The sequence below is a fragment of the Xenopus laevis genome, chromosome 6L (genome assembly GCF_017654675.1).
Source record: "Xenopus laevis strain J_2021 chromosome 6L, Xenopus_laevis_v10.1, whole genome shotgun sequence".
Classification (NCBI taxonomy): domain Eukaryota; kingdom Metazoa; phylum Chordata; class Amphibia; order Anura; family Pipidae; genus Xenopus; species Xenopus laevis.
Genome location: NC_054381.1, coordinates 126,920,370 through 127,064,548, shown reverse-complemented (window position 1 = coordinate 127,064,548; position 144,179 = coordinate 126,920,370). Strand labels below are relative to the sequence as shown.

Genomic DNA, 144,179 nt, shown 5'->3' with positions numbered 1-144,179 from the left:
AAGTCAAAGCATTAGAGATGTAATTAGCGTTAATCATGTGCTAACAAATGTTTAGCTACAAGAACACTTATTTGACCCCTGGATTCAATGGGTCAGTAACAGCAAAACCTGTACAATGTCCATCTATTTATTTAAATATAATGAACTATTTCCTGCGCATAAAATAATTAACATAAATAATTGCTTTTTTAGCAGTGGAGACAGCCATGCATGGTCCTGGATAAGTGTAGTGAGGGCAATTAAAATGATAGTATATGTATAGAAAGTACATAATGGAAAAACATACTAGTAATGTAACATCCATTTATTCAACCATAAAGGTGGGAGTGAAGTATGAGGACTTTGTTCTTTGACATGTTTGAGGAGGACATCCAATCTTCTGACATCAAGGAATAAAGTTAGGGGATCTTCTCTCTAAACACCGAATATCCATGAGCGGTAAACCTTTTTAATTACTTTATCACCAAACTAACCTTGCACTTGAGTTGGTATTACATTATGGGGTGCCTGGTGTATGTCATGACAATTACTGCAAGCCAAAGGGAATATTACCCAGAATACCCTCAGAGATATTGTGATGATAACACATGTATGTATATGTTACAAGCATACACTTTACAACAGTACACAGGCTGGACAACATTATAATAAATAAATAAGTATAAATATACTGAGATTAAGGAGGTTATTTATTAAAGTTAAAATTTCAAGTTTTCTAGTGGTTTCACAAAAAAACTTGATAATTTTATCTCTAATTTTTTGAGATTTATTATGCCCCAAAGCTGCAAAAAGTCAGAATCTGAAAATAGTCCAACTAAAATGTGTAGAATTAATGTAAAAATCATTGGCAAAGGTCCCTTTTAACCATTTGAGGATGTTTTTTGAGTTTACTATCTTCGGGTGTTTTATGCTGGTTTTTGCTTGAATAAATATGAAAAGATATGAAAGGTTTTTAAGCCTATAAACAAGATAAATTTGAGGTGAGTTTTTTCCCAATGGCATTCAATAGCGTTTTTTACATTTGTTAACTTAAATGTTTGCTTACTTATAGTAAAAAAAACTAATTTAAATGCAATCGGGAAACAAATTGGAATACCTCAAATTTATTGAGTTTATAGGCTTAAAACCTTCAATACCTCGAATTTATTGACTTTTCAAGCAAAAAAAAAAACAGCATAAAACACCAGAAAATAGTGAAGACAAAAAACATCTTCAAATAGTTAAATGGACCTTGACTTTTACATGAATTTGACAGGTTTTAGCCAGAGTATTTTTCGGATTCAGACTTTTTGCAGCTTCAGGGCATAATAAATCTCGAAAAAATTGAGGTTTTTTTCCCTTGAAAAATGTGAGGTTTTTACCTCAAAATATTTGAGTTTCTTTACTGAAACTACACTTGAAAAACTCAAATTTCTTGAGAAAACTTAACTTGACCTTAAATAGATAACCACCTAAGTGTGTGGATAACATACAAGCACAAATTTTTGCGATTGGCCCTTAAAGGGATGTTCACCTTTAAGTTAACTTTTAGTCAGGGGTGCTTCGCCAATGAGGCGAGTTGAGGCTGTCGCCTCAGGCGGCAGCGCCCCACTAGGTACTAGGGGCAGCAAAAATGCTGCTCCTGGTACTTTAAGAGCGAATTTCTGGGGGAGGGGGGGCAGCAGCAGAGGGGCCAGGATCGCCCCTGCTTTTAGTATGCTATAGTATGGACAATTATAAGCAACTTTTCATTTGAAAACAAACTGCAAATTGTTTCAGAATACCACTCTCGACATCATGTGAACAACTCCTTTAAGTGCCAGGACTGGATTAGACTAAATAATGTCCTAGTGCTCCACAGTTAGAAAGGCACAGTTTTATTTTTAAAGAGATTGAGAGAGTGTTCCTTTAGGGTTAGCTCACACGAGGAGATTCGGAGAGATTTTGTCGCCTGTCGACTAATCGCCTTGTCTTCTGGGCGACAATCTCCCCGAACTGCCTCAGCATGTCTTCCCATAGGCTATAATGAAAAGTAGCCTGCGCTAAAGCACATGCGGCGCTGCGTTTTCCATAATCGCCCGAAGTTGACTCACGGAGGAAACTTCGGGCAACTTCGGAAAACGCAGTGCTGCGTGTGCTTTAGTGCAGGCGACTTTTCATTATAGCCTATGGGAAGACACACTGAGGCAGTTTGGGGAGATTGTCACCTAGAAGACGAGGCGATTAGTCGCCAGGCGACAAAATCTCCCCGAATCTCCTCGTGTGAACTAACCCTAAAGAGGATTTCAGGGATGAAATGCTATACAAAAAGGTTTTAGACAAGAGATAGCAGGGGATTTGGCTGGTGTGAAAAGATGGTGGATCTGAGAGGAGCGGAGGAGATGACCAGGAACGTACAGGGAAGACCATGAGCATGGATCAAGTTGTAGGTAGAGAGGACAGACAGAGAGTGCTGGGCACTCAGGTAGAAACTAGGTTCCTAAACATAGACATTATATTGTATGCTGTAGTGGGGTGTTATCTTGCTTTTTAATCACTTACTGTATCTTTCTATCCAGACTATTTTCAACTTCTCCTCCAGTGTGACACTAGAAGAGGGCCTGAGCATAAATGGAAGTGATTAAACACAATACAAGAATTTTACATTGCTAGGGTCAGTACTTTTTTCTACTATTTTAATTATAAAATTGACAAACTGCAGAAGCAGTTCAGTGTAATTTTTATGGACTTGTATTCTAAATCTCTAAATAATAAATCTAAATAATTGTAACCTCTATAACTAAGCTAGAGTTGTACAAGAAGTGATATTACAAGCCTGTATAGATCACTACAGTTTATAACTATCTACTCAGAAGAGAATATAAAGGTTCAGATACTGTAAAAGTGGGTGAATTTGCAGCCCTAGAGAATATTATCCTGTAATAATCTGCCGACGGCTCATAAAATCTCATGCAGTATTGAAAAACAATTGGGTGTCTTGGCGCGTAGGAATTACAGCCATTCACCTGCTGCACCGATCATCTGCCTGAGATAGAAGAAAATGAGTCACTGACGCAAACAAGCACTACATATGAATAATAAACTGGACCCAGACAGGAAAATATGTGGGATACGTAAGAGCAATACAGTAACACAGATGCTAAAAATGCAACTTTAGTTACTAGGGGCTACGTTTCAGAATGTGCCATTAATCACAAATTATTGTAACATTGTTCCAGCCAGAGCCAGAATATTTCCATATTTCAAATATTTTCCCTATTTCAAATACAGGTATGGGACCTGGGGTTTTTCCGGATAAGGGATCTTTCTGAAATTTGGATCTTTATGCCTTTAGTCTACTAAAAATCATGTAAACATTAAATAAACATAATAGGCTGGTTTTGTTTCCAATAAAGACTAATTATATGTTAGTTTGGATCAAGTACAAGCTACTGTTTTATTATTACACAGAAAAAGGAAATCATTTTTAAAAATCTGGATTATTTGAATTAAATGGAGTCTTTGGGAAATGGCCATGCCCTAAATCGGTGCTTTCCGGAAACGGATTTACGTATAAAAGATCCCATACCTGTAGTATCCTTTTGGCTAAGCACATTAAAGGGGTTTTAGGGTAATTTTACCAACTATGGTAAGGAATGGAAAATGTTTATTAATTATAAAATATATTCTCTTACAAACAAAGAAATGATCTGTTTAAGTCTGTACAGGTGTAAACATCAGGAGTATTGAATGGCAAATGTAGGATTATAACATTGCTAAATCACAAGAACCAGATGTAGGTAAAGCTCATTTTGTAGTCCTAACAATTTACTGTACCTTTGGTCATTTGCTTTATAGACTGGCACCTTGTTTCTTTAGAAAAATGTTCTCTGACCATGGCACAAGTGCCATAGACTGATCCACCACAGATGCAGTTTTATATATAAGGACAGGGGACTCCAGGATCATTCATAAAGGCTCAATTTAAAGGGCAGTTCAGGGGTTCAATAAATATTTGCATGTTTGGCCTGCCTTCCTGCCAAATAACTTGCTAAAAAAAAAATAACACAGTTAAATTGGGTTGAAAAAACCCAAAGTCAATCAAGTTCAACTCCTCCAAATGAAACCCAGGATACATACATACACACACTGACCCCTCCATACACTGACATAAATTATTGATACCCATATCTAACTATAGAGTTTAGTTTCACAATAGCCTTGGATATTATACTTGTCCAAGAAATCATCCAAGCCCCTCTTAAAAGCATTAACAGAATCAGCCATGAATTGATTCATTTTATGGGAAAAAAGGTCTCTCGCTATCTGTCTATAATGTCCTCTAATGTACTTGTAAGTGCATAAGTTGATAAAATAATTTGTTAAAAGATAAAATACAAAAGCTTGTGGGACGACTCAGAGGTTCATTTTAGATCAATGGATGCCCTACTCATCTGGTCGTAGATTCTCAATAAAAGTGATAATCGATTCAATAGTACTAGCATTCATCTGAATTTAGTCTTGTTGTGCTCCAAAACCCAATTATTGAAAGCAATATGTTTTCTTAATTATATAAGTGTGGACAGACAATCTATATCAATTGTGAAAAAGTTATAACCACTGTTTCTAAAAGGCATACAAAATAACTGCTTATGTACTTCCTTTCAGCTGCTAGTTGAATGTAGCAGGAGTGATTATTATTTAATTCTAGCTACCTGGCACCCTGCCCCACCTTAAGAACTCTAGACGTAGGTATTTGCATGCTAGAATGGAGACCAAAGACCTTCACCAATGAATACATAGACACTTCCAATCAGAGCGCGGACCGATGGTATATGGCGGCGGAACGGATCGGGATCAGCCACTAGGAAGGGACATGCACAGCACTGCCTCATCATCCCCTTCTTCTTTTCTCTATGGCTCACAAGAAAGTATCAGCTCCGACCGCACAGATGGAGGAGGGGTGGGAAGAGGCATCGTTCCAAGAAGACCACCACGGCGCAGGAAGAAACTGCGGTGGTAAACATCTCTATGTGCCACCTCACAGACATTGAAAATAAGGTACTTTCTAAAGGGTTGGGCTTTGCTGTTACCACATCCCCTGACTTTTTTCAGCTAGAGATAGACTTGGAGGCATTTTATAGAAGAATACGCCTATCATCTGAATTGGGTGACTTTGGGGTGACTGCTGATCATTTGTCTAACAATTATAGTAACACCTTTTGTTTACAGGATTGGGGTCTGTATAACTCGAGTGTATATATGCCATCCAAAAATAACCATATTGTGGAAGCATATATTCATGGGGTTAAAACAGAGATAATGAAACTGGAGGACAGATTTAAAAGAAACGAAATTAGATTACCCAGAGAAAATATCTCTAACGACGAAAGACAAGCCCTTCTGTCTTTACAAAATCGCAAGGAGTTGGTTATTAAACCTGCAGACAAGGGGGGAGCAGTGGTAGTCATGGATAAGAAATTCTATGTTGATACAATTAGAGAAATGCTAAATGATACAAGCACATACCAACGACTAACCACTAATCCCCTCTTTTCTATACAGAGAACCATTAAGGAATGTGTCGATCATGCATTACATTTGGAGGTGATAGATAATAAAATGGCAACCTACTTGATACAATCCAATCCTATTACACCGGTTCTATACATACTCCCGAAGATTCATAAAAATGTGGATAAACCACCAGGGAGGCCTATTGTGGCAGGTGTGAACTCAGTGTTCTGCCCTTTGGCAAAATTCTTGGATAGAATACTTCGGGAATATGTATTTAATACTAAATCCTATATTAGGGATACCAGTGATTTTATTGATAGAATCAATAGGATGAGAGACTTACCAGTACATGCCATCTTGGTAACATTGGATGTTGAGAGCCTCTACACCTCCATCCCACACGATGGGGGTGTTGAGGCTATCACCTATCACTTAAACCAGGATGACACCCTGGATGGAGCTCAAAGAAGATTTCTAGTGACCTTATTGCAAATTGTATTATGCAAAAATTACTTCCTTTTTCAGGATGATTACTATTTACAAATCAGGGGTACCGCCATGGGATCGAATGTTGCCCCGTCGTATGCAAATTTGTTTATGGATTTATTTGAACAAAAATTTGTATATAATGATGATGGATTCAGACATCATTGTAGATGCTGGTTTCGCTACGATATCTTTGCAGTTTGGACGGGGCAACATTCGGAGCTTATGGAGTTTGTTGAAAGATTAAATGGTTGCACTACATATATCAAATTTACCATACATTGTGATGCAGTAAGTATCCCATTTTTGGATGTAATGGTTAAAAATACCACAGAAGGTTGTTTGGATACAGATTTATTTGTTAAAAATACAGATAGAAAAACACTGCTTAGATATGATTCTTTTCACCCTCCCCACATTAAGAAATCTCTCCCTAAGTCGCAATTCCGTCGAGTAAAGCGTATAGTAAAACATCAGCAACAACGGGATGTAAGGATATCTGAAATGAAAGAAAAATTCAAATTAAGGGGGTACCCTGATAGCGTGTTAGACAGGAAGGAGAGTGAGAATAGACAGTTGGGACAGATCAGTGATAGGGTGGTACACCAAAAGATACGGAGAATCCCGTTTGTTAACCAGTTCAATATCTTAAGTGGTGAAATCTCGAAAATAATAAAATAAGATTGGAGCTTACTAGCTAATAACATCCCAGATAAGGATATCTTTAAATCTTTACCAGTCATGTCATATACAAAGGCAGAGACAATTGGGGCAAAATTGGTGAAGGCTGATTTGGGGCCCTCGGCAGGGTATAAAACAAACCTTTTTGAAAAAACAAAAAAATTGAACCTTCCCATGCTGTGGATGTAACCATTGCAGCAGTGTGGTAAAAGGTGAATGGATACATCATCCCCTAAAAGGGACCCGTATCCCAATTAAAGGTTTTTATACATGTGCTTCTACTTATGTAGTGTATAGTTTAAAATGCCCCTGTGGAAAATTATATGTTGGGAAAACCATACGTTGCATTAGGGATAGATTAACAGAGCATAAGTCAGCCATTAGAAATAAATTGAACCAGCCGGTAGCCAAACACTTCAACGAAAATGGCCACACAATTAGTCAAATGCGTTTTCAAATTTTGGACTCAGTATCAAAGAGGAGACATGGGGGAGATCGTGGCAAGGAGTTGCTACGTAAGGAGGCCCATTGGATAAAGAAATTGGGTACCATGTCTCCACAGGGTTTAAATCAGGAGTACGATCTGAGTCCATTTTTATTTAAATAATAATTGTAAAGAAAATATTTTATCTTTTGCAGGTTTCATTCAAATCATCTGTCTACTCGGGAGTGGGCTATTACCTTGAATGGACAGTACCATATGACAGATAAGCCAATTATCTATACTATACAGACTCTGTATGTAAGAAATATAAAGTAAAGGTTTATGATGGATACATTTGTATTAAAATAATATGTGCAGAATGAAACATTGTTATATGTTTTAATGATACTATGTTATAGTATGGTCTTCAAGGATACTATGTTATAATATGGTCTGACACTAGGTGGCGGTGTATTTTAGGCTATTTAAAGCCATGTGGTTATTGAATTTTATGCTTGACAAAGAGTGGAGTGCCACTCGAAACGTTGCACTATGTTGCTATGCTGCTATGCAATGCTTTGCAAACAATAAAGGCGGTCTTAATGAAAAATTGGAGTGCTGTCGATGGATATACACCAATGAATACATAGCCCTGCTTGTATTTGGCAGCTCAGTATTTAAGAGCTCCCAGTTGCCTCAATGCAGGTGCTTATTTTTGAATACTTGGCTTGGAGGCAAGTTTTAGTTGCATTAAAAACCAGGTGTACTGCCGAATAGAGCTTCCTGTAGGCTGCCAGTCCACATAGGGGTTAACAAATGGCCAACTACATCCCTTTTTTGGCACCTCCTGGAACTATTTTCATGCTTGTGTTGTACCTTGGCTCTATTTACATTTGAATGTGGCCCATGGGTAAAAAAGGTTGGGGACCCCTGCTCTATTATATCTACCCATTCCCCAATGGTCACTATGGTTTAGCTCATAAATGTATTATGGCAATTAGCATTATGTTGAGCTATCATGTAATTAATAGGCCCTCCAATCATATTAGACTTGTAGGTGTCGGGCAATTGCTTTATGCTTTGACTCATTTTGGTGCTACGTTAGTGTTCATTCACTTTGGATTTTTGGCAAGGGCAGTCCTGTGCTCTGCACTTTGTGCTGGATTAGAAATGAAAGTGCAGAGCGCAGCACTGGTGGGCACAATGCAGCCCTCTCTCTGCTGGCACCCAGGCAGTATAGGGGCACACTTATGTTCCTCCCCATACCTGCCCCTCATTTATATGGTGCTGGAGATTGAATGCTGTACTCATAGGACTAAATCAGGTCTATGTGCACTGTTTTGGAGGACAGAGACCAGCTGCAATTTTCCTATGTGCATGGCAGGGTTTAAAGTGAAAAAATCATGGCAGATTATTTTTTGCACCCTGTTCTGCATGTAATAAATGACCCCCTTTGTGTTTTCTTCTGACATTATCCTGTTAGCTCTTGTAGGACCTTTCATAAAATGAGGTGGTTGTAGCTTGTCAACTTCTATCTTGAAAATTTTGTAAGAAGCTGTTTCAAGAAATGCTAAAGAATAAAGTAGCCAACTGGATTTAAGGCATCTGGCACTTGGTTCCTGCAAGGTTATAATGAATGGGATGAGGTTTCTCACTTTAGGCAGCCACATAGATTTCCAAAGCTGTCTTCAAAGTGTGCATGCTTTATGGATGGTCACACAGCAGGACAGGTAGATCAGCAAGAAAGATAGCACTGTGTCTCCCCAGGGAGTCCCAGTGCACATTTTCCATTGTAAATGCCATTGCTATTCTAATAAGTCATATTTTGTCTGGAGGAGAGAGTGATGCTATGCAAAATAATCTCTCTTTAATAGACATACCTGCATCCTAGTCACGTGTTAGTAATGTACTTTCATTAAGTTGGGTCTGTTGTTATTAATACATTTGGTAGCAAGATCAATTCTCTAATTAATTATGGACAGAGAATATTTCCCTGACGTTTTCAAGAGAAGCACAGGGAAAAAAATTACATCTGTGAGTTTCAATATTTTAAGTTTGCCCATTATACTGCAATAATTAGGAACGCCAAAGGAAGGCCAGCTTCTAATTTAATAGATTCTTAATAACCTCATATTGGATGCATGCTTATTTTATTAAGCTCTTGCTGTAGGGCAGAGGGAGAAGCGTATGGAATTTATTATAAATAACTGCCTCTTGGCAATGGGTGGAGCCTTTATGTTTATTGTCTAATTAAAATTCACATTTGCAAAGTTCTTGTTAAATTTAATAAACACTGGGCTCCTGACTTTAACTCCCTCCAGAATGAGAATGTTATTTAAAAAAACATAAATATATTACAAACGAGGTACACTCTACTGCTCTCTTGTGCATGGTGCTTCCTTAATCATACCACTATGTTTTTTATATCCTTTTCATATTTGTACATATTTATCTACTCACAATTTGCAATACTATCAGTCTGACAAGTGCTCTAATATCTCCTACTAAAGGTGGCTTTCTGTAACGCATTTAGCAGTAGCAAACATCACTTTGTTATAGATAAAGGTCAGTGACTTTATACAATTCCATAAATCAGTGAAATGACTTAAACCAGAAACGTGCATTGCAAAAGTCACATAGTGCCTTTCTGGGATTTGAGAAAAGGTCACAAGACTGTCATGGACCTTACCTTAATAAATACATTTGTGCCAGAAACCCACATCTACTGGATAGTCGTCTAAGAAAATATCCCTTCCAGGTCTACAAACCACAGTGCAGCCTATTGACGTCAATATGTGATGATGTGACTTAAGAACAGAATTTTCAGGGTTTTTTTTAATGAAAGTAGACTTGCCGTTTAACTATAAAACCTCTGTTATTGGTGCTAGAGGTTATTCCAGATCAAACCTAATCAGTTGCAAGCTAATCTTTTATAATTCACAATTGCTCGCTCGTTATATATGTGATATATTAATTGATGAATCTTCACACTCAGAGTACAGGTATAGGATCGGTTATCCTGAAACTCACTATCCAGATAGCTCCGCATTATGGAACATGACAAAACAAACAAATGGACAGCACTTCTGGACAAGGCTTTATTAGCAGGTAACTGTGAATTCGTGTGCTTGTCCAGTAAGGGACACTGAGGACTGAGCACCTGGCTTGGGGAGCAGCGGAGAACTGGAGCGTCTCTTTTTGCTTTTATTGACAACTCCGCATTATGGAAGGCTGGTCCCCACAGACTCCAGTTTAATGAAATAGTTCAAATGTTTTAAAATTATTACCTTTTCCTCTGTAATAATAAAACAGAACCTTGTACTTGAGCCCAACTAAGATATAATTGATCTTTATTGGAGGCAAAACAATCCTGTTTACTTAGGTCCAAATTTATCTCAATATTTTCAGCTACAAACTCCGATCAAATCCGCTCCGATTTTTTTAACTTATTTATTATTACATTTTCCTGAAATTTACTTTCAGTTTTTCGCGATTTTTTTGAATTTTTCGTCCGATTTTCACAATTTTTTTTTCACCCAAAAACTCAGATTTTTGACCGAAAACCCCGAAAATTTCGGGGTATTGCACAAAACCCAGCTCACATCAAAAAATCATTGGGATTACTCCCATTGACTTATATGCAACCTCGACAGGTCTGAGATGTGGGATTTTCTGATTATGACTTTTCCATCCTTGGGGTTTAAGAAATTCTGAAAAATGAATGATTTTTTAAAAGTCTGATTTCATTAAAAAAAAAAATCACAAATTTCTTTGTGATTTTTGCATTCAGAGTTTAGTAAATAACTCCCATAAAGTTTTAATGAGTTTTTAGTAGACTTTAGGTATGGAGATCCAAATTATGGAAAGATCACTTAAATGTAAAACCCCCAGGTCCTGAGCATTCTGGATAACAGGTCCCATATCTGTACTAATTTTTATAGTCCATATATATACAGAACATATATATATAATATATATGTTTGTGTGTGTGTGTGTCACCACTCCAATCTTAAAAGTGAAATTCACAATGATCCCACCCTTATTTTCTTTCTTTATATTTTTTTAATGGAAATATTGATGGGTGAGGGTGTAATGATATTCATGTTGCAGGAATCAATAGCTTTGATTAAGGGCTTTAACTCTGGAGACAGGGTGGGTTTAACTGCCCACTGTAGCGTTAAGAACCAACAAAACATTTTGATGTTATGGAAAGTTTTGGCTTTGGTTCACATTTCTTGATAGAATTCTGCACATCCCCTTTGATTATACAGGCATTATCCAGAAACCTGTTACCCAGAAACACTCCTTATCCAAAAAAAACCCAGCTCCCAAGCATTCCAGATAATATATCCCCTACCTTTAAAATATACATCAATATCATGGTTTAATCGTTGCTGCTGGGATAACAGATCTATAGGAATAACTAATGTCTTGCCTGGTGGATATGTACTTGCTATTTAGAGTCACATTTGTCATCTGTTTTGTAGCTGTTGTTACAGCTTATTCATTCACATTTACTAATCTTTTTAAGGAACAGCAACTATTCTTTCAAGTGTGGAAAAGATTTATCTGAATCCTTCATCTCCGCATTCAATTTCCATTGGGGATTAAAGGTTCCCAGGGGTGTGACATTCTCCTTGAAAATAACAATGTTTGCCTGCTGAAAGTAGTTGAACAAGGGATGAATTGACACATGAATCTGCATCGATAAATGTGTTCAATCCATTAAACAAACTCGTGTCTGTCAGGAAAATGTGTTTAGTAAATGTTGTAGGATTCCACCACTACGAATCCTTCAGGATTAGGGATGTAGCGAACCGCCGAGTATGTGTTCGCGAACGCCGTTCGCGAACACCGGCAAAAAATGCGAACAGTTCGCGAACTGTTCGCGAACTTCGAACATCCGAAAATCGTTCGATTCGAACGATCGAAGGATTTGAATCGTTCGATCGAACGATTTTCGTTCGAATCGAACGAAAATCGTTCGATTTTAGCGAACGAATGGTCGAATGATTTTGACGCGAACGCCTATTGGCGAACGTCGCGCGACGTTCGCGAACTTGCGGCGGACGCGAACAGTCGAAGTTCGCGCGAACTAGTTCGCCGGCGAACAGTTCGCTACATCCCTATTCAGGATTCCCCACACTGATTGAAATGTATTAAATCTGCCATTTGATGCTTTGAATAACGCTAAGGCCTAGTATTTTGAATAATATATAATATAAGTGTTATAGACAGCCCAACAAAAATGAATTCAAACAAGGCTGCTCTCTTCAAGTTGTAAGAGTGACTGATGTCTAATCTAATGTCAAATCTTTTATGACTCATTCAAGAGTCTAAATCTGCTCCCAGCCAAACTCTGATGACCACTAAATTGGGGGTTGGAGAGGAATAGCTTGGCAGCATTTATCTGTGGTTTGTTACATAACAAGCTATTCAATATGTTTTAGTTAACCATTGGCACTTCAACCACACTGCTTATACAGGTATGGGACCTGTTATCCAGAATGATCAGGACCTGGGGTTTTCCGGATAATATGTAATATATAAATTATTTGAATCTTTTTTCCTTCGTTATGGGAATTCATAATTATAGCAAGCAGGCAGGAGCCATATTGTAGACACTGTTATTAAATCAAGCCTTGCATCATCTCAAAATCTTGTTTGTGCACCAGAATGGGGGATCTGATGTCCATCCCCATGCCCTGGCTACACAATCAAATGGTAAAGAGAACTGGGGGAATGTGGGGAGAGCAGTGACATCTAGGAAGTGCTGAATGGAAAGTGAAAGCAATTGTCTGCCCTGCCTCTAGAGAAGGAGCAGGCAATATTTGATTGACAGCTGAGATTTCGAAATGAGTTTACGAGAGGTATGAATGATTTAATCAAAAAAAGAATTTGGATTTCATGTTTAATTTGAAAAGGACTTTAATTATACAACTGTTTATGTCTGGGTGACTGGTCCGCTTTAAATAAACCCAATAGACTGGTTTTACTTCCAATAAGGATTCATTATATCTTAGTTTGGATCAAGTACATGGTAATGTTTTATTATTACAGAGAAAAAGGAAATCATTTTTAAAAATTTGGAGTATGTGGATAAAATGCTTGATCACTGGTTATTTCCCTTGCACCAGCTTTTCTAGTAAAGAAGAAGAGCTCGGATTAGGTTTGGTATTTGGCTGAATCTGTTCCCCTGATCGATCTAAGCACATTTTTCATCTAAAGGGGTAATGTTTTCCTCCTGGAACCAGCCCAAGAAACTATTTATTATTGCACGAGGTTAGGTAATTATTTGGAAAGATAGCACAAGCGAGCTAATGATTATATGAAGGCAATGATTAAATCTGCCACCCCAACTCTCAAAGAGAACTTTCCTTAAACATCTCCATCTACCCAGCAATCTTATTTTCAAAGCCCAAATAAAAAAAATGTGCAAAGCTCAAACAGAGATCAGTACAGCACTGACATAAAAAATATAAGCTAAACAGGATTTTTATTAAATTAACCAAGTGTCCTTGTTGCCTATCTCACTGTGCTCACCTTGCTTATAATATATTGTATTGTCAGTGCAGGTGTGGTATCTCCACTGGGTCCTGCCATTAATCATAGAGAGCAAACACTGGAGTGAGAAACATTCCATTTCAGATCACTGATGGGACATGATACGTAGCAGACAAGGGACTTAGAATGCTCCTGGCCTGAAGCAAGCAGCTCTTACCATTGAGGAGTCAGTAAATCTGTTAAACCCACATAGAGGGAAGGAGTGATCGGTCGCATCGGAGATGTTTCCTGCCTATTAATTTAACCCTGTTACTGCTGGAGCAACAGCTGCTAATAAGTCTGCTAATAGCTTTGAAACTGAAAGTCAAGTAAACAGCAAAAGTGCTCAGAAGAGATTATATTAATCTTCATTCAGTGTGACTTATGTCACATGTAAATAATAAAGCTGCCACAGTGTCAGCAGGATTTTAGGCCACTGGTTTCACAGACAATTATTGGTTAACATCACTGTATCTGCTGTTGCTTGTTAAGCAGGTTAACTGTCTTATTTTTCTCTTGCTCCTGCCGAATGCACCCCAGCAATAATGATCTCAGTTTCACTGGGACTCCTTCTTCCAGCCAGGATTTATTTGCTGCACTATCTTTGCATGATGAGGACTGCAGGGCTGTATTTATATATAGGCACCTGAGGGCCTGTGCCTAGGTCAGCAGTATTAAGGGTTGTCCCTTGGGTGCCTATATAAAAATGTAAAAAATAAATGATCTCCCCTGCAGCCACCAGACCATGTTGTCTAAATCTGGTGTTGAGAGGTGCAGTGGTAATTAGTGTGTGCCAAGTGACATCACGAGTACGGCCATGACATCACGCTCACGGATGTGATGTCATGCACAGATGTGATGCCACATGCACATGCAAAGTTGGATGACTGGGGGGGCATCCTTAGGTCCGGTGCCTAGATTGGCACTGGGTGGAAATACAACACTGGGGGACCGATTAACATCTGAACCCTATTTTTACAGACTCTCCTGTTTGCCATGTATGCCAAGTATTTACTATTACAGTTTTTTTTATTGTGCATACATTCCAAAATTAATTCAATTTTCAATGTTTTACCATCAGCTGCTTAGCTCTCTCTTGGTTGCATTTGTTGATTGATGTATAACCTATCCATTTATCCGAGCTTAACCTGGTGTATTAGGATCTTTCATACAGAAACAGAAAAAACCGTTACGCTTAATAGGTCACTGATAATCTACTCTTGAGAAATAGCTGTGCAACAGCATCGTACTCAGGGGATAGACTTTAAAGAAGAAACTGTCTAGACTGAATTAACGTGCAATGACATTTGGCAAACTATTTGAGAAATTATATATTATTATAGATTACTGCAATTTGTCCGCATGTTTTGAGTCATCATTTACAACCGATTTGTAACAAATGAATCTACGTACATTGGTACATCAGCATTCAGCATAAGTCTTTTGCTTGATGGATGATAGCCCAAAACTGCGGATCGATTATATTCGAGGTGTCAACCTTGAAAACAGTAGCTGGCTAATAGTGGCATGCCAGAGTAATAGGCTCCTTTTCAAATGTCAAGCTTCTATGTTAACATGCACTAATACATATGTACATTTATAGACAAAAATGTTTAACCTTGCACAAAATGGGCTCATTTACAGTATGAGTGCAAGTACCATGCACTCGGTATAAAAATACATGCAAAATGCCACGTCTTTTGCCCACAATTCATGGTACCCCTCCCAGAACATGCACTGCAACATGCATAGCTGCTTTTGTGGTTTTCTTGCATTAATGTGTCTGTGAATTGCATAATTTCCATTGGTGTAATAAATGGTTTTAGCGTATAATTGCATAGTGCTAATTTACCTGGAATTAATACATCCCTCAAGGCAACTGTAAATACCCTATATCTAATTACAAAGTACTTTAGGTTGAAAAATGACAGACGCACCAGATTTACCATTTTGGTCTAAATGAAATCTTTATAACTTCAAGTTGAATCTGAAGCCTCTCCACTTTGCATCAGAGGGGGACTCTGATATGGCAATCGGACCAGTCCCTAGAACATCTTTGTTCTAAGAGCTAGTTTCACTAACCCTGTATTTTCTCTCTTGCGAAAAAGCCATCCAACCTGCTCTTGAAACAATTTAATATATCTGCTAGTTCAACCACTACAGGAAGAAAATGTCACAACTTCACAGCTTTAACCCTTTTTGAATATAAATGGATATATATGGATGCTGCTGAATAAAGCAGCAGAGACTTCGCGTATGATCCTCTTATATATTTATACATCATTAACCATGAATCTTCTCCAATGTAAACACCAATTTAGCCAGCCTTTTCTTATAATTCAGACTTTTCAAACCCTTAACGAGCTTCTTTGGACTCTCTCTAATTTAATAATTTACATTTGAACACTAGAGACCAAAACGGCACAGCATATTCCAGATGAGGCCATACCAGTGCTTTGTAAAGGGGTAGAACTACCTTCTCCTCTCTCTTTTAATACATCTGAAAACCTAGTTTGTCCTTCCACAACTTGCTACAGTATACAGTATACACAAATAACCCCAGGTCCTTCTCCATTATGGATTTGCCTAATGTAGTTCCATTAAAGGTGTAAGTGGCTTGTATATATTTATATCCCAGTTGCATGACCTTATATTTATCAACACTAAAGCTCATCTTCGCCCAAGGGTGATATATACCGTAAAGGCACCCATGGGCATTTGACTAAAGTGGCAGTTTTAGGGGGTGGCTGACTGGTACCAATATGGTAAGTACTTTATTCACTTAAAAAAACCCAGCAACAGAGCTGGAGCAACAATGTACTGTACCTTCCTATCCAATGCTGCCCTATGCATCGGACCTCAGTCAACCTCCTTCTCCATTAAATACAGTCCTAAGACTGCCAGTTTTTTCTGATTTCCCTGCAAGGATTCCACATCCAAGATAGTTTTGTGTCATCTGCAAACACAGATACATTACATACAATACTCTCCCCTAATTCATCAATGAACAAGTTTGTATACTGTAGCCTTTAGATTTACGTTCATTAGGACCCTACCCCAAACCATTGCAAACAGATTTTTATTCCTCCTCCGCCAAATTTTACTGTAAACATTAGGCATTCAAACAAGTAGTGTTCTCCTGGCACCTGCCAAACCCAGACTGTTAGGCTAAGGCCACACTAGGCGATAGCGCCGCGATTTGACTCACGGCGACTTTTCGCCGCGACTTTTAAGCCGCAATCGCTGGGGAAACTTTTGCGCTGGCGTCTATGGGGAATCGCGAAAAATCGCCAGCGTAAAAACACACGCGGCGATCTTTTCTCTACTGTCGCTCGAAATTGCCTCGCTAGGCGATTTCGAGCGACAATAGAAAAAAGATCGCCGCGTGTGTTTTTATGCTGGCGATTTTTCGCTATTCCCCAAGTCAAATCGCGGCGCTATCGCCTAGTGTGGCCTTAGCCTTAGACTGCTAGATGATGAATTGCCATTTATCACTCCAGGGGACAATGAAGTTTACACAACTCCATCTGACATCTGGCATTGTACATGGGGAAGTTAGGTTTGTTTGCTGGTGATCACACACTCCCTGCAAATAGTTCTCATGCTGTCATTGCTTCCAGGGATTGGAACTCAGCAGTGAGAATTTACTAAGCAGCGAAAATTCGCCAGCGACTGCTTCGCAGGCAGCACAACACTTTGCCAGGCGAACATTTGCTCAGACAGCGCTAATTTACTAACTTGGGAAGTTGCGTCCAGGGCACCGAATGCTAGTGAAGTTGAGCTAGCATTAATTCGGCAAGCAAAGCGAAGTTGCGCTAGCGTTGGCTAATTTGCATACGCCGGGAAGTTAAAGTTGAAAGGACGTATATGTTGCAGCAAATACATTGCATTAGACAAGTCCAGGGAAACCATAATAAAATAAAATAGAGTTGTTATATTGCCCTACACATGAGCCCAGTGTATAGTTTATGTGCCATATGTTAGGAAATGTAGGGGGGAAGCCGGTTACCCCCAAAAAAAATTAAGCTCTTTTGCAGCCTATCACCCTGAAAAAAGGAAAAGACGCCAGCGTTTTTTGGGACTTAGAAAAAATTTCAACTAAATTTTGAGGAAGTCCTATCTACTCTATTGCTGGTCTGGTCTGAGGTGGTGAAAGCTTGTCTGGCGCAAGAGGTAACGTTCAGTAAAATCCGCATCTTAATGAATTCATGCAGTTACGTCCCTTTGCCAGAGCACAACTTCGTCTGGTGATTGAGTGCGAATGAGTGCCAGTGTCCATCTCTTTTGCTAACGAAGTTACACCTGCGCTGTTAGTAAATCGGTGAAGTACAGAAATGACATCACGCTGTCGAATTTTCGCCACAGCGTAAGTCACTTTGTCCTTTGGTAAATTTAGAGTGTCTAGATACGTTTTTGCTTAAAATCCTTTTTTATGATGTTAGTGAAGCAAAATAAAGTTCACTTACACTATACACATGGTTTCAATCTTCTTTCTTTTAGTCTTGTAAATCACAATCGCATCAAGCAGGCAGTAGCCATTTTGCAGCCACTCTTATTAAGGCAAGATAAAATCTTGCCAAATCATACCAAAATCTTGTTTATGCACCACAATGGGGCACCCGATGCCCATGCCCCTGCACTGACTACAAATTTAAATGTTGGGGATGGAGGGAAAATGTAACAGTGCAGTGACTTGTAGGAATTGCAGAATGGAAAGTGAAAGTGAATATATGATTGATAGCTGAGAGTTTTAAATGAGTTTATTTATGGTTGTTTTAATTAAAAAAAAAGAATCTCATTTTCATGATTCATTTTAAAAGGACTTTTATTATACAGATTTTCATTTGTGGGTGACAGGTCCCCTTTAAAACACGTTGAGATAATTGAAATTGTTAATGAATGCATATTGATATATTTGATAAATATATATTAGAAAGCTGCTTATGATTACATTTTATATCATTAAGCAAAAAAAATGTTTTTTCATTTGTTTGGAGTACATAACTATTTGAGTACCAAATACTTATTTGAAGATATGAAGATATCAACATTATTCATCTGTTCTAAAGCCAAGTCTTGTGTCAATAGGTAATGCTATCTATTTTGGATCCAATTGAAGAATGTCAGGGGAATGCTGCATTAGTGATGGTGGTTGGTGGTTGTAGGCCTACAACCTAGTATCTAGTATCCCAAGACTTGGTTTATTCCCAACTGTTTCTAAACTTAGGATCATAAACCTTGTTCCACCCGTGATGAACTCATGGCTTAATTTTACCTCTTTTTTTTCCCTTTAACTTTCTAGTTGTTACTGAGACCTGGATCACTTCAACCTCTTCTCTTTATTTAATTTGTTCCACGTTTGTTCATTGGTTCCACACATACATGTGCTGGAAGGTGTGTGAAATGCCAGCCTCTGCCCCAGTGAGGCATGAAGTATACTCTACATAAGCCTAGACAGAACAACCTAAATCAAAAATAAAGGTCAGCTTGCCAAGGGTACAATATTTCAGTTTACCTACGTGTCAAAGTGTCATTCACATGGATTCACTCAATGCCAAAGGGATACAATGCATTTTGATGTGGTGTGACAGTTACTGTAGGTATGTAGTGAATAAACTCTCACTTACTGTGTTATACAACCTTAAATATAGGGTTAACTTTTCTCAAGCAACGAAGGTTTTGATTAGCACAGTCCCAAAAGTCTGGGGGCTTTGATCATTCTTTTCTCATGGTGGTTATACTAAATTCTTATATCCAGTCATCATAATATTAACTGAATGTAGTGTTGAGTTTTTAGGTACCTTCCGATGGGCTTCTGCGTCGATATCTAGCTGAAAATCAGATGTTGATCGGGCAAGCTTAAAATTCCTGTCAGATCAAGGACCGCATCGGTTTGTTGATACAGTCCTCAATCCCACTGCCAGCATTTCTGGCCCTGTGATGCGACCCTAGGACCCACAATCGGATCAGCCCAATATTGTTCACTCAAGGCGGCGAGTGGATCTGCCCATTTATGGCCACCTTAAGCCCCATGTCCTACCCTCAAGGATACCCCAAATTCATGCTATTCACTCCATGGTACAAATCTCAGCATCTGCTGCATTTAATGCAAAGATTTGTACTTGATTAAGGTGGATGCAATAATTCTAGAATTCTAGGAAAGAATGAAGAATTACAAGAATGACAATTATTATCAGGTTTTTGTACAATGCCCATTTCAATAAATGATCCCTGACATCCTTTTCTTTCTATAAGGCTTATATCATTAATAAATTAGCTTTTGCCATTGGGTCATGCACTGTGTTGCTCAAAAGTAGTGATGGCATGGAGTCCAAGCATGTATTCGCGGCGAATTTTGCCACCCACTAACTGTGCCGAAACAACAAAAAAATTGCCACGCGTCAACATTGTTGCGTGCATAAAAATTGTTGCCAAGTCAAAATGATTTGGACGCCCATTGACTTTAATGCATCCGGGCAAAATAGTCACGCGTATCAAAATTGTCGCTCGCCTCAAAATTATTTTGACACCAATTGACTTCAACGCGTTTCGCAAATTTTTTCACAGATTCACTAATTTTTTTAGTGAAGCGAAACGGGACAGATTTGCCCATCACTACTCAAAAGTAAAAGCTATTACTACTAGAGTGTAGCGCTATACTGGTAACTTTTAACATTGAACTAGTAGGCCTGGAAAGGTACTCTTATCCCTTAAGAATTCATGTTATAGAATACCTTGTGCTCCCTGTTATTTCCAGTTTTGCAGCACAAGGACCATGCTTCTACTTTTTGGTCTTCTTCTCCTGTATCGTACAAATCCAGCATGAATAAAAAGCTTTATGGCATGGGTATTATTCATACATTTGTATGGGAAATAAATGATTTGTTTATAATAAATCAATTGTCTAGAATTTAAACATAGAAGGCAATGTCATCTTTTGCATTTTTGTTTTATAAAACTTTCTTCCTTCATCTTAAATGTTGTAGTCTGACACTGTGAATGTGAAATGTTTCATGCATATAAATTTGCAGACTACGTGAGCAGCACATTTACATTGTAAATTCTGTTAATATACTAAATAGGAAAGGTGTTTACTGGTTTTGTCCCTAAGCATATACTCTGCGTATAGCAAGTCATTACAATCAGAAAAATAATTGGAGTAAAGTCTTCATACATTTTCTGAGATTTGTTCTGTGCTTGAATATAAATGTATTCATATATATGGGTTTTGCTTATTAGTATTATTGCTAGAGGACTTGCGTAACCAGGGAAATGACGAGTCTGTATTTCCCAGTGGTTTCCTTGCTTTAGAAAATGTATTATTGCATTTAACACAATTACGATTGAATTTAAGGTAAAAATTATAGCTAAATCCAATGTTATTGATGGGCAAGAAAACTAACATCGATAGGATGGCTGGAGATTATTTCTGGAAACAATGGCAACTCTGCAGGAAAAAGATTTTCTCTTTCATAAATGATGTTTATTATGAAAAACCAGCTTGCATGAATATTTAATTAATTTGGGAAGGTAAATCTAAATAATTAGATGGCTCGATAGGTTTAATTAAAATTTCACTCATCAGAAGACAATCATGGCTGAGGACATAATGAATGTGGATTCAACAGCAGATGTAGAGACCCTGGAGTAATCTTTCTAATTATTCTAAATGGCAATATTAACTAACTGGCATTCCGCTAATAAAATGTATATGTTTTTTATAAGGGCACAAAACAAAAGTTTTTTACATGCATAGTTTTTTTTTGTGCCCTGCACTTGAAGAGAGACTACTTTTAGGGTATGGAACAACGCTCATTGGCTCTGGGCTCTTCGATAGTCAAAGTATTTTTTCAATCAAAAACGTCCGTTTTCGATCGAAGTAAAAATCGAACGATTCGAATAATTTTACAAAAAAATAATTAGACTACTCAAAACTTAGCCAAACACTCATAAAGGTTATAGGAGGTCCCCCATAGGCTAAACAGCAATTCGGCAGGTTTAAGGTGGCGAAGTGTCGAATTCGACCATTCGATTTTCGAGTATTTTAAATTCGAATCAAATTTTGGCCTATTCAATGGTCGAAGTACCCAAAAATTACGTTGAAATTTGAAGTTTTTGAATTTGAAAATTCACTTCAACCCTTAGTATATGGGCCCCTAAGTGTAAAAACCATGAAAACCTCTAATACAAAACTTTGCTAGGTAAAAGTTGTCTTTACAGGAGCAGTTAAAATAGATTGTGACTTGAGTTTTATTTTACTGTACAGTAAAATAAAAAATAAACCCAATAGGCTGGTTTTGCCCCCAATAAGGATTAATTATACTTTAGTTTGGATCAAGTAAAATTGTACTGTTTTATTATTACAGAGAAAAAGGAAATTAAATTTAAACATTTGGATATTTTGGATAAAATGGAGTCAATGGGAGATGGCCTCCCGTAATTTAAAGCTTTCTGGATAATGGGTTTCCAGATAAGAATCCCATACCTGCATTTATTATGTCCCCCAGAATTCTTTAGATATAAAACCCACACCACTTTTATGATATCCGCATTGCACCTCTCACATGGCTAACTGCTCATCCCAGACACAGAAGGTTTGATATACAGAACTAATACTGTTTGCTTGCTGCCCCAGCCAAAAGAGTATGGGTGGTAAGGGGGGGCTGCAGTGTGTAAGAAGTCCCAGGAGACCAGCGAATGTACTTACTTTTATTCGCGCTTGCTTCCTTTGGACGCGCAACCGGAACAAGAGGCGCGTCAGCGCATTTGGAACCGTGATAATTGGGTTGAACCTCTTCCCTGGGCTGAATTTGCCCATAACAACCTAAGACATGAGGCGGTAGGCTGTTCTCCTTTTTTTTGTATCTATGGTCAGAATCTTTTTAGAATCAAGGAGGTTATTAACCCAGTTTATGTCAAGCTCGAGTTTCCTCCCAGCATGAAGATTTCCAACTCCTTCCATAACGCTCGTGTCGCGTCTAAACGTGCTGATTTCACTATTGGTGCCAAAATTCGAAATAAAGATCGCTTCTTGTTTAGATTCATTGCCCATGCTGGTTTTTAGTATTCCTGACTCTGCTCAATCTATTTTTCTACATCCTTGTTGGTTTTTGACTCTTGCCTGGTTTTTGACTTCCAATCCTTGCTTTTGACCACCTTGGCCATGGGTAGGACCTCTGCCTGCTCCACAGCAAAAGTCCGGGGGCCCCAAAAAGGCATTGGTGAACACCGGAGTTAGTAGGGCTCTCCTGCTACACCTAGAGGGTAGGTCCTGGCAGTTAAGAGCTTCTCTACACTACTAGCTGTAACACAGGGGCAAATTCACTAAGCAGTGAAAATGCACAAGTGACGCCTTCACTAAAATCCGAAGTTGCGCTCAGGGAGGCGAACGGTAGCGAATTTGCGCAAGCGTTAGTCACTACGCCCTTTAGTGAATCTGCCCCACAGTGTTTTTGAAGTCTCAGGGCGGCATTGAGCACTGAAGCGGCCCTAGACTTGTAACTGGCAAAAAGTGTCTTGCCTAAAAACTCCAAGCACCACTAGCCCTTGTATCTGAGAGTGTGTGATTTGGCATGACTTTTCCCAGATGGTATAAGAAAAATGCAGCATGATTGTATTATTCTTATGCAGCTTGTGGAGTTTACCATTTGCATATATTGCTTTACTCCCAAGAAGTTAAGACACATTTGTATCAATGTTATACTTGATAGATAAGTAAAACAAATTTGGTAGTTTGCTTTCTAACCTTAATTTTTCTTTCTGTCCATATATGTTCCAGGGGTTAGCAAAATAAATAACCTAAAATGTTTTCTCATTATAGAGGCCCTTGTGAAAACACTATTAATCTATAAGCGAGTAACTATTTCAATGAGAAACAATTTACCTGCGGTTGCTAAATTCATAATATAGAATCCCGATATGATGGGCAAAGTGACCTACTGGTCTAACTGTGGTTTCTCTAGCATTTGGACATTCAGTTGTTTTGAGCCCACCAGCTGGGTAGGTTTATGTCAAACCGTCAATGTCATCTTCAGAACGTACAAGGCAGCAATATCTAGATATAATAGGCTTGGAAAACAAACATGGGGTCTCAGCTACTATGACAACCTTAAAACCTTCTAGGCCAGTGCTTAAAATAAAACATGGTTTCATGGTCATTAAAATTTCTCTGGCCTTTAAAAATCCCAATTACCAATTACTATGGTGGGGTAGCTGCTGAGACATTGTGCTTGCCTTCTATAGAGAGTCCCATGCATTCTTTTATACCACTTGTGGTCATGATGCTTTATTTAGACCTTTGCTTCCCCCAAATAAACTAAGACCATTAATTTTTCTGTGGCATAATAGCTTAACTTCCCCTGGGCCAATGCTAGTAGAAAATCTACCACTTCGCAGATTTCATAATATTTGTTAAAAAGTTTAATATTTGCTATTAGTACAGGTCTTATTAATGCCCACAGATTATTGTCTCTGTCCAGGATCATTAACATTTCCTAGTGAAGAAGTGACTATTTGGAAATGCATATACATTTTTTTGGGGGGAGTATTTGTCTTGATTTTGTAAGGGGCCCATTTACTAATCGTCAAAATGAATTTGAAGTGAATTTTCAAATTCAAAAACTTCGAATTTCGAAGTAATTTTTGGGTACTTTGACCATCGAATAGGCAAAATTTGATTTGAATTGAAAAAACGTTAAATATTCGACCATTTAAAAATCGTAGTAAAGTCTCTTTAACAAACTTCGACTTCGACACTTTGCCACCTTAAACTGCCAAATGGCTATGTTAGCCTATGGGGACCTCCTAGAAACTATAGAAGTCAAAGGTTTTTTTTTGAAAATCATTCGAATTAAATTCGAACGATTTCTATGTTCGATCGAACGATTTGAATTCGTTCAAAGTTCACTCAAAAAAAAAACTTTGACTATCGAATTTCTACTATTCGATGCCCGAATTTCAAAGTTTTACCACTTCGAAATTCGACCCTTACTAAATGTGCCCCTTAATGTTCAATTGGTAGGAATTCAAAATGATCAGCTCTTGGCTGTAGCAAACTAACATAAATATAATAAGGAATAAGATTGTTTTATATCAGTCTTCCACTGTGGAGCCCAACTTTATTTCACAAGACACACCCATTTCAGGAGAAATGAATCTGATAATTAACAATGATATCATTGGTAAGGTTCTCATGGTCCAAAAGCAGCTCTTATTATTGCGTTAGGAGCTAGAGTAGTGCTGGGTAAGGAAATTATCTACAGTATGTATCAGTTATAAACTCCTTTGCTTTTATCTTTTTCTTTTCATATGGTATAAAAGTTATCAATTCACAAGATTTAGTTAAACATGATACCTCACAGTTATTGTTATCAACTAAAAGAAAAGAATGCTTTCAGGCGACTAAACCCCCCCGAATCTGCTCGTGTGGACTGACCCTTAAAAAACACAACTTGTATTTTTCATATTGTGAAAACTTCAGCTTGCTGTTGTTGTTCCATATGCATAAACTCATATACGCTGCAAATATATTTTTTTCATTACTTAAACAGTCATCCTATTATTATTATTAAAAAATGTGCAGTAGGTGCTTTTGTTTCTCTGCATGATCAATGGTGAATTGGGTTATGCTGAACTGAAGTGTAAGGTGAGGCCAAATCTGGTGGCAAATCTGTTTTCTTTTATGTGACAATACCAGGACTTATAAAAGTTGGGACAAGAAGAGGATAAATCTGCTTGCTAACCACATCCATTAGATATAGTTTATTGTTTCCTGTTTATATTCTACTGAGAGGTGGGCCTATTAGACATTTATTGGCTGCCTTCTCCATATATCTGATAATACTGTCAGATTTTTTATTGTTTTAAATTGTATTTTATGGGTCTAGCCATAGGAACACATGATTCTCTTTGAAATGCACAGATTCCATATATATATATATATATATATATATATATATATATATATATATATATATATATATATATATATTATATATATATATACAGTATATAGTATATATATATATATATATATATATATACCCACTAAGATGTATAGAAAGTAGGACATATAAAATATATTTAGACAAAGCCCAGCTGAACATACCTAATGCAGTGTAGTTATATGCATTCAGTTCCTCACGTTCATCCTGAAACACATTTCTATTGACGCACGGACACAAAAGTTTTACACATTTTCCAACAGACATACTGTATTTTATTTGCCTTTGTTTTGTAATATTTTTAATTTTTAGACCAGTTTTAACTTCAGTCACACCAACCGCGCATAGTCTTGTCCTGGGATCATTCAATGTCATCATCATCTATTATCTGAAGCCAAAAATAGAAGACTGGGTGTCTTCATGAGATAAATATAAAGGTCAGATGTTTCTCACCCGCTGCAGGCTGTCAGATGTGTAAAAGCATGTGCCCTGCTGGGATTCTTAGTCATATAACAAACATTTGGCTTCTGGATTCCGGAAACTGTGTTTTACATCAAAGAAATTACCTATGGATTTTTTAAAGTATATATATATATATACTAATTAATTTTTTTTCCAGAAGAAATGTTTCTTTTGGAAGAAGATAAATATATAGAATACAACATGGTGTCAGCTAGAATAATAACATCTAAAAATTGTGTTTATACATGCACACATACTGTATAAATACACAAAGGTTTCCCTGCACACAGCATATTGTTGTTGCCCATACACAGATAAAGACACACAAAGCTGCAGGTTATCAACACTTACACTGTCATTGTTCACTACACAATAGTAAACACAATCAAGAATGCCTTGAAAACATTCCATCACAATGTCTTTGTGTAAACTAATCCTATTTGTTTCTCTTGTTTGGCACCACAAAAGGGCTGTATGGCTTTAGGAGGACTGACGCAAATACAGGGAACATATACACCAATTTAAAGCCCAGATATAACATTGCTTATTTCAAGTAATCTATGACAGGCTGCTGTGCCACATCAATCCCATGTAGCTCTATTTTATACTCTTGGTTCTACAGGTGTGTCCCTCCTACAAGTTATAGGTGTATTGCGAATGCACTGGTGCAGATGGTGTATTTATTTAGTGTAAATGGTTGTCTGTAATATAATGTATTTAAATAAGCAATGTTTAATCCAAGCTTTATTATTCCCCCAAGAACTGTTTACCATATGCTATGGATACATTATTTTTAAAATTCTCTGAAATCACAGAACCAATAGTTTTATTGCTGTCTCTGTCTCTTTTTTTTGCTTAAGACCACTGTTGAGCAAAAGGTTTGAAGTTTTTTCTGATCCCTGTAGTCAGGTGTATGTCTCTTGCCTCTGTGTCTCTGCTATCAGGTAAACACCATCTATGGAGAATCTATGTGTAGAGCAGGAGATGTAACCAGCAACAGACTGATGACCAGGGGCGTATATATATTTTATTTAAAAAAAGGAAATCAGCCAGCCTGGAGGGTGAGGGGTACCGGGCGGGCTGGTTGGTGGAAGTGACGCCACAAGCTCACATTGCATGACGTCACAAGCTCGCATCGCGTGACGTCACCTTCATGACGTCCATGCGTGTGACGTCACACGTGTTGCTTAGGGGGCGTGTTCAGGTCCAGTGCCTAGGGCAGCATCGGATCTAAATACAGCCCTGCTGATGACCACAGTATGTTAGAGACCAAGACAAAGTTTGACTGCCAAGTTGCAAAGGAAGCATTGCAGGAGTTGCAGGAGATTCATGGGCTTATTTATCAAAAATCTAATTTGTGAGGCTTTAGAATCTTACAATCTTAAAAAACTTAAATGTTTGTTTATTTATTAAGAAACACGAGTATGAAAAACTGTTGAATTGTGGAAAAAACTCAAATTTGTGAGTTTAGAAGCTCAAATAAACCCCTAGAAAACGTCAAATTAAAAAAATAGCTTGAATTCTGACTAGGACAACTTAAATGAACCTGCATGCTTTTAGAAGCTGAAATTTTACATACAAGTTTTTTTTAAATTTTTTGGACTTAGAAAACACTAAACATACAAGTTTTTGAAAAAATATTTGAATTTGTAAGTTTTTGTGCAAAAAAATCTGAATCACGTCAAAAATTAGAATTCAAATGTTGATAAATCACCCCCTCAATGTCACATGGGTATATTGTGTTAGATTAAAAAAAATGGAAGCCATGTGGCTAATGGGTACCCAGACTGGCAAAATGAATTGGGGGAGATTGTCCATGTCTCTTTTTTTTAAAAGTTTTAAAATTTTATTTATATTTTACTCCCAATATAATTTTGCTTTAAAGCAAGATACTTTCAATGATTCATGTGATTTTGGCATTTTATATTCTTCCTGTATCCTTTGTAAAGGTCAGGCCACACAAGAAGATTAAGGGAGATTAGTCGTCCCAGCGACAAATCTCTTCTTCTTCGTGGCGACAATCTCCCTGAACTGCCTTCCCCCTGCCCTCTGCCTGCTGAAATGGAAATCACCTGTGGGAATGCACACACAGCGCTTTGTTTTCTGAAGTCACCCGAAGTTTCCTCGTAGGGGAGTGGTTAGCAATAACAGGAATAACCTCTGAATATTGCTCTTCTATATATAAATGCCAAAGAATTGTGTTCCCCTGTATTACGTACAATTTCACAGGAAACTTTTAGTGTATATTGGCCCTTTAAGATAAGCATATTTGCATTTAATTATAAGAAATGGAAAATCATTTTTTATAACTTTCTACATAATAGGCTTATTAAGTGATACATTACTCTTAGGTGAGGTTCTTTGTGGATAGCTGCCTCAAATTCGAGCTCAATGTCGTGTATCTATGACATCTAAGAAGCAAGTCTTTAATGTAGCACCCATTGAAAGGAATATTAAATCATTAATACCATTATGTGAGACAGGTATGTTGCAGTTCTCTTTTGTAAGCATTTCTATGGAACACCAATTCGATTGAACAGCAGCCTTTTTTGAGTGGACTTTGCAGCCCTTGATCTGCAACAGATTTCCATGTTTTTTTATAAATTTAACTCAATTAATGAAACAGTTTATCTAAGACAGCGAAGAGCAGTGACAGGCTCTGGGACTATAATAAATGCCAGTTTTAGCACAGTATTAAACAATATAATTCTGGAGCAAATGTTTGACAAGACCAAAGGCTTTGGGTCCTGTCCATCAATGATGGTACATTTTGGCTAATTACATGTAGCAGGCTAAATAAGGGCATATTGATTCCCAGTGTGACAGACTATGTTTACATCTGTTGTCAATGAGCTGTTTCCAATAGATATTTATGAGTTAAGTTACTTGCATGGCAAATCTTTTTGTCATTGACATAAAACATACAACCTAATTTTCCTGCCTTACTCGGCAATTGTAATTGAAAGTGTTACATAACAAAGGGAAACATATTGGAATAATCTGACATATAATGGTGGGAATAATGTTTTGATATACAATTCAAATTAAAGCACATCATTTGTCATAGAATTGATGAACAGCCCAGATCAAACAGGAACAGCTGCTGTCTGCAAAGCACCACTAACATCCTAAGGGGCAGATTTGCACCCATCGCCACACTTTGCCAGGCGAAAATTCATGGGCACCGAATGCTGGCCACTTTTCCATACCGTTACCTCGTCAATGCGAGCAATTCAAAGTGAAGATTTGCTAGTGTTTGTTTTTGCCTAGTGCACATTTGCTAGAGGTCTTGCGCTCAGGTTAATTTGCATACGGCGGGAAATTTAAAGTTAAATGTTAATTACACATGTCCAGGGAACAATAAAGAAATAAAGACAATAGAGTTGTAATAATGTGCTACACATAAACCAACTGTATAATTAATGTTCCATATGTTAGGAAATGTATGGGGGAAACCAGTTACCCAAAGATTTTTTTTGCAGACTCTGAAAAAAGGAAAAGACACCAGCGTTTTTTGAACTTTGAAGATTTTTCCACTAAAAAATATGATGTAAGTAACAGAAGATTGAGGAAGATCTATACACTCCAGTGCACTGATCTGAGCTGGCGAAGGCAAGTCTGGCGAAAGAGGTAACGTTTAGTAAAATCTGAATTTTTGTCAATGTAATGTCCATTCGCCAGAGCCAATTGTCGACTGGCGATAGAGTGCGAATGAGCACTAGCGCCTATCTCTTTGCAAGCGAATTGACACCTGCGCCCGTTAGTAAATCGCAGATGTCCCTGAGAGCGGTAACGCTAGAAAATTGTCGCTAGCATTAGCCACTTCGCCCTTTAGTAAATCTGCCCCCTCCTCTTCACGCTCTCAAGTGAAGAAAGCAGATTTCTGCTAAAAGGATCACTGGCCTACCCGATCAGGTAAATTATTACAATCCTTGGGGGTACGCAAACATTTGGCACCCCCCATGGATTGGAATTTTCCTGCTCCATTTAATTCTGCACCTGCTAAATCACATGGCCACCATTAGCAGCTATCTTACTAAAGAAGTTTAATGGGAGAATAAAAAAAAGGAATATGTAAAAATAGGCCTCTAAACCAAGCAAGAGAATGTTTCTGGTTATATTTACTTTTACTATCTGGCTTTTGACCCCACACACATAGAACACACTGAAACATTACTTTACCTATGACGTCAAAACGTTTTAAGCATTCAGGCCTTTATATTGCCTGGCAATTAAAATGCAAATCAAAATCTAAGTTTTCTATTCAAAGACAGCTGTAAATCATTGTAAAACGTAAGGCCTGTTCCGTTGTTCTTAAAACCATTTGGTACTGCAAAGACTGTTTGCAAACAATGGGCAACAAAGTAGATGTTCTTCTGGATCCATTCAAAAATACCCGAAATCCTTATGCAAATGAACTGAGATTTCAGGCGAATTTTTGGGGAGAACTGTCTGGCAAATTTCAACAAAGATTATATTTTGTATGTTGACATAATCTACGCAATTTTGCATTATCTGCTGGGACTTTGCTCTCTCAGCTTTCCAGAGAATCTATGCACCACCCACTATGGAAAACAGAGGGACTTCTAACCCAAATAAATCATTTTATATCAAAAGAGGGGTATATTTTCTCCTTAAGCCAAGCATGCCTTATTAGGCAGTAATAGACGTCACCTTATTAACTGATTTTGTGGTTTGAAATCTGTAATAATAATGAAATGCATGTAAACGCTAGCGAATTAATGCTAGCGTTTCGCGCTTCGGCGCTTAGTGAATTTGCCCCTAAGACCCTTAGAACGGCTCATTAGCTGCTATTAGTTAAAGGACCTGGACTAACTTTGATTTTGTTTTGGCATAACTCAACCTACTTTATGATGTTCCACTTTTTGATTTCTACTCCAGCTTTCAAATGTGTATGCAGGTATGGGATCCATTATCCAGAAACCCGTTAATTAGAAAGCCCCGAATTATGGGATAGTCATCTCCCATAGACTCCATTTTAATCAAACAATTCAGATTTTTAAAAATGATTTCCTTTTTCTCTGCCATAATAAAACAGTACATGGTACTTGATCCCAACTAAGATATAATTAATCCTTATTGGAGGCAGTGCAATCCTATCGGGTTTAATCAATATTTAAATAGTTTTTTTTAGTATATTTTATGTGGGAAGATCCAAATTACGGAAACACCCCTTATCTGGAAAACCACAGGTCCTGAGCAATTTTGGATAATAGGTCTCATATCTGTACAGTGAAGTCAATTTTACATACCCTGAGCTTTCCCTCATTTGACGCCATTTTTTGCGGTCCCACCAATATATGCATAAGGCATTTCCCTGGTTTTACATTTTCCTGGGTTTTATGCCATTTTGTAACATATAACATAAAATGGGGAGGTTCTGTTGTATTGCCCCTAGCGTTTAGGAAAACAGTGGCAACATTAGTTATTACTATTATTACAGGTATGGGACCTGTTATCCAGAATGCTTAGGGTTTTCCGGATAATGGACATTTCTGTAATTTGGATCTTCATACCATGTCTGCGAAAAATATTATTTAACCCAATAGGCTTGTTTTGCCTCCAATAAAAATTATCTCCTAGTTTTGATCAAGTACAAGGTACTGTATTTTTATTACAGAGAAAAAGGAAATCATTTTTAAACATTTGAATTCTTTGAATAAAATGGAGTCCTTGGGAAATGGTCTACCTGTAATTTGGAGCTTTCTGGATAAAGTATCCCGAACCTGTCTTATGTTTATAACACGTTTCATTCCTTTATTACTAAAACTACCAGTGCTTTGTATGTCAGTGTTGTACCTGGAGAGCATTGTAACGATGTAAAAGAATAAAAACTGGAGATAAACCCTTCCATTTTCCTGGTGATCTCTTCCCAGTTTATTAGCTGGGTTCTAGAGCCAGTTCACTTGTGTCAGCTTTCATTCTGGTGAGGATTCTGGCACAGCAGCTCATAAACCTATTTCTTAACACGATGATACAGCAAGCTGGTAACAATGTCCGGATCATTACCTGAAGGAAATCAAGCATTGATCTTCCCCAGTGCTCAGATGCAAATATGCAGGTCTAGAATTACCTGTACCTTCTGTGTCAGATCATTACTTTGAAAGTCAAAGGGAAGCAACATTATCCTAAAGCAAGACAAGCTCTGGCGTTTTTATTTTTTTGCTAGATAGGAAAGAGGAAAGCCAGTGAATACTTTCATGTTAGCTCAATTGTTTCAAAGTGTTTCTGTTCAAAACCACACTGCTTTATTTATAATATTACATATTGTTTTAGTGTCCCGTCTCTATCTACAGTATGTTTCTTTGGAGATGAGCCTCTTTGCATCCTCTGCCGGTACTTTATGCTAATTACAGTCCAGTATATATAACACAGACCTGGATTATGATGTCCCTTCTTGATCTGAAACCTTTCCTTTCTGTAAACGGTGAAATGACAATATTTCTCACACTTTTAGAAAGTCTCCTTCCATCATTACTTCCTCACGGATAACGTCGGCAAGTTGCTACATGGCATTTACAAATTCAGGCTAGAGGAGAGCATCATCTGTTACTGTGTCTGCGCTGCTCCCAGGTCTTTGTTTCATATTGCTTTAGGCCAATCAGTCACAAGTTAAGTCACGAATCACGATGAACTACATGAATCCAACTAGAACACTACCTAAGTCATCAATTATTCTTCTGCAATCTGCCCAATTTGGCTGGAGCAAGCCAAGTGTTCAAGACCCTCTGTACCTAATTTCCGTTCACTCCTGGCTCCCAGGAGCTTAAAAACAGAAAAGCAATTCATGTGGCTGCTTTCCATCAAGTCTTAAATCACTTCAGCGTTGAAACATTCTTTCCTGTAAACTTCTTCAACCAAGTAAAGTCCCAGTTTCCAATTATTGCAAGTGGTGTAAGTTTGAAATGAGTGTGCCTCAAATGAGATTTACCCCTTTTAGTTGGTCTCTGTTGTGCACAAAAATGGAACTTATTGCGGTATCAAAGAGAGCAATTTATTTCACAGTCAGTGTGCCCTATGTAACCCCATGTCAACCCTGCCAAAGATTCACTTGTTTCAGAATTTTATGATACAGCCAGTGGAACTCAAACTAGTGTATAGTGATAAAACACAAAAGCCAGCAAATCAGTTGGGCTTTGTGTCTTCAACATTGAATCTTCTGGGGAAACTTCTAATGAGTAAGGTGTCCAGGAAACCAAAGCATTTTATAAATGTAACTAAGCGGCCATGTTTAAAATGATAAAGGAGACCAATTTTTATGAGCTCCACAGTGAAGAACAGTAAGTTAGTCAACAAGCCTACTGACTTGATAGGTAAGGGCACCTGGCTCCACTTCTCAACAATTAACTCGACTATTGAACTGTGTTAATGCAAGAGGTCTGTGGTCTGCTCATGTCTTACAACTTATAGTTATAAGGTGTGTATTTTACTGCCAAAAAATGGTGGGAAATTAAATTCATAGTTAGAAAGTGTCAGGAGTGCTCCATTGCGGAGTGCTCTGCTTTTTGAGCCAAAGGTCCACGTACTGATGTCATCGCGACAAGGCACATGCGTGACATCATCGCATCCTAAACTGAGTGAAAATTCTAAATAAAATGGACAAGATACTACATAGTAACATAGTAACATAGTAACATAGTAAGTAAGGTTGAAAAAAGACACATGTCCATCGAGTTCAACCTTTTTTTTTTTTTTTTATTAACTACCTATCTGCCAGTTGATCCAGAGGAAGGCAAAAAACCCATCTGAAGCCTCTCCAATTTGCCTTAGAGGGGGAAAAATTCCTTCCTGACTCCAAAATGGCAATCGGACTAGTCCCTGGATCAACTTGGACTATGAGCTATTTCCCATAATCCTGTATTCCCTTACTTGCTAAAAAGCCATCCAACCCCTTCTTAAAGCTATCTAATGTATCAGCCAGTACAACTGATTCAGGGAGAGAATTCCACATCTTCACAGCTCTCACTGTAAAAAACCCCTTCCGAATATTTAGGCGGAACCTCTTTTCTTCTAATCGGAATAGGTGACCTTGTGTCAGCTGGAAAGACCTACTGGTAAATAAAGCATTAGAGAGATTATTATATGATCCCCTTATATATTTATACATAGTTATCATATCACCCCTTAAGCGCCTCTTCTCCAGCGTGAACATCTCCAATTTGGCCAGTCTTTCCTCATAGCTAAGATTTTCAATACCTTTTACCAGCTTAGTTGCCCTTCTCTGTACCCTCTCTAATACAATAATGTCCTGTTTGAGTGATGGAGACCAAAACTGTACGGCATATTCTAGATGGGGCCTTACAAGTGCTCTATACAGTGGAAGAATGACCCCCTCCTCCCTTGACTCTATGCCCCTTTTAATACAGCTCAAGACCTTATTTGCCCTTGATGCTGCGGACTGGCATTGCTTGCTACAGCCAAGTTTATCATCTACAAGGACTCCAAGGTCCTTTTCCATAATGGATTTGCCTAGTGCAGTCCCATTAAGGGTATAAGTGGCTTGGATATTTTTACATCCCAGGTGCATGGCTTTACATTTATCAACATTGAATCTCATTTGCCACTTAGCTGCCCAGATTGCCAGTTTGTCAAGATCATGTTGCAAGGATGCCACATCCTGGATGGAATTAATTGGGCTGGATAATTTTGTGTTATCTGCAAACACTGATACATTACTTACAACACCCTCCCCTAAGTCATTAATGAACAAGTTAAATAAAAGTGGACCCAATACTGAGCCCTGGGGGACCCCACTAAGAACCTTACTCCAAGTAGAGAATGTGCCATTAACAACCACCCTCTGTACCCGATCCTGTAGCCAGTTTCCTATCCACGTGCAAACGACTTCATTGAGCCCAACAGACCTTAGTTTAGAAAGCAGTCGTTTGTGGGGCACAGTATCAAATGCTTTGGCAAAATCCAAATAGATCACATCTACTGCCCCCCCACTATCCAGAATCTTACTTACCACATCATAAAATGCAATAAAATTCGTCTGACATGACTTATCCTTCATAAAGCCATGCTGATTGTTGCTCATAATGCCATTCATTAGGACAAAATTTTGAATCTGATCCCTTAACAAGCCTTCAAATAATTTGCCCACCACAGATGTCAAGCTTACTGGCCTATAATTGCCAGGCTGAGATCGTAATCCCTTTTTAAATATTGGAATAACATCAGCTTTTCTCCAATCCATAGGCACCATACCAGATGACAGTGAATCTGAGAAAATCAGAAATAAGGGCTGGTCTAAAACTGAACTAAGCTCTCTTAGAACCCGGGGGTGTATGCCATCAGGCCCTGGAGCCTTGTTTACATTAATTTGTATTAAAGCTTTTTGAATCATATCCTGAGTCAGCCACTGACTAGATTGAGCTGAACCATTCGTGCAGTTATTAAGTGAGCCTGGGAACCCAGACTCCTCTATTGTATACACTGAAGAAAAGAACTGATTTAACACATTTGCCTTATCTGTATCTGTTACAACCATACTGGTACCATTATTTAATGGAGCAACACTCTCAACCTGCATCTTTTTACTATTAATATATTTAAAAAACTTTTTAGGGTTAGTTTTCACCTCTACTGAATTCATCACACTCTCGCGTTTGCGGCGCAGATCCTGGACATCACTCGGACAACAGTGGTAAATGCAAAATTCAGGCTTTATTTCATCATACACACAGGTAAGGGTTTGGGCGGTGGGTATGCACGCTGACTTACACGTTTCTTGCCGGATCCACCGGCACAGACTCTGAGGAAGTGCCGGTGGATCCGGCAAGAAACGCGTAAGTCAGCGTGCATACCCACCGCCCAAACCCTTACCTGTGTGTATGATGAAATAAAGCCTGAATTTTGCATTTACCACTGTTGTCCGAGTGATGTCCAGGATCTGCGCCGCAAACGCGAGTGTGTGATGAATTCAGTAGAGGATACCGGCACGAAGTAACCGGCGTCTCGTAAAGGCTGCGACTGAATGGACACAGCTGATCCGGGTGAGCTCCGATGCAAACCGCATCTTTTTCTTTTTTAGTTTTCACCTCCACCGCAATTAACTCTTCATTTCTTTTCTTAGCCTTCCGGATTGCTGATTTACAACATTTATTACAGTGTTTATATTCATTAAATGCAGCTTCTGTCCCTACAGATTTGTAGTTTTTAAATGCCTTTCTCTTCTTTCCCATTAACTTCTTTACTTCTGTATTAAGCCACACAGGATGATTCTTAGAGCTTCTACGTTTAGTCCTTAAGGGAATAAATTGAGAACAGTAATGATTTAATATCATTTTAAAGGACAACCATTTCTGTTCTGTGTTTTTAGCTGAAAACCTAATGCCCCAATCAATGCTCTGTAGGGCAGCCCTCAAGGCACTAAAATTAGCTTTTGCAAAATTCATGGTTTTTGTTGCCCCAGTATATATATATATATATACTGTATGGGTTCAATGCCCAAAAATATGTCTTTCTTCACAAAGTTCCTGGGTGCTCCCTTAATACTCTTCCTGATTGATTCTTCAGTTCCTGACCATGTCTGATCGATGTCTGCCTCTGAACCCTTGCCTCAAAACAGGTTGTTCACCTTTGAGTTAACCGTTTGAAAGTGGAAGAGAATGATATTCAGAGAAAATTTGCAATTGGTTTTCATATTTTTTTTATTTTTGGGTTTTGAGTTATTTAGCTTTTTATTCCGCAGCTCTTCAGTTTACAATTTCAGCAATCTGGCTGCTAGACTCCAAATAACCCTAGCAACCATGCATCGATTTGAATAAGAGACTGGAATATGAATAGGAGAGGCCTGAATAGAAAGATGAGTAATACAAAATAGCAATAGCAATAAATGTGGAGCCTTACAGAGCAGTTTTTTTAGATGGGTTCAGTGACCTCCATTTGAAAGCAGAAGGAAAATAATGCAAAAACTAGAAGAAAAAAAAAAACAAAGACCAAAGGAAAAGTTACTCAGAATATCAATTCTATAACATACTAAACATTAACTTAAAGGGATATTGTCATGGAAAAAAATTTTCTATTTCAAAATGCGTGCTGCTACACCAGAATTCCGCACTCAAATCCATTTCTCAAAAGAGAATATTTTTTTATATTTTTTTTATATTTAATTTTGAAATCTGACATGGGGCTAGACATATTGTCTGTTTCCCAACTGCCCCCAGTCATGCTCTGATAAACTTCAGTCACTCTTTACTGCTGTACTGCAAGTTGGAGTGACATCCCCCCCAGCAGCCTAACAACAGAACAATGGGAAGGTAACCAGATAGCAGCTGCCTAACACAAGATAACAGCTGCCTGGTAGATATAAGAACAGCACTCAATAGTAAAATCTAGGTCCCACAGCGACGCATTCACTTACATTGAGTAGGAGAAACAACACCTTGCCAAAAAGCAGTTCCTTAGTGCAGCACTGGCTCTTTTTGAAAGCACATGACCAGGCAAAATGACCTGAGATGGCTGCCTACACACCAATATTATAACTAAAAAAAAAAAAATACGATTGTTGGTTCAGGAATTACATTTTATATTGTAGAGTGAATTATTTGCAGTGTAAATTAGAAATAAAAACGACCTCATAAAAATCATGACAGAATCCTTTAAAGGTGAACTACCCCTTAAATATGGAGAAAAGGAATGATCTGTGCATGTAATAAGCTGTCCGACATACAGGGCTGGATTCCCCTGTCCCCTTCCCCTTTATTCGTGCAAATTGTTTTGGAGCAATGGGGATTGGTGCACAGGAAATTTTAAAAAACGATTGCATCTCCTGTGCATCCCGAGTGTTTTTGAACCAGTGTGGGTGTGATTGGGCAGCATGCCACCCCCTAAAATCCTTGTGGCCTTTCCACTAATCCGGGCCTGCTGACATACAACTCAAGAACAGGGCTCCCTTCTTATACATACATCATGGTTGCTCTTTAAATATCCCTCTATAAATTAGTGTAGTCAGTGCTCTCGGAAAGACCAGAGGATCTCTAACTTCATAAAATGCAGCATCATGACATTTTTGATGCAATTCTGCTAATGACCCTTACAAGTGATGGATTATTTGTGAGATGTCCTTTTAAAAGAGCATTTTAATTTGAGGGTACGGTGAGACCAATCATCTTTCTCCTGAAACCTTTGTTTGCCGTGTGTGTCACATACAGATTGTTAGTAGTCTGGGCACACAGCGGCTCAGGTCAGGGGTTCATAAGCTAGCCTTATTTGATGTAATGAAAGCAAAGTGAATGTTTATTGGATTTAAATGTGAAGGTTTATTGGTTTTGGATAGGGTCAGAATGAAAATAAAGGGTGATTAAAATGACCTATTTTTCCAATATTAATATTTTATATGATAGGCTGCGCTGATGTGTTACTATGACAGTAAGTGGTTGTGGCTTTTAATCTCTCTGAGGCGTTAAGTAGCTTTGCCTGCCATCTCTGATGAATTAACTTGTTAATAACACATTGATTAGTGCAAATCTAGGGCTGCTTCAAATTGGCCACTTAAATGGAATACTGTATAGAATGTTATACAAATGTGCAATGAACGTGGTTTGCATATTATCCACTTTCTCATTAAATCTTCTCTTATAATAACATATTATTGTGTATATATTTATTTTATTCACTGCACCACAGGGATTACCACCTATTATTGGACTTCAGAGGCTGAGGGAGGTTAATTGGCTGGCCTGTGGTTAAATGGAGTTGATCAAGGAATCACCCAGGCTTCCCTAAGCTGACATTCAGTGATTTAAAATGATACTGACGTGTTTGTATCAAACATAGGAATCATGTGATTATCACTTAAAATAAAGCACTAGTGTCTTTTTCTTTTGTCAGAAATGTTGTACATTATGGGGGTTATTTATCAAGGTCCGAATTTAGCTCAGTATTTCTGAGCTAGAAATCCGAGCAACTCCGATTGCCCGAATGGACCTTATTTATGAAGAAAAAAGTCCGAAAAAATAGGGTCGGGCAAACTTCGGAGCTTTCCCCAAAAACTCTGAATTGAATTTGCGCAAAAACTAAGATTCTTTTTCGTAGTTTATGCACAGAAACCACAAACTTATCGGATATCGGTACGGACATCAGCGCAGACACTGGGACCTTCCCCATTGACTTATACAGGACCCAGAGAGCTTTTAGATGCCGAGGTTTCGGACTTTTTGAATTATAGATTGTTACAATATAGCAATTATGCCAGCCTTTAAAGGGGAAGGAAACCTAGCCGGCGCAAACCCCCCACCTCCCCTCCCGTTTGTTGCCCCCCCTCCCTCCTCCCCCCTGGCCTACCCGTCCCGCTGGGCAAATGGCCCTAACTTGTTACTTACCCTTCTGCGCAGGTCCAGTCCAGGGAGTTCACCGACGACATCTTCTTCCACGCGATCTTCTTCCTGCTTTGACCGGCGCATGCGCAGTAGGATCATTTCGCCGGTACGATCTACTGCGCAAGCGCGTGACTTTTGGCGCATGCGCAGTAGATCTATACCGGTGAAATGATCCTACTGCGCATGCGCCAAAACGCCGTTCACAGCAGGAAGAAGATCGCGTGGAAGAAGATGTCGTCGGTGAACTCCCTGGACTGGACCTGCACAGAAGGGTAAGTAACAAGTTAGGGGCATTTGCCCAGCGGGACAGGTAGGCCAGGGGGGAGGAGGGAGGGTGGGCAATAAATGGGAGGGGGGGTGGGGGGTTTGCGCCGGCTAGGTTTCCTTCCCCTTTAAGCTATAATGTAACAAATTGTAACAAAATGATTTTTCTTTTTTGTTTCTTTTTTTAGTTGCTGCACATATTCTCCTTTTATTTTGAATTTTTTTGTTTATGGACTATTTTTGGACTTTTAAGCTACAGTCCAAGGGGTTTTCACTACACCGTCTTTTTTGGATAAAGGGGTTTCCAAAATATTTAATGAAAACTTTGTTTTTGCAGGATTTCTATGGACATTCTGAAATACACCAATTGGGAGTTACAGTTGGCCATGGGACTGAGAAGGGTAAAATTGGACTTGATTAATTATGCTAACTAATGTGTCAAATAACTAATGTGGTATTAAATAGCTGCTGCACAGTGTGATTTGTCTGCTTGATAAAGGGGTTCACCCCGAAACGTTGCACTTCTGCAAAATAAACTCAGCAAGGACTTGTACCTGCTTGAAAGAACCTTTGTGTGCCAGTGAAACCCTTCTTTGGTTTTGGATTTTTTAGACCATCGGACTTTAATAACTCTTGAAAAATTTGTAGTTTTTTTTCCTCCGAAAACGACAAATTATTCAAGGTTCGAGCTTGATAAATAACCCCCCTATATGTTGGGCTTCTGAACCAGCCCAAGGCAACCACAGCCATTAAACAGTAAAAATTTGTGCCCCAAAGATGCCCCAGTAGCTCCCCATCTTCTTTTCTGCTGATTCACTGCACATGCTCTGTGCTGCTGTCACTTACTGAGCTTAGGGAGCCACTCACAATATACAGTACACATAGAATAGAAATGTCACAATATAAGGCTGATCAGTAATTAATACAGATAATTACTACATGACAGCACAGAAAACAGTGCAACTAGCATCAGAATTTAATAATCAGCCCTGTAGCATCATCTTATATTACAGAAAAACCTAATTTTCTGCTTGATAATTTGTGACAACCCCTAAGCTTAGCTTCTCAACAGCTGCTCAGAGCCCACTGAGCATGTGAGTGTCACAGAAACACTTTCCAAGATGGTGACCCCCTGTGACAATTTAAAAGATCATTGCTGCTTTTGAGAAACTGTTGCAATAAGTTCACTATATAAAATATGGAATTTTTAACCATATTAATTTTTAGGGTTTAGTTCTCCTTTAAAGTATGATCATATAATCTCTTTATTTTCTTTTTATAAAAAAGTAGAGACAAAATGATTTACTAAAACTCAAATGTATCTAATTTATTTATTAAAACAAAGTCGACCCAACTCCCTTCCACGAATTTAACTCATTTATCAAGAAATCATCTTATAAAAGTCAGTGCAGGAAAAGTCTTGACAAAATCATGAGACAATTCGAATCTTGCAAATTGACGCCCCAATTGCTTGTCGAAAACCCAGACCTTTTCAGATTGTCATATGAAAACCAGCGCAGATCACAATGTCAAGATACAACTTAAGGGGCATCTGCCATTGACTTCTACATGACCTCAACAGGTTTGAGATGGAGTATTTTTGGATTTGGATTTTTAGCAGCTTTGGGGTATAATACATTACTAAAAATATTTTTTTTTTCTCAAAAAAAGGCTCTAATAAATCTTTAAAAATGTGGGGTTTTCCCTAAAAAACTCAACCAGAATAAAATTAGGTTTAATAAATAGGCCTCTAAAAGTTAAAGGGTCAAAGAAGGATTAGTATAGGGAACACTTAAAGGGGTGGTTCACCTTTAAGTTAACTTTTAGTATGTTATAGAATTGCCAATTCTAAGCAACTTTTCAATTGTCCTTCATTAATCGTTTTGCATAGTTTATGAATTGCCTTCTTCCTCAAATAGCGGTCATCTAAAAACAAATGCTCTGTAAGGCTACAAATTTATTGTTATTGCTACTTTTTATTACTCATCTCTCCATGCGGGCCTCTCCTATTCATATTCCTGTCTCTTATTCAAATCAATGCATGGTTGCTAGGGTAATTTGGACCCTAGCAATTGCTCATACTACGAACTGGAAACCTGCTGAATAAAAAGCTAAATAACTCAAAAGCCACAAATAATAAAAAATGAAAACCAACTGCAAATTGTTTTAGAATATCACTCTCTACATCATACTAATTTTATCTTATTTTAATTTCTAACAGATGTTTTCAAGAAAATATATACTCTTAATTATCACTGCCAAATCCAGTGGTTGTTAGCCATTACAATGTACTTCATGTAAACAAAATGGGCATAATTCCTAATTACACCCATAAATGACCCAGTTTTGTTTCTAAATAAGGCCTTTTCCATTAATACCTCCTAGCAGCCGATTGCTTGATGTTTCAAAGAAGATCATTAACTGTCGACTACATCTATTTAGTGTTAATATGTATGTCCTCTATAGAATATTTCTCATATTCAGCAAATAATCTGTAGGATGTCTGTTTGATCATACTTTTGATGCCTCTTTGTTATTACTGTAGGACACTTATTAACATCAAGAATACAAAGTGTGCAAGCATTGGATGAGGTCTCCTAGCCTTCAAAGCCAATTTGCCTCACTCTTCCACTGTCTTCTAAAAATAAAATTCTCAGTTATGCACCATCACATTCTGCCCATTTCTATTCATCCCAATTTTCTTTGCTTGCCCAGTCTTTCGATAATTCAATAATTAATGCTATGTGCTTAGCTGCAAATAGATACCATTAGAAAATGTGGTGACAAAAATAATCATATCAGACAGAATTCTTATTGTCACTTCATAACTTGATTAAAGGGATAATGTCATGGGAAGACACGTTTTTTTCAAAACGCATCAGTTAATTCAGCTCCAGCAGAATTCTGCACTGAAATCCATTTCTCAAAAAAGAGGTTTTTTTTATATTTAATTTTCAAATCTGACATGGGGGCTAGGCATATTGTCAATTTCCCAGCTGCCCCAGTCATGTGACTTGTGCCTGCACTTTAGGATGGAACTACTTTGTAGCAGGCTGTTTTTTCTCCTACTTAATGTAACTGAATCAGTCTCAGTGGGACTTGGCTTTTACTATTGAGTGTTGTTTTTAGATCTACCAGGCAGCTGTTATCTTGTGTTAGGGAGCTGCTATCTGGTTACCTTCCCATTTTTCTTTTATTTGGCTGTTGGGGGGGGGGAAAGGGAGGGGTGATATCACTCCAACTTGCAGTACAGCAGTAAAGAGTGACTAAAGTTTATCATAGCACAAGTCACATGACTGGGGGCAGCTGGGAAACTGACAATATGTCTAGCCCCATGTCAGATTTCAAAATTGAATATAAAAAAATATGTTTGCTCTTTTGAAAAATGGATTTCAGTGCAGAATTCCGCTGGAGCAGCACTATTAACTGATGTGTTTTGAAAAAAACATGTTTTCCCATGACAGTATCCCTTTAACTACAATTAAGATTTTCCCTTAAATATTAAGAAAAGGAATCTTTCCAAAGGGCATATTTATTACATTCATTTCAAGCCAGTAATATCATGTTGAGATTCCCCTTTGGCATAAATACTGTAAAATTTTCAGTGGATGCCAAAATGTATACCTTATTTTTAGAATTCAATGGATTTTGAAAAATGTAGAGGCTGTGAGAAGTAAGAGAAGTTATAGAAGCTAAGAGAAGTAAACTTGGGTAGCAACCAAGTAAAACTGAACAAGAAATATAAGTATTCAAATTTTTTGCGGGGGGTTCGAGCAGAAGTCCCTATGCTCGCTGGGCCCTCTACTGTTGTTACTCCCCTGCATGAATAATTTTAAAATTTAAATTTTAAAAAGAAATTTGTTCAGAAAAGAAAATTCAGCTCTTTTTTTCTGATTTACAGACAAAATACAGACACCACGTATCTATATTGACATCTTTCAATGCCAATCACAGTCAAGATATGCCTGGTGCTGTGGCTAAAGGCAAGAAGGGACAGTTTCTGGTATTAGTGTTGACTTTAAATATATAAAAAAAAAATGCAGCTAATATTCTTTAGTGTTGTAGTTTATGCTGTCACATGTGCCTTGCATTAAATAATGTGATCACTGTGCTAATTAAGAATAGAATTGTCTGTATTTTACATTGCTTGAAAGATAATTTTTTGCATAAGCCATAACAATACTGACACTGAAATATTTTATTGTTTTATATTAAGTGAATTGTATTGTATTTACATGTATATATTACATTTGCAAATAAAGTCTTACAAAGTGTAACAAAGGGGAAAAAGGCACAGCAATAAAAACAACATGACACGGCAGAAATTGACACCAGAAATTAAACTCTTTTTTACATCTATCATAATACTGCCTTTAAAAACTACTTATAACTCTGCCATAACGTAATTGCCCAATGCTTTTACATTACCTGTCTGATGCTCCATGTTCCTGTATGAGGGGGCTGCCATATTTTTGCAGCAGGAGTCCGTTTGCATTAGAAACTTTAACTGACAGACTAAGGGGCGAAAATACGCTAGCGCCGCCTTCGCCACACTTCGCCAGGGCGACACTAATTCACTAAAATCCAAAGTTGCGCTCACGGAGTCGAAAGGTAACGAAGTTGCGCTAGTGTTAATTCGTCAAGCAAAGCGAAGTTATGCTAACAATGCCTAATTTGCATACGGCGCCAAGTTAAAGTAGAATGGACGTATACGTAGCAGCAAATACATTACATTACTCAAGCCTGGGAAAGCTTCATATAATAAAATAGAGTTGTTATTTTGCCCTACACATGTGCCCACTGTATAGTTTAGGTGCCATATGTTAGGAAATGTAGGGGGCAAGGAGGATACCCCCAAAAAAATTTACGATCTTTTTCAGCCTATCACCCTTAAAAAAGTAAAAGACGCCAGCGTTTTTTGGGACTTAGAAAAAAATGCAACTTTTTTTGAAGCAAGTCCTATCTACTCTATTGCACTTCGCCTGGTGGCAAAGGCAAGTCTGGCGCAAGAGGTAACGTTCAGTAAAATGTGGAAATTAGTGAATTAGCAAAGTTACATCCCTTCGCCATAGCGCAACTTCGCCTGGTGTAAGGGTACGAAGTAGCGACAGAGTAGGTCCACTTCACTAGTGAATTTACACCAGCACCCGTTAGTAAATCAGCGAAGTAACGAAATAACGTCATGCTGGTGAATTTGCGCTAGCGTTAGCCGATTCGCGCTTTACTGTATTTGCCCCATAGTCTGTGTGAGACTAACTTTTGTTAAAGAACACTGTAAAATAGTCAGAGTATCTAGGAAAATGACTTCTGTGCTCTATTGAAGATAAGAGAGTAAGCGTGAGGCATACTGGAGATGCAGGAAAAGACCTCTATATTCATTGCAGTTGCCATTTTATACTATATTCTTCCTCTATATCAATTCATTGAGATCTTGAGAACAGTTTTTTTAAAAGTTCTTATACATATTAAATACATTTGACACTGTTTCCCTTTTGCATAATTCTGTTTTATTCTCCTATTTGTAAATGTGCATATGCCAGGATAAATCCAGTATCTTTTTAGTCTTAACATAGACGATTGAAATCAAAGGGATAAAACAACAACAACAAAAAAAGATAAGTAACAATGGAATTTTATACTTCCATCTAGATCTTTAAAGGGGTGGTTCACATAAACAACTTCATCTTTTCTTTTTTTACAGTTTTTTAATTATTTAATTCTGGAACTTCGAACAGATCTTTGAAAGCTTCTAAAAACTACATACAAAAAACAGATCTTTACAAGAAAGAAAATGGCAGCTTCTGTTGACTTCTACACGGCCTCAACAGCTTTCATTTGATGTACTTTGGTATTAGTGGTTTTTATGGCTTTGGCACTTGATTAATTACAAAAAATTTTGGTTTAAGGTACAATGAGAAAACTAAGATTGTTTGTGCTAAAAAGGCTGAATCGGACAAATGAACGTGTCCCTGGTTGAACTCCATGTCAGTACTCACCTGGATAGTCGCTCCCACCTGCTCCAATCAGAAGGACCCTCCCCAAATATTTAAAAGACCAACCCACCTACCAGCATGTTTTTGTTCCTTCTGCTCCCATTGGAAGCAAATTTTTTTTTTAACCTTGGTAAATCATTAGACATGTCCATAACTTGACCTAGATAGTAATGGGCCAATCTGAACCGTTTCGCTTTGCTGAAAATTCACTAAATGGTGAAAATTTGCTGTAATGCATTAAAGTCTATGGGCTTCAAATTTTTGACATGCAAGTCATTTTCGTGGCGCAACTTGGCGAAAAATTTCTCTCATCACTAGTTTTAGGGCCAGAGGTTTTTGGTCCATGGGACCCACACATTACCTCATATCTTGGAGTTTTCTGTGTTTTCGCTTCTGGATCAATTAAGGCACTGGTGTGCACTCTGTTTGGTACTCCTTGTCTGCCTGTGTATCAGTTGCCTTCCTGTATTGCTGTCAGAGCTTTATGGTGGCAAGTGCTTTTCCCCCTCCATCTGTGTGCCCTCCTTGGCTGCCTAAAAGGCGTCCAATGGCAGTTGTGTATGTGACCCCTACATCCCCTTTTATTTTTACAGAGAGGCATGGGATGTGGCAGCTTAGGATCAGTCAGTAATTAGGCATAATTAGTTAGGGGCCTGAGCCTTACTGTCTCCTGTTAATTTTTTTTCTTCTGTCTTTCAATGGATGGAAGGTTTCAAGGTCACCTGCCTCCCTCAACAGACTTTCCTAAAGTAGTCTAAAAGTAGTCTAAAAAAAAAGTTTGCTCTATCGCCTTTCAGCTAGAAATAGCTGCCAACTTGGGCCCTCGCAGGAGGTACTAACACCAGTTATCCAGTTTGCCTCTGTGTAACCTCAGCAGTTGCATTTAGTTACCTGCCTATGCAGACAGCAGCTGAGTATAATCAGGTGATTATTCTGTCTGTATAGATACCAACTGAGTGCAATCAGGAGATTATTCTGTCTGAATAGATACCAGCTGAGTGCAATCAGGTGATTCCTCTGTCCGTATAGATACCAGCTGAGTGCAATCAGGTGATTTTTCTGTCTGTATAGATACCAGCTGAGTATAATCAGGGGATTTTTCTGTCTGTATAGATACCAGCTGAGTATAATCAGGTGATTTTTCTGTCTTTATAGACACCAGCTGAGTAAAATCAAGTGGTTTTGCTGTCTGTATAGATACCAACTGAGTAAAATCAGGTGATTTTGCTGTCAGTATAGATACCAACTGAGTGCAATCAGGTGATTCCTCTGTCTGTATAGATACCAGCTGAGTAAAATCAGGTGATTTTTCTGTCTGTATAGACACCAGCTGAGTATAATCAGGGGATTTTTCTGTCTGTATAGATACCAGCTGAGTATAATCAGGTGATCGTTCTGTCTGTATAGATACCAGCTGAGTATAATCAGGTGATTTTGCTGTCTGTATAGATACCAGCTGAGTAAAATCAGGTGATTTTGCTGTCTGTAGAGATACCAGCTGAGTGTAATCAGGGGATTTTCTGTCTGTATAGACACCAGCTGAGTATAATCAGGGGATTTTTCTGTCTGTATAGATACCAGCTGAGTATAATCAGGTGATCGTTCTGTCTGTATAGATACCAGCTGTGTATAATCAGCTGATACCTGGCTGTGCAACACCCAGCAATAGGAAATTGAGGTGGTCCCACCTACTTTCTAACTCAGCAGCCCATAATGCTGTTCATAGTAAGCTTGCTAGGTTTGTCTGTCTGGGATTTGAACCTGGTGTCCTGTAATATGGTGGCTTTTAGCTGCCTGATTACAGCCTGGCGCAATGAGCAGCAGATATGGTATGTGTTCCTAATCTGTTCTGCAGTGTGCTGCCTGTAGCCCTAATGGATATACTATAGGTATTTTTGGACAAGGTGTTCCTATATTGACCTGCAGTGTGCTGGGTTCTGGCTAATTGCTCAGGGCCTGATTTACAGTTGCTGTGCCCCTAGGCTCCCCCAATACGACCCATCCTGTGCTCACACACGATCCCCTGCTTGCACCCACCGCTCGCACCCATCCCCACCACTCACAATCGTGTCATCTCTCATGCCTCTGGCCCATCGCAAAAAACTGCTGTTTCAAATTCCCACCCTGTACCCTGTCAAGATACAGCCAGCGAGCAGCATGGTGCCCCCCAATGTTTGCCATACTAGGCCCAGGCCTTTGTGGCCTGCCCACAAAGCCAGGCCTATAATTGGTCACATAAATCCAGTAGCCCTCATAGATATGCTGGAATGTAATGTGAACCTATCCTGACCTGCTGTGCGCAGAGTTCTGGCTATTTGTTGCCTTAGATCAGTAGCCCTAATTGATGTGGGTCACAGGGCGGGCAGCTGTGAGGCTCTGATATACGTTTGCTGTAAGCAGTAGTAAATCTAAACTATGTATTACATGTTGCTGTGATTTGCATCTTGGGTTTATCCATGTCTAATTCACATACATCTAAATCTCTTATTATACAAATACAATGCTCCTGTGATATGGTATTAAGTAAAGAATTGGATTTATTTCACATGGCAATGTTTCTCCCTGTAGTAGATAAGGCTCAGACATATTGACTTTGATACACACACATCAGGAGTTTCTGAAGTCTGTCTGTTATAAGGATTGGTTGGTTATCAATAAACAGCAGGTATTTATTATACAACACCGTGTTTGGGGCGCTTGCCTGTAAAATTTCCCAGGCTCAGCAGCCTTGTGTAGCAATTCACTGTCTGCATGAATGGGTGGCCAAGGAAATTGCTTCTAATTCCAGTCAAATGGTGCAGTGTATTTCACTATTCATAGCTGGGGCTCTGGGGTTGGTCATTGTACTCTGCCAGAAAGCTGTATTTCAGGGCCCTGACAGAGGCATATGTAATAATCTGCTATGATAGAAAGCATACTGTTTAGCACATGCTAGAACCATGGCTCCACTCCATGTATGTGGATTCTAAAGGATCCTTCTCTTTGTTGTTCTAACATGATTAGGATGTCTACAGCCATCAGAAGAATATATAAAGTCAGTGGCATAACTAGAGTACGCCGGGTCGCCCTGCAAAAAAAATCTTCAGAGGGGCCTGGTGCACCCCGATCTCCATCCTCACCTTTGTGCCCTTTGTTTGTGTTCTCCGTGCCTCCTACAAGCTAGAGGGGGTTATCTATTGGTGCATACTACTGATAAGCTTAATGTTATCATACTATTTTTTACATATGGGCCATTTTTCTGTTTTTGTCATACTGATGACATTCGTATGGTATGATGCCTTACAGAGGCATTGTCCATACAGACATCATGTCACTCTGGGAGTTTTTAGGGGTTGACCTAAATAAGGCTGGTTGCATGCTTAGCATCTATGAGTTTTCAGATTACAGCAACAAGCAGAGTGTCTGTTAGACATTAGAGATGCCTTTTGTTTTCAGGCACTATGGATGCATATATATATATATGTATATATATATATAGTATATATATATAGTAAATGTCAATTGGTCGTTACTCAGCCTGATCCATGTAAGATCTTCTGGTGGTTACATTTGCCAGGTTATGAAAAATGGTTGATGCAGGCATAACGCTGCTGTTCGAAATAGGAGTCTTTTGGTTATACTGCTGGCAAAAGTGTTGCATCTTTGTGGCTTAAAGGTCAGATTTCTGCTCTGTGTCTAGAAGGCAGACATATTTTTGGGTCTGTTTTTTCAGCTTTTTCCAATCTCCTGGTTATTGGGTATTCAGGATAAAAAGGCTGCTGGCTGTTATTCCATACCAGATAGGTAACTAGTTTAGACTGCAGTTGATGGAAGTATCTGGTGACTGTGGACTCTTTCCTCTTCTTATCATCATCATTTATTTATATAGCGCTGTCAAGATACGCAGTGCTTTTAAGTCAGTGCCCTCCTGAGCCAACAGCAGTATTTGAACCTGCTTCTATACAGTTACATCCCTATGTGTTTCTACCTGTTATAAACCAGGCTAAAATGTCTTAAAGATTGTCATAGTCTTCCCTTACTTGAGGTGATTACAGTTATTGTAGGATAGTGCTATCATCTGCTTTTACCAGCCTGGTGGATTTTTATCTTTGTGGATAAATGGAGATAATTTGAAGTCACCTGTACTGCATTTTGTCTAGCTCTCAACAGGATGTTTGGATGTTTTTTGTCTTCTTCCAGACTGGCAGATTGTTTCCTACACTGTGGGTTTTCCTATTTACGCTGGCTGAGCATGGTGAGTCTAGGGTACATAGCCACGGGGCTCTCTGTCTCGGTAACTCTCTAGATATGGAACTCCTTTTAGTCTTGCTTTGTATTTCTGGATTTCACCTGGAATTGTAATGTTCACTTATAGAAGTTGCATGATTTTGGGCTCTCTCTTCAGATTTCTGCCATTCTGTTCCTGTCAAGAGCCTATTACCCTCCCATTGGGAAAATAGTAGTTTGATACATCCCATTAAGTACCAACATGGAGTTTTACAAGGGAAAAGGGAAGATTGTGTCATACTTACCGTAATCTTCCTTTCCTAGACGAACTCCATGTCAGCACGGCCCAGCCTAATTTTTAGAAGCTGGTAGGTGGGTGTGGTTGGGGTGTGGGTGTGGTTGGTCTTTTTAAGATTTTGGGTGGGTCCTTCTGATGGGAGCAGGGGGGGGGAAGGACTATCCCATTGAGTACTGACATGGAGTTCATCTAGGAAAGGAAAATCGCGGTAAGTATGACACATTCTTCCCTTTTCCTGAACATTCTTAAATCTGCCCCATAATTGTGTAAAAGATCCAGCTTCCATCACATATAACTATCTAGGACCACCAACCACTCCCTGGCTAAATATGCACACCTCACAAAATCCAAAAAGGGAAACTCCTGTGATAACTTTGAAGACATGGATCATTACTACTATAGAGATGCTGAACATTTAGGCTGGATCAATAAATCCAGTTTATGACATATAGAATTTTTAGCTATGTTCATTTACAGGGTTTAGTTCCCCTTTATTGCATTAGTTAAAATCCTTAAACCATCACACAAGTGTTGTTGCTTTTTCACTTATCTTTATCTTCTTTATTATTTCTATTTGTTCACCTATGCATTCCTATTTTTATTAAAATGCTACATCTCTGCCCGTCATTCGATTCTCCCTAATTGCCTCAAGTCCTTTGAATGGACTTACGCTGCACATTCCTTATTCTCTTTTAATTACCAGTCTCATTCATCTCCTCAGAGTGACATGTTACCTACCACAGCATAAATGTACTGCCCAGTCATCCCACTCTAATTATTTATTTACTACTTAGATAAACCTTCAGGGCAGGTAGTCATTTTCTAACTAATAATGCACTTATAAGTTTCATATTGTACCAGGATATCTGGTGCCCTGTATGACGATTGCACTGGTTCTTTTATGGTTAGTGAACTATGCTGTTGGTATAAAAACAGACCATAGAAATATTGGTCAAATTGCCAGTGACACTTACACAATTCTTTATGGGTGCTTTCCTTTTGTTTTGCAGGTCTTGCCCCATCTGGAGTGCTCCTCTAGCAGAAACATCATATTCGCAATAGGTGCCCTTTAATAAATGTATTTAACTGGCTGACAATGGAAAGAGCAATCTGATCTGATAAGTGAAGTATGCTCATTATCTTTCTGTAAAAAGCTTCTCTTTTCATATGTGTGTTGTCATATCTGATACTGCAGCTTATACACTATTGTACTCTTTATTCAGTCAGAAAGTACTTAAGAGGACAGCAAAACATTTTATTATTGAAATGGAAGTTGATTGCAGAAGCCACACAGCAGTGTTTTGTAGATATGGGACCTGTTATCCAGAATGCTTGGGACATGTGGCTTTCCGGATAAGGGATTTTCCATAACTTGCATCACCATACTTTAACAATAATTAATCCTTATTGGAGGCAAACACATCCTAATGGGTTTATTTAACATTTAAATGCAATTTTAGTAGACTTAGTTAGGATCAAGTACAAGCTATTTTTTTTTATAATTACAGAGAAAAAGGAAATCATTTTTACAAACGTGAATTGTTTGATTAAAATGGAGTCTATGGAAGATGGCCTTGCTGTAATTTGGAGCCTTCTGGGTACCAGGTTTAACAGATAATTCATCTGAAACCTGTACTGTTTTTTTTCTTCCTAAAAGGAATCACACTCAAAATAAGCACACCAATGGAGTTTATTAGATATCATTGCACCTAACTGGGCACCTAAATAAAATGGCATTAATTTGTAAGGAGAACATAAGCATCATCTGCACCAACTCTGGTTTATGTCTGCCCTGTGCATACTGACAGGCATTAAGCACATGGTTTCTTTGTGCCAGATTTTTGGTCAGGTGCAAGTTAAGTAATGCAGCCTGCACAGACCATTGACCTGGGTACAGACCATTGGCCTTGTGCACCTCGTAGTGCCCACTGCCCTAGCACTTGCACATGGGGCAATGGTAAGTCCTTATGAAATTACACTCCTCCTAAAATCAGTAAGGTTATGTCTATTTTTTGAATGCCATGATACTTATTAGGAGAAACTCTTTGCTTATAACACCCCACTCTACTCCACCTTCAGATTCTACCTATTAAAATTAATGGAAGATTCTCAGCCAATGGCCAAAGCTGAGTATCAGGTTCCAAACAGAAAATATCAGCGTTTGCCATAGGCAGATAATTCCCCCTTTCATTAGAATGGAAAGTGACTGCAGGGGATGAAGGACAGGGAAGAAGGACATTTTCGATGGGAACAATCTGCCAGCGGGGTAGGGGTTCACAGATCTCACTGGAAACAAATGGCATTGATAATGTTTATGTTTTTATATAAACATATTTTAGATAACCTCTGTATGTTTGCTGGACATCGTTGTTATACAATGTGCAGCATGACTTGTAAATTGCTTGTTAATAGCCTGGAAATGATAGATTTTCCAATGGGATTCATTTAATAAGTACCATAGGACTTTGCTTAGCTTTCTCCTTCCTGAACTTGATTGTGGGGTTTTTACTACTGGGAGCTGTTTTGTTATTATGTATTTCATGCATGTGGGTGTATGGCTTTATTATGTTCACAAGAAACACGTAGAAGTGCACAGTACACCTTCTTATGAAATAAATTATTATAAACACATAAAGCTTTGCATTTTTTATTAAAAATATATACATTAAACAGTATGTTTCACACCCAAGTTGTGCCAGCACTGAAAAGATGTTTTATTATTGAAATGTATACAATAAACTCTGATGCAAAATAAATGACAGCAATTTTTTCCCCTCCCAGAGGAAAACTCCTTAGGTTTCAAGAAATGTAGCTGATTCCTTAAGATTTTAAAATTCAACCCTCCCCAAATGGGTGTTTCTCAGGAAATATACCACAAGAATAACCAGTGACTGTAAAATAAAAAAAGGATATATTGACAAACGACATGTGTTGCCTTTCACTGCAGTTGAATATACCCTGTGCATGCTGAAAAAACAAATATAGCCTGGGAACCCTTTATTGCTTCCAGAGGGTCCAGAAACACCATGCACTGGGTCGATGCTGGCTCCTCTGGAAGCAAAGGGGTTAAGATGCACAATCTGCAACTTTGAAGCTGTAAAAAAATAAACAGATGGTTTCAGGGCAGCTTTATGGTACATCACATTTTGTGCTAAATGCAGAGAACTCTTTGGCAGGGAGACATGTGCTATTTCCCAATGATGTCCATGAGTTTCCTGTTGCTGTGGGCTTGCTGGGCTATTTGCTCAGCTCTTGCCATTTCTAAGACTTCACGGAGCAAGTGAAAAGTCAGATCCAGGGAAATGGGAGGCTCTTCTGCACGCTTTGCTTTTTCTGTGGGATCTTCCTGAGCACTGTAAGGGCTGTCTGCTCCATCCAAAGCTGCCGCTCTCATCCCTGGCTGGCTGCTCCACTGCTGAGCCTGCAGTTGCTGTACAGCTCTTACAAAGTTACCAGCAGATGCCTCAGGAAACGAGCCTGGGGAATGCTTATGGAGATTACCTAGACGTAGGAAATACTCTTCTCCCATTCGCAGTAAAAAGGGCTGGGAATTGGACAGAGCAGGCAGGAGAGCTCCAGGAGAAGATGCTGGGGATTTAATGAAAGCTCGGCACTCATGGCAGGGGAGGAGAGACACCAGTAGGATTCCTGTAGACACCCACAGCTGGAACTTCATATTACACTCCAAAGATCGAAGATCAGAAAAAACTGATGCACAGGGATCCTTAGAATGGATGGGAACAGCACAAGGAAAAGGGCAGTGAGGAGAGCTAAGTAATAAAAGGAAAAGGGATGAAAAAAGGGAAATTGGGGAAGATGACAGAGTTAGTTTCCCTGGTACTCCAGCACTGTGAGTTTTACACTGTATTTAAACTGAAAGAATGTCAGCTTACTATAACAAACAGAAAGTGTACAGGAACAATAAGGAAAAATAGCACAGGATATATATATATATATATATATATATATATATCTATATATACTGTATGCATTAGGGATCCCCAGAATGACTGGGAAATGAAAAGGTCAGTGAGGAGAGAAAAAAACAAAAAGAAGGGCAAAATAATTCATAAAAAGGTAAAAGAGAAGAAAAAGTGGGAAGGAGAGATGAGAGAGATTTAGAGAGCTGAAGAGAAGCATGTTCGCTGTCCGTGGTGCTGAAACTTTTTACATACAGAGAGTTCAACAGGCAGTAAGTGAATTTGCAATCTAACACCATCACTGTATATGAAAAGACACTAAGCAGTTGTAGCAAAGAAAATCAAAGAGAATGCTTGCTCAGGTGCCAATAATACCTGAAATGAATTTATACTATTGTCAAAACTGGGAATTACATATGTTCTACCAACAAATAATATATTCAACAACATAAAAGTGGGTTTGTGTCTGTATGTGTATATCTAATATACATTGATGTTTACTATGGCTATATGATTAAATGCACATACAAGTTTAACTTACTTGCAGAAGCAGAGTTGCGCGTCTCCCTGTGTTTGGCTGGTGCTGGGGCTGTACCACTGTAGCATAGAGGGTAAGTGATGTGTGTGTGTGTGTCTTCTTATGCTCTTTAATTTTTCCCCTTAAGGTTCTGGCATATTTCCTAGAAACATAAGCCCTGAAATCAGATGTTATAGCTTAGAACTCCTTTCAAGATCGAGCAATTCCTTCTGATTCCTCTGAAAGCTGATGCTTTCTTGACAACTGTTGCATGTAGCTTTTGTGCTGAATAAATAATGTCCCTTGAGAGCAATAGGTGGAGTTTTGCCATGGATCTCCCTTCAAATTACGCTCTCGGATTTTCATTGCCTCTTTAGTGATGTAGGTGCAACCTAAATGCGATGTTTTTCCATTGACAAAGAAATATCTGAAGAGGTTTCCTTCCTCGCCAAGTGACCCTTTATTAGCCAAGGTCAAAGAGGCTGATCTAAAGTATTTGTGGTATTAGGGAATCTGATCCTTTATATTTAATAATCTGTAATAGCCCACCGCTAGTAAAACTCGTGCTAAAGTTTTTTGAGGAACACATTCAGAGGCTGATTTATTATGCTCATCACACAGAGGCAAAATAGCTTTGTGGTGCAAATCGTGGATGCCTATTGAGAATACTTTCATATATAATATTTATTAGAGCACAGAATTTACTGAACACGTCTCATTTAGTAAAACAAAAGCTGCAGTTACCGTTTGCTCAGAACCAGTTCTCCAATCCACATGTAATGTAAAATATTTTCTTCATTAATGGTATTGTAATAAGTGGCATAACTACCGGGGTGTCCGCGCCCGCACCGGGTTGGGACTGTCGGAGCCTACACCTGGGCCCATCCAGGTAACTATGTCACTAGTTACAATGGGGTCTGAGTGAAATAGAGTCCCCAGACTGAAGGCTTTAGGCATACCTCCCAACATTTGAAAAAGGGAATGAGGGACAAAAATGTTAGTTTGACCACACCAATTTAATAGCCACACCCTTAATACCATAGCCATTTTACAAAATTTGACAGGGTAAGGAAGGTTAGAACACATTTCTGGGAATTTTAGGGCCATGTTTTATGTGTTATTGCAGTTTTGCTAATGAAGGTGATATTGCCCTTAAAAGGGGTTGTTCACCTTTGAGACTATTTGCAATTGGTTTTCATTTTTTATTACTTGTGTTTTTTTGAGTTATTTAGTTTTTTATTCAGCAGCTCTCCAATTTGCAGTTTAAGGATTCTTTTGCTAGGGTCCATATTACCCTAGCAACCATTCATTAATTTGAATAAAAAGCTGAAATATAAATAAGGCCTGAATAGAAAGATGAGTAATAAAAAGTAGTAATACCAATAATATTTATGTATACATATATATATATATATATATATATATATATATATATATATATATATATATATATATATATATATATATATAATACATTGTACAGGTATAGGACCTATTGTCCAAAATTTCTGGCACCTAGGGTTTTTTGGATACAGGATCATTCCATAATTGTGATCTCCATGCTTTAAATCTGCTTACATTAATTTAAACATTTAATAAACCCAATAGTATTATTTTGCCTGTATTTATGCAGCTTAGTTACCATCAAGTACAAGATACAACATTATTATTACAAAAGGGGAATCTTTGCTTGAAGTTGAATCTATGGGAGATGGTCTGCCCATATTTTGGGGCTTTCTGGATAATAGATCCTATACCTGTAACTAAAACAGATGTTAGTGGGCCCAACACCAAAGCAACGGTTCAGCAATTAGATTGGAACATGCTGCTAATGTTAGCAAGATAACAACAAAGCCCTATTTGGGTGCTATAGGTAATTGCACTGGTGCAGGTTTGCCCGGTGTTAATAAATAAGCCCCACAGATATCAGTATATTCAATGCTGAAATTCAGAGCAGAAAGTAAAATCATTAAAAAAAAACTGGGGTAAATGTTCACCATGAATCTGCAAGATTTATGGATGCAAATTTGCCCCAGTGCAATAACACACAACAGCTAAAATTCTAACTACCGTATACTAGATAAATCAAATGTAATGATTAATGCTATATACATTGAGGCACTTAATAGTGTGATCTTTCTAACCACATCAAGAGACCTCACATTTGGCCAAGCCATTTAAGATTTAATGCAATAACTACAGCCCCCTCATAAATAAAACATTTACAGTACATGGCAGATTTGCCATTCTCTAATGTTATCATCTATTGCTAGAATGTTATCACTCAGGTGTTCAGGGACATCAGACGAGAGCAAGAAGAAAAGGTTCATTTGAAGTTTACTATTATGGTGAGTAAGTGAGTTTGGGGGTGACACAAGCAGCATAAACTATTTTTTGGTAATATATATTTTGTATAAGAGTGGTTTCTTTGGTAGTGTGCATCCATATATTTAACTACTGGGCAGGGTGTAAAAGTATTTTATATTTAGGCACCTGAAATAAAAGTTAGCATTTAGCATATTAAAGGAGAAGGAAAGGCTTGTTGCAGTTGGGGGTGCTAAATGTTAGGCACCCCCAAGTTTTTGTATTGACTTACCTGAAACTCCACATAGCAATTCAATTCCATCTTCCTCTTTCTTAGCGCGGCTGTCCATGCCCAGTAGAACCAAAAAGCCGAACTTTAATTAAAAAGTCTGCCCCGGGACTTTGGCGCATTGCTCTGTAGTTATGTAGGAACTCTGTTGTAAATACTTTCCAAGATTCCCCAGTAAGATTCGCTGTCTATAGTGCTTCTTTCAGACTTCTGTTGAATCGCTCGATTTCTCCATTTGCTTGTGGGTAATACACTGAAGATTTCCTATGCACAATATTCCTCTCTCTCAGAAAGAATTCAAGCTCAGATGAGACAAACTGTGGTCCGTTGTCTGATATTAACTCCTTTGGATTACGTTCTCTGCTGAAGACTGTAGACAGAAATGTTATTACTGTAGCTGATGTTATATGAGAAACAAATGCAATTTCAGGCCATTTACTGTAATAGTCTATCAAGGTTATAGCAAATCTACAGTCTATAGGAGCATCTGTAAGAGGACCCACAATATCAATAGCAAGTTTTTCACATGCTGAATCAGGAAATGGTACCAGCTGAAGTGGTGGTGTATGTGTGATAGCTGTTTTGTCATGATTCTGACAAGTAATCACATCGGCATTCATTGCTGGCCACCAGTATAGTTCTCATAGTCTTTGTTTTGTACGTACAATTACTTGATGACTCTCATATACGAGTTGTATGAGCTTATTTCGCAAGGTCTCTGGTACCAGTAAGAGGTGAGCTCCATGGACAACATAGCCATCTACCAAGGACAGTTCATGTCCAATCCTGTAGTAAGGTTAAAGATCAGGACTGAGTTTCTTCTCAGCATTTGGCCATTTGCTTTGTAAGATGCCCCATAGTTTTACTTGAATTGGACATGTGAATCAAGCTTGCTTTAAATTAGCAGCTGTAACTGTAGATGATAGTATATCAGTCAATGCTACAACTTCTATGTCCTCATCCAGTATATCAGAATCTGCAGGTAAAGGTAAACTTGACAAACAATCAGCAGTAACATTTTCAAACCTGGCTATACGCATTCCAGCTCTTCCTAGTCCCTTTGTTGTAAGCAGTGTAGTTAAAAGGGCTATGATCAGTGCATAAGGTAAATTCTATACCACATAGGTAGGTTCTCCATTTTTCTGTTGCCCACACACCTACTAGAGCTTCTTTTTCAACAGTGGAATACTTACATTCTGTCTCTGTAAGTGTTCTGGATGCAAATGCAACAGTTTTCTCTGTATGATCAGCATGGATCTGTGTGAGAACTGCACCAACGCCATAGTCTGAAGCATCTGTAGTAACCATAGTGGATAGTGCAGGATCAAATAAAGCTAGCTCTGGACTGTTCACAATTAACTGTTTCGCTATTTCAAAGCTATGTTAAGCAGTCTCTGACCAAACCAGGCTTAAAGTTCCACGTAGTAGTGCTCTCAGTGGCTCCACAAATGAAGCATAGTTGGGAATAAACTTAGAATACCATGAAGTAAGACCTAAGAAAGCTCGTAAGGTCTGAAAATCAGAGTAGGTGATTGTGTAACTGCATTGACATGGTCAGGCAGTAGTCCATTGTCACGTTCGGCACCCTATATCCAGAACCCAAGCTAAGCTCCCTGGTCTCGGCTCTCACTTCTGCCTTAACTGCCACCTTTCACTTCGGGAGGAGCCCTTGGCTAATCGGATGCCGCCAGGTCTTAATTGAGAGAGGAGGGGCACGATCCTCTCACCAGGATACTGGAAGGAACAGGCAGGCCGGGCCAGCACAAGCAGAGAATCGTCAGACAGGCCGGAATCAGGTTGGAGAGCGTAGAATATTTGGAGAGCAGGCAAAGGATCAGGATTGGAGAGATCAGAGTAGTCACAGACAGGCAGGGTCAGGATTGGAGAAGTCAGAGTAGTAAAGCAGGCAGGCAAGGGTCAATACACAAAGGATCAATAGTATTCACTAAGAATAACACACCCAGGAACAAGGCTAATTGAACCTAACAACGGGCAGTGAGAAATTCAAAAAGGTCCCTTTAAATAGTTTAAATTTCGCACCGTTGCGCGATGATGTCATCACGCCAGCGCATAACTAAGGGAGAGTGCAGCCGTGCAGTCATAGAGGAACCGGCACTGCAAGAGAGAGGACGCATGCAGCGGGCGTCCCCACCGAAGGCATGACGGCCGCCCCCCGCATGCAAGGGGAAACACTACTAGACCACCAGAGTAAGCGGAGGACATTACATCCATCTTGTGAGATTATATGACCCAGAAATGACAGCTGAAAATTTTTTAGGTACTTGTCATGAAGATCCATAGTTGGAGCGTAGACAATTATATCATCCAAGTAGCATTGCACACCAGGTAAGTCATGGCGTATAGAAGACATCAGTTTTTGAAAACAACTCGGTGCTAAAGCCAGTCCATAAGGTACACACTTGAACTGAAACAAACTATCATGGGTGATAAATGCAGTGAGGTCTCTGTTTTCCTCATGCAGTAATACTTGATGATAAAAACTCTGAAGATCCAGAGTAGAAAAGAATTTTGCTCCTTGGAGTTCTGATTATCCATAACAACTGCTTTATTAGGTTCACGAAGATCAACACACAATCAAATACCTCCAGTTTTCTTCATTGTTAAAACAATTGGTGAAACCCAGTGGATCTTTTGCAAACTATTTCAAGAAAATATCCTTTGGTAGTATAGAAACAGCTGATAAGGTTAATGGAGTGTCCCTAGTCAGCAGAAGCAGTACTGACATTAGCAGTGGATATAAACTTGTCTGGAATAAATGTATCAGCCAGTAGCGTAACTAGAGGGGGCGGGCCCTGGTGCGTGACGTGCAGCCGGGCCCCGCCCCCCTCCGTACGGCTGCATTTTCTGTGGCATTTTCTCTCTCTAATGGGAGGTGAGTTTGATTTTTCCACTATTTGGTCTCTTAGCGTTTCATCTGTTAGATTCCCAAACTCACTGGTAACAACAAGCTCTTTCAAAGCTGCTACAAATTGTTCTGTGGATTCGCCATTACGTTGTCCACGTTGGCGGAATTTATATCTTTCAGCAAACACATTTACTCTTGACAGGAAAAAGTTCTTTATAGCAGTAAGTGCAGTTTCATAAGTCTCATCAGGTTATGGTAATGTATAGAATATACGCTGTCCCTCTGCTCCCAGGCAGTGAATCAGTAAAGCATATGCTTTCTAGCAGCAGAAATCTCCCTTTTGCCAGCAGCAATAATGTAATTTTCAAACATACAGATCCAAGCAGTAAAAGGTATGGTAGGCTCACCAGGGTTTGGAAGGAAAAGTGCAGGCTGCTGCAGAGGTAGAGGAGACATCTTGTCGCCAATTTGTTGTGTTTTGGTAGCCAAGGATGAGTAGAGTATAATAATGCTTTATTAGCAGATTCATGCAGACATTACACATCAACAGTAGCTTCACAACACCCCAAGCTATATAGAAAGTACTGTGCATGCACAGCACAAATTATGTGCACAGTGACACCTACAGGCCATTTGTAGAAACACCACACAAGCATTAGGGAAGCTCTGTTTTGGAGCACAGAGGCCTGTGCCAATTTATTTTCCAAGGAAGGCAGGGTACAAAGAACAATTTGCACCCTGCCTTTCATGGCGTAAAAGACCCTTATTGAGTTTGAACAAAAGAAGCTCTTTGATGATTATTAATTTAATGGTTTGGTAATGCCACAGATATAGCATGTGGCTAGGGTAAGGTTTAGTGGCAGACTCAGAAACACAGAAAAATACAGACAATAATGTAGAGAGTATGACTAGTGATGGGCCAATATGTCCCGTTTCGCCCAAAAATTTGCGAAACAGCGGAAAATTTGCGAAACGCAAACCACATTGAGTTTATTCCGATCCGTAGATTCGGTAGCCTTTACAACTTTTTTCTATTGAAGAATGAAAAAAGTTTTTATCACAAAAAGAAATATGTAAATAGGCAAACTAGAATTCACTCAAGATATTATATGACATTAAAACTGCCTCAGTTAAGAGAACATTTATATATATATATATATATATATATATATATATATATATATATATATATATATATATATATATATATAATAAGCTTAGACATGGTGCACATGGACAAACAAAAAACAATGCCTGTGTGCTGGTTAAAGACAGCAATAGTAATAATCAAAAAGAAAACCGCACCGAACAGGTCTTTATATGAAATAAACAAAAAGGTTTTATTTGATCAAGGTTTCGGCTCAACAGCTGGAGCCGTCTTCAGGAACTAAAAACAGTTCTTAGTTCCTGAAGACGGCTCCAGCTGTTGAGCCATTAGGCGGGGATGCAATGAGGCTGTGACCACAAAATACATATAGACAAATACAAGAGTCCTCTGCACTCAATCCATTATCAATATATTTAAGACAGAGACATTTTGTGCATACTGCTACTGAAAAATGCCTTACACTTTAAACAAAACAGGGATTGTTTGTCCATATATTAAAATATATTTAAGCTCCTACACTCAAATTGCATCTGATTCATTAAGAATTCTATTGCTTTATTATACATTTTACAAAGGGACTAAGTTTTACCTGCAACTTACTTGCTGCTTGCAAAGTAAAACTCCCAAACTTGGCTGCCCTTTTATTAGACACCAGTGGGATCACCTGACTATAGCTGGGAAGGGTGGGAGCTACAACATGGAGCTGGTCACTTCTCCTGTATAAACTATAACAAACAAGGGAAAGTTGTGCTCACCACTAATTTTTAAAACCATTAGGCGGGGGTGCAATAAGGCAGTGACTACAAAATACATATAGACAAATACAAGAGGACCTCTGCACTCAACCCAGCTTAAATATATTGCAATATATGGACAAACAATCCCTGTTTTGTTTAAAGGGTAAGGCATTTTTAGTAGCTGTATGAAAGGCAAGTAGGATAGAGGATTTGAGGTAGAGAGGATGCAACTCTAGATAATTGGGAAGTGCCAGGAAAAGAAAATTCATTGATGACATTGTGAGATGCTTCACTACTGAGTGACCTGTTGTGTTGAGATAGAGAGAATGCACTGAAGGGTGTGTGCAGAGTTTGAGAGATCAAACTTCCCAGTTCTATGTGTTTTTAAGCGTTCCAGTCTTTCAAAGGGAAATCTGGGGACATGCAGAAAAGAGAGAAGGTGCATAGCATGCCGCACATAAAAAATCGGTCCGCACCCACTTTTCTACCTCTGCCAATTTCAAACACACCAACTTTGCATATTTGCTTTTAGAGGGTGAAATTACTTTTCCGGTTCTCATACTATCCTTATATTGTTCTTGTGCAGAATATGTAGAAGCATCTATTTTAGAAACAATGCAAAACACTCTACCCAGGGACTTCTTGTGGCAAAGTTATTGGGAGGGGGGCAACGTTTGGGGAGACAGTGTTCCCAGGGGACCAAAGGTCTAAATTGTTTCCTGTCCAAGCAATTCAGAGACTAATGGGAGCTTTACACTCTGCTGCTGCTGATTAGGAGCATTTCACACAATGAACAGCCAGAAGATGACTGATTAATCTATAGGGAATCCCATTCACTGGCTGTGGTTAGGTGAGTATTGCAGGAAAGTGGATATCCCTGTTAAACCCCACCTACATTTTGTTCCACGTTTAATGTTTTGTCTCGCAGAACTGCTGTAAATGAAGTGAAGAGTTGGCTCGATTGTGTAAGAAGAAATAGTTTTCAGGGAGAAACAAATTAATGCAGTGCAGGGTAAGTGGTGGTATGTGGATGCAGAATAAATGTACCATAAATAAGGCTTCATTAAATGCATTAAATGCTCACTAATGTGTCCCATGTGTCTGTGTATATAGATCTGTACACGCACACACGTATGGGTTCTCAACTTAGCCCTTTAAAACATTAATATACATATTATATCCTCTATTGCTACCTAGCTAATCTCTTTTTAGGAAACACTTACAATCTGCATTTTGTATGGCTGGATTACTATTTTGATTCTAATGTTTTCTGTATGGTTGCACAGAAATCAGTGTAGTCTGCAGCATATGCCTAATTTATTTGCTATTTTATAACACAGGATATAGATTCATTATGTGCCTAGTCCAGATGTAACTGAAAGGGAATGTGTCCATGGGCAAACTGACACAGTATACATGTTTTATTTTTCTCCACATCCAGAGTTTTTGTATCTGAGTTTCTGTTTGCTCCTTTGGGTGAAGATCCATAAACCAGACAGATCAGTTAACACTTTTGTTACCGTCCGTGCAGTGGAATCCATGAAAGACCACTGTATGTCAGAGATAGTAGAAGTTTCAATGATTGAATTTCAAAATTCAGTTCTGTTCCAAGGTACAGGTATCCGTTATCCAGAAGCCCATTGAAGATCTACATTACAGGAAGGCCAGCTCCCATAGACTCCATTTGAATCAGATAATTCAAAGTTTTAAAAATGATTTCCTTTTTCTCTGTGATAATAAAACAGTACCTTGATCCTAACTAAAATATAATTAATACTTATTGGAGGCAAAACAATCCTGGTGGGTTTAATTCATGTTTAAACTTTATTTTAGTAGACTTAAGGTATAGTGATCCAAATTATGGAAATATCCCTTATCTGTAAAACCCCAGGTCCCAAGCATTCTGGATAACAGGTCCCATATCTTTACAAGCCAAAATGTGATTGAGCCACATCTTCACAGTAGCAATTGGGGAAGGACGTACCATGCCCTAATCCTAGGCTCCGACCATTGCATCACATCAATTGTCTGGAAGGAGCTTTCACAATAAGAGTTCTGCATATTAAATCGGAGACATTCTGGTTTATAACAAGTACTACCTCCATAGTAAGAAGTAAGTGGTGAATTAATCTATTAAGTCAGTGCAAAACAGGAAAGCACAAAGCATCCAGTGCCAGTTCGTAATATTATTGTATCATTGTTAAGACAGAAGCCGTAAGCACAAGACAAGATCTTTTATGTATTATATGTGGGTTGGACTGACTCACACTTTATCCCAAGGAATGAGACCCAGGGATGTGTAATAGGTAATTGCAATGTTTGTTTTCCTAAATGAGACTTATTCCACAAAATGAATGATTATTATCACCCCGCCTCACATACAATGGATGGGGTGCAATTTAAAAAAAATCAAATCTCTCTTTGACTTCTGCTTGAAGAATGATTTATGGGAGCATACTCAGACGGCTAAAACATTTGCACCATAAGGGCTTTTGCATGCTGCCTGCTACAAGTAACAGCAGGGATTGAAATAACGGGAATCGATTCCCAGCAACAGCAACTGAAAGTGCTGTGAGCCTTTCAGAACCCCCAATTATTGGTTAGAAGAAGAACCTGGCACATTGTGGGTTATAATCAGGCACACATGTTGCTTCCTATTGCCTATTATTAATAAGCCACTGATGATGATTCTCTGAATTTGTTTCATCATCACTACAAGGGGCACCCACTGCCTGATGTCCCATAGCCTTGAAGGCATTTTACCAAAGCAGTTTATTTATTTAAATGAAAGACTATGGTTTGTGTGTGATTCTGAAACAGAATCTGGCAGGGTAAAAATAATTATTTGTGCAAAATGTAAAACATAATGCACAACATGTCATCCTTTTTTAATGTTTCCTTTAATATTAAACGGACAAGTATAACACATCCTTGATGAAATCAACTCTGCACATTTATATGTGAGAATCTGCTGGTGAGTGTGACTGGGGGGCATAACAGCATATTATTTCTGCAAGCACTACCAGACACATTAACTCCACACCTACTATACATCCATGGGGTTAAATATCTGCCTGTTTGACCTCTGGTAGTAAAAGGTCACTTGGTGTTGCACGGCCCACATGGGAAACCTCATTCATGATTTTTTGTCAATGGGAGACTTGTGAACATCACTTCCAGTTTAGGTGTCATTTACGTCACTAAAGAGGCAATAAATATCCGAGAACATAATTGGATGTAAGAGTCATTGTTGTAATAGCAAACTCTGCCCATTGCTCTGATGAGACATTATTTATTCAATGAGCAGAGGAGTTACACGCAACAGTTGTCAAGAAAGCGTCAGCTTATTAGGCAAGACCTGCGTGATCTCTGAAGAAGGTCTAAGCTATAAAACCTAGGTTCAAGACTTCTGTTTGTAGACAATTATTTCACCAGGACCACACAATGACAGCATCTTAAGGAAGACAAATCAACACAAGGAGGTACGAACATCACTTACCTTCCATGCTACAGTGGGATATAACCCCAGCAGCAGCCGAAGCAGCAACCGAGCAACTTCCCGGGGAGACCAGACGGACTCTGTCAACAAGTAAGCTGAACTTTTATGCTGTGTGTGTGTTTGTGTTAAATCACATATTTGTCATGTTTCTATATCCATGTGAAACTTCACCATATGCATGGAGGTATGCACACTTTTAGCAAATGTTTTCTGAGTCCTTGCTAGAATTACTGATGTGCAGAACTTGTTATATGTATTCCTAGACATTAAATCTGATGTGAAAATGTCGCTTTCTGTTTGCTATAGTGAGTTGACATTCTTTCAGTTTAAATACAGTGTTAAACTCACAGTGCTTGAGTACCAGGGAAACTAACTCTGTCATCTGTTCCTTCCCCAATTTCCCTTTTTTTCATCCCTTTTCCTTTTATTACTTAGCTCTCCTCACTGCCCTTTTCCTTGTGCTGTTCCCATCCATTCTAGGGATCCCTGTGCATCAATTTTATCTGATCTTCAATCTTTGGAGTGTAATATGAAGTTCCAGCTGTGGGTGTCTACAGGAATCCTACTGGTGTCTCTCCTCCCCTGCCATGAGTGTCGAGCTTTCAGTAAATCCCCAGCATCTTCTCCGGGAGCTCCCCTGCCTGCTCTGTCCAATTCCCAGCCAATTTTACTTCGCATGGGGGAAGAGTATTTCCTACGCTTAGGCAATCTCCATAAGTATTCCCCAAGCTCGTTTGCAGCCAGTCGGCTTCCTGAGGCATCTGCAGGTAACTTTGTGAGAGCTGTACAGCAACTGCAGGCTCAGCAGTGGAGCAGCCAGCCAGGGATGAGAGCGGCAGCTTTGGATGGAGCAGACAGCCCTTACAGTGCTCAGGAAGATCCCACAGAAAAAGCAAAGCGTGCAGAAGAGCCTCCCATTTCCCTGGATCTGACTTTTCACTTGCTCCGTGAAGTCTTAGAAATGGCAAGAGCTGAGCAAATAGCCCAGCAAGCCCACAGCAACAGAAAACTCATGGACATCATTGGGAAATAGCACATGTCTCCCTGCCAAAGAGTTCTCTGCATTTAGCACAAAAGGTGATGTACCATAAAGCTGCCCTGAAACCATCTGTTTATTTTTTTACAGCTTCAAAGTTGCAGATTGAGCATCTTAACCCCTTTGCTTCCAGAGGAGCCAGCATCGACCCAGTGCATGGTGTTTCTGGACCCTCGGGAAGCAATAAAGGGTTCCCAGGCTATATTTGTTTTTTCAGCATGCACAGGCTATATTCAACTGCAGTGAGGTAACAGATGTCGCTTGTAAATATATCCTTTTTTTATTTTACAGTCACAGGTTATTCTTGTGTTATATTTCCTGAGAAACACCTATTTGGGGAGGGTTGCATTTTAAAGTCTTAAGGGAAATCTCTCGAAACCTAAGGGGTTTTCCTCTGGGAGGGGAAAGAATTGTTGTAATTTATTTTGCATCAAAGTTTATTGTATACATTTCCATAATAAAACATCTATTCAGCATTGGCACAACTTGGGTGTGTAACATAACATTTAATATCTATATTTTTAATAAAATCTATAAAGCTTTATGTGTTTATTATAGTTTTTTGGTAAGAAGGTGTGCTGTGCAATTTCACACAATTTTGCACGGAAAGAGATGGTCCTAAATTCTGAACTAAACCAAGGTTGACTTTCATGCACCACATATATGAAATACGTAATCACAAAATATCCCCCAGCATGGCACGTTAATGTAAAAACTCCACCGACAAGAGATTAGGAAGGAGTGACGCAAGGTTCCATGGAATAAATGAATAATATTGAATTGTAGACATTTAATTCACAAACACTGACACTTTTGGTAGTGTTGCTACAAATGATATCACAATGTTGGAAAAGACACACAGAGAAGTAAACAATAGACAAGTGATGATAATGGTCACTCACTAAAAGAGGCCTTTTGGCAGATTTTCCACAGTAATGATTTTCCTTGAAAAGTGGAGAATTATAGTCCCACAATATCTCTGTATGAGGTATGGAGAATATGAAAAGTTCTGTTGTAGCCACATCTGGATGCTAGAATGGTTTATGGTGTAAACCACTAATGACAGAATGTTTGGTATGGACCAGTGCCGATTTCCAGTAATATAATGTTAAGAAATAAAATGAATTGAAGTAACAACCACAACAGGGATGAAGAACATGGGATCCACCAGTGCAGAGTCTCTGATGAGCCTAAGAGTTACTTGGGTACAGTATTGAGCCAAGAGAAGGAGAAGACATGCTTTGTACCACCTGGACTGTCTGGTTGGTCTGGTTGGTTTGCCACCGTCTGTTCCTGGGCTTCTCCCTGGACAGATGCAGCAATCTCATTCTGATGGGAAAAGATAGAAGCATGAGTTAGACAGTGTGGGAACATTACTGACTGTTTATTGAGTGTATGTATTCCTATAGGAATCCATTATCCTTGAACATTCTCCATTGTCTTACTGGAACCCCTTAACAACTGTAAAATTGTGTTCCTCCCTACTGGTGTGAAGAAGCCCCATATGAAAAACAGTAGTACATTTTCATGACTTCTTTATCTACCGCCATATTAGGAGGGATTATTCAAGGGACCAAGAGGATTGACAAGTAGTTCCTCTCTATTATTCAAAGGCCAAACAATCTCTTTCCTTTATTATTCATGAAGCTAACCAGCCCCGGCTCTTCTGTTTTGTTTGCTGAAATGAACATGCTGAAGACAGGTTGAATATTATGGGAGCATTAGTTCAGCAAGAGCAACTAATCAGGCTTTCTCTATTGCCTATTTCAACTAATCAGAATCCCAGTGCATCATAATACATTCTACCTGTCATGAATGAAACTACATATATACATATACCCTGAAAGGGTGGGGTACCAAATGAATATATTCAGACAGTGATTCACTAGATACTATTAATTGTATTAAAAAAGCAATAATAACTGATCTCTGTCCGTGACAGATAGAACTGCACAAAAGCATGGCATGAGGAATTCTTTACACATGAACTGGAGTTACAATGAAGGTATTAGAGCACAACACTGCACCAATCAGCTTAGGTTTCCCTTTCTTTTTCTTAACATAAACATAGTAGAGTCTTTGTGGTTAACTGAACAATCATAGACAGTGAAAGTTTCTGAGTGTCTGTATTATGGACCTGGAATGCCATTATGTGCCGACTATTGGAATTGTACGTCCCATCTGAATAAGGATAATGGAAATTGTAGTTCTACAACAGCTTTAAGGCCCAAGTTGAGACCTTTCCCTTTGTGAAGTACAGCCCCATAATATAACTTCCACTGAAATATACATGTGACCATTGTTCTCCTACATTTAAAATGGTTTATATAGTTAGACCCAGTGAACTCAGAGGTGACTTTTTAAGTTCTGATATTTTTTCAACAGGAGGTCCATTATTTTGTATAATAATCTAATCTGAATCTGTCATGTGACACAAGTGACATTATTAATGACTGTTTATAAGTGACACCAATAAGCACCATTTATAAGCATGTATTTTCCAGGTTATTCGTTGCTGGTCTTCATCCATATCACTTGATTCTGCCCAGCACAATGTTTTCCGTCTTCAAAGAAATTCTTCTTCCCCCTCCTTGCTCCATATCTAGAGGATGCCTGCTTCCCAACACCAGCCACTGCTTGTGCCATTTCTCCCTTTATTTTAATCTTAGTTGACACAATTGCATCAATGTAACCTTTTCTGTATCACCCCCACTTTTACTCTGTTTCATTCTCTCTACTTGTACCCCTACAGTACGTCTTTTGTATGGTTTGTACCCATGGGACCTGCTTAAGTGGGTTTTGACTAGGGAAATTAATCACAAAGGTAAAATCAATATATTCCCCATAACTGAAGGAAGTCACACACTTGCAGATATTCTGATTTCCAAGCAGAGTAGCCCACAGACCAACCTTATGAATATATGGGCAGACCTGATCTATGACACTAATATGCTTGTTAAATTAATGGGCAGAAAGAGTGGATCTCAGTGGAAGTGAGAGTGAGTTGAGTCCTTCGCCTGTATGGACCTTTCCCAATGTGGTGATGGAGCACATGGAACAGAATAAATTTGAAGCGATTGCTTGGCTGTCTGTTTAACCTGGCTCTCCAGGGAGGGACACATAGCAAATGATAGTTGGAACTTTCATTTATAACCTGTTATGAACCACTCTGAATTGAACCACTGAGCTAAAGTAAAACAACATTGACAAACATTGCTAAGGGTGGATGGCTCATGGCAGGGATATTGCATTATATGAGCTAAACCAGGGCCTGAAATTTTGCCACTTATCTGTGACAACTCAAAAAGCAACAGGTTAGGCAATACTGTTACTATTGTCATTTACCCCTGCTGTCTCCATCTTATCCTGTTATCTATTCAGCTATCTATGCAGTATTTAGTTCTAAGGTGTACTTACATAGGAATGAGCCCATCCCCAAATATATTATAATAGACTGTGATCAAACATGTTTACTACATTACTGAAGTAGCCACATTTGAAATGATGCAACAGACATCATCCTCTTGGTTCCATTATTGCCCCCAAAAGTACTTTACAGCATCCCCCGTGTCACAAAACATGCAGAATCTGAGGTTTGTTTGCATAATGTATGGTAAGTGGTCCCACACAAATATAAATGAAAGCATCAATCATGTGGTCACTATACTGAGACAAATATGCCTGCCTGTAGATCTTTTTTTTAACATTGTGTTGCAGAAGTGGATAGCACCTATCTGTCATGTTCAACATTGAAGAGGTGTCAACCCTACCGCCATCACTCAACCTTCCTATCCAATACTATGGCTGTAAATACAGAGGAAGCAGACCCTGCAGTTGCAAGAGGTCCCAGGATTGTAGGTGGCCCAGGGAGGCCCTAATTAATTAGCAATTTTAATATATCTTGGTAGAATAGGCCAACTCATCAATATTTTGGAGCCCTAAATTGAGTTTGCTGTGAGGCCCAGCAACATCTGTTTACGCCACTGCCCACAACTGCAACTCTGCAGGAATCTCAATGTACTGGGCACAGTGTCCCCTATATAAACCACCTTCAAACACAGCTGTAAAGTATATTATCTCCCGCTTCAATTACATTTAATAACACCCAGAATATTAAGTGTGTTCCATGTTTGGAGACTTTAGATTTAAAAAAAATTGTGTAGTCTGGCCTTAAATTTGGGGGCCTTTGTGACTGTAATATAAAAGGATGAAATAAATATGCTTTATTTTCAGCAATAATTTTGCAATAAAAATATTTGGACAGTAAAAGACACAGAACTTTTTTATATGAATTGGGCCAATTTTAAACTAAGAGATAGGACATTTTTCATGGACCCCGGGCAACAGAGATGCCTAAAGGGAAGACAATAGATAAAAGGACATTGTGTAATATATTTCTGTTTATACATTGGGGATGTCAACCTTTCAACCAGGGCAGATACAGAAAAATTTTCATGGACCCCATTTTCCATGGACCTCCAGCAACAGAGGTGCCTTGAGGGGAAAACAATAGATAAATGGATACTGTGTAATATATTTCAGTTTATACATTGGGATGTCAACCCTCCAACAAGGGTGGATGCAGAAAATTGTAGTCCAACCACAGCTGGAGGGTTGCAGGTTAGACATTACTGATTTATACATTTTCTACCCCTTTTAGATGGGGGCTCCACATTTCCTTTATTGCCAGGAGTCCTTTATTCTCTGAATCTGGCCCCACGTGTGAGGCATCAGGAGGTTTAAAGCACTGGTAAGTGCAGGAACGGCTGTGTCATTACTTATTGTCTTTCCAGGCTTCCTTTTGTGTTCAGCATAAAGAAATCCCCACAAAACCACGATGTGCTGTGTGTTATCTATCAAGGGAAATAAATCGGAGATAATTCAAACTCCATACTTTTCGAAGCAGAATGTAACCTTCTATTGTTCTAAAGCTGCTATGTACTGCGTTAGCTGTTTGCTTCTATCTCATTATTTATATTATACCATTTCTACACAGGATAGAAAATTATTTTTATAAAAAAGTCGTAATTGAGATAGAAAAAAAGCAGTTTTGAGCTATAAATCTTTTTGAGCTATAAATTTATATATAGTTTTTAATACTCGCTGCAATACAATTTTGTTGTAGATTATAAGCTATTTCCTATTCCATTTTTGGTTTCCGATAAGTTTCATATAAATAGATATTTACTGGTGTAGTAGAACTAGCTCGTTATCTGTCACATTGTGTTATTTTGTACATTAGCTAGACACTCAGAAAACTTAAATTGAGCTTTTATTTGTCACTGCCGCTGAGAAAAGAGACGGTGCTTCTGCTTTTAAGCTATACCTGTAAGTGCAACTGATTTCTAAATGAAGGAACAGATAGGGGTTACTGTACATAATAACACACTCTGTAAGTCTTTACTCTCTCCCCGTCCACACAATTCCCCTTCTGAGTTTAGAACTATTTGCAAAGAAATCTATTATGCTTCATAAAGGGTAACCAGACATGTCCCTACAAATTTACAGAAAATGATTTTGTCAGATGTTACTGGGCCCCAAAGCAAATTAATTTTAGAGCACCCAACCAGTGGCGTAACTACCGGGGGAGCAGAGGGTGCAATTGGGCCAGGGCCCGCACCCCTGCAGTGCCCCTTGGCTGATCACGCGCAAGCGCAAAGAAAATGCACACAGACCGGGGGGGGGCTTTACTGCGTTTACTGCGCCCAACATATACAGAGGTTGTCCTGTTCTACCAATAAATATTAAATATGCTTAATGTTTTGGCCTCATGGGGCCCCTATACCTCCTGGGCCCCCCTACACCCGCAGGCTCTGCTTCCTCTGTAATTACACCCCTGCATTTGGTGTTGAGAAAGGTGTGCCACTATTCCTTTTATACCATATAACCATAGAAAACATTTTATTACCAAGAAAGCCTATACATGATTATAGGTATGGGACCTGTTATCCAGAATTCTTGGGATCTGGGATTTTCCGGCTAATGGATCTTTCCATAATTTAGCTCTTCAAACCTTAAGTTTACTAGGAAATCCATGTAACCATTAATTAAACCCAATAGGTGTTTCTGCCTTTAATAAAGGATTAATTATAAAAGGTACTGTTTTATTATTACAAAAAAAAAAAAGGAAACCATTTTTAAAAATTTGGTTTATTTGGATAAAATGAATTCTATGGGAGATGCCTTTTGTAAATAGGAAGCTTTCTGATGAATAGGTTTCCGGACAGCTGATCTCATACCGGTACATGCTAACCCCGTTCAAAATACGACACATTTGGTTGAACCTGTGCCATGGTTGCACAAGCAGGCTGAAGACACGAGAGGTAAACAGGTGGCACCTTCTAAGTCCTAGATTTTATTACGTATTTGAAGGTGCTATAAAATCAAGCTATTTTACTATGGGCCTGCAGCAAAACATGCCTGATTCTGAATTGTGATGTTGAAAAGACATTGATGTTGGAAATGTAGGTTATTACCTGTGATCAAAGCATCTGCCAGACAAGTTAAACCCCCTCATCTGATCAGCTGTTAGATCTGTACAGCACATCCCTTCATTAAAAAAAGGTTGTACTGCTCCTTTACATTAGGGTTTTTGGAAGGCAGAAGTAATTGTATATGAGTTTTTTGCTGAATTCAAGGATATCTCCGTAACTGACATATGCTTAGCACAAAAGTTATTGCTTAGTAAGACCAAACGCTCTACAATTTTTATCATCGCCGTGCCCCTGGGGGCACTGTTTCATTGCAATTTATAGATGGCATTTCTTTGAACTTTGCAGAGAATGCAATATTAAATTTCCCATTCATGTTAATAAATAGACATTTGAAAGGTTAGAAATATGTTTCTCTGAACTTTGTAGCCTAAACAGGGAATATTTCCCCCTTGAGATATAAAAACCACACTTTCCTCTGTACGAGTGGGAATTCTCTTTCAAGTATCACAGCAGTTCAGTGCAGATATATATATACATATAACAGATATGATAATTATAAAATATGCCTTGAGAGTTGAGTATTTCGTACTTCAATAGTGCCCAATTTAAGTATCTGAACACACTTTTTTAAGGGTAACTTAATTTCTTTTTTAATGCTCATTCATTGCCTACATCCCGATCTACTTCTGTCCTTCTATTCTTCTATTCGTACTCTCTGTATGAACAGTACAGTTTCTCCAATGCTCCTTTAAAAGGTGTTACAGACTCAAGCAATCATATTTATTATTGTCGCCAAGGGGCTTTTATTAATAGCGGCCTTATTACTGGTCAGTGAACTTCAGACAATCCGTCACATTTCTGTAGCTTTTTGCTTACCCTTCATTAGCAGGTTAATGCTCTTTGATTTACAAGTGAAGCATATGAAGATTTGGTTCTTGTAAAGTCAGACAGAAATATGAGTCATGGAACTATAATTAACTAGTTTTGCAAAACACCGCTGAGAAAGATAACTAATCCTGACTCGTTCAGTAATACAACAATGACAGCATCGAGTCATTTGCGATGCATAGTCTGCTATGCTGCAATATTCATTTTATGACAGTTTTTTGTAAAGCTAATGAAGAAACACCTAATGTATTATTTACACTAGGTAATATAATTAAAGGAAACTTTTTTATTGTTTACTTCAGTAGTCAAAGCAATCCCGTTTGTATTTCTTATTATTCCCTGAATAGCCCTCGGGTACTTAGGATTCATGGGTAATGCTCACCAAAGCCAAATGCGACTGAATTTTCAATAGTTTGATACTTTAGACTGGGAGGCGTTGGTTTTGGTTTCTGCACAAATGGAGCTGAAATGGAGATCTGTCAGCAGTTAATCCAAACCCACAAGGCCAACAAACTTGTTTCGGAGGCATGATCACCTTGTAATGCAACACTTTTTAAGACTGGTTGCCATCATTCCCCAAGGAACAACTTCACAGCTCTATTAGAGGCCTCCTCTGATAAAAATGGAGCACACTGCTTCCCCAGTTCCTATGATCCAGAATATTTCCCACCCTATCCTATAGACCAGTATCGCCCCATAAGAGGCCAGCCTCATTTATGAAGTTTCCTTGAAAATCTAGGGACAGCTTTAATGCTAACTGCTAAAGAGCTTTTGTTACAGACTAAGAGTTTTTGTTACAGACTAGGAGTAAATGGTTCTAATGCAGAATTTAGCAGAGAGACTCATTTGAAAATGGCAAGTGTTAGGTGACCCTTAGTATCTCCAACCCTGCTACGTCTGTAGTAGATTATAATTATTAGAATTATCCAGACTCTATCCAGACAGGTGCATCAAATGGGTAATGTACACCAATAATTGCAGGGCCACCATAACTTATGTACAGGGGCCGATGCGGTCAGGGGCCTGTGTTGGGGGGGGCTTCAAGATGGAAAAGAGTGATTTTTGGCATATCCAGGGAGTGGCTGGGGCCAAGCCTGGATTTCAAACTTGGCCACCCCAGGCCAGAGGGCATGCATTTGCCAGTTCTGGGTGCCCCTGAAAAAATTAGAATGTGGCTGCTTGGCATGCCACCCCTACAAAATATTTTTTGCACTGGGGCCCCTATTTTACTTGTTGGCATGGCCCACCACCTAGGAATTATAGAGAATAAAGACCCAATTAATTGAAACAGTAAAAACTCACCAGCAAACATGTTGGATTTGAAAAGCAATTTTCCTTCATAGCATTTGAGGGACCTGAATAATGTACGGTGAACATGTTGTTTGAATACATTTTTACTTTTTTTACTCAGCCTGTACTTTGGGGTTTGTTAGAGTGCAAGCCATGTTTCATCTCTACGGCCCACCCCCAGGAGACCCAGGTGACCAGTGGGCCCTGCTACCTTAATAATATGGGGCATTATGGTTACTGAAGGTGGTCCTGAAAAATCCAAAAGGAATAGCAAACACTATTTAAGGGGTACTCTGTGAAACATATGTGACTGCTTTAAGTTGAGGAACATGACCTCTGTGCATTCCATTTTTTTCTGCTTCAAACTTTTAAATGACATTAATGCAAGAATATATGGCACCATCATGCTGGCACCTTAGACTCTGTGTTTCAGCTCTTTGATGTATGAGGCTCATTTGTTTACATGGCAACTAGTGGCACAGATCAAAGGGCCGAGCACCAGTGCTGAAAGGGTTAAAGCTATTTAAGGCATTGCAACGCCTATAGGTGCTCTTATAGTTCTTAGAGAGGATACATGAGAGGGTGGCAAAGTAGTATTTTTTGTTTATTTTTAAAATAACTTAAAAAAGGGGGGGTTGAATGAATCTGTTTTAAGCTGAGAGAAAGAGGAAGGGCATATATTATGTGAGGCAGCAGCAAAGGGCATTATTGGCAAGAAGATGAATTGTGTGAGCAGGTTTGAAAGGCAAATGATTGCCTGCTTAATGTGGATAATCATTTAAAAACCTGACTTGCCAAGAAAAGCAAAGCAAAATCCATGAACCAGGGTCTGACGATTTAAAGGGCATTGTTTAAACCCTGACTGAATTGTGCTCTTAATGCACTTTCATTATTTTTGCTGAAACCCTTACAATCGACACACACCACTAGATGTCACTCCCCCAAACTTGTTTCCCGGCTCTCTCTCTGTTGCTTTGCCTCCTGCACAGCTGAAAGTCTGTATAGACAAATTACATATATAGAAAGAGTCAATTATGAAGCACAGTGCAAAGGGCAAAATATTGTTGCAATTACCCCTGGGAGCAAGCACCTAGAGGTGCAGGACCTTGTGCTCTGGAATGGAATGCAGACCAAGGATCTGTGCTTATTGCATGAATACAGCTCTGCCTGTATCAGTGACACTGTACTCATGATGGGCAGGCTAGAGGGGGCAACTAGGCATAAAGTTAACTTTTGAGTTAACTTTTAGTATGATGTAGAGAGTGATAGTCTGAGACAATTTGCAATTGGTTTTCATTTTTTATTATTACCTCCTTCTTTTTGTGTGCAAATATTGGCTTTTCATCGTTTACAGCAGCTGGTTAACTCCAGATTGTGGGTTAGACCGAGCACTGGCACAAGGGTGCTTCTAGCAGCTGCTCAATGCCACAGCATGAGTTAGACTAAGTGCTGGCGATTTCTTTCTGTATTTTTTAGTATTTGTGGGTTTTCAGTTTTTAAGCTTTTTATTCAGCAGGTCTCTAGTTTGAAATTTTTGTAATCTGGTTGCTATGGTCCAAATGACCCTAGCAACCATACATTGAATTGAATAAAAGACTGGAATATGAATAGGAGAGGCCTGAATAGAAACATGAGAAATAAAAAGTAGCTATAACAATACATTTGTAGCCTTACAGAGCATTTGTTTTTAGATGGGGTCAGTGACCCCTATTTGAAAGCTGGAAAGAGTGAGAAGAAAGAAAATGAAAATTAAAAAAATCTATAAAAAATAAATGATGAAGACCAATTGAAAAGTTTCTTAGAATTCTATGACATACTAAAAGTTAACTCAACGGAGAACCACCACTTTTAGAACTAGGATTAAAGCATTTTGTGGGCACGCTTTATTTTCTCCATATTCTTTGGATCTTCAGTTCTAAGTTGCATAGTTTGAAGCAGTTACATGTTGGATAGTTTGGATTAGGCAAAATACTACAGGTTTGTGCAGTAGGTTTTCTGCCTGGGAAACAGAAAAATACTTAATCTCCAAAATCAATCAAAATCTTCTATTTTTGAGAAAAAGCTCAATTAAAAGCTCATTCTCAATTAAAATTCAAACTTAAAGCAGAACTACACACTAAAAATAAATAAGGGTAGAAATGCCCTATTTTATATATTGAACTTAATGAACCAGCCTATAGTAGTAATGACCCACGCCTTCAAAATTGTCACCGGATTTTGTGTTGTTGAGAAGCTAAGCTTAGGGGTCGACACAAATCATCAAGCAGAAAACGAGGGTTGCCTGTCTATTAAGCTGATTATTAAATTCTAAAGCCAATTGTGTTGAGAATGTATCAATTATTATTCACTGTTCAGCCTCAGACTTATATTGTGACATTTCTATTCTATGTGTACTGTATATTGTGAGTTATTATTTCAAATGGGGCTGTACTCACAAAGGCGCGTGTAGGCGCCGAACGCAGGAAAAATGTAGCATGTTGCGTCTCAATCTGCGTTCGGCGCCTACATGTGCCTGTGTGAGTACAGCCCCATTTGAAATAATGAAATGCGTCTATTCCTGCGCTCCCCTGCGGCTGAACGACGAAAAACGGAAACGCGCGTGAGTAAGAGCCCTAAGTGACAGCAGCACAGAGCATGTGCAGTGAATCAGCAGAAAAGAAGATGGGGAGCTACTGGGGCATCTTTGGAGACACAGATATTTACTGATAAAAGGCTGTGGTTGCCTTGGGCTGTTACAGAAGCCCAAAACATAATGTACAACATTTCCAGCTACTTCTTTAGTTAGGCTTTAGTTCTCCTTGCATTTACAAGGATAGTTTTAAACCACTTAGTATTCGTTGAACCGTTAATTGACGTGGATAAATCCTGCACCTGGCACTTAATAAGGAATAACATGTTCCTTCACTGATTTGTTGCTTTAGTAAAGTTATTTCTCTTCAATATCAATATAAAAAAATACGGAATTAATAGCACACTGCAAATACCCAGTTTAATGGAGTCATACTGATGATAGTCCTACAGTGGGCACAAATTTTAGTTACTCAAAGATTATCGTTTGGAAATCAGTGGGAAATAGAACAATGAAATGTTAGTAAATAAAATAAAGTCTTTCGTACCCATGATAGTAAATATCATATACTGAATCTGATTCCAGAGATGACGCAGAATGAAAAATAAAGCCAGAATTGATAAGCAGAGTGCTAACTCCTGTGAGGGAATAAGAAACATTCTTCACAATTGACATTTATACAATCTCTGTATAGATATACGGTTTACTATACAGTAAAATGCACACTATCAAGCTGGCAAGCTCAACAAAGAACTTCCTGTGAGTTGCATTTCAGTATCTGAACTGCTTTATTGCTTTGAAGCAACATTTGGTTTAGAATAAATGTTGTCGCTCCCTTTTCTTGACTCCCTTTTAGCATTGTTAAGGGATTCTCTTTGCATTAAAGGAGATCAGTGTAGCTCACTCTAAACTGCTCTGTCACCGAATATTGGGTCACAACCCTTTTTTTTATAGATGGGGATGAATAAAAGAACAGTATGTTGGTTTGCACTGACAGGGCAGGTTATACCACTGGAAGGGAATCATGATAACAATAGTTGGGTGATATCTTCTGTCCCACTGTAGTCTCTTTTATTTACTGAGGGGCTTCCACTGTTCACCTTATAACATTAATGCCTACAGGGGAACCAGAAATGTCATTGGTAGGCATGGGGATGAGTTTTGGCAACTGCTGGCTTTATGTATGTGAACCTTAAGGACCTGTTTGGATCAATCACCATATTTAGTCCTTAGTTCTAACATCTATGCACTAATGCCTTATGAACAGATAGCTGGAACCTTCCATTTATTTTTATTTTAAAGGCAAGGGAAAACAGTGTTAGGTTATCGGGAACAATGCACACATAGCTGCACAAATACATTCATTATACACTGCTGAAGCTGGACATAGTAAAAAGCATGTAACAAAGAAGCCTCAGACCATGCAGAAGCAATTTAAACAGACTTTCACTAATATATATATATATACTGTGTGTGTATATATATATATATATATATATATATATATCTACTCCTTCACTCAAACTAAGTAAATGGGCCCCTAGGTGTTCATATAACTCTGGGCATGTGTGGCTGAGCATTCACTCTTATTATTATATAATTTCCCTTTCACTTATTAAAAAATATTACCGAGAAATATTGTTTTGAGCGTTGATGGGTATGAAAATGGGCATGGCCACACAAAGTGTAGTGTGAAAAAAATTGGTTGTACAGAAAGAACAATCAAAGGCAATAAATGTAACTAAATAACCATTAGCAAATAATCTTTTTTTTTTTTATTAGAAACAGTAGGCAGGATCTTATTTGATGTACAATATACCTATTCTGGGGGGAAACACATATGTAATATATAAAGGAACATTTTGTACGTCTTTCTTTCTCTCCCCATGTAGATGAACAGGGCTGGAGCCCTTCCACACTCTCTGCTGCCAGGGAACATCTGCTGTTTGTGTGTGTACGTATCCCAGTCACGTATTTGTTATTTAAAGGGCATGTCTTGTTTTACAACACATTCTCTTGCAACTGTTTTGGAGAAAGAAAATGTATTATGTTTTGATAAACCTGGTGATTGAAGAAATGCCAGCATAAAAATAGTGCAAGGCTTCACTTGGCCCTTTTCCACAGAGAAACTGGAATTGTAAAAGGATAAGGGATTTTAAATAGCCCCATGATAAAGCAGTTCTATTCCTGACAGCATTGCGAGGTAAAGGCTATTTCTGAGATCCACTAGGGTAATGTTGTTGATAGCTAATGGATAGCTGACCGAGTGGGTCCGGAAGTCTTATCACTTGTAGATATTCAATATCATATTTCCTATGAAATTGCTGAATTTGAACTTGTCAATGTTGTCATGTCATGTTGTTTGTATTTTGCAATACAATGTGTAATAAAGTAATGCAGTGTGTAATGATATATTGCAGTGTTTACACAGTATGCATAATTGGTAGCATACAAAGCAATGAGATGCAGATAATATATGCATCAATTCAGTGGCTAAATGCAAATGTATCAAGGCTGGCCTTGTCCCGCTAACCACTAGCAACCAATCATAAATATGCTTACATTACACCAGTTATGGCTAAATACTGATTTGTTGCTATGGATGATTGACATAGGACAAATTTACGCTAATAGTTTTTTTTGGATACCTCCCTTTATCTTCTTTTTTGAAAAATAGATCTGTGAACAGTGTAACAATCAGGGACAGAACTAGGGGTAGGCATGGGGGACACAGTTCCAAGGAATTTGGGCAGACAGACCAATGGAAGTGAGGAAGAAAGTGAGTGACAGCCAGGGGGGAAGGAAGGGAAAGGCATTTAAGCAAACCTCAAGGCTCCAGGGTACAATAACATTGGTGCCAATTCTCTGCTTCCTACATTATGGTAACTGTTTGTGAAGACTCCTCTCTAACACCTCCATCAACAAAAAGCAAGGTCCATACAGAATGGGTTGCTGAGATGAGATTGGAAGAACTTACCTGCATGGAGCCCTAACCCAACCAAACTGAAGTTTAACCAGAATCCCAACAATAATGTTCCAAAACCTAGTGGAACACCTTCAGCTAGGCTACTATGTCAGCAAAGGGAGAACCAACTTCATATTAGTCCCTTTGGTTTGGGAATGAGATGTTAGACAGGCAGGTGTCCAGACTTTTTGGCCATATAGTATTTAAGTAAAATGTGTCTGGTATGTGTTACAGAGAGCTTATATAACATGCTAAGAGAGAAGCATTTTAGCTTTGTATGCATTAGTTCAGACATGTGACATCACACACAGAAGCAGAGGGGCAAACTTATTGCCTTTTAATACTTGGGGGCACATTTACTAAGGTTCGAATTTCAAAGTGAAAAAAACGTTGAAATTAGACCATCGAATTGCAGTAATACGATTTTCGAAGTCAAAGTTTTTTTTTGATCGAATATGGCCATATGCGATCGAAGTAAAATTGTTTGATCGATTAAATCCTTTGTTTCGAACGATTCAAACGATTTAATCGATAAAACGATTTTCAAAAAAAAAACTTTGACTTCTAAAAACTTAGCCAAATGTTGGCTGTAGGTTCTAGGAGGTGCCCATAGGCTAACATAGCAATTCGGCAGGTTTAAGGTGGCGAAGTGTCGATGGTGACGTTTTTTTAAAGAGACTTCGATTTTCGAATGGTCGAATATTGGAAGTTTTTCCAATTCGAATCGAAGTTGAAGTCGAATTTGGCCTATTCGATGGTCGAAGTACCCAAAAATTACTTCTAAATTCAACGTTTTTGAATTCGAAAATTCACTTTGAATTCACTTCGACCCTTAGTAAATGGGCCCCATACTGTATGGAGGTTAAATGTTATCAACAATGAGAGAAACAAGGCTCTAAATGTGCATCTTCTATATCACTGACAGACATACTATTTTAATATGCATTTGGGAGATGGAAGACCTTAAATCTTTTTAGGAGCATTAATATCATTTGGCTATGTTAAGGTTGTGGGCTCATTTTGTTGTTGTTGGGGATTTATAATTCACTAATGCAGGACACAGCAGGAAGTGGTAAGATAAATTAGTCTTGTGAATCTTTGCAAAAGCAAACCTGAGAGCAGCCAAAACATATTTATTAGCAAGCAAGTGTTCTGAGCAGTATAAGAATCGAATGTCTTCTTTGTGAAAGGCTTGTACCTATGTCACACTGTCAAACAATTGCAACATGGAGACAATCACTGACCTGTGGAATTGCTGCAGATGAGCTGGTGTCCTTTCCAGCCTCTGCTGAACTTTCTTTAAGGGTTACTGACGAAAGATCATTCTTTACGGTTATTTCCTTAGGAACTGACTGATCTACAGGACCCAGAGCATCACCCAACTCGACTTTGTTTGTGCTGGATTCTTGTTGTGCTTGGCCCTTATACCAACTAGGATAAAGCAAGGGATCAGTGGTTTCTGTTGCTGACGGCACTTGAGTGTTAGACTCAGAGGCCTGTTGAATATCACTTGGCTCAACCTCGCCCTTTATCGGAACAGATAAAGTAAAAAAAAAAAAGAACAGTTATATTTTGGCATGAATGAGGAAATCTGAAAGCTTATGTTCATACAGTGTATTGCTTTTCCATTTACAGTACCTAATGAGAATGAGCTAAACCAAAAGCATCAAATTGCTTTGTTAGGTAAATAGAATGGTTTTAATAGAGCCTTGTAACATTTCCATTCTGTACCCATTATCTAAATATTTTTTGAGTTGCTAACAAAGCAGAAAAAAATGGTGAGTAAATTTGATAAATATTTTACACTTCTAATAACATTATTACCAGTACTAGTAATTTCATTTATACAGATAATAAAGCCTCATGATGATGTATTTACATGTATTTATAATACAGGCATGGGAGCCATTATCCGGAAACTCATTATTCATAAGAATTACAGAAAGGCCTTCTCCCATAGACTCCATTTTATCCAAATAATCCAAATTTTAAAAAATTATTTCCTTTTTCTCTGTTATAATAAAACAGTAGCTTGTATTTGATCCCAACTAAAATATAATTAATACTTATTGGAGGCAAAACCAGCCTATTGGGGTTATTTAATGTCTGTTTAATGATCCTAGTAGACTCAAGGTATGAAGATCCAAAATACGGAAAGATCCATTATCCGAAAACCCCAGGTCCTGAGCATTCTGGATAACAGGTCCCATACCTGTAGTAATAAAAAGCCTAATACTGTAGCTGCTAGAAATTGTACTCAGATACATATCAAACTGAATTTTACAACCAGTGTCCCAATCACATTTAAAGTGGAATAGAGTACATCTCCCTGAAACATTTATATAGTATACTGAATAAATTGAATAATAAATTAAATAATTGGCTAGATGCCCTTAAATGCATAAATACTGCATGACATGATCTCCTAGTCGTAATGGGGAATTTGATGATACTGTAAAGTAAAGCCCATTGAATGGCGAAATCACGCTTATAATCTGTGTCTATCACACTCATAAACAATCTTGGTAAATCTGATGGAAATCAGATATGCCAAGGAATTCACCAAGATCACCTTTATCTCATATGTGTTGTTCAGGATTTCTTGGGGACACATTTTTGTTTATCAATGGCAGAAGGGATTAAATATGTGTCATTAGCACAAAACTCAGAGTAGTTTAGTGATTTTGCAGCAAGACCAGATGGATGTCCAACTTACAGATGAGATTCATTGTAGACAACTGCAGTTGTGAATTCAGGCTATAAAAGATCTATATGTGGAACTGGTTAAATGCAAGTAAAAAGACATCAAAGAGGAAGCTACAATTCAGCTTCTTCATAAAGCAGTTTCTCATTTTGGTTACATTTTGGGCACCAATTCACAATACACAGACTTGTTATTCCTCAGTCTGCAGACTCTTATAGCAGCTTCACACAATGATATGAGTATTCCTATATAAGGAAGTCAAATTATTTGGCACATTAAGGATTTTGATGATATTTTTGTTTTCAGGTTATCTTTCCCTTAATTTGGAAAGTCTACCAGACTACAGCATGCAGTACAACCTGGTTGGTTTACCATATGGATGTTATTTTTTATTACAGTGAAATTCAATTATTAAAAAAATGCTCTTGATTATGGAGATTAAGAAGTGTTAATCAACTCAGACTCCAGTCGTTCAGACATTGTATGTAAAATAACTGACCTCCTTGGCTATAGACAGATATACTGTACTCAGTGTCAGACTGGGAGACCAGGGGCCCAGTCTAAGTACTATTATTCTTCCTCTTCTCACTCAACCTCTATTCTCCTAGTCTCTTTTCTTTAAATACTATAATCTATTACCCCATCTATTTAGCCTTTTTGTTCTCATAGAAATAAAGAATGACCTTGAAATATGCCAGCATGAGGGCCCACTGACACCTGGGCCCACCAGGAGTTTTCCTGGTTTCCCGGTGGGCCAGTCCGACACACCCTGGAAGTGGCAAGTACACTTATACAATATGTAGCTTTGCTGGATACTGAACTGGATATTAAGGCTCTGCAGCTAAACCTAGAGTACTCCCTTTTGCATAGAGATCTGTGTAATAAACTTTATTTATGCACCTATGCACCACATGATAAGTCATAAAACATCAAAATGACAGATTTATATTTAAGAAACAAGAACTACTTTTATTTAAATTCACTTCATTAGAGTGAATTTGTCTGAATATAGGCTTCTTCCAATACAGGTATGGGACTTGTTATCCAGAATGCACGGGACCTGGGCTTTTCCGTATAATGGATCTTTCTGTAATTTGGACCCTTAAACCTTAAGTCTATCAGAAAATCATGTAAACATTAAATAAACCAAAAATGCTGGTTTTAAAATATAAGGATATAATAAGTTACCTAAGAGTTTAATGACCATATAAAAACATGAGGCTGAAGTCCTGGTCATGGAACTCAGAGGTTACTTCTAATATCCTCATATTTTGCAACTGGGGGTACTTTATTTACTATAATACACTAATTTTAGTGAGTCATGGGACAGAAATGACATCAGGGGAATATTTGAGAAAGGGAGACTAATGTCATTATAAAGATGGCTCGTTCACATAAAAATCAATGCTGATAATAGCTTGCAAAAAGACAGGGGATAAAAAATAGCAGAATACTGACATCTTACCAATAAATAACTGGAAAATGCAAAAAACTGTCAAAAAATATAAGTACCAGAGGTGATTTTCATCAGGGCAATGTTGGCCCAACTCCTTTTTTGGATACAGTGTAGTACAGTATATAGCCATATTTAGCAATTTAAAGTAAAATGGCCTTTTAACATTATAGATAAAGGCCCCCATTTATATAACTCAATCCCATATATTATCAGTAGGTTCTATACAGTGTAATAGGATTTACCTGAGGGACAGCAGCAGATGGAGTACTGACTTCAAGTTCTGGAGGTGGAGGTAGCGCCTCAGCTGTGTTATCGAGTTCAGTGGTTTCAAGCTGGGATGTCTGTGCAAATGTTTCTGCTACATCTTCTTCCCCTGAAGACTCTGTGTGAACCCCTTCAGAATCTTCATCATCTGCTGCTGCTTCTTCTTCCTCCTCTTCTTCCTCCTCTTCTATTTAATGAGAAAATTAGAAGATAAACTACTTTGTTCAATGTGTTTGATAAAGAATGGTATTGAGGCCCATAAGCAAAAGCTCTCAGACCTCAGCTTCAGCTCCACTGTCTGTGAGCGCACACAGGCTGATCGAGTTTAGATCAATGGAGTAGGGGCACTGATCAGGCTGACAACAGCCGGGGCCTTCATCCTGTGTGCCCATAGCCTAAGGGTTTGAATTTGGCTTAGCTGAGCATTTAGGGGATTCTGTCATGATTTTTATGGTGTCGTTTCTATTTCTAAATTACACTGTTTACACTGCAAATAATTTACTCTACCATATAAATGTGCATTCCTGAACCAATAAGTGTATTTGTTTTAGTTGTAATATTGGTGTGTAGGCAGCCATCTCAGGTCATTTTGCCTGGCCATGTGCTTTTCAGAGAGAGCCAGCACTTTAGGATGGAACTACTTTCTGGCAGGCTGTTGTTTCTCCTGCTCAATGTATCTAAATGTGTCACAGTGGGATCTGGATTTTACTATTGAGTGCTGTTCTTAGATCAACCAGGGAGCTGTTATCTTGTGTCAGGGAGCTGATATCTGGTTACCTTCCCATTGTTCTATTGTTAGGCTGCTGTGGGAGAATTGGGTTGATCACTTAAACTTGCAGTACAGCAGTAAATAGTGACTGAAATTCATCAGAGCACAAGTCACATGACTGGAGGCTGATGGGAAACTGACAATATGTCTAGCCCCATGTAAGATTTCAAAGTTAAATATAAAAAAAATCTGTTTGCTCTTTTGAATAATGTATTTTAGTGCAGAAGTCTGCTGGAGCAGCACTGTAAACTGATGTGATTTGTAAAAAACTTGTTTTCCAATGACACTATCCCTTTTATATTGGTTATTGCTGATGTTAAAGGAAATGTAAACCCATCAAACCAATGTAAAAGTGCTCTGCAATTTCCATTAATTACTGTAACTATTAATATGTAATATTTTTTTTCTAGCTTAAAGATATGAGCCGTTTTTAAACTCTACGAAGCAGAGTAACATCATAGAAATTATTCTAATTATGCTAATGCCTCAAACACTCCCCAAAAAAGTAAATGGCAATGGTGCTCAGTAAAGCACTTTGAGCAATTTTACATTAATTTGTTTTTAGTGTTTACATTTTTATTTAAGGTTCAGATTTGGTTCAGCTGGACACTACATTTTTGGCCAAATCCTGGCTTTGGTGCATCGCTCTAATAACCTGTTAGTTATTAATAAACAAAGAATTGGCACTGCCAGCAATGTCTCACTGACTGCTAATGACAAGAGGGTATTAGGCATAATAGTGGGCACTAGGTATAATATTTCTTCTGTACAAAAGGATTAAGCCATAATGAGGAAATTGGCAGTGTTTGCTCACAGGTGGAGTTCATTGTAAGGCCATGAATTTAGGGATTATTAGGCAACCTCAAAATTATATGAAACACATATGTGAAAGACACTATTAGGAAAACATTCAGTATATCCTTAATGGAAATTCATTTTAGAGTATTTGTCAGAGATAGATTGTGCAAAATTGTGCAATGGAAATCAGTTACTATAAAAAGCCATTCATATACACAACTGAATTTATTTCTTTGCCATTTTGTGGGGTACTATTCAAATCAGCACAAGCACAAATAAATGAATCCTTTAAATGTGTAGCTGTATGTGTATTTGCATTGGGATGTATACTAAAAAATACACATTTTATACCATAATAATATAAACTTTCACCGACATTACCAGATCAGTGAGGGTGGGCAGACTGGTCATGTTGCAGCTAAAGAGTGTAAAGGCCCCATACACGGCTGATAAAAGCTGCCCACAGACTGAGTCAGCAGCTTATTGGCCCATATGTGGGGCCCTCTGATGGCCATCCCCGATCAAAAGTCGGGTAAAAAACCCCGTAGGATCACGGCCGCATCTGTTCGTTGATGCGGTCCTGCGATCTGACCGCAAGTATGGCCTCCATTCTGACCCGATAGTTGGGCCCTAGGGCCCAGGATCAGATCAGTCCGATATCGCCCACCTCAATGGGGGCATATCTGGGAGAGATCTGCTTGTTTGGCAACATCAACAAACAAGCGGATCTACCTGTGTTTGGCCACCTTAAGAAATTGATTTTGTGTGTTAAATTCCAAGAATTGCTTTAAATTTGAAAATACACCTCCCATTGACTTCTACAGGGGTTTGCACTTAATATATAATAAATATTTGAGTTTTGGAAACTCAAATTCAAAAATAGCCAAGATCTCAAATGTTGATAAATTTGCTCCATAGGGTTTTTTTTTTTTTGGTAGTTGCACAAGAAAGAATATTGAGCAGAGGATGGGGTAGAGTCGACATTACTAAAGAGAATGCGACAAGTCAATATTAGGCTTGTTTTTACAAAAGAGGGGATTGCGGTAATAATTGTATGCAAATACATTCAAGTCAATGCTAAAAAGTCTCTGGGGCTTCTTTTATTAAAAGTTTGTACTGAGAAGACACAATCATTCCTTAGGAAGAATGGAAAGGATACCATTATCTTCAGCACATCAACTTGCAATGGAAACATGTGCTGGCTGTTCACTGGTTCTAGTATATGTGTTAAAGGAATCTCTAAAAAATATTTCCACATTTAATGAAAGTATTTAGAGGATAAAATATAACTAAGACTAAGCAAAATGCATAGGAAGAGGCCGGCTTTTATTGTGCTCTGATTGGGAGAATGTCTGAAACTGTCTGCTCCATGAATTTGGCTTGCTTAATCTGCTCCATACTGTCTCTATGGCTTGTTCGGTATAAAATCCATAAACAAAGTAAAGAATGAGCTCCTTTATATGCAAAATCTAAGAAACATCCCAAAATGATGATGAAAACCATCAGGCTGGAGTCATTCCAGTAGCATACCTCTATAAAAGTCGATTTCTCGTATTATTCTTTCTTCTCTGTTTAGATCCACTGTGAAATGATCCATATTTTCGTATCCAGCTTCAACTTTTTCCATTTGAAATCCACTTGATGCCTCTGTCATTCTGAAAAGTAATTTTACTGCATGTTTAGAAGATCAGAAACTATGCAGTTATTTGTGTAAAAATGTGTTATTGATTATATAACCCCCCATGGGGCAAAGAGGGTAAATAGTAAAATGGGTTATTATGTTATCTTAAATATTATTGGCAGCATGATGGTGCAATGAGTGGAGTCCTAGGTTAAATTTCAAGCAGGGCTCTATCTGCAAAGGGTTTGTAAGCTCTCCCCATGTCTGTGTAGGTTTCCTATTAGTTCCCCAACTTCCTCCCACGCTCCAAATACATACAGACAAGTTAATTGGCTCAAGATAAAATTGACCATAAGGTGAGGAATGTGAGAGGGATGCTAAATATCACTGGGGTCATAATCTCTGTATAATCTCTGTAATGCATTGTGGCATATATTTTGGTGCCATAAATAAAGAATTATAATGGGTTTATATCTTTATAAAAAGCATACTTACTTCTGTAGCAAGGTTTTAGAATTCTGTAAAAATAAAAATATGTTATATCAGTTCCTGATAATGAAAAAACAAGCAACTTAATTTTAAACATCTGAATAATAAAACGTGAGTCATTTGCAAGATGCAGATATAAAGTTGTGACACATGAACAGATGAGCTGGATAATAAGACATATTTTACAGTTATTTCTTATTAACTTTTCAAAAAGTTTTATTAATTAAAGGTTTGTGCAATATTCACCTCTAAAGAAATGTAGAGTGCAGATCTGGGGATAATGCCTATAATGCCTATTCTTTTAGATATCCCTGATAGACCAACTTGAAGGTCAATTAAGATCAGATATGGAGTCATGTCATTCAAACATATAGGGGCCAATTCACTAAGGGTCGAATATCGAGGGTTAATTAACCCTCAATATTCGACTAGGAACTTAAATCCTTCGACTTCGAATATCAAAGTCGAAGGATTTAGGGCAGATAGTACGATCGAACAATCGAAGGATTATTCCTTCGATCGAACGATAAAATCCTTCGAAACGAACGATTCTAAGGATTTTAATCCAACGATCAAAGGAATATCCTTCGATCAAAAAAAGTTAGCCAAGCCTATGGGGACCTTCCCCATAGGCTAACATTGACTTCGGTAGCTTTTAGATGCCGAACTAGGGGGTCGAAGTTTTTTTTTAAAGAGACAGTACTTCGACTATCGAATGGTCGAATGGTCGAACGATTTTTACTTCGAATCCTTCGATTCGAAGTCGTAGTCGAAGGTCGAAGTAGCCCATTCGATGGTCGAAGTAGCCCAAAAAAACTTCAAGATTCGAAGTTTTTTAACTTCGAATCCTTCACTCGAAGTTAGTGAATCGGCCCCATAAATTAGGAAGTACCGGTGGGTGAATATTGCATAGAATCCTGGCAATGGCATGAACAGTGCTGTCTTGGACCTGCCACTGCACTTTGTGCCAGATTTTGAATCCCTTGGTGTTATTCAATCCAAAGCAATGATAACTGACATGTTTTATTTGCAACAACAATCACAATAATATTGTTAGACAATAATAATGTTATTGAGCTTAACCAAAAATCCATTATCTGGCCAAACAAAGATAATTTCATTCTTCGTTCTTATCATGAAGAGTAGGTGTTTATGACAATTTGGGGGGATTTTAATAAAATTTGTAAATGTAAGCGAACAAAAAATTAAGAGTTTTACATATACAGGAATTGTGCATACCTGTAGGAATACTGCTAATTCTGGCTCATCCATAAACTGAATTCCTGATTCAACAAGCTTTGAAACAGTCTCCGTGTGGCTGCCATATTTTTTCATTAATGATCGGACATATTCAAGCCTTTCTTCTTGGTCTCTGGTGATTGCTTGGCTCAGTTCCCCCTTTCTTTGTTCCAAAATAGCATACAGATAATCAAATTGTTCACATAGTTGTTCTTTTTGCCTTTTACTATTTTCCTAGAATTTGAAAGATATAGTGATATCAATATCAACGTGAGTATTGAAAAGTAATAAAACATATAGAAATGTATATTGCAATTTATATATATATATATATATATATATATATATATATATATATATATATATATATACATACACATATATATATATATATTGAAGTTGTGGACAGCACTCCGTCTAGGAACAATACCTAGGTGCACGGTAAGAAAGCATATATATATGAAAAGAAAGACCAGCAACACCAGGATTTTGCCAAAATTGAAAAAGTGTTATTGCATATGTATCCCACACATATGCAATAACACTTTTTCAATTTTGGCAAAATCCTGGTGTTGCTGGTCTTTCTTTTCATATATATATATATATATATATATATATATATATATATATATATATATATATATATATATATATATATATAAATATATATATATATATATATATATATATATATATATATATATATATATATATATATATATCTGGACGAGCAGGAACGCACGACCATGAATGCTGCAAGGGCCGGGTGCCAGACTGTAAACACATACAAAATCCCTCCAATGTCGGCACTCCAGAATCAGTCACGCTTGAGTCAGAAGATCAATATCATAAAGGTTTATTAGGATAGACCTGAGGTCTATCCTAATAAACCTTTATGATATTGATCTTCTGACTCAAGCGTGACTGATTCTGGAGTGCCGACATTGGAGGGATTTTATATATATATATATATATATATATAGAAACAAATTATTAATATGAAAAACAAAACAGTGATAAAGACGGTGAGAGAACTAAAATTGTCATATAGGGCATTTGTTCTAGTTGAATCAGTTTTATTCATAGAGTACCCCACGTGTAGGCCCTTAGTCCATAAATAATATTGATGTTGGCATTGTGCAGTACAGTGTCTCTGTTTTCTAAATTGTGCAAACAATAGACTCCATGCAGGATATCCTCTACTTAGAAGAGTTCAAGTGTTCTTTTCAATTTTGTGGCAGTGTTGACCAGTGTCTCCTATAACCTCCTTGTATACAAATGGGCCTTGACTTAAGGAATGATAGCATCATTTAGCAAGTATAAATGTTGGAGAAGAGTAGAAGCAACTTGCACAAAACTTAACCTTCCTGGGTTTGAAATGGAGGGCCAATAAGTGGAGATTGATAAAGTCAAGCCAAGGGAAGTACCAAAGGCAGAGGAAGTTACAGTAGTTGAGGGAATCCGAGGGCAGGGCAGGGCAGGGTGGGCAGCGAAGATTCAGAAATGTCAACAGGCAGAGGTCTGATCAGTACGAGCTGAGTCAGGCAGATGTCACAACAGCAGACAATCATCAAATTATGCCTGGCTCACAAGGTAGGAAACTTGATAGCCAAGCACTGAGGTGCATGGTCAGGATCCTTAAATAGTCTCAGGAGCAGGGGGACATGACAAAGAGCATCAGCGATTTAAGACTGATGCATGCACAGACTAATACTCCAGAAGAGTCTCCTTACATCTCTGATAAGACCTCTGCTTGATTAAGTACCTTTAATGAATGACTTCAATGTGTGCAACAACTGCCTCCATTTTAGCGTGGTCACAACTGCAGCTGTGGTGGTAAATGAGCTCTCATGTCTTAGGAGACTAGTTTACCTATTATTATTTTTATACTATCATGTTAAAAAAGGAATTTTGATTGGCATGTGACATATATTGGATTTACTGGAAGCAGAAGCCCTCTTTTTATTAAAGTATTTCGCTTATTTGTTTTGATGTCTCTACACAAATTTAATCTGTTGAATAAAAAACATCAAACATCAAACAAACCATCAATTTACTCCGAGGCTTGCTCTTTCTTACTGGAGATTTAGATATTACTTTTTCATGGCTTGAGGCAAAAAAGAGTAAAGAAGTGCACTTTATTTGTAAGTTAAGGCTATTCACTGGGTCAGAAATGGCTAACCCATGTAACTCAAACTAAATGTAGTCACAACTAAACCTTCTGTTATGTTTCAGGTTTGCATGGCTGCTGCACCCAGAGAATTCACTGTAATGGACACGAAGGAAGATGGAAACTAACAATTTTTTTGGAGACATTTAAAGAAAAAAAGTTTCATATCTGAAGTGTAAAGAATGATGGAAAGCAGCCATATGATTTGCTTTTCTGTTTCTGTTTAAGCTCCTGGGAGCCAGGAGTGAAGAGAAATAAGGTACAGAGGGTCTTGAACACTTGGATTGCTTCAGCCAAATTGGGCAGATTGCAGAAGAATAATTGATGACTTAGGTAGTGTTTTACTTGGATTCATAAAGTTCATTGGGATTCGTGATTTAACTTGTGACTGATTGGCCTAAAGCAATGTGAAACAACAGACCTGAGAGCAAGACAGACACAGAAACAGATGATGCTCTCCTCTTGCCTAAATCCATAAATGCCATGTAGCAAACTGCCGACGCTTCATGAAGAAGGACAAGTACTCATGCAAGGAGATTTATTATAAAACAAAACAAAGTTTATTAAGAAATAATCACTTTCATATCTCATGAACACAATATTTTGCTTTATTCAATGGAGATCATTGCCATGTACAGTAAGATTTGTATTACTTTGCTTTTTACGAGGGAAATTGTTTTCATGTGGATTATTGCTGTTAGAGGGATGCTGGCATTAAAGTCAACAGAAGTTTATTTTTGTTGAAAACTACTGTATGTATGCAGTTTTAATGTAGAAAGTAGTATAATTTGCTTGTTATAGTAATTTCTGGTGATTACATTGAGCCGTGCTTTATTCTTATATTCATGTGCCTTTTTCTTTTTTCTTCTTAGAAAAGTGCTACACACTTGTTTTGTTTTGTGGTTGGAACCTCCATTAAGTAATGTAATCTTTCTTCGGCAAGCTCTGCAGACTCATTTAAACTTCAATTTCTGAATAGATGATATCACAATTGGTTGCCTTCCTTAGCGTCTTGGTGGGAGAGAGAGAGCCGAGAAATGCTCTGTGACCCAGCACTACAGATAGAATACCACAATGCTTGAGCCCATTAGGTATTATATAATTATTGAATTATGCTGCAGAAAACAGTGAAGATTCAAATGCTCTTTCAGCCAACCAAATCAACAACAGCAACTCATTATACTGAAAGAGCTTCCACAATTAGTGAATAAATTCACCAGACACAAAAAAATTGTAAAAATTGAAAATTATTCGGACGTCCATTGACTTTAATGCTTTTGGACCAAATAGTTGCTTTTCCATTTTTAAAGCAGAATTGCCTGCAAAAGTCCTGACTTAAATTTTTTTTGGTTGACTTAAACTTTTTTTGGGTAACCGGTTTTCACCAGACATTTCATAACATATGGAACATTCATTTTACAGTGGGCTAATGTGTAGGGCATTATATTAACTCTCTTGTCTTTATTAAGATTCCTTGGACATGTGTAATAAAAAGTGGAAACTACAAGCATTTGCACCAACATTTATAATAAAAACATCCATACAACTTTAAATTACCCGCCGTATGCAAATGTGACCTAAGCGCAATATCACTAGCGATTTTTCTCAAGGCACAGACGAACGCTAACGCATCTTCACTATGAAATGCTCGCACTGCTGAAGTAACGTTAACAAAAAGACGCCAGCATTCGGCACCCAAGGCGCAACTTTGCATATTAGTGAATTAGCGTTGTGGTCGCGAATTTGCGTCTGGCAAAGTGGTGCGATGTGTGCGAATCTGTCGCTGGCGACAATTCACCCTTTTGTAAATCTGCCCCTATGTCGGAAGAATGAAATTTGTGACTGCATATTATAGTACATTATAGTACCCCTGAATGTATAAATTCATATCTGGCTATTGGGAGATCCTAAAAAGGGAAGAGAAACATGGAACCCTATTTATGGAGGAATGTTATGTATGTTACATATTATTTATGACAGCAGTAAATGGTAAATGGTCATTACTGCAAATCTAGAAGTGTGCCATTATATAAAGCGGTTTCTTCAAAAGGACCCTATAACAGAAGGAAATATATTGGATAGAGAAAATGTATATGGTAGCACCCATGAGGTTACGTAGTCTTGCTTATTCTAAAGTGCTGTCTCTTTCATTTGAAATTGGGATTGAGTTATTCATATTTGATATGAAGAGTTTGGCGCAGATTTATCAAGGGTCAAAGTGAATTCGAGGGAATTTTCGAAGTAAAAAAATATGAAATTCAAAGTAATTTTTTGGAGACTTCGACCATCGAATAGGATATTACGACTTCGAATTCGATTCAAAGTAAAATCATTCGAATATGCGACCATACGATAATCGAAGTACTGTCTCTTTAAAAAAACTTTGACTTCAATACTTCACCAAATTAAACCTGCCGACGTGCTATGTTAGCCTATGGGGACCTTCTAGAGCAGTTTTCTAAGTATTTTGCAGTCGAAGAAAAATCATTCGATCGATGGATGAAATCCTTCGAATCGTTCGATTCGAAGGATTTCATTGTTCGATCGAACGATTTTACTTCAAATGCAAATGGCCAAATTCGATGTAAAAAAACATCGATTTTCGAAGTCGAAGTATTGCAATTCTAAGGTTGAATTTCGAAGCTTGTTCGAAATTCGACCCTTGATAAATCTGCCTCTTAATGTGGAATTATGTTGATTCCGATTTTTTTTGTTTCCATGGAAAGGAGCAGGAAAGATATATGAGGAGTTTTCCTTGTCTGTGAGAGGATACATAATTTAATCAGCTGCATAATGGACATCATGCTATTTATTTGGCATGGATATGACATTCTATACCCAGGTGTATTTGTAGTTAGAGTTCAATCCCTTTAATGACATGACATTGTATCCAGTTTCACTTTTGTGAAAAAGCAGATGAATAAGGGGGATGCCCCATTGAAATGTCTGTGCTGAGATCTCAATAACAACACTGCACATGTCCAGCACATTGTATTGGTAAGTGCCGTTTGATTCCATATAATGGAAGTATTCATGGCTTGTTACTGAGTGGAACTCTGTACTTCTGCACCACAGTTGGGTTTGGACTATGGTTTGTCATTTATAAACAAAACTAAAGTTTAAAAGCATTTTAGGAAAGAAACAACATAATACCTGGAACTCTACTCTTCAAAATGATATGTTTTCATGGCAGTTGTTTTCTGTTTTTTATTTTAGCAAAATACATTTTGTTTATTCCTTACATATTCCAGGAAATCATATTCAATGTTCATCATTTCTTGGTGAAATGACTATTTTCAGTTTTATCATCGCTTGTGCCGTAATAATGTTTCATTAGTCAGTAGATAATCCTGTTTACTGAAACAGAAGTATAAATGTTCACTCAGTAAAGGGCCTAAAAGACACATTTAAAAGTCTAAATACATACAATAATAAGTTATCCGCTTGCCAGCACAGTTTAACCCTGCTCATCCCTAGTTTGGATCTCCTTTAAGACTGAATATTCTGACCAGACTCCTTATTAAGCAGTGGCCAATCCCACTACTGTTGCTAGACCAATGGCCAATCCATGACGTACAGAAATTTGCTTAGAGCTAAGCATGACATTTCTCACAAGATCCTTTTCATGTAGTGATTAGACAAGCTGGGCCACTAGATCTACATGTTGTCCTAATATACCATCTTGTCCTAATATACATTACACCCGCTATATATCCCCAAACTGCCCCTGTATGGCCACAAATAAATGGGCTGTTTATACATAATAGTACCTTATGTTACCACATCCATAAGAAAACAAATAGAATTGCACATTATCATCAAAACAATACACACACACTGCACATTATGGATTGGATATAATTATGACAACCTACATTCATTTCTAACTACTTATATAATGAATTAAGATATGATAAAACTACAGTGTACCCACGTTTAGGAATCCTTAGTGATATTTGCTTTCAAACAGCTGACCAGTACATTTTACCTTTTCTTTATAATGGTTACTAGAATTTTCAAATATCCTCACTGTATCTCTAAATAGCTAGCTCTGTAAACTACTCTTTTCACTCGTTTTCTTCATATTTATCTAGGAGGTCCTGCAAAACTGTATCGCATTTTGAAAACTGGCAATGTTCATATTATTAACCTGCCAACTGCAGAGGGCATACTTTGCATCTGTGATTATTTTCTTCCTAAGACATAGCTTTTGTTGAATATGGAACAAGCAACCACAGTATAAAACATGTCACATAATAACTTATTTCTAGGTGAGAGTATTTGCGCGTCCTTTGTTGACATCTTTAAAGTGCAAAGTGCATAAGCTGATACATGGGGCTGCCTTTTACAGATGGGCTCATTAAAGGTTTTTTCAGTTTCCTTTAGCCTAATATTAACCAGGAGTAAAATAAAGTGGGGTTCCCAATGCCAATAATTTGAGCAAGCATAAGATATTGGTAATATTCAGTTGTAAATTTTAAGAATCATATATTTAAATATACATATACATATGCATTATCCCAGTATCCTGCACGCTCCAAAAACCAGCACTCGTGGGAGCCTGCTCCAAAATCTGGCATGAGCCTTTTGACCTTACCAGATCTGGAAATCAGCTCCAAAATCTAGAAATCCAAACAATTAATGATTAATCTGATCATACTTTTGGCAACCAATTAACAAAAGTAAAACAGTATATTACTGCCTTTCAAAAACCCCTGGATTCTAGTGGTATGTGCTGATTTTTGGTTTCAAGTGGGATTAAAGGAACATTGACACCTAAAAATGAAAGTGTTTTAAAGAAATCATAATATAATGTATTGTTGTCTTGCTCTGTTATTTTTTGCTATATAATTAATAAATAATTAATGAATATAATATTCAAGCACAGCATACACAGTAGATAACAGATATGTTCTGAAGAATCCCATTGTATAGTACAGAGTTTATCTGTTATCTCAGGGGCGTAACTATAGAGGAAGCAGACCCTGCGACTGCAGGGGGGCCCAGGAGGTTTAGGGGCCCCATGAGGTCCTAATTCATATACAATTTCAATAAATACTGGTAAAACTGGTCAACCTAGGGGCCTGAAAAATAATCTGCTATGGGGCCCAATAATATCTAGTTAAGCCACTGTGTTATCTGCTGTGTATCCTTTACCTTTTCTCCTTTTTCAGCTGTGAATGACTGCCCCATGGCTACACAGCAGCTTGTTTATAAAAACCATAGTAGAGTTTCTGAAGCAAACAGGCCAGCTGTGACAGTGTACATTGCTACATTCCAATTTTTCCCTAGCTTTTAGCGCTGACCTCTACAGTATGTTGATATTTGGTTCAACAGAACAATATATTGTCATTCCTTTAAAACAATTTAATTTTTAAGGGGCAGATTTATCAACGGTCGAATTTCGAAGTGAAATATACTTGAAATTCGACCATCGAATGGCTATACTTGGAATATCGAAGTCGAAGTTTTTTTTACTGAATTTGACCGTTTTGCAGTCTAGGTAAAATCGTTCGATCGAACGAACGATTAAATCGTTCTAATCCAACATTTCGAACGATTTCAGCGATCGATCAAACGATTTTACTTCGACTAACTATTGAAGTCGAAGTTTTTTTAAAGTGACAGTACTTAGATTATTGAATGGTCGAATATTCGAACGATGTTATTTCGAGACGAAGTCGAAGTCGTGGTAGCCTATTCGATGGTCAAAGTACACAAAAATTTACTTTGAAATTCGAACTTCACTCGAATCCACTTTGACCCTTGATAAATCTGCCCCTAAGTGTAACTGTTCCTTTAAAGGAAGTATGCAATTGGCATTCTCACTGCAGGCCACAAGTTGGCTCTCTATTTAGCAGCATTTAAATGTATTGTTCTGCTAGCTTCATCCCTCTAGCTATCAGTCTCTTCTGCCCCATATATACTGGTGCATGGTGTCAGAAACAAATTTTAGTTGAATGTAGGTCCCAAATATTCCGAATAATAGATCCCATACTTGTATAGGAAAATAGACTGTCCAGAGGCCCCAACCACCAATGGAGCATTACCACGAAAAGCATTACTACTAATATAATGTGAGCATTAAATGAAATTTTATGTCAGTAAAAAGCACTGTCACCTGTGATTTCACAGAGATATAAAGGAGCTGGTGAGCATGTTACTGAATAAAACTCTTAAAATTATCATTACTCATTCCCTAGAATCATGTGCTACCCATCAATTTCCCTGTGAGCACATACATTGCTTCCTAAACAGTAAATCCCCCAAGATGTGGCTCTTTATAAAGGGTAGGAAGTCTCCAAAAACAGACAGATATGTGTAAGGACATTGTGTATGTAAGGAGGGAAGTGCAAATACCAAATGGAATTTTAACTCCCATTTTGAAGTATTATATCAAATATTATATATTATAGTATACAAAATAGTTTCCATAGCACTATACCATTATAGATGGAAATAAACGAAAACATATTTTAATGGAATGAATAAAAAGAACTACAAGGAAGCTGCCAGTCAATATAATGATAGAATGCACATGGAAGACTATAACCATTAGCCTCAGAATTATATTAATGCAGCACTATGGCAGGGTATAGCCATCACACCATGCACATCAGGCACAGAACATCATCCATTCAATTTTCCTACCTTTCAATTTCTTTGCTAAATAGGTTGCTATTTTTTCATTGCATTTATCAGCATTTTGCTGCCTGGAATATATAGGAAAGACACCAGAGCAATGCAAACTAATGCAACAGGTAGGCAGGTCAAGAAGAGAAGCCAAATGAAAAGTAAGACTTAATGATTAGAAAGGAGATTGCTTGACCCAATACCGGGCACAAAAGGTAAAGGGGGCAATTTGGTCAATCATTAGGGTTTAATCACGAGGCAAGATATAAATTCCAGTGCTCAGCTTCCATACTTCCATATTCATTCTTGGGCCAAAAGTGCTCTATTTAATTTTAATGTAAGGAGACAGATATACCTTAAGTCTAAACTATTGTTTAATATTTGATCATGATAAATAATTACCATGTTGTTTATATTTTGCCTTGTTTACAGCAACAATATATGTCAAATACAACTCAAGCAGGTAAATCACATTATAGGGCTCATTTACGAGCAAAGTTGCATTCGAAAAAGATTTGCTGAAGTCATTGAGCAGGTACTTTAGTCAAAAGGTGCCCCCTCACATTATTGGTAGCTCTAGGGTTCCCATAGTGGCCCCTGTCAATTAATGCAACAAACTTGTGCCTAAAAAAAGATGACACTTTGATGGCAATTGCTGAAAAATAATTACATCCAAACACCAAACATCCAAAGATTTTTTAGCAGAATTGCACCCGATTTGCCTTGAAGGGCATACACAGCTGTGCTAGTTTGAACACAATTGCGTCAGGCACATTGCCACCTTGCATCACAATTGAGTTGGAATTGTGGGTAAATGTTGCATTGTGGGTAAGGATACACCAAATACACTATTTGGGATTTGGCCAAATGACTAGCCTGCCCCATCGGCTTAACTCCAGAGCAGAAGGAAAGGTAATAAAGACATGCTTGGGTGAGGTTGGGCTTTGCTGATTTTGAAGGCAGAATAGTTTGGATTGCCGGTCTACATGGTGATGATTTTATGCAGTAACATACAGCACGTCTACCACAGCAAAGTAACCTTCAGATACCAATAAGATTTATTTTTATTAGTCTAATATACTGCCCCCTAATACAAGATTTATGATAAACATTCTTTTCTCATTTGACTCTTCTTGGCAATATGAAGGCTTAAGAGTTTCAAATGTTTTTATTGGTAGATGCCTCTTGGAAGAAAAGAATTCCCGAGCATTTCACTGTGACATAGAACAAGCGTAAAGCGTAAAAGCGTGTTTGGGCTAAAACAGGCAAGAGGAAAACCATTATACAGCACTGAAGCCCTCAAAAGACAATGTGCAAATGAATAAGCATTATCAGATTAATATTATCCCTTAATGAATAACCACATCATACATATGAATGTCATTACTTACAACTAGGGGGACATTTAGATTTGTCAAAATAGAAAAATAATCAGGTGCACTTTTGGTAATTAATGCCTTCAACTCATTAACAATGGTTTCTTTTTCACAAAATGAGCTCCTGATGACACCTCGCCTACTTAAAAACCTTAATGGAATACAGATAAAAGTTCTAACAAATTGCAGATATGTTTTAGCTTTGAGGGATTACATTAAATACAGACGTGACAGCCAGACCGTACACTCTCCTCTGCACGATCAATCTTTATTTTAAAATAAAGCGAAGGAAATCTGGTCTTGCAGTCCCAAGGTACAGCATACAAAATGAGATGACTCATAGAAAACTGATAAACTTTTTGATGATAACTGTTTAATAGCGATGGTATTTATAGTATAACAGTGGGAAGCTGTATGTTCTAAACACCTGCAAAGTATTACACTTACCTCAACGGTTTTGCAAGTCTCCTCCAGTTGGCTTACTACTGCCTGAATTCTGTCATTACATCCAACCAGTATTGCAATGCCATCTGAGAGTTCAGACTGAGGAATAGAAAGTGCAGAATTAGTCCTATGGCTAGATAACATTTTCAATAGGAAATAATAACCCCAGGGATGTAAACATGAGTAGAGACGTTGGGTTTGGGTGCCTTGATCCAAACCTTCAGCCAGAGGGAGAGAATGTTGATGGTTTAGAGCAGGGGTCCCCAACCTTTTTTACCCGTGAGTCATATTCAAAAATAAAAAGAGTTGGGGAGCAACACTAGCATGCAAAACATCATGGGGTTCCAAATAAAGGCTGTAATTGGCTACTTGGTGGCCCCTATGTGGACTGGCAACCTACAGGAGGCTCTGTTTGGCAGTACATCTGGTTTTTAATGCAGACAAAACTTGCCTCCTAGCCTAGAATTCAAAAATAAGCCCCTGCTTTGAGGACACTGGGAGCAACATCCAAGGGGTTGGTGAGCAGTATGTTGCTCGCGAGCTACTGGTTGGGGATCACTGGGTTAGAGTAATAGTTAAACAGTAACAGGTTTTTATTTAGGTTTACATGTCCATAAAAGTCTTATACATTCCGTGCTGCAATGCACTGAAAGGTGTAGTTCACCTTTAAATTAACTTTTAGTATGATGTAGAGAGGGCTATTCTGAGACAATTTGCAATTTAATTTTTTATTATTTGTGTTTTTTAAGTTATTTAGCTTTTTATTCAGCAGCTCTTCACTTTGCAATTTCAGCAATATGATTGCTAGGGCCGAACCTAGTAGCCATGCACCGATATAACCAAGACACTGGAATATGAATAGGAGAGGACTCTTAATAGAAATATGAGTAATAAAAAGTAGCAATAACTATACATTTGTAGCTTTACAGAGCATTTGTTTTTATATTGGGTCAATGACCCCCGTTTGACAGCTGGAAAGAGTCAACAGTTGAAATCAATTAATTAAAAAACTATGGAAAAAAAGGTCAATTGAAAACTTTTGTAGAATTAACCATTCTATAACATACTACCCCTTTATGTAATGGCTCATGATAAAGTGCCTTCATGCAGCATGAAACGCATAAGGCTTTTATGGACATGTAAAACTTAATAAAGATCATCTTTTAAATGTTACTCTAACCCACCAACGATGGATCTTTGTGTATGTACTCTATTTTGTGAGTATGAAGATAACACTCTGGCATTATCATGCATTATCACCCATGTCTAAGGGGATATTTATTAACATTTGTAATTTTTTTTTCACAATTTGAATTTCTTTGGGCTAGAAATAATTATTTTGGAAAATGGTTTAAAAAAACACAAATTTCCAATATTTTAAGCAAAAAAAAAAAAAAAGTAAAAATCACTCATGTAAATTGTATACCTACTTTTTCATTATTTTATTTGTTTGTGTTTATATATTCAGACTTTTTAATAAGGTAATAAGACTTTTTATAATAAGGTAACACAAATCTGAATTTTGATAAATAGGACTCCCCATTTTAGGCTAGGAGGTTTAACTAGATGACAAGGGCAGAATGGTACCTAAAACCATTCACATTCACCAGTCTGATTAGTGTTTCAGCCTGAAAAGGGACAGCAACTATTTTCCATTGGTTCCTAAATAGAGTGCTGTATGTACTTAAAGAATGAGAAATGCAGTCTTGCAATAGTTTTACATGGCTCCTAAAGGAGCAGATTTTCTGACAACTTCAGCCTCTGTGAAAATTCCCCCTGAAGGGGGAAAAATGAGATTACAGGGGTAATTTATTAATGCTGAGTGGAAGCACCATGCCTTCGAATCACATTATCATGCAAGTCACATAGTACTTGGTCCATGTGCAGAGCAGCAAATCAAAGACTCAAGGGTGCACAATACAGGGTCTGTGCATATTTACAGGCAGCAATAGCAGTATGTGTTGTGCCCTGCCAGGATAATAGCATGTACATCCTTGGCCAGTATATAAGCCCATATCTGTCTCCCTTATCTCTCTCTCTATGTTGCTTGACAGCACTGTTGCACTTTGCATTTGACCTTGTCTCTTTTGCCCTATCATATTTCTGTTCTCAGCTAGGGTAAAGGTGTTAAAAACATAAACCCAACAGCTAAACTAATGTACTCCTGTCATCCTCAGCCAGATTGCTCTGATATGTTCCATATACAATGACTGAATTTAGGACACCTTAGTGATGTAATCACTGGCAGACAGACATATATTTAAAAGTGCTATTGAATTATTATTTTCAATAGCGGCTACATAGAAATAGTTGCAAAACAGAACCACAGCAGACCAATCACATATAAAAGCATTAATCATTTCATTCATATTTTCAATAGATGCTGCATTAAATACCTGCTCCCTTTAGTACTTAACTTCAGATTGCATTTAATTAACATATTATGTAGGAGACTGATTTAAAATGATAATTCTTTCCACTAAATAAAGACATATATATTATTTATATCTACTATCTATTGCATATGTCTCCCTTCGTTGTTTGTAAGTATCCAGATATGCAGTCATTGAAATATACATATTGGTAAACCAAATCTCAGGGGGTTCACTCATTTCTATTAGCTTCAAGTGTTTTGTACTCCAGAATCTATTTCCTTAGGTCATCACCTGATGGACAGCTTCTAAAGTTTCCATGATGGATCTGTTCCTATCGGAGTAGCCAAGAGATACAGAACATCTCATTTGTAACCTCTGTTTACTTCCCCTGTTCATGGCGAGGGCAGTGATGGTGTGGAATGCCCTGCTGAGTTCCGTTATCCAGAAACACATCCCATAGACTCCCTTTTAATCAACTAATTCAAATTTTTTAAAAATGATTCCCTTTTTCTCTGGAATAATAAAACAGTAGCTTATACTTGAGACTAAGATGTAATTAATCCTTATTGGAGGCAGAACAATCCTATTGGGTTTATTTAATGTTGAAATTATTTTTAGTAGATGTAAGGTATGGCTACCCAAATTACAAAAAGATCTCTTATCTGGGAAACCCCACGCAACCTGGATAATAGATCCCATACCTGTATGGGACCTGTTAGCCAGAATACTCGGGACATGGGATTTTCCAGATAACGGATCTTTCCTTAATTTGAATCATCATACTTTAAATCTACTAAAAATCATTTAAACATTAAATAATCCCAATAGCCTAGTTTTGCTTCCAATACATATTAATTACATTGTAGTTTGGATTAAGTACAAGGTATTGTTTTATTATTACAGAGAAATAGGAAATCATTTTTAAAATTTCGGATAATTTGGATAGAATGGAGTCTATGGGAGATGACCTTTTCGTAATTCAGAGCTTTCTGAATACCAGGTTTCCAGATAACGGACCTATACCTGTAGTAGATTTTATAAATGCATTTAAGAGTGGCTTGGATGACTTCTTGGACAAGCATAATATATGTTTAACACGACTACTGGGATCATCTAGCTGGTTAGCTAGTATAGGTATTGGCACATACAGTTTATGTGTTAATGTATACATATATGCATTGTGGTTCATGTGGAAGGGATAAACTTGATGAACTTTGTTTTTAACCCAAATTAACTACAACATATATATCTATGTCAGCTAATGGCTAATGGCTTTTGGATGCCTTGGTCTCCTGGTTAAGCTCACTTAAAATGTTACCATGACGGCTAAGAAAGAATGTTATTTATTAATATTTGTGATTTATTTGCCTTTTATAAGATCCTAAAATGAGCAGCCCACTAGGTATTGTTAATTTCAAAGATATGCTAAAGGAAAAACAAACAAAACAATGGCCTATACTAGTTGGGCTCTGACTGAATACAAAGTACAGTGTCCTTGACCGTCGGGCTTGTATAATCATGCCTCTAGTGCACGGCACCTCTTTCAAAAAGTGTTCAGCATTTTATTGCCTTTACAGAAGCCTTTAGAAAGAAGCCATCCCACTGTGCTGGTATTAGATATACTCTCAGATCTTGCTACTGACAAGCAACAGCAGGACTGAATTTAGCATGTCAAATGGACTTAGCAAAGAAGCCTGGATTCATCTGCCAGTCTTTTCATCTAATCTATTCTTGTAACAATGTAAAATACACGGAAAACAGAAATATAAGCCAGTTAAAGGGGAACCATCACCCAAAAAAATTATTCAAAATCCTATTTTGTCACATTAGTCAGGCAAAATAAACTTTAATTACACTGTATAAACTATTTGAATCTTGTGTCCTTCAATCTAGGAATTCATAATTATATCAAGCAGGCAGGAGCCATATTGTGGACACTGTTATTAAGACAAGCCTTGCATCATCAGAGAATCTTGTTTGTGCACCAGAATGGGGGAGATGATGTCCATCCCCATGCCCTGGCTACACAATTAAATGGTGAAGAGAACTGAGGAATGTGGGGAGAGGAGTGACATCTAGGAAGTGCTGAATAAAAAGTGAAAGTATGCCTAAGGTATAGAGGAGGGGCAGACAATATTTGAGTGACAGCTGAGATTTTTAAATGAGCTTAAAACAGCTATGAATGCTTTAATGAAAAAAATAGAAATTTAATATTTAATTTGCAGCTTTTTGTGTCTGGGTGACAGACCCACTTTAAACAAACAGAATTACCTTTTGTCTTTGGAAAACTTGTGTAAGAGGAGCAACCTCACAATTTTTGTGAGCTCCAAACACTTTGCACATGGAGCAGGTAGGAACTTCACAGTTCAGACAATAAATATTGATTTTCTCATCTTCATGCTCATCACACATTGGTTGGTCAGTCTTCCTTTCAGGCCTGTAAAAGAACATACAAGTGTGAGTTCCCTGATTCTCACTCAGCGATAAATTCCTTTTTAAGAAACATTTTTGCTCAAAGGGCTAACTGTCAATTTTTTTTGTTCAAGGGAAATCGAATTTAAAACTGGGGTAGGGGAGAAATCTCAGTAGTTAGCGGATATGGCGATGAGTTTGTGGTTTAGAGCAAAATGGATCCTCCAAATCTCCAAGTGATGCCCAATTTTCCAGGTGAATTGTATATGTGAGTGAGACAGTGTAAAAGCACTTCTAGATAGTATAAGAATTAAGAATTCTCACATATTCATTGGGCTGCATTTTGACGCTCTTTGTTTGAAAAACGTTAGGTACAGCATACCATATACAAATAGACAAATTCCCCTTTTGCTTAATTATCAAAATGGACAACTAATACACTTTCATTACCATACCACAAACAATTTTACTTAGGTAACACAGGGAGAGCAGACCTTTCATAATAAAATTAAAACATTTTTTAAAAAATTCTTTTAGTACTTTATTTGTTTCATCCTTATCATGATCATACATTTCACGAAATGTCCATAGGCACATGATAAATTTTTAAATATCACATTATTTATTGAGGTAAGTAACAGCTTGCAAAGCACTTATTATTCATCCGCTTTACAAGAAGTATCCAATAAGCAAATGCTGCATTATCAACACCTTCGCTCCTTAACCTGCAGGCTGGTAAATTTTAAACTTGTAAATTTGTAAGTACTATTTTGAGACCCTAAAAACTTACTCAGAAAAAAAAAATATATAGGTGTGGATAACTATACACAAAGAATAACATTAGTATTCAGTGATTTTCTAATGTAGTCATACTGTCCAATTTATCGCTTCTGCTAATCAGCTAATACAATCAAAGCTTACAGAAGGCAGCCTAGATGGGAAATTCAGTGGGCACGCAGTGAGTAGTATACCTGCCTTGTGTAATTGTAAGTGTTTTGTTATAGGGGTTTCTTCTTCTTTTATTTAGCAGGGATATATATAGTTTGACTTTTGAGCAAGCATACCATGTTGTTAAAGTTTTTGTGTGCTTTTTCTGTACAGACCCAGTTAAATCTGGTCTTTACTGTAACACACCTGCAACAGAGTGCTGTCCAACTGGTGGTCCGCAGGCCCCTTGTGTGCCCCCCCCCACATGAAAATCTGCCTGCTGTGACTGCTTACCTGCTCACAGCACTGAGATTAACTGGCCTCTGCATTTATACCTCGAATTCAGATAGTAAGCAACTGCTTTGTTCACACCTGTAACACCTCTATTTTTCAAACCTCAAAGCCCTGTACAGGGTTGGTCTGGGGGGCCCGGGGTGGACTACTGTCTCAGGGCCATCCGCCCTTGCCGCAAAGCCCCCTCTGGACCCCCACCACAGCCACAACCCCCCTTTAGCTTGCACACACATGCGAACACCTTCTTTTGCCATGACCTGGGCCAGAGAGGGTGGGTCAGGAGTGGCAAGGGCAGGGAGCGTGCTCTCTGTGTGCGCCATACTCTGCCTGCCCCATGCTCCCTGTATGTGCCAAACTCTGCCTGCCCTATGCTCCTTGTGTGAGCCATACTCAGCCTGCCCTGTGCTCCCTGTGTGTGCCATACTATGCTTTCTCTATGCTCCCTGGGTGTGCCATACACTACCTGCCCTATGCTCCTTGTGTGTGCCATACTCTGCCTGCTCTATGCTTCTTGTGTATGCCATACTCTGCCTACCCTATGCTCCCAAACAAATGTGCCAAACTCTGGCTGCCCTATGCTCCTTGTGTGTGCAATACTCGGCCTGTCCTATGCTCCTTGTGTGTGCCATACTTTGCTGTCCTATGCTCATTGTGTGTGCCATACTTTGTCTGCCCTTTGCTCCCTGTGTGTGCCATACTCTGCCTGCTCTATGCTTCTTGTGTGTGCCATACTCTGCCTTCCCCATGCTCCCTGTATGTGCCAAACTCTGCCTGCCCTATGCTCCTTGTGTGAGCCATACTCAGCCTGCCATTTGCTCCCTGTGTGTGCCATACTCTGCCTGTCCTATGCTCCATGTGTATGCCTTAATCTGCCTGCCCTGTGCTCCCTGTGTGTGCCATACTATGCTTTCTCTATGCTCCCTGGGTGTGCCATACGCTACCTGCCCTATGCTCCTTGTGTGTGCCATACTCTGCCTGCTCTATGCTTCTTGTGTATGCCATACTCTGCCTACCCTATGCTCCCAAACAAATGTGCCAAACTCTGGCTGCCCTATGCTCCTTGTGTGTGCAATACTCGGCCTGTCCTATGCTCCTTGTGTGTGCCATACTTTGCTGTCCTATGCTCATTGTGTGTGCCATACTTTGTCTGCCCTTTGCTCCCTGTGTGTGCCATACTCTGCCTGCTCTATGCTTCTTGTGTGTGCCATACTCTGCCTTCCCTATGCTCCTTGTGTGTGTTATCCTCTGCCTGTGTGTGCCATGTTCTGCCTGTGGGAGGTGAACCTGGTGGGGGTTTGTTAGCTTTGAAAATACTTGTTAGGAGGTCCCCAGGTGTTTAATCATGTGCTGAGTGTTGCTGTGTTATCCACAGGGGAGGATGAGGCATATGGATTTAAGGGTATGATTTTATATGACTTAATAAACTTGTTTCATGTATAATGATGAGTGATATCCCTGCAGTGAGCACCAACCATTAGGTTTTTTTGGTGTGCTGTGGGTTAATTGGTTATATTATATATGCACTGTATATTGTGAGTCTGTCCCTAAGCTTAGGTTACTTAGCAGCACAGAGATGTAAATTAGCAGAAAAGAAGATGGGGAGCTACTGGGGGCATCTTTTTCGCTGCTAAATGATTGTGGTTGCCTTGTCTAGTAAAGCAGCCCAAGAAGGAAGTCTAGTAAAGAAGCCCAAAAGCTAATTTTAGAATTTTGATGCCTACTTCTTTGTTAAGCTCTAGTTCTCTCTTGTAAATTTAGCAAAGACATATGCTTTCAGTAATTATATTGGTAATCCTGCCTCATTCATTCGCATTAAACATCTATCACTGGTTGATATTCCTTGCACTGAATTGCTTCTCCATCTCTACATGGGACTACAAGTTAGGTACCAGGCTTTCTGAACACAGAACTGTAAGTAATGTTTTATGTTTATGATGAACATTAGTCAGTACTCCTGCAAGTTAAAATAGCATAAGCCAGACATTGGTCACATTAAAATGGACACATGGTTTTTGTAAAATAGTACTTTTAATTTGAATTAAATTGTTCTTCTTATTGCATGGAAAAAGATCCCTACAGTCATTGCAGACACTTTCAGTCAACTGAAAAATATTGTTCTGGCTCATGATGCGGTCAACTTATTTCTGTAACCCAGAATTGCTAGGCATCAGAGGTTCTTAATAAAGATTTCCTTGGCAATAACTCAGTTGTTACGCAACTCACATGGTTTCGTTTTAAATCAGGGTATTGGCTGCACTTATGCAGTATGTTATAGTATAGTCTGTCAGAGAACCTCAGGTCACTGAGTGCCAAGTGCCAATCAGGTCAGCCCAGGCCAACCTCTATTTCAGTTTAGGTGTAGCATGAGCAAGTAATAATTTGGAAGTCTCAAATTATCCTATATGAAAGGGATGTACAATGGAATCACATATGCGTATAATACAAACAGGGTTGCGCCACCAACGAGGCGAGTTGAGAAACACGCCTCTGGCGGCACTCCGGAGAGGTTTCCAGGGGCAGCAAAAAGCCGCTCCTGGTACCTTCAAGAGCCAAATTTCCGGTTTTTAAACCGGAAATTCGGCTTTACTAATGCGAGAGAGCGAAATAGCTCTCTCTGCATCAGAGTTCCTGCCTCCCCTCCCGACGGGTAAGCCGGGGAGGGGGGCGGCATTGCAGGAGCCACCTCAGGCGGCATTTTCCTCTGAATCGGCGCTGAATACAAAGGGGCAGATTCACTAAAGGGCGAAGTGGCTAAAGCTAGTTTCATCAGCGTTACCATCTGCAGCCAATTCACTAACAGACGCAGGCGCTAGTTTGCAAGCAAAAGAGACCGTTGCTTTTGTTCGCACTCCATCGCCAGGCCAATTTTCCCTCTGTCGAAAGGTCGCTACTCCGCAAATTCAGCAAATTGGGATTTTACTGAACGTTACCTCTTTCGCCAGAGTAGATTTTGCCACCTCAGACCAAGTGAAGAGCTAAAAAGAAGCTACATCTTCCTCAATCTTATGACAATTACATCATATCCTGTCTGCCGAAAATGCATTAAAGTTCCAAAAACAGTGCCGACTTTTCCTTTTTAAAGATTGCTTGCAAAAGTCCTGACAAACTTTTGTGGGTAGTCGTTTTTCTCCAGACATTTCATAACATATGGAACATTCATTTTACAGTGGGCTCATGTGTTTGGCATTATATTAACTCTCTTGTCTTTATTAAGGTTCCCTGGACATGTGTAATAAAAAGTGGTAACTTCAAGCATTTGCACCAACATTTATAATAAAGACGTCCATACAACTTTAAATTACCCGCTGTATGCGAATTGACCTAAGCGCAAGATCATTAGTGAATTTTCACTAGGCACAAAGAACGCTAGAGCATCTTTGCTAAGAAATGCTCGCACTGCTGAAGTAACGCTAGGAAAAAGTCGCCAGCGTTCGGCACCCAGGGCGCAACTTCGCATATTAATGAATTATCGTAGTGGTAGCGGATTTGCGCCTGGCGAAGTGGTGCGATGTGTGTGTGAAGCAGTCACTAACAACAATTGGCCTTTAGTGAATCTGCCCCAAAGAGTGCACTGTGGGCAGGGGCGTTTCTGCCATGAGGCAGCGCCCCAGAAGTTACCAAGGGCGGCAAAAAGCCTCTCCTGGTAACTTTAAGAGCCAAATTTCTGGTTTGGCTTTTCTAGTGCAGATAGCACAGTTACACTGTCTGCGCTAGCCTTTTTTAGGGCCACCTCAGGCGGCATCACATGCTGAAACGCTCCTGACTTCCTGTGGGCGAAGTAACCAATTTATATGTTTTGGCAGCAATGTTCCCTCTAATTCCTTCTCAGCTATGTGCAAAAAAATAATTTTGTGTGCACATGTTAAACTTGTGTGTGCACAGTGAAAACTGTGTGCTTAGGTCAGAATTTATACAAAATTTTGTGTTTTCACTCAAAATTCTTTGTGTGCGCTGGTCTTAAAATTTGTGTGTGCATGCACAAGCACACACCTTAGAGGGAACATTGTTTTGAAGGCAAATAAAGCAATAACAAAACTACAAAAAATTACAAAATAAAAAAATGACACAAAAAGTGGATGCGTAACATAAGCAATGTCTGTATCAACATTTTCTGAAAGTTCCATCATACACTGTACCAGTAATGTCTGTCCGTATGTAAATCTACCCAAAGTCAAGCGAGGATGGAGCAGTTTTAGTTCCTCTAAAGCTAAATAGATTTTCTCCTGCTGGACTCAATATTTGTTTATTGCTGAATTCCAATATGCTTGTCACTCACACTATGAAATGATCTGTAATCTCAGCTTACAAAATTACAAAAGAACAAACAGACTAGTTGAAACGATAAAACAAATGTATTATGAATGTATTATAAATAGCTTTCAGGATCCTGACACTTATAAACAAATGCAAAAACAGAGTAGGAGGAACACCAGTTAGCACCTGTCTCTAGATACCTCCGTTTCACAAGAGAGTCATGCAACATACCAGAATTAAATTGACTCATGATAAACATGTTTGCAATGGGGAAAAATGTTTTTCAGTTCAGATTCAGAGCACCATCCATTGGTAATTTATGCTGTATGAACGTCACTCGCTAATTGCATGCTCTTTATTGTATTAAACAGCAAAATGTATTTAATAATGACATACAGACCTAGAGTGGCTTATATAACATTATCTATTGAACAACTATGGAACTAGCTGATTTATGTATTGTTTGTGCCAAACTTTAACAATCTAGCACCATTTCCATATTAAATATTCAGGCTATTAAAAATGAGTCAGTGAAAATTCTCAGCAGGTATCAGAGAAGTCCATATGGCTAATTTTTTGGGGGTAAGAAATATGGCTGCCATCTGAGACACCAGTTCAAGACCAGGTAATAAATTCCCTGGAGATAATCGTTGGTTTCTTAGGGTTTAACTAAAATATGTACTCAACCTCAACTGTTACTTCATTTCTTGAGATCATTACAGGTGCAAAGCAATGTTTTAATGTAGCCTATAGACTACCTTTATCATGAAAAACCAAGGTGGACTACAGCAAAAACTTCATAACAAAACACAGAATTGGGACACAGGTGAATGGTTGTGGCACCTCAGTAGACAATGGGGAAAAAACAAAAAAAAAGTATCTAATTGCAATACCTGTTACATTTTCATCTGAGAAAGGGAATGGGATATACAAACCACCTCGAAACATTCTGTATGGTATGAATCAGTGTCAAGCTGAATCACGCAAAATAAATGCACAATTTTTTTATATTGCAAGTGGATACATTTTTTCATTTTTTTTGCATCCAAAACTTGTCATTGCATTTTGTCTGAGAGGTTGATCTGGTTTGTGAGCTCTGGGCCCTTATACGTGAGAGCAACACAGAGTAATAAAACATGGTCAAGATCTCTGATCAGGACAACAGCAATATAGATGGATTAATAGCGTGTTGTTGCTCCTTGACATGACAACTACAGCTATAACACAATAGGTGACAAATGTAAGCAAGTGTGTGTAATGGAATCTACCTCAGGTCTTCAAGATGGCGTCCAAGATGGCGACCACCTGCCTCACCACATGGCTCCTGCTGGGCACAGGTCTATGACCTCACCTTCTTCCCACTCCAGGATTGGTCGTCGGCGATGGAACGGACGCCGGCGTCAGAATCGGGCGCCGGCGTCGAGACGTAAGCGTGAGGACGCTGGCGTCTGCGTCTGACGCAAGCGCGTCAAAATTTGGCGCCAACCCAGAGACTATTTAAACCTACTTCCCCTTCCAGTCCTTGCCCAACTATAGGTTCCTGCTACAGAGTTCCTGGGTGTTATTATCTATATTTGATTCTTGTGTACCGATTCCTGCCTGTTCTTCGATTCTGCTTGTCTTCTGCCTGGTCTGACCTATTTGCCTGTATTTTGACGATTCTTTGGATAAACCCTCTTGTACCTCGAACCTGGTCTGGTCTCCTCTTTGGTCTACACTATTACTGAGCCTTCGGGCCCGTTACAGTGTGACATTAGCCTAAATCTGGTAAAGCTGTCTAAATTTAGCTATTTGCTCCATATTTATGGATGGAAACATTTGTCTTAACTAGAGATTAACACTGTACTGCAAGAATTTCTTTTATAAACTCTGGTAATGAAAAGTTCCTTAAATACTATACGCCCTTCACTTGACACGCAAAACCAGAGACAGAGTAATGATATCAGTTTTCTCTTCTTATCTTCTGGCTTATGTTTTGAATAGTTTCAACCTCTCTGTAGATTCAACTCATCATGGGTATATTCCAATCAGTGGCATAACTAGATATGTACTGGGCCCCACAGCAAATCATTTTTCAGGCCTTCAAAATGTCTAGAGGGTGACATGTTTACCATAATTATTGAAATTGTATATGAATTAGGGTGTCATTGGACCCTATACTTCCTGGCCCCCTGCAGCCGCAGGGTCTGCTTCCTCTGTAGTTACAACACTGATTCCAACAGCTACCATCATGCATTTCATTTATAGTCCAACAGTACAGGTATGGGATCTGTTATCCGGAAACCCGTTACCTAGAAAGCTCAGAATTACAGAAAAGCCGTCTCCCATTGACTCCATTTAATCCAAATAACCCAAAGTTTTAAAAATTATTTCCTTTTTCTCTGTAATAATAAAACAGTAGCTTGTACTTGATCCAAACTAATATATAATTTATCCTTATTGGAAGCAAAACCAGCCTATTGGGTTTATTTAATGTTTACATGATTTTCTAGTAGACTTAAGGTATGAAGATCCAAATTACAGAAAGATCCATTATCCAGAAAGCCCCAGGTCCCGAGCATTCTGGATAATAGGTCCCATAGCTATATATAGATAAATTGACTATGTTGCTCAGACATGCATATAAAATGTTGCCTTATACTTTACTGGCTGTCTGTAAAATTCTTTGATAAAAAATCCTTATTGGAAGCAGTCCATAGTTGGCCATACTCAGGCCCGGATTTGTGGAAAGGCCACCTAGGCCCGGGCCTAGGGCGGCAGGATTTTAGGGGGGCGGCATGCTGCCCAACCACACCCACATTGGTTCAAAAACACTGGGTACAATAATTTTTTAAATTTCCCGTGCGACAATCCCCATTGATCCAGTCCAGATGATAAAAAATTTACATGAATAAAGGGGAGAGGACAGCGGCGACAAACAGCAGTGGGCCTAGGGGCACCCACTAAATCCGGCCCTGGCCATACTTAGACGCACAGTGACAATGCACATAGCGTACATTCGTTTTTATAGGCTAGGAGCATCATCCTTTATCAATATGCTTGCACATTAAATAGTCATTGTATTTGACAGACATAAACTCAAAACTGGAAAACCAGTTAAAATTAGAACTGTGAAAAAATAGATAAGATATAAAAACACCTATCACCCAAAGACACAGTATAAAAGCCTTTCAATTGCACCCTCTAATTCAGTGATCCCCAACCAGTAGCTACATATCGAAGTCGAAGGATTTACCGCTATTCCTACGATCGAACGTTCGAAGGAATAATCGTTCGATCGAACGATTAAATCCTTCGAATCGAACGATTTGAAGGATTTTAATCCATCGATCGAAAGATATTCCTTTGATCAGAAAATTGTTAGGAAGCCTATGGGGACCTTCCCCATAGGCTAACATTGGCCTCGGTAGGTTTTAGGTGGCGAACTAGGGGGAAGAAGAATTTTTTAAAGAGACAGTACTTCGACTATCAAATGGTCGAATAGTCAAACGATTTTTAGTTTGAATCGTTCGATTCGAAGTCGAAGGTCGAAGTAGCCAATTCGATGGTCATAGTAGCCATATTCGACCACTATTTTTACTCTGTTCCTTCACTCGAGCTAAGTAAATGGGCCCCTAAATGTAGGTCGACAATCCACATAGGGGCTACCAAATGGCCAATCACAGCCCTTATTTGGCATCTGAAGAAAATTTTTCATGCTTGTGTTGCTCCCCAACTGCTTTTACTTCTGAATGTTGCTCATGGGTTGAAAAGGTTGGGAATGCCTGCTCTAATTCAATCCCTTGTCCATCATCATCATTTAAATGTCAAGAATTAAAGCAAAGCTAAAATTACTATAAGCGTCAATGTTACAGAAAATGTATATAATATAGCAGAGCAATAATTACAAACTGTTTGATTGACAATACATTTGAAAATAATTGAATCAAATGCTTCCATAGCAAATAGAAATGCATACAGTAATGGATGAGGCGTTCGAAAAGATGCTTAAAACTTGCTGCTTGTTTGTTTTTGTAACTGTAGCTGTAGCTGTAGATCTCAGTTTGTAAAGAGATTTTGTATCTATCACAGTCCAGGCTGGGCTTTGCCTGTCATAAGGGCTTAATGCGGACCCCTGGTCTGAGGATTGAGACACTAAGAGGACTGCCGCTGGCACTTCTTGCTTAGAAGAAAGCAGACAAGATATCATTGACTGTGAAAACTTCTCAAAGTCAAAAGTCAAAGTAAACTTTATTGTCATCTCAGCAGTATACGAATATACAGTGAGACGAGACGACGTGGCTCCAGCTAGTACATATCACAAAAAGGCACTTAAAAATACACGATAAATATGTAAACATGAAATGTGTAATATATAGGCAGAAATTGGACATATACATGTGTAAACCTTTAGAATTGTGCAAATAAATTAACAGTTCACAAAGTTAAGTTCACCGTTCAGGTGTGTCTGGAATGTAGTGGGAGGACAGGCAGTGAGTTGAGGAGTCTGATCGATTGTGGAAAAAAGCTTTCGCGCAGCCTGGTTGTTCGGGCTTCAATACTGCGAAAGCGTCTGCCGGATGGAAGCAGCGTGAACAATCCGTGTGAGGGGTGTGTGGAGTCCAGTGCAATGCAGGAGGCCTTTCTTACACAGCGCTTGTGGAAGATATCCTGCAGTGATGAAAGAGCCGCTCCAATGATGTTGGCAGCTCTGAAGGACGCTCTCTATGGTGCCCCTGTAGAACACTGTGAGGGTGGGAGGCGGAAGGCTGGCCCGTTTCAGTCGTCTTAGGAAGTGAAGACGCTGCTGAGCCTTTTTGGTAATGGAGGTTGGTTGGTGGTCCAGGTGAGGTCATCAGAGATGTGGACTCCCAGGAATTTGGTGTTCTTTACTGACTCTACTGTGGAGCTGTTGATGTTGAGGGGTGTGTGAGCAGGGAGAGTTCTCCTGAAGTCGACAATCATCTCTTTTTGTTCTCCAGACTGCCAGCTGCGGAACCTCATCTCTGTACGCCGACTCGTCATTGTGGTTGATGAGCACCATCACAGTTGTGTCATCGGCGAACTTGATGATGTGGTTCGAGCTGTGTCTAGCTATGCAGTCATGTGTCAGCAATGTGTACAACAACGTGGTGAGAACACATCCTTGAGGAGCTCCTGTGCTCAATCTGATGGTGCTGGAAACCTTGTCGCCGATACGAACAGACTGAGGCCTCTCTGACAGAAAGTCCAAGATCCAATTGCACAAAGAGGTACTCAATCTCAGCTCAATTAGTTTCCCACTCAGCTTTTGAGGGATGATGGTATTGAATCCTGAGCTAAAGTCTATAAACAGCATTCTCACATAACTGTCTTTCTTGTCCAGATGAGTTAGTGAGAGGTGGAGTACAGAAGATACGGCATCCTCAGTTGACCTGTTTGGCCGATATGCAAATTGTAGTGGGTCCAGTGAGCGGGGGAGGGTGCTCTTGATGTGTGCCATCACAAGTCTCTCGAAGCATTTCATGATGACCGGGGTTAGTGCAACAGGCCAGTAGTCATTCAGGCAGGTTACTGAAGATTTCTTTGGCACTGGAACGATGGTGGTGGACTTGAAGCATGTGGGGATGATCATCTGGTTTAGCGATGTGTTGAAAATGTCAGTGAAGATGTCAGCCAGCTGATCAGCACAGTCTCTGAGCACACAACCATGAATGTTGTCTGGTCCGGCAGCATTTCGTGGATTGACCTTGGTTAAGATTCGCCTCACGTCGGCCATGGGTAGACAGACGACTTGGTCGGTGAGAGGAGGTGTGGTTTTTACTCACAGGCTCTTTGTTTAGCGCGTCAAACCGTTGCGTGAGTCTTTTGAGTTGTCGAAATGATTTTGAATCTTCAGTATGTACTCCTGCTTTGCTTGTCAGATGGTTCGAGAGAGGTTGGCTGTGGCTATTTTAAGAGCAACTCTGTCCCCTGATCAGAAAGCGGCATCTCTCTCTCTTAGCCGTGCACGAACCTTTGTTGTAAACCAGGGTTTTTCGTTGGCTCTCGTGGTGTTTACGAGCGCAGCGCTTGCGTCATGGCCAGCAGCATCTCGTAGTCGCGGTCTTTGTTCTGAGCTCCAGTGCTGTTAGCAAGCCCAGACTCGGCAGAATCTCTATCAGCAGATTTGGCGTAGAGGTTGTGCATCTCTTCCCGATTTTGAGCAGAGTGTGTCTGTCATAGGTAGTACGTATGGCGACTAATAGTAATACAAAAACAAACCGGACAAATGTACGGAAAAAAAAAATATATTTTTCTACTGTATTCGCTGGAGCACAGTTAGCCGCTGCCAGTTGTGGCGCTGCCCCACTAGGCCCACAGTCTCCCCCGGGGTGCCCCACGTCACCAGGCCAGCAGTCTCCCTGCAGCTCAGCAGTCTACCCTTCAGTTCATGCCTCCAGCTCAGTCCCTGGTACCGGCTCTGAGTGTGCTAGAGAACCCGTTTTACCTCCTTTAGGCAGTGGATGTCCCTTTTAGGCTGCTGGTGTGGGAGATGTTGGCAGAAGGGGACTTGTAAAGCACGGATGGTTGCAGATTTTATCAGTTCCCTGGGAGCCCTTGCTGATGTGCCTTCCCTGCGGGAGGGAGGGGCCTGTTTCAGCTCCTGGCACTCACTGGGGCTCATTTATCAACACTGGGCAAATACCTATAGCATCCAATCAGTGATTAGCTTTTTAGAGCCAACTGCAAGTAGAACAATGAATGCAGCAATCTGATTGGTTGCCATGGGTTTCAGCCCATGGGCAAATTTGCCCAGTGTTGATAAATTACCCCCATTATGTTTTGACTGATAAACTCCTGCACCTGCAGTGTTTTCAGACAGCTCATCCCTGACAGATGGAAGGTAGACTATGACCTTCCTAGGACATGCTTTCCAGTGTAAGGGCGAGGGACTGGGAATCCATCACTTTGTGGGTATAGAGAAGAATGCAAAAGGTTCCCTGTGCTTCAGTTACTTGTTATTCATAGTGGGTCCCTCGCGAATATTGATGGGCGAATTTGGGGCGTTTTGGCGAAAAAGTCCGGAATTTTCCGTGAAATTCACGAAACGGCGAAAAATTTGCAAAACGGCCGGCGTCCAAAAAGATCGACACTGGCGTCCATTTTTTTTTACGCCAGCGAATTTTCTCTGCAGTTTTGCGAATAAAGGGAATTCGCCCCGAATTCGCGTCTGGCGAATAAAGTTAATGGTCATTAGAGCCACCTTAATAATCCACATTAAGCTATGTATATATTTTACATAGGGCAATAGACACAGAATACTTGAAACCATACACATAAGATAGTCCCCGCCATCTCAGATCAACACATAACTCCTACAAATCTATCTCTATAGATCACATACTAGATTAGAAATGCTCCATTTGTGATGTAAAAAGGAAGATCATTCATGATCAGTAGGCACAGATGGATAAACTAATGAAAGACTGGAGTTCAGCAGTTGTTGAGTTATAAATATCTCTACCCCAAACAACCAAATCCCATTAGTAGTGTGATGATAGGATACTGTTCAATAACAACCACAGCATAATAAAGTTGTTGAAAATCTCAACAATAGTAAATTATCCACAGAGCAACTGTGAACACCTTGTCAACAGTCTATATAATGAAGCAGAAAGCAAACTGTTTTTAAAAGTGCAACAGTTGCAGCCTGGCTTCTTGTGTTGCGTTGCTTCAGAGGTCACATCTATTTCTGTTCTGATGCTTCATAACTTTCTGCTTTGCGGTGTCCGAAGATTGAAAATACAGTTGGAGCTCATGCAGATATTAGAGTTCAACATGCCAGCTTAAGATATAGTGTCAATGAAACTGTCTGGACAAATGGTGTTTGCTGATTGGATGAATACTGATAAAGTACTTAAATGAACCCTCTTAAAATAAAATTGTAAGCCCTAGCACATGCTGTGATTTAATGGAAGAATGGGTCACCATTTAAGGCTTTCAATATGTAAGCTGTATATTTACGATAATGTATTTGTAATTGTATTTTACTACTCTAAAAATAGAAAGGAATTAGGGGTCATTTACGAACAACTGGGCAGGGTTCAAAGATAAAAAATACAGGCACACACTACCATGGTTTTCACACCATATTTTAAGTAGTAAGGCTGCCTTGAGCCCTCTCTAGGACTGCTCTTTGTAGCTTGTGTAGGTTTTTAACTTAATGTGAGGTGCAGCAATGTCTTTGGTTCTCCATCATTTGTATCTGGGAATTTTTAAATGACCCATGGTGCCTTTAAACACTGCCTTTTGCATTGCTTTAATTAACATTTCCCCAAAATCCATACTAGAACCACCCTTTCACGAGATATTCAGTGGCTACTTTCAAAACTGGCAGTATTTAGCAATTTGAATCAAACTTATGGGCAGATGTCAATGAATCAGAGGACCTGACAGGGAACTGGAGTATATAGTATCTATCTCTATAAAGTTTCAATTGGCTAAAGTTCATCTCCCCCACATTTTCCTGTGTTTCTGGAAAAGCAACAAACACACTATTTAACTGAGTGATGATGATAGTGATGATGGAGGCACAACCTCTTAATAATAATTAATAGCACAGACACCTACCACAGAAAATCTTGAATAAATGTGAAATTGTTAAAGGAAATAAACATTTTATTACTAAATATTATTCATCCAGGGCTACTGTATAACATAAATCATGGTGTATGTTCCCGTTAAAGGATTTTGGAGCATATTCACTTTCTAAACTCACAAAAAAAGTAGTTTAAGGCTTTATTAGAGAAATTGCCATTGCATACGCACAGCACACTACATTCTAGCCCTCACTCTAATCAGGAGAAGGATTTACTTCCAGACTCTTAATAAAACATTCCTTCTCTTCAATGACAATTCTTTGTTGGTTTCTAATCAAGCTCTGCGTGCCTTAAATAGCTCTTATCTTCACGGCTCTCCATTTCTATACATCTCGCGCCTTTCCTTATACCGACAGTTATTTTATCTTGCTATTCCCGTCTCTTTGCTATTCTGCATAGCATTCATGTCTGAAACATGTTCCATTTAGCAGTCCCTACCCTGTTAGTAAAAAGTAGAGGTGTCCAGTGATATGTAAACACAGCCATCAATTATGTTAAATAATATAATATTCACACAGATGGACATAACATCTGACACAATAGGTCATCCATTCAAACCATGGAAACATAGTAAAGGTTTCATAAAAATGACCCACTCATTGTGGGACAACTGTCCAATCAGATATCCTGAAAGAAGTTAGACCATGAGTGTCACAATCTATACTTGGTCTGATTTTATTGTATGGTACAGTTGGGTGCTTTGTGCCTCATTCATTTCTGCATGGCTACACTACAGTTAGAAAAATATGGATTTATAAATTGTTGTCATTTACAAAGGTAGGACCTGAACAGAAATAGAAAAAAAACCTGTTATATTAATAAATGCACGTCTACTGTACTCGGATTACTTCCATCTACGAATAGCATTCATCAAAACCCAACGATTACTGCGGTGCATATGCTTTTACCAGTTGAAGAGAAATCCACTGCCAGCAAGGGCAGAGCTAACCAATGTCTGGCACATGAGCCTTCCAAGTTCATTTTCTGACCCTGACTGCCAGATCTGCCTCTGTAGTAATTCAAATTCAAATTTTCACGTTTTTTTATGGCCAAAAAGTCAAATTCGATATGGGAATTGTTAAAATTCGATTCAACGTTTTTTAAAAATTACATTTTTGAGATTTATCATACACTGGCCCTTTAAGAACTCGAATTCGACTATTTGCCCCCTAAAACCTGCCAGATTGCTGTTTTAGCCTATGGAAGACATCCTGGATCACCCGCTAGAGTGAAAGTCCACTACGCTCCATTCATTTCTATGGGATTTTTAAAAGAGTATTTATCAATGGGTGAAAGTGAAAGTTCACCCTTTGATAAATACTCCTTTAAAAATCCCATAGAAATGGATGGAAAGAGTCGGTATTTCACTCTAACGAACTAGGCGATCTCTAACTTCACTCTTTGATAAATATACCACTTAGGGGCAGATTTATCAAGGGTCAAATTTCAAAGTGTAAAATACTTAGAAATTCGAATATCGAAGTCGAAGTATTTTTCACCAAATTTGGCCATCGAACGATCGAAGTAAAATCGTTCGATCGTACGATTAAATCGTTCGAATCAAACGATTCGAAAGATTTTAGTGTACGATCACACGATTTTACTTCGATGCGTGAAGACTTAGAAAAATGGTCCAGAAGGTCCCCATAGGCTAAAATAGCACTTCGGCAGGTTTAATTTGGCGAAGTATTGAAGTCAAAGTTATTTTAAAGGGACAGTACTTTGACTATCGAATGGTCGAATATACGAACGATTTTTTCTTCGAATTGAAGTCGAATTAAATTCGAAGTAGTAGTATCCAATCGATGGTCGAAGTATCCAAAAAATTACCTCGAATTTCGAATTTTTTTACTTCGAAAATTCCCTCGAATTCACTACGACCCTTGATAAATCTGCTCCTTAGAGTTGTTTGCAGCCTTCCTGACATTTGATTTTTTTGTGCAGAGAAATTTTTGGTTGGTCGAATTTCGAGTTCATGGGAGTTTTTAGAAGTTTTCAAAAACTCCAATGAATTTGAAATTCGACCATTGATAAATCTGCCTCTAATAGTGATCATTCTGCTTTATTTTAATCCAGTGTTGCAATTTGTGTTTTTCCTAGAGGGATGATCTGCATTCATTCTTACCTTGTGTTTGTCACTAATTGTGTGTTTTCAACTGACATCATGATAAATATATTTGGTAAACCAAAGGGGTGTAAGTTACTTATGGACAGGAATGTTATTGAAGCCCATCTGCTACACTCATGTTTCCTCTTAGGAACAGCTGCTGTGCCCAAAACCTTGCAACCATATGCTACAGAGGGGATATTTAGGGGCTTGGTGCATATTTTGTTTGTTTACAAGAATTGCTCATAGTGCCATGACCTGTTGGCATGCAAATGAAGCTTCAGCACTAAATGACTATAGGGGGCCGATTCACTAAGCTCGAGTGAAGGATTCGAATGAAAAAACTTCGAATTTCGAAGTATTTTTTGGGTACTTCGACCATCAAATTGGTTAAATTCGTTCGAATTCGAACGAAATCGAACGAATCGAATGAAAAATCGTTCGACTATTCGACCATTCGATAGTCGAAGTACTTCCCCTTTAAAAAAAACTTCGACCCCCTACTTCGGCAGCTAAAAGCTACCGAAGTCAATGTTAGCCTATGGGGAAGGTCCCCATAGGCTTGCCTGTGATTTTTTGATCGAAGGATTTTCCTTCGATCGTTGGATTAAAATCCTTCGAATCGTTCGATTCGAAGGATTTAATCGTTCGATCGAACGAAAAATCCTTCGATCGAACGAACGTTTAGCGCTAAATCCTTCGACTTCGATATTCGAAGTCGAAGGATTTCAATTCGAGGGTCGAATTTCGAAGTATTTTTAACTTCGAAATTCGACCCTTAGTGAATCGGCCCCTAGGTGTCATTTATAAATACTTGGGGCAAAAGTGCAAGAGCATTAATGGGGCTTATGAAGAATTTCTGCCCTAGCATAGCTGGTTATGGGTGTAAATGACAAGCTAGGGATAGGTAAACTGCAGGGTTTGTGACTGACTTTGTATAGCAATGCTTACATTTATTGGGGCAAATTCACTAACCTCCGAAAATTCGCCAGTGACGGCTTTGCTCACATCGCCACACTTCGTCAGGCTAAATTCGCCAGGACAACGCTAATTCACTATAATGCGAAGTTGCGTCCAGGGCACCGAACGATGGCGAAGTTTCGCTAGTGTTGGCTAATTTGAATACGGCGGGAAGTTAAATTTCAATGGACATATATGTTGCAGCAAATACATTACACTACACAAGCCCAGGGAACCTTAATAAAATAAAATAAAGTTGTTATATTGCCGTACACATGAGCCCAGTGTATAGTTTATGTGCCTTCTGTAAGGAAATATAGGGGGGAAGCCGGGTACCCTAAAAAAAATGTACGATCTTTTGCAGCCTATCACCCTGAAAATCTGAAAAGTCTCCAGTGTTTTTTGGCGCAAGAGGTAACGTTCAGTAAAATCTGCATCTTAGTGAATTTGCGGAGTTACGTCGATTCGCCAGAGCGAAAATTCTATCTATCTCCTTCGTTAGCGAATTTACGCCAGCGCCCGTTAGTAAATCAGCAAAGTACCGAAATGACGTCAAGCTGGCGAATTTTCGCCAGCGATAGTCACTTCCACCTTTAGTAAATTTGCCCTCATTGTTTCATTAATTGCTTGCTACACCTTACCCAAAAATAAAAATTTGCATAACAAAAGAAAACAGAATGTTTAGCAACGTTGCATTTATTAAACATTTTCATTTCTTTTAAAGTTATTTTCAAAAACAGTTGCTATTGAACGCAACATTTGAACGCATTTGCCTAACTCTTGCTTGTTACTTTTTAAACAATTTAGCAAAAGTCTTAGTTCCCCAGCAAAGACAGGTCTGTTAATCAGCTGCCTTGTCTTACATTCTATCAACAGTCTGAGCCACCAGGACAGAGAATAGAAAGGGGACAGACAAGCACTGTTTTCAATAGCAAAACATATACAAATAACTTAAAAACCATGGGAAATGTGTAATGAATGTATATTGCAAAGTTACCTAGAATTATGTTTCCTTTTACTAAGCATAGCATTATTTTTGGTGGTTGACATTCTTTTTTTTTTTTTTTCAACTTTCTGTTTATTAAAGTTAACACAAAAGTTCGACAGACTGCAATATTATGTTCTTTTCATACATACAGCAATAAAATTCTTTGCTGAAATACAGTCTCGTCATTCTCATTATATCACATGTATAAACCGTTTTGTGTATTAACTATTTTTTCATTTTTGGTTGACATTCTTTTTAACCAAAATATCCACTGAAAGTTTACTAGCTTTATGGGCAACAGTATTAAACTATAATTAAAAAAAAAAAAAATCAACATGTAAACTGCCAAGATACCAGTCCACTTAACCATCCTATATAAGTAATGTTACTACATGGAATTGCTCTGTATGCACTTTTATTAACAAGTAGCAAATGTATTGATGAATACAGGTTTGGTTAGATGTAATTTAATGGGTAAATAAAACAGGACAAATTAAATCGAATGGGTAAGGAAAAAGGTAGGTGTGATTTACTCTTTCATGGTTTGTTTCCAATAATTCACAACTGAATATGCAGACGCAGACATTAACCCTATATTGTGCGGGGGACTGGAAGGAGGTTTGTTGTTTAAATAGCCACTGCACAGCCTATAATAATCACTACTAATATAAGACTTCCAGACTTCTATGGTCTTGCAGGTATTGTTATAACTCAAGCCAGCCATCAAAACCCTTATGGGTTGGTTATTACTTGATGTTGTAGTTCAAATACAGACTAGAGGTATCTCTATTGTTTGAACAAGAGCATAACTAACTAACTACACTGCATTAATTAGCTTATATGAATCATTCAAGCCATTTTGCTATTAGAACTTATTAAGTACCTCGGTGGTCTGAGGTTCTATCCCTAAAATCAGCTTCAAGCTGCACTGCTGCCTCTCTCTCAGCTGAAAATTGGCTTCATGTGTGCATTCTGCAGATACTGTAGACCTGTAACTGGCTAAGAACCCAGGCATGGATTATGAAAGGGGCCTGCTTAAGCAATGGCACCACTGTCTGACCACGTAGTACTGAAGCACTATATGGTTAACTCTAATAAAATTTCCCTACCTATTTTTCCTATACAATAAGGAATGGTTTATGAAGCAGGAGGGGGGGGGGTCCTATAATTTTGCATCAGTATTTATAGTCTAGAAATAACCCCAGTCCAATAACCAGCAGCTACCATCTGCATTTGTAAAACACTGGTCTAGTTAAAATAATGACAGCTGACATCTCATTGATACATGACTGAGATGGACAAGTGTCACTAACTAACTCTATGCAATATACAGGGGCACATTTACTAAGGGTCGAAGTGAATTCTAAGTGAATTTTCAAATTCAAAAACGTCGAATTTCGAAGTAATTTTTGGGTATTTCGACCATCGAATAGGCCAAATTCGACTTCGATTCCAAGTGAAAATGCTTCGACTAAGTTTTGAGAAGTCGAAGGATTTTTTTGTAAAATCGTATGATCGTACGATTAAATCGTTTGAATCGTTCAATTCGATGTACGATCGCAGTACGATCTTAAAAATCCTTTGACTTCAAATGTCAGACTAGCCTATTCTAAGGTCAAATTTCGACGTTTTTTTCACTTCGAAATTCGACCCTTGATAGATCTGCCCCACAGTGTAGCTGCTTTTTTCCTTGCAATTATTGGGTGTTATAGATCTAATAAAATAAAGTCATTATCTAACCAGTAACACTATTAACAGAAACAGATACATACGTTTAATACAATGGGTAAGGTTTACCACTTTCCCATTACCAACAGTATTTGCTTTTTAATGGACTAAAGCTGCAGTATAATTGTGGACATCTGAACGGTTGCTTTTGACACTCATGGGCAATTCTGGTGCTGCAGCCCCCTTTAACTGAATGCCTCTCTCCCTTGCACTTGGACCAATAGGGGGTGCAATTGCACTCACTAGTGATGGGAGAATCTCTCCCATTTCGCTTTGCTGAAAAATTCGCAGATTTCCCGCAAAATTTGCAAAACAGCGAAAAATGTGTGAAATTCTACAGTTTTCACTAAAAAAAGAGCAATTCGAACTTTTTCACAAAAAAATTGAGCAATTCAAACCTTTTCACGAAAACATCATGCAATTCGAACCTTTTCACGAAAAAATTTTGAAAATCAGAAATTGACGCAAAATTCGTGCCAGACGAATATTTTCGCCCATCACTAGCACTCTACCGGAAGAACAAATTGGCTGTTTAATTTACCTGGGGCAGTTTTGTGCCACCCCGATAAAGTGTCTCCAGAGAAAAGATTCAAATTGCTTTATGGGAAAAATTCCCCTTGATATACTTGACTATGCCAAACTTTATCCATATCACTTCATGACCCTGTACAGTATGCAGAGAAATCCCTTGCTGTCCTTACACAATGCAATTGTACAAATACAATGTGGATTGTAAGCCCTTGTGGAAAGGGCCATAATTACCTACTCTATATTGGTTTATCTGTATGTTACTTGTTATGCACTAATATGTACAGTGCTGTGGAACATTTCTACTTTATAAACAAATGTAATGCTACAAAAAAAAATAAACAAGTTTGATCCCTTTGCAAATTTCAAGGTATTTCAACATCTTCTGTATCTCAACATTTGTGCTCAAAAATTTGATTTTGCCAGTTTGCCAGTTTCTGTGCATCTTAGAAATAGAAAAAAGGGCCCAGCCCTTAGGTAAAATGCAGCCTTAATTCTGATTTGCTGTTAGTGATACTTATAAACCTATAACAAGGTGATTAATGATAGTGTTTTCATCTCTAGCCATGTGACATGCAAAGTGAAAACCCTAACAAACATAGGACCACAAAGTGCTGCTTGAATCCAAAAATTCTGAAAACCATTTCTTTAGGATATTTACTGTAGTACAACCAGAATATAAAGGCACAAGTTACCTTGTAGATTCCTGTTTATAAAGGTCAATAATATTTTCAACCAGTAAGTTCCTTTGTAGTCCATATACGCCATGTCTGTCCAACACCACTTCATGTCTACACGATGGGCAGCGAAAACGTCCACCCGATGCTACTGTGTTTCCTCCTCGTGTTGGCAAATACGTATTGGAAGCCTGATGATGACAGCAGAGATTTAGTAAAAAATGTGTTGCTTAAGTTTCTGTATTGATTAAGTAAATGTCCTGTGGGTGCTCATACTCAGTCGCCTTTTGGGGCATTTAGTTGTGCTCAAGGCCTGTCATTCACTGAGTTCTAACTGAAATCCTGCTACAATCAATATTTACTTTGTGTGTTAGACACACACAAACCAATTGTGGAGAATCTGTAAAAATACAAAAGTAGCATTCTTGTCTCTATTATAAGTACAGCTATAGGATCTATTATCCAGAATGCTTGGGACCTGGGGTTTTCCAGATAAAGGAGAAGGAAAGGTCTTTTAACTTGGGAGTACCAAAAGTTAGGCACCCCCAAGTGATCCCATGTACTTACCTGAAACCTCGGGTTGGTGCTCCTATCAGCAGAAAACTGTACTGGCCCGGGATTCCAGAGAGCACCACTGAGTGATCGTCTTCTGACTTTTTCTCGTGGCTGCACATACGCAGTTTCACGAAAAGCTGAACTTTAACAAAAAACGTTGGCTATTTCGTTCTACTGGACATGCATTTGCCAAGGGAAATTTTAAGATAGGAGAAGTTGGAAGATGATCGCTCCCTAAGTACACGTGATAACATGGGGGTGCCTAACATTTGGTCCCCCCAACCTTTCCTTCTTCTATAAGGGATTTTGCTGTGATTTGGATAACCATACTTTAGGCCTGCTAAACATTTTAACATTACAAAAAAGCAATACAAATCAAGTACAAGGTACTATTTTATTTCTACAGAGAAAAAGGAAATCATGTTTAACAATTAGGATTTTAAGAATTGTTTTGCTTAAAATGATTGTATGGGAAGCAGCCTTCCCTGAATTAAATCTTTCTGGATTAAGGGATCCCATACCTGTACAACACCTTCAATACACATGCAACATATACTTTATATGCATATCTACTATTGTAGATATACATATCTTATTGGGATTATTTCATGTTTGATTCATAGTTATAGTGGATTTAAGATATGGTGATCCAAATTATGGAAATATCCATAATCCAGAAACCTCCTGTTCAGGAGCATTCCAGATAATAGATTGTATACCTTTATTTTTCTTATAACTGGTTTGTATTTTCGTGCAATGAATGACTATAGCTGTAAAATGATTGTAGGCCCTTATAAGATGGGCTCTGCTATTTGTGCTCTATGTTGTATTACTGTTGCTTCATACAGATCACAGTACATGTCTACCTGCAACTAAGGTTGTACTACATTTCCCAGCAGTCACGGCAGCCTCCACCTTGTGTGGGATTCTTGGCACAGTACTCAATAACAGCTGGAAAAGCTCCGCATGGACACACTGTATGTACTTTTGCACTGGTTTACATATAGTAGCATCTCAAATTTACTGTTTCACATAATCTACAATAAATTTTAAATGTATTTGAAGTTTTGCTGAATGCATTCTTTCCCAGAATTTACATTGTGTTATCCAGAGGGCAAAAATCAAGGTTGTGTTGGAATTTATGTTATAAAAGATTAACGTTACTGGAAATATAATTATATACAAGACAATTTACAACAGTGTGACAATAATGTTTACAGCACATAGGAGCCATGCTTCATTTTTCCATTGATTAGATATAACACATATTGATCCTTACCTGGAATATATCACTCGCACACTTCCTACACAGATTATGCTGGCAGGGGAGTATGACCACAGGCTTGGAAAACATTTCTAGGCATATTGGACATATGAGTTGCTTCTCTAGATTATCCATAGTTTGCTGCTCTTTGGAGAATGACTTGTACTGCAATGAGGTGCTCATCTCCTTTCTATTCTGAGAAGTATACACTTTTAGGAGAACTAGGTTGTGCTGATCAGTTTCCGGGTTCCTTCCCGTCAAGTAATTCCTGGACTGTGTGTGTGCTCAAATGTCCAATGGTTTTTCCTCAGCTCAGCTGGGTTGACATTGTTTAAAAGGATCATCTGCGGAGCACTCGGGCTGTTTTTAGTAGCACTCTGTCACATGCTGCCATACTGCTCTGTCCATATATGAAAGTGACACCGGGATGGATTTGGACAGGTGATGGATCCCAGGCATGTCTGGTCTGCATTCCTCTGTGTGGGAATAGGAAGGAGTGGGGGCAGCTGGGTAAAAGGACATCTGGAAAGGAATCTGACAGTTGTCATTATATCTATTTGCTTGATCTGAATCTGGAGCCTATGTGGGAAAGGGCTTCTAAATGCAGTGCAGAGAAATAGGGAACAGGCTGAAGCTTCTATTCTTATAAATTCAGCACAGCATGTGTAATATATGGAATGATCTGCATGTGTATTTAATCAATTATTTTGTGCAGGCTATCGGCTATGGCCTCCTGCCAGCACAGCACATGCAACAGAAGAGGAGGCAAGTACACCCATATTTCACTGGTCAATTACACAGCACAGCCATGGAATTATACATCCAAACACAAACTCATGAGAGGTCATATATAAAGTGTGCCGCAGGCACAAATATACACCATTCATGAAAGCTACAGGTATGGGATCCGTTAACCAGAAACCCGTTATCCACAATTTCAGAACTAGCGGAAGGCCATCTCCCATAGACTCCATTGTATCCAAATAAATAAAATCTTTAAAAACGATTTCCTTTTTCCCTGTAATAATAAAACACTTTCTTGTGCTTGATCCCAACTAAGATATTAATCCTTATTTGAGGCAAAACAATCCTATTGGGTTTAATTCATGTTTAAATGATTTTTTTTTAGCAGACTTAAGGTATGGTGATCCAAATTATGGAAGGATCCATTATCCAGAAAACCCCAGGTCCTGGGCATTCTGGTTAACAGGTCCCATATCTATACTTGTGTCAAAAGTCAGTCTTCCACGTAGTAGTTATGGAAATGGTGTGCCTAATGGAGCTGGGGAATCCTGAAGCTTCTTTCCCACAGACAATTGATGCAGTGGACTTGTGCCTACAGAATCTGGCACAGATGTTGTTTTTATGCCAAGCTCCAGAAATAATGACATTTGTACACTGGAGATTTAGCTTCGATTTGTGCTAAAGCACAAGTACAATTGTGCACGTAATTGCATCAATCTCATTACAACTTTGTGTCTGAAATGATACAGTAGCCCCTAAGAGCGAGCCTGGGACAGGTGGAGCATCAGGGGGCCATGACAGGGGGGATGAATAGGGATAGGGAACGTGGTGGTAGGCTGATGGGAGTTGTAGTTCCAAGTAGGTTGAAGACAACAACCCTCCCGCCCTGGGGATAGGGAGGGGAAGTGGGGGATGGCCAAAGGGCAGAGTACTGTTGTCACAGGGTGGGGGGAGTGGTAGGGCTGCCCTATTGAGGAGCCAAAAAGGGGATAAATTGACTAAGACGCAGGTGTTTTCTGGAGGGGCAGGCTTGGGGCTAGGCTTTTGGGGTAAATGGCCACATTAGGCCCAGGTTTGGAGGAGGATGCTTAGTCACAGGCTTGGTACCGAGTGTTTAAATAGTTTGGGCTAAATTAAGATTAAGTTATTGTAAATTTTGATAATAGCAAAAGCAGCCTTGCTCCTGTACAAAGATGTGTGTGCCACAGAGATCTTTATTTAAAGTGCTAGACTTTAGTTTATTTTAGGGAAGGTAATTAAAAAGACAAATGGTATAATGTAAACAAATGTCTACAATTTGCACGTCTAGTAACCCATAACAACCAATCAGATGTGTGTGTGTTCACACAACTTAACCGTAAAGGAGTTATTTATAGTGATGGGCAAAAATGGAATTATTTAATAAAACTGGGGAAAATGGCGAAAATTCGCCAAAATGCATTGAAGTCTATAAGCGACAACATTTTTTTGACATGCTACAAATTGTGCAGCACATACTTGACACACGACAATTTTTTTTCACCTATTAGAGTCTAATGGGGGAATGTAATAAAAGTCGATAACGGAAAAACTATTCGCAAATGCGAAAAGTTATGCCTTTGCACAAACAAATTTTGCTTTGCACTAGGGATGCATCGAATCCAGGATTTGGTTCGGTATTTGGCCAGGATTCTGCCTTTTTCAGCAGGATTCGGATTTGACCGAATCCTTCTGCCCGGCCAAACCGAATTTGCATATACAAATTAGGGGCGGGGAGAAAAATCTCTTGACTTTTTGTCAAAAACCAAGGAATTAAAAAAAGTTTCCCCCTTTCCACCCCTAATTTGCATATGCAAATTAGGATTCGGATTCGGTTCGGTATTCGGCCGAAGCTCTCATGAGGGATTCGGGGGTTCGGCCAAATCCAAAATAGTGGATTTGGTGCATCCCTACTTTGCTCGAATTTGTGAGAGAAGGCCCTGGATGTCATGTTCTCTGGTGGGCACTGGGAGGTCCACTCTGACACTCTGTTGGTACTTATCACCATGCACCAACATTTGCAGCATATAAAATAATGTCACAATGACAGTATACTATACAAAGTTGTTTATTCCTGCATAGTTAATATATTAAAGCTGTTTCCAGACGTAAGCTAATGAGTCACTTAATGCAGTAACTGTTGGGTTTGACATTTTTATTTCAAGGGTCTCTATTGGAAAGGTCACTTTTGACTAGGGATGTCGCCGACTGTTCGCCGGCGAACTTGTTCGCGCGAACATCGGCTGTTCGCGTCCGCCGCAAGTTTGCGAACGTCGCGTGACGTTCGCGTCAAAATCGTTCGACCATTCGACCATTCGATCGCTAAAATCGAACGATTTTCGTTCGATTCGAACGAAAATCGTTCGATCGAACGATTAAAATCCTTCGATCGTTCGAATCGAACGATTTTCGGATGTTCGAAGTTCGCGAACTGTTCGCAATTTTTGCCGGTGTTCGCGAACGGCGTTCGCGAACACATTATCGGCGGTTCGCTACATCCCTACTTTTGACATTTCTAGTGACACAAAAGTTCATCTACCCCCTGGAAATTGATTTGTGTCATGATTCAGAACTAATGGTATGGTATTCAAAGTGACTTCAAGGCAGAGATTTTGGGTAATGTAAAATATTTAGGGTCACTACAGACTAAAAGGAAGATTAAGCCTGGTGCAAGGCTTAATCTTCCTTTTGCTTCTATGCTGTATGAATGGAATCACTGGGACATAAGCACTACTTATTTCCAGCTGTGCAGAAATCATCTTACCTTTCTAACAAATCATTCACTGTTTTATATGCTAATAAAGCCACATCTCCAGCTCTCCGACGTGACGCCTGCGTTTTTGTGCAGTGTGTCACAACGCGCCGGAATCATCCATGGAGTCCGGTCCTCAGTCTGAGAATTCACAATCACAGCAAGCAGGCAGCCGCCATTTTGTGAATACTGTTATAAGGAAAGCTTTGTACCATAACAAAATCTTTTTTGCGAGACCTGATACCCAAGCCCCCAAATATAAGCAGTAAGGAGGGAAAGGGATTTTGAGGAGGACAGTGACCATCAAGGAAGAGCAGAATGGAAAATGGAAATAATAGCCAGGCCTGTCTCTATGCCAGAGGCATTAAGGTGGTGCAGGCAATATATGATTGACAGCTGAGACTTTTAAATACCTTTATCACAGGTTGGATGCAGTTACTAGTTGTATTATGTTTAAAGCATATATGTTTAATGGTTTATGTTCTAGCTGCTCCTTATATTTGGAATGCAAAATTGGCAACCCAGAATGAAGATGAACATATTAATCTATAATCTATCTTTTCTAAAGTGTATCTGCCTTCCCCCAAAACTACACCATCAAAAGCTCCATTGTCTATAAGCAAAAGAACTTGGCAAACTCATGTTATTCTTTTATCCAAGCTGCTCATTTGCACTCTTATAGGTAAGTCATACTCAACTATACGCATCATGCGCTATTTAAAGTAGTTGTGTAACTAAACAATAACATGAGTTCAGATTAGTTTAGTTAACATTGATAACAGACTGCTACAGTTTTCTAATTACCAATTGGAGGAGTCTACTGAGGGAATGCAATGAAAAATAAATTGCACAGATAAGGGCAACATTTGCATTTGGGAGTGTAATATTTTTCATTACACAGATGGTATTTCTCAGCGAGAAGTCATATTACATACACTTTGCAATGGCACAATGTTAAAAATCCTCCAGTATTGGCCAAAGGATCGCTACATAATAGGGATGCACTGAATCCACTATTTTGGATACGGCCGAACCAACGAATGCTTAGCGAAAAATACCGAACCGAATCTGAATCCTAATTTGCATTTGCGAACTAGGGGTGGAAAGGGGAAAACATTTTTTACTTCCTTGTTTTGTGACAAAAAGTCCCACAATTTCCAATGCAAATTAGGATTCGGATTCAGTTCGGCCGGGCAGAAGGATTTGGCCAAATCTGCATCCTGCTGAAAAAGCCCGAATCCTGGCCAAATCCCGAACCAAATCCTGGATTCGGTGCATCCCTACTAAATACTTTACTATTCATCTTATATTTGTAACCACTCAAAACTGTTTGTACAACGGGAAATTATTATAAATAAGCTCATATAAGTACCATCCAATTCCAATGGCTCACATACACCCCCCAAATAAAATCCAAGAAGCACTTTTAATAGCCTTACACTGCAAATTATTCCTTGCCAGATTTCAGATGGCGAGCATAACATTATTAGGGATTATTAGTTCATCTGTGTCCATCAGCCCTCAGTAATATATTCCTATTGTATGAATCATTTTATACACAGCAACTGGATAAATCCGGGGCAGAAGATGATCAGTGCATTTTTGTGGTTTATGCTCAGGACTTGGAGGTTCTGTTCTTAGCAGGCAAATCCTCCCACACACACATTTCTACATTTACTCCAAGTAGACTCAATTTATATAATACACTTCAGTTTTACCCATTAATTCCTTCTGTACAGATATTCAGGAATACAGTCTCACTGGTTAATAACCAGACAATGTGACCTGGAATGAGGGCAATGTGACCCGGAACATTTCCTTGTATTCTCAATTTTAATTTCTAGGACAAAATAAAGCTCTGATAGAAACTGCTGCACTGCAGATTATCCTTGTTTCTTCAAAATGTCAGTATTAAGGTCTCTTCAGTCTGCCTGGAGCTGTAATGAAATATGACAAAACTGAACTCTTTTAAAGAATCATGCAAGCTTCCCCCCCCAACCTCTGACTTTGTTTAAGCAACTGCCGTTTATATATTTCATAAATATACAAAGTTCCTATATTTGTTATAAGTAATTCATTGGATGATGTCAGCAATAAAACTCAATAATAATGAGTTGAGTAATGGGAGTGATCCAATGTGGGGATAATGATTAATTGAATCACCCAGTGAAGGGAATGATGGATGTTAATGTTACATGTAAATTCCCTGCTCACTTGCAGCTTTTAGATTGGATATTTTTCAAGGCCAGGTGGAGATGCGATGCTAATTTTTCCATCCTGAATATTTGTAGAGAGCCAGAAATGACATTTCCACTATATTCACTTATGCAACAAAACCATTGCATTTTAAACATTTTACAGGTATGGGATTCATTATTCGGAAACCCGTTATCCAGAATTATGGGAAGGCCATTTCTTTGTAATAATAAAACAATACCTTGTACTTGATCCAAACTAAGAAATAAATGAATCCTTATTGGAAGCAAAACCAGCCTATTGGGTTTATTTAATGTCTACATGGTTTTCTAGGAAACTTAAATTATGAAGATCCAAATTATGGCAAAATATGTGGGGTAATGGTACATTATATTTAAATACAAAACACTTTCTTTTTGGTGTTACCGGCCCTTCAACGCAAATCACAGAATTCTTTATTAATATATGGCTAGCTAGTTAATATTTATTATTTGATTAGAACCACTGACTGTTTTCCTATAACTGTAAGCAGGACTGGACTGGGATTGAAAATAGGCCCTGCCATTCCTAGTACACAGAGGCCCAAATAGACCCCAACCGTCCACTTAATAGTCACTTTCTATGGCATCTTCCGGCAGCCCCTCTGGAATTTGCCAGAACCCACAGATTGCCAGTCCAGGCCTGACTGTAAGTGATAAAAAGGGGTATACAGAGCCTGTGAAATGTGGTTGATGCCTAATGTTCCAAATTTTTTCAAATGTTTTTGAAAGTTGGTCGTTTTTTCAAAAATCTAATTCTTAATTGATCAAGTTTTTGAGATCCAAGTTTTTTTTAATAGAAAAGCACACATTTGAGTTGGGTGAGTTTTCAAATAAAAAAAAAAAACTATTTCGATAAATAGACCACCTTTAAAATGCCCACATGGGTCCATGTAGGTGACACTATACGAGGATGATCCAGAGACAGGTATGGAATTTGATGGAAAGAAAGTAGCCCATGTTTCATGGATGAACTAAAAAGATCTAAAAAGATGAAGCTGATTCATTGTTTGGCTAAACACCTTATGTAAAATAATGATACATCTCTACTGTACTACTTCTAAGGAATTACAATTAATACATTCAACATAAGGTATAAATCTCTAGAGAAAACATGTAATTCAGTGTTAGCAAAGGAAAACAAATGAATGGATATGTGGCAGTAAAAATTAGGTGGGTGAAATGAGCCTCTATAAGAGAGAGAGAGACTCGTATTGTATAATATGTGGGTAGTTATTAACATTGAGTTAATTTATCAAGATCTCTTGCCAAAAGACAATTTAGCAAAACCTTGAACAATTGAATTGAGCCGTGTGCAGAGACCAATAACCTAAATGAGCTCATACCTATAGAGAAGAGACTGGCTACAAATGTAATGGAAATTGACTTTTCGCGTAAATTTATAAGTGGGGCAATGATTTTCAAGGAAAATAACTAATAAAAAGTGGCTTGATACAGCATCAAACAGGAGGAATATATAAACATACTCAGAAATAATTCCTAGATAAGGGACAGACATTAAGGGGCCGATTCACTAAGGGTCGAATTTCGAAGTAAAAAATACTTCGAAATTCGACCCTCGAATTGAAATCCTTCAACTTCGAATATCGAAGTTGAAGGATTTAGCGCTAAACGTTCGATCGAACGATCAAAGGATTTTTCGTTCGATCAAACGATTAAATCCTTCGAATCGAACGATTCGAAGGATTTTAATCCAACGATCGAAGGAAAATCCTTCGATCAAAAAAAGTTTAGCAAGCCTATGGGGACCTTCCCCATAGGCTAACATTGACTTCGGTAGGTTTTATCTGCCGAAGTAGGGGGTCGAAGTTATTTTTAAAGGGAAAGTACTTCGACTATCGAATGGTCGAATAGTCGAACGATTTTTACTTCGAATCGTTCGATTCGAAGTCGAAGGTCGTAGTCGAAGGTCGAAGTAGCCCATTCGATGGTCGAAGTACCCAAAAAATACTTCGAAATTTGAAGTATTTTTCATTCGAATCCTTCACTCGAGCTGAGTGAATCGGCCCCTAAATAACTCTGCCATCCCAAAACATTAACTCTCTTCTGCTTTAACCATTATTTGGTAGATTGACGTGTGTTTAAGCTGGCCATAGACACACAGATCCTATCGTACGAATCGAGGCTTCGTGCGATTTGCGGATTGTGTTTCATCCGGCGGAGATCGGTCGTTTGTTCGATCGGTCAGGTTTGATTTTGACCCGCCGGAGCCCATTGCGCATCGTAATCAGATTGTTCGGCCATATAGCCGAACCATCAGATTACCCCTGATATAGCCATGCTCGTTAATGGCATATCGGGGAAAGATCCGCTCGTTTGGCGATGTTGCCAAACGAGCGGATCTTTGTGTCTGGTTGCTGTCTTGCTGCATTGCCCACGTTCTCTTAAGCTTTAGTTCAGGGACGGATACCCTGGCATTTTCTTGCAGAATTTGCAGATACAATTTAGAATTCGTAGTTTATTGAATGATGGCAAGTTATCCTGGTACAGAGGCCCAAAAAAAGCTTCTTATTCTAGATTACATGTTTGTTTTTCACCTAACATAACACTTGTCCATCAAGTCAGAAAGTTCTCTTTATGTTTCATCTGTCCACAGAACATTCTTGCAATAGCCTTTGGAGTTATCAATGTGGTTGCAAGCCATACAGTAGATGGGCAGCAATGTCATTTTTGTATAGTACTGACTTTCACCTTCCAACAATGTGCACATTGTCATTCTGAATATGATAATAATTTATTTATGCAAAAAGGAACATCTCAGGGGGTGGCCTTACGCGTTTCATGCAATATGTAATTTTAATTTGTTTAACATGTTAATCCTATATGTACCTCATTTTCCTTGGACAAACAAATCATTTATGTATTAAGCTTTCTGATAAGCTTCTCTGATTAGTGTGTTCTCATTTAAAAATCACTGGTTGTACAGAATCTCCCACAAGGCACGAAACACGTAATCGTATTTTGGAGAAAAGTCCAGTTTTTGTGCCAGCCTACAAGTGAATCGAAAATATACATGAAAATTACCTTGCAGGCCAAGCAGGCAGCAAATTGACGTAACTTTAGGTTTACGAAACCGTGGAAGAATTATTTTACAAGTGTCTACGTTTTAAATTCATTTAATTTCTCTTTGTGCTTTTGGCTATGTTCTGAGCACTTCCCGTGGGCTTCAAATGACGTACTCAGTTACATGGATGGGAAAGAAATTGTATCCTCAGTTGCTGACAGAACTTGCTCATAAACACCTATTTAAATTAGCTTTTTGATGTCCAATAATCTCCCTCTGGGTCCTGTAACTTACACATGAGCCTTGCACCATCGAATCCAACCCATGCAATTCTTGCTCTTCTTCTGCCACATTGTCCCCTCCAACATAAAACTCTCTCCCTCTGCAACAGAAAAGGAAAGCCCTGAAAGGACAAGTAAACCTTTAAAACAAGTGAATGTAAAATTGATGAGAGAGCTATTCTAAGCACTTTTGCAATGTACATTCATTATTTGTTCTTTTTTCCTTCCAAGATATTAAGGGAAATCTCTACTGTTAATTTGAATGGATTTTGTTACAACAGCGCCACCTGCAGGTCAGTTTCAACCAGTCTGACCACCAAGTAGTCAAGGAATTTGTCAGGAGAAAGAAAGAGGCTGCTCTGATGTTCTTCTGCTTAGGAAAGATGTGATAAAGGTTTCTGATATTTTTCCTAAGCAGAAGAACATCAGAGAAGACTCTTTCTTTCTCCTGACAACTTCCTTGACTACTTGGTGGTCAGAATGGTAGGAAACTGACCAGCAGGTGGCGGCGTTGTAACAAAATTCATTCATATTAACAGTACATGTATCCCTTAATATCTTGGAATTAAAGAAGAATACATAATGAATGTTCACTGCAAAAGTGCTTAGAATAGCCCCCTCATCAAATTTACATGCACTTATTTTAAAGGTTTACTTATCCTTGAAGCTACAAACACAGGGGCTGCATGACAAGGGAGCTGAATGACCAGCAGCCAAATTACACTGGTTTATGTTTAAAGGCTGACAGAATCCGATGCAGCTATGAATGGGTGAGAAACAATGGGGTATATTTATCAAAGAGTGAAGTTAATAGTGAAGTTCCGCCACTAGAGTGAAATTCCGCCACTCTCCATAGAAATGAATTGAGAGCTGCGGAATTTCACTCTAGTGGGGAACTTCACTCTTTGATACATTTACCCCAATGAGTCAAGGCAGGGGGAAGCTGGGCTGGGGCAGAGAAATAGAGGCATGTGATGTCAAGGGAAGAAGCAGTTCAATTCCTTATCTTCTGAGCAGGTAGCAACATCCCACCCACCCTCTTTTTTTTTTACATATTTTGGAAAAATGGCAGGATTTTTTCTTCTTATGTTCTTATATTATTTAATAACTGAATGAAAATGTTTTCCTGAATACACTGTTATATTATGACTTCGGTACGGTTATACAGTACAAACGTGAGTCAGCATTATATTAATTCATGCTAATTTCAGGGAATGTTTCTGATCGCTATTGGGGTCAGGATGTAATTTTTTCCCTCTTGAGGCAGAATTGGCACTGGGTTTCAGGCTGGGTTTTTGCCTTCCTCTGAAACAAAAACAGTGGATATATGATGATATATATTAATTTTAAGTCACAGTTGTGGTAGGACCTTGCTAGAGTACTGCAGAAACACTGAAGATTCAGGAGCCGCAACAAGGCTGCTGAACTTCTCTTGTGGTGGGAGAAGCAGCTCCTGCTTGTAGCAGAGTTTGGGGCCATCCTCTCTGAGGAACGGAAGAGCATAGCAGCGATGGAATTCTGGCTTTAGAATATTGCCTTGCGTGAGGCTGTCATTGTTCTATTTATTTGATAAAATGTGAATAAATGCTGTGGCCATTTTACCCCATTTCTGACTTCTGGGGGCAGATTTATCAAGGGTCGAATTTCGAAGTGCAAAAAACTTTGAAAATCGACCATCAAATTGCACTACTTCGATATTCGAAGTCGATGGTTTTTTAATCGAATTTGGCCATATTCGGTCGAAATCGAATCGTTCGATCGCACGATGAAATCCTTAAAATCAAACCATTTGAATGATTTAATCGATCGATGTATACATATTGAAAGAAAAAAAGAAAGAAAGAAAGAAAGAAAGAAAGAAAGAAAGAAAGAAAGAAAGAAAGAAAGAAAGAAAGAAAGAAAGAAAGAAAGAAAAATGACCATTCGTCGACTGGAATGTCGGAAAGTACATCTTACAATTGGAGAAACCGTCCTATTTGTTCACATCTATTAGAGTTACAAGCTTCAAGATAAGGAGACCAAATCAGTTTAAAAGAGTCTATGGAATTATTTTCTTTGGTTTTGGTTAATAAGGCTTCTTGACAACTAAGTTGGTTCATAAAAGAAATAGCATCTGCCAACAAGGGGGGTTCACTTTGTAATCAAGAATTAAATAAAGCTTTCTTGGAAGCAACTAGAAAAAAAACTGTCAATAATTTATTTTCATTGGAAATCAAATTTGAGTTAGGAATTGAAAAAAACCAACATCACCTTGATGTAAAAAAACAAAGCACGGAGATAATTTAATCCTTATTTTCAATATATAACTCAAAAACCTAAAGCTTTCTCTCCAATATAGATTTATCTTTTTACAGGACCATAGGTAATGGAAAAGTGACACATTAGTCTCGTCGGATTTAGGACAATATGAAATAGGGCTGTTAGAGGAATTTTTGGAGAACAATTTTCCATAGTCTAGGTGGGTAAGTTTAAAGTGTTGTATCCTCCAACTTTCTGCTAAAATTAATTTATTGTAATCCCTAATAGATTTTACCAAATCTGAGGGAGTTATTTGACAAAGTAAAAATTCAGACCATTTAGTGGAAGGTTTTGAGAACGGGTGTGAATCTGTACTATAGAAATTCCAAAATTTTTTAGAAAGAGAACTAATAGTGATCAAACCAGGGAATTCCAAAAACTCTACCAAATCATCTGCAAGCTTATTTTCACCTAAAACCAGGTTTTTATTATTACGTAGCAGGGAAAGACCGCATTGACACGCTAAATAATAGTATCTATCAGAATCTTGAAGCTTGTATTGTTCTTTGAGTTTTGACCAGGGCATTAAGGTTTTCTTAAGCGGATCAAATATATCTTTTACCAAAACCAGTGACTTTCTCTTAATTGAAAATATAAAAGTATCAGAATTTTGATAATCTGAAGGTTTAAGTAAGAGTTTGGCTGGCATGTAAGGGGTATACCTATGTCGAGAGAATAAATGTTTCCACACAAATATAGAATCACGATAGATAGGATTCCTCTTAAAGTCATAAGGAACATTACCCCATTTGCTATGCAAGACAGATAATATATCAAAAAAGGGTTCTTGAAAGATCTTAATGTCAGGGTTTGTAAATTTATTGCTTTGAGAGATCCACTCGAGAAGGTATCTAGTGAGGGCTGATAAATTAAAAGCTCTGATATCAGGAAGGTTTAATCCTTAATATGTAACAAAGCTTGAGTTAAAGGGGCCTATTTGTTAAATTTCAAATTTTTCTGGTTGAACTTTTAAAGGGAAAAACTCAAATTTTTTGAGTTGTCACAGCAACAATTCGACAATTTTCAGGGAGTCAAGTCGAAAAAGTTGCACTATTCGAAATGTTGCACGATTTTGTTTCAACCTTTTTTTGCACAAACCTTTTTGAGCTGATTTTTTGAAAAATGAGTTAAATTCATGGATGAGAGTTAGGACTACTTTTTCCCCAAAAACTTACAACTTAAATCAATATGCTACATTGTTTTAGTGTTTTATCCTAGCAGTAATCTTCACAGCTGGATCCATTCTTATACACCCCCTCTGTACGCATCCATTGACCTTATACCTTGTTTCTTAGATATAATGCTGTGCTGGAACTGATGCTGAGTATATATTATGGCAAGCAATCTTAGCTTTATATGGAAACCATCTGCCCTTAGAGGGAACTGTGTCCTGAAAGCTTGCTAAATAGATTTTTCAGTTAGCCATTAAATGTATCACCTTTAAACGCTTGTGTTATTTTTACATCTCACATGAAGAAACAAATCATTCTGTGAGGTCAAAAAAGCAAAGAGATGCCAAAGGATGTATAACTTTGCTGTCACATGGAAAAAATGTACAGCATTCACAGCTACGGTATATTATTCTATCAAGAAGCTGCTTTTCATTCAGAATGTGGTCAGAACGAGTGGACCTTAGCATTTCTTCTTTATACAAATGCTTTAAAAATATTATATATATATATTTTTTTTTTTTAATGTAATCAATTCATTATAAATTATATTGTACCTTTTGGTTCTTGAGTGCATTTTTGTATCTATTCATCTGGAAATGCACTGTTTAACAACAAAGGGTAAATGGGTTTAAATCAACTGAGTGATATATTCTGAAGCTTTGTGGCCATTAGGCCACTGGTACAGTTAATAAACGACATTCATAAAATAATAAAGTTTGTAGATTTTGACCAGCTATTCCTCATTGCCAAAATGTTATTGAAGCTTTATAACTGAGCAATTTCAGCTTAAAGAAAAATGATACCCCCAAAATGAATACTTAAGCACCAGATATATCTGTCACTTAATATCATATTAAGTGGCATTTTAAGGAATCTTACCAAACTGGTATATATATATTTAAGTAAATATTGCCCTTTTACATCTCTTACCTTGAACCACAATTTCATGATGGTCTCTGTGCTGCCTCAGAGATCACCTGACCAGAAATACTGCAGCTCTAACTCTAACAAGAAGAAGTGTGAAAGTAAAACACAGAACTTTGCCCATGCATTGTCTCATGTGGCCTAACATGTATGCCTTTGGTTTGTTTGTGTAAATCATAGGATCCCATGGGGCGGCCCTTAGTTCTTAAAAAATGTATTTAGGATCACCCAATGGCACATATTACTAAAAAAGTATATTATTATGAAAATGGTTTATTTATATGAAGCAGGGTTTTACATATGAACTGTTTAATGCAATATGTTATTATAGAGACCTACATTTTTGGGGTGTATAGTTTCCTGGTAAAGTGCATCAAAGTAGTAACCATAACTTCCATCACTCTTCAATCAGGACCTCAAAATCAGGTCCATAGTCTCACATTCAAGTTTTGGTCATGAGCTCTGCACCAAGGCTACTATTCATGATAAGGTAGTGTTCCAGGATAGTTTAGCTACTGTATTTTACATTTCAAGGGCAAACTTGCATGTAAAAGTAATGTGGAAGTTAAGAGAAAGAAATTAGTTCAAAAAGGAGTTCCAAAGAAGCTTCCAAATCATAAGCCAGTCAACCTAATGAATGTCATGTAAGGTTAGAGTGTGCATGGTCTTGGCTTTCAAACATTACAAGGTCCCTTGGGTGTGGGGGGAGTACAAAGGATATACCTTATTAGTAAATGTTGTTAAAGGGCATGTAAAGGCAAAAAAATAAAATCCAATTTTTACTTTCTTTAAGGAAAAAAAAATATATCTCCAATATACTTTAATTAAAAAATTTGTACCGTTTTTATAAGAAACCTGACTGTATGTAGTGAAATTCTCCCTTCATTTACTGCTGTGGATAGACATTGTCAGACGGTCCCTAATTGCTCTGCAGGGAAACAATCATACTTATGAACAGCAGGGGGAGACCCCGTCTTACTTCCCAGTCATGCAGAACTCAAGCAGCTTTGTTTGTTTCCTTGTAGAGCAGTCGACGACTGTGTCCAGATTTGTATTGTATTTTATTTTTGCCTTTACATCCCCTTTTGGATGATTATTTTGCTGCAGCCACTGGTTCTGCAGAGTTGGAGAAAGTTTGTATTAAAAAATACAAAAACTATAAAATCCACATTAGATTACATGACAACACAGGACCCAGTGCAGTCTACCTATTCTGATTATTAATCAGTCTTGCTGTATTGGCTTCTGGTAGATATTATTTGACTTGTGCTGTTTTGATAATTTATGAAGATCCATAAGCAAGTGACCACATTGAGCAAGTACACAGTCTTGGTCTTGCAAAGATGTTTAACAAACCCCCTTGTGACCAACTTTGAAAGCATAAATCATTTGTTTGATTAGGCTTGTGGTGCAGTAAGTTTATGTTTATGTTTAGTATACAAAATATAGCATTTCTAGCCTTATTCTATTTTAGACTTTACTTCCCCTTTAAATACATTTGTATATACAGTATATCAAGAATACCCATCCTGTAGCCCTGCAGTTAAAGGCACATCATAGTCCACTGAGTAAGGCTTCAGGTGAACAGATTATATTCACAGAAATATATATTACAAATACAATGTCCATTTAAACACTACTATATGAGTACTACATTAGATAAAGCCCTATCTACTGGAAGTTCAACAGGACTTTGCTCTCAAAACTCCTAATATTCAATAGAAGGATCATTATCCACACTAGCAACTACTTTATGTTTTGGTTAAGAGAGTGACAGAATAGACATTTTATAGCACCACACACAAAACAATGATGGTAAAATGCAAAACTATTTAGATTGCAGCAAACTTTAGGGTCCAAAATATTAATTTCAAGGCAAACTTAAGATACAGGTGCCATTGCATGCATGTGTATATATGAGTTATATTCCTGTAATATTTTTTGTTCATAAAAACATTTTCCTCCTGCATTACCTTACTCATACCTCATATTCCTCCCAACGCTAACTGGTAAAAAGATCATCTAGGTTTATTGGCTGTCATGTGGGGGCTTGTGTTTCATTTGTGATTCAATTCCCCATAATAATGTCAGTGTGCGGGCTCTCAACAATGTAAAAGAAATGTGATAGTGCTGCTGAATCTAATAATTTAATCGTTTGTCACAATATCTTAACTGGAAAATTAAAGAGAAAAAAAGCTGAAATAATGTTCTTTCTTCTTAAATAAGTTCATCGAAACTTGCATCAAATGAATGTAAATAACTCCTCATTACAGGCCACTATATTATAGGCCACTATATGATATTCCCAGATACAGTGGGGGCGACAGTTAAGCCTCAGTCCAACACAGGAAAACATCTTGATCTCCTTTGAGTTAGAGTAGTTACAGTGCTCTAGATTGTTGGCTGAGCTTCAGACAGGTTAAACAGATGGCTTCTTTTCCCACATTATCTACAGCTCAAGTCTGAAAGAGCCAACTCAGTGAAGACACCCCCATTATATTGGCTATACAGTGCACTATCCAGATATTGTCCTACTATATCCTTTTACAGCACCAAA

The 144,179-nt window shown here is 38.4% G+C and overlaps 3 protein-coding genes across 7 annotated transcripts; 1 reads left to right on the top strand and 2 right to left on the bottom strand.

Moving 5' to 3' along the window:
* Nucleotides 1–52,753: 52,753 nt before the first annotated feature.
* On the bottom strand, nucleotides 52,754–54,829 carry crh.L (corticotropin releasing hormone L homeolog). 2 transcript variants are annotated; one of them, XM_041565215.1, is made up of 2 exons: nucleotides 54,582–54,829; nucleotides 52,754–53,890 (listed from the first exon to the last, which is right to left on the bottom strand). In XM_041565215.1, exons 1-2 carry the CDS (start codon nucleotides 54,644–54,646, stop codon nucleotides 53,308–53,310), a joined length of 648 nt encoding a protein of 215 aa, XP_041421149.1. In that variant the 5' UTR covers nucleotides 54,647–54,829; the 3' UTR covers nucleotides 52,754–53,307.
* Nucleotides 54,830–65,127: 10,298 nt separating this feature from the next.
* Nucleotides 65,128–66,872, top strand: LOC108719276 (corticoliberin-like). 2 transcript variants are annotated; one of them, XM_041566451.1, is made up of 2 exons: nucleotides 65,128–65,450; nucleotides 65,841–66,872. In XM_041566451.1, exon 2 carries the CDS (start codon nucleotides 65,890–65,892, stop codon nucleotides 66,391–66,393), a length of 504 nt encoding a protein of 167 aa, XP_041422385.1. In that variant the 5' UTR covers nucleotides 65,128–65,450; nucleotides 65,841–65,889; the 3' UTR covers nucleotides 66,394–66,872. The 2 variants fall into 2 exon arrangements, with proteins under 2 accessions (XP_041422385.1, XP_018123538.1); XM_018268049.2 differs by having other exon boundaries at nucleotides 65,129–65,450; nucleotides 65,796–66,872.
* Nucleotides 66,873–67,166: 294 nt separating this feature from the next.
* trim55.L (tripartite motif containing 55 L homeolog) lies at nucleotides 67,167–128,546 on the bottom strand. 3 transcript variants are annotated; one of them, XM_041565189.1, is made up of 11 exons: nucleotides 128,190–128,546; nucleotides 126,374–126,546; nucleotides 105,152–105,317; nucleotides 100,509–100,604; nucleotides 89,883–90,116; nucleotides 88,650–88,672; nucleotides 88,064–88,188; nucleotides 84,945–85,153; nucleotides 81,787–82,068; nucleotides 78,125–78,215; nucleotides 67,640–67,725 (listed from the first exon to the last, which is right to left on the bottom strand). In XM_041565189.1, exons 1-11 carry the CDS (start codon nucleotides 128,355–128,357, stop codon nucleotides 67,721–67,723), a joined length of 1,572 nt encoding a protein of 523 aa, XP_041421123.1. In that variant the 5' UTR covers nucleotides 128,358–128,546; the 3' UTR covers nucleotides 67,640–67,720.
* Between the last annotated feature and the right edge of the window lie 15,633 nt (nucleotides 128,547–144,179).

Coding starts and splice junctions, on each gene's coding strand:
- crh.L (XM_041565215.1), bottom strand. CDS start 54,646: ATGCTACAGTGGTACAGCCCCAGCACCAGCCAAACACAGGGAGACGCG. Junction 53,891..54,581: donor GCGCAACTCTGCTTCTGCAA/GTAAGTTAAACT, acceptor TTTATTACTTAG/CTCTCCTCACTGCCCTTTTC.
- LOC108719276 (XM_041566451.1), top strand. CDS start 65,890: ATGAAGTTCCAGCTGTGGGTGTCTACAGGAATCCTACTGGTGTCTCTC.
- trim55.L (XM_018266114.2), bottom strand. CDS start 128,357: ATGAGCACCTCATTGCAGTACAAGTCATTCTCCAAAGAGCAGCAAACT. Junction 100,605..105,151: donor AAGTTTTCCAAAGACAAAAG/GTAATTCTGTTT, acceptor TCTATTCCTCAG/TCTGAACTCTCAGATGGCAT. Junction 85,154..88,063: donor AGAAATCGACTTTTATAGAG/GTATGCTACTGG, acceptor CTCATTAAATAG/AAGAGGAGGAAGAAGAGGAG.